Source organism: Garra rufa, chromosome 1 (assembly GCF_049309525.1).
Source record: "Garra rufa chromosome 1, GarRuf1.0, whole genome shotgun sequence".
Classification (NCBI taxonomy): domain Eukaryota; kingdom Metazoa; phylum Chordata; class Actinopteri; order Cypriniformes; family Cyprinidae; genus Garra; species Garra rufa.
In genome coordinates, this window is record NC_133361.1 from 31179271 (window position 1) to 31301744 (window position 122474).

The 122474-nt window shown below is 36.9% G+C and overlaps 4 protein-coding genes across 5 annotated transcripts; 2 read left to right on the forward strand and 2 right to left on the reverse strand.

The window, feature by feature from the left end:
- Nucleotides 1–26263: 26263 nt before the first annotated feature.
- mrm2 (mitochondrial rRNA methyltransferase 2) lies at nt 26264–28525 on the reverse strand. The gene is made up of 2 exons (XM_073831431.1): nt 28158–28525; nt 26264–26920 (listed from the first exon to the last, which is right to left on the reverse strand). Exons 1-2 carry the CDS (start codon nt 28456–28458, stop codon nt 26496–26498), a joined length of 726 nt encoding a protein of 241 aa, XP_073687532.1. The 5' UTR covers nt 28459–28525; the 3' UTR covers nt 26264–26495.
- Nucleotides 28526–29073: 548 nt separating this feature from the next.
- On the forward strand, nt 29074–33816 carry nudt1 (nudix (nucleoside diphosphate linked moiety X)-type motif 1). Its single transcript, XM_073832389.1, has 4 exons — nt 29074–29230; nt 29482–29637; nt 33021–33166; nt 33268–33816. Exons 2-4 carry the CDS (start codon nt 29486–29488, stop codon nt 33438–33440), a joined length of 471 nt encoding a protein of 156 aa, XP_073688490.1. The 5' UTR covers nt 29074–29230; nt 29482–29485; the 3' UTR covers nt 33441–33816.
- A 2805-nt stretch (nt 33817–36621) lies between these two features.
- On the reverse strand, nt 36622–49063 carry snx8a (sorting nexin 8a). 2 transcript variants are annotated; one of them, XM_073832446.1, is made up of 11 exons: nt 48942–49063; nt 47346–47536; nt 45484–45604; nt 45030–45166; nt 44758–44838; nt 44472–44632; nt 42015–42144; nt 41868–41936; nt 41061–41210; nt 37635–37784; nt 36622–37501 (listed from the first exon to the last, which is right to left on the reverse strand). In XM_073832446.1, the coding sequence occupies exons 2-11, from the start codon at nt 47484–47486 to the stop codon at nt 37412–37414; spliced, it is 1230 nt and encodes a 409-aa protein (XP_073688547.1). In that variant the 5' UTR covers nt 47487–47536; nt 48942–49063; the 3' UTR covers nt 36622–37411. The 2 variants fall into 2 exon arrangements, with proteins under 2 accessions (XP_073688547.1, XP_073688540.1); XM_073832439.1 differs by having other exon boundaries at nt 36622–37784.
- Nucleotides 49064–56497: 7434 nt separating this feature from the next.
- On the forward strand, nt 56498–118545 carry ttyh3a (tweety family member 3a). The gene is made up of 11 exons (XM_073832538.1): nt 56498–57361; nt 80627–80796; nt 96939–97050; nt 97179–97399; nt 100312–100407; nt 102534–102606; nt 103831–103906; nt 112122–112177; nt 115375–115467; nt 116648–116740; nt 118405–118545. Exons 1-11 carry the CDS (start codon nt 57236–57238, stop codon nt 118543–118545), a joined length of 1257 nt encoding a protein of 418 aa, XP_073688639.1. The 5' UTR covers nt 56498–57235.
- Nucleotides 118546–122474: the final 3929 nt, after the last annotated feature.

A 122474-nucleotide genomic window follows, 5' to 3' on the forward strand; every position in this document is an offset into this window, starting at 1 on the left:
TAACAATAATAAATAAAACAAAATGCATTTTGCAGGATTTTTGATCTATCCGAACGTTAAAAGCCATAGTTTCTCACATAAAAAGGACTAATGGATTGTTTCACATTAATTTAAGGTTTTAGCACATGCACAAAAAAAGCCACTGAATTGTCATATAGAGGTCACAGAGTCTTTGGTATGGCATATGTTCTAAAGGAGATTAGATCCAGACACACGCTTGATTATTTTGGACATGTGCAGCTGTAGAAATAAGCATTAATGCCTGCTGCACATTTGCAATCTTGGGAGCCAGGAGCTTCATCAGAAAAACCTCTTCACAATTTAGAGGCTCTTCACGGGCAGAAACCTATCTGAACGCAACTCTAGCAACCTAATGTCTGTGAAGCAATGAATATTCAGGCTCATGCGCCACTTCCTATTCTTTCTGGCGGGAGAAGGCCTTGTAGCTTTGAGTTCGCAAAGCCACTAATTACTAGTGTCGCGTAGCCAGACTTATGAGCACACTTGGACAGGAAGAGACCATCTAAACAACATATAAAACTACTGTTTGTTTAGATTTTATCTTTTACTTATAGGCAGAGTATATTATGTTATATTTTATTGTATTATATATTATTAATAATAGTAGAGCATTGTGGATAAAAAAAATTGTTCAGGAAATACATTGCAGTTTAAAAGCAAGTGGTTGTAAAACATTGAAACGCAATCAGCAGCGAAAGAGAACTCAGTAAGGTGACCATATTTTAGTTTTCAAAAAAGAAGGGAGGGGTTCTAGTTTTGGAATCAAAATATGTCATTTCGGTAACACTTTAGAATAGGTAACACTTATTCACTATTAACTATGACTTATTAGCATGCATATTACTAGAATATTGGCCATTTATTAGTACTAATTAAGCACATATTAATGCCTTATTCTACATGACCTTATTCTACATCCCTAATCCTACCCAATACCTAAACCTAACAACTACTTTACTAACTATTAATAAGCAGCTAATTAGGAATTTATTGAAGGAAAAGTTGTAATTAATAGTGAACAAGTGTTACCTATTCTAAAGTGTTACCGTAGTTTCCATACCAAAACTATACATTTTACAGTCACCGTTTTGCAGGTTGATCACAGCTAAAAAGTGGCCATCCTTCACAAAACTAATATCTACCACAGTTTTATCACAGGTAGAATGCAAAATGTTTGAATTCAAGCATTTCAGTCAAATGGAATTCATGCAGTATTTCAAACTTTTAACCCACGGGAGAAAATCAACCGCCCGCAACAGTTTAAAATCAGCCCAATTCTGTGGGAAAAATGTGGATTTGGCAACCCTACATCCAACACGAACTGCATCCAAAGCGATTTAAATACTCTGCATATTGATAGCAAAAAAATGTATATTCAATATTAGAATGTTTGTGGGAGCGGGATTAAGAAAACAGTCCCACGCAAGGCTTTAATACAAAAACGCACACAATGAAGAATGTAGAAAGCAAAAGCCGAATCCCAGACATTTTGGGGGATTTAGGAATCCCAGCCTGACGCTGTCACGTTCGGGTCTTGAACCCAGAATGTGTTGCTTGAAGCTCAAAGTGCTAACCACTACACTATAGAGCAGTGTAGACCCAAATTTGCAGAAACTTTCAGGAGGCAGGATTTGAAGAAAACAATCAGTCTTTACTCAAGTCCTTCTTGAATATACACAACAAATCAAACATCCAATGCTGAACTGAGGAAGGTACACATCCAAAAAGACTTGCAGGCAAAAAATCCAATAGCATAGAAAAATAGCTTCCAAACAAGCAGGTCAGTATCTGGATTAAAAGTCCTTCTAAATTATCAAAGCATAGATCCCAAGAGAACAAGCTGTAGGAATCTTGGGCGAACAACGTACAAAACAGAAATGGCCATATTCCAAAGAAACAAAAGGACCCTCTTTCTCAGACAAAATGCTGAGACATGACCATCACATGATAATCACCAGACGCTAATTGTATGGACCGCTTTTGTCGAGATCTGCGACTTACGCATCCAGAGAGAAGAAAATGCTCTCTGTCTCAGAGCACCTAAGAAACAAACCTCCAGTCTTCTGAAATTAAGCTGGCATGGCACATGATGCGTCCAGCGTGACTCACATGGTTTTTCGGACTTCCTGTCCCACTCTCGTCTGACATTCCGAATCCAACGCAGCGTCTCAATTGAGTACACTGCAGAAACAATCAGCTTTTCAACAGTATCATATGTTTTCATGTTTTCTTTTATATTATGTGTTTTATGTGATCATTGGAGTTTAATCTATGCATTATATGCCTTTAGGAAAGGAAGTTATCAAATGTATTAGCATGCAAGCAATATGGCCTTATTTGATATGTAATGAATTGTCTGGATGAATGATACACAGCAAAATGAACGAGGAAATGATATGGTGTATACTTTAGGCATCGAAATAGTTTATTGAAGTTAATAACAAAAAAAATTGCAGAGAAATCCATATCCTAATAAGTTACGTACCAGAAGGAATTACAGGACGGAAAGGGGGTGGCGTGACCCGCCCCTTCAGCAATGCCATTGGATCCCAGCATCGTGGGACGTGCCCTAGCGGCCCGTTTAAAACTTCATGTTCCTAACAGAACCAAGCGAACTCAGCAAGAACTCAGCGAACTCAGAGCTCTCAGCTCTCGCCTCACGCCTTTCGCCTCTTGTGGTTTGAGTGCTTTTCCATCTGCGCTCGACCACTCGACCAAGCACGCAACGGTGCCATCAAAACTCTACAGAACTGAAGTTTCGTGACTGCCGAACTTTTCCAAGTCTCGCAACGCCGACTCAAAAGAACTTCCAGCGCATCAACCTGCGTAACCAGGCAACCGAAAGATCGGCTCCAGAAAACCACTCCTCCACGTCGAGGGATTTCCCAAACTACGTCATCGACCAGCAACCAACCAGAACTTTCGCTCAGACGAGCCCCCGGAACCCCCGTTCCCGGCACAAACGCAAGTAACAAGATCTCTGTTTACTTCGCTGAAACTGGTGCAAAATACTCCCTAAGTAGTTAAAAGCTAAGTCTCTGCTTTTGTGATTTTCTAAGGTTGCGATCTAAGAACTAGTTAAGATACTAGAACATTTGGGGTTCTCTTCAACTCAGTAATTGCTCATCCCCGGAACTGTATGAGTGTGAGTGTGAATGTGTGTGTGTGTGTGTGTGTTTATTTGTGTTTTAGTAGAGATTAGTGTTGTGTCTTAGAGTAGTTCAATAAATCATTGTTTCATTAAAAGAAGTGTCTTGACTTTATGTTCACAAAGTTCTATCTGTGTTTAGATCAAGCTACCTCAGCTTTAAAATTTCCTAACGTAATATTTTGGTTTATTTGTGATCTGGGCCAGGAACATAATATAAACCTTTTTGAGTTAATACAGTATGCTGAACTGACCACTTTGCTGGACGAATGGTTAAGAAGTGTAATCTATTAACTCTGAATCAATTTAATCAAGTTCCGAATCTTTCGATTCGATTCCTTATTTGAATCATTATAAATTTGAGCTAATTAATCCTTACAGATGGTGGAGAATATAACGCGAACACATCTAACTATTTGAACATAAAACAAGTCATTCTGTATGTGTATTTGTTCTATTTTATCCGGAAGAAATAGTTCAAAGACAGAGAAACAGTTTATTGTGTACTGTATGCTTTATTGTGGCTGCCAGTCTGGAATGAATGAAAGCATAACTTTGAGTTGTTGTGTAAAGAATTTAAACGGCAGTAAAGTTTTAGAAATTGAGACAAAGAAAAGAAGAAAAACGAGCGTGTTCCTTGTTTTTCCTCTCTGTCAAAAGGCCTTGCAGCTAGTGTTTTACCCTGCGAGTTCCAGAGTGAAAACTTAAGCTGACTCCCGGTTTAAGATCTTTAGGCTCGCGACCTAATGCTCTTTTACCAAATATTCACTTAAAACTAACGTTAGTGAAGTTAAGACGTGGCGCTCAGCACGAGCACCCACACGTTGCTTTATGGGAGAAATTTTGAGATCTTAAAATTGTGTGGCTGAGTCCATATGTGCTGTGGTGTTGTTTAAACAGACAAGCACAGAATTAAGGTCCGCCGAGACCTGTGAAATATGTTGTATTAATCGCAGTAAAGCTGTGGATAAATGTGCCTCACTCTAACGAGTTGAGACAATAATCTAAATAGTGCTTATTTGCTTTGCAATTCCGAAATGTCCTGTCATTTCATGCATTGTATTTAAGACTGCTGAACCACACGCTGGTGGTCGCCATAGAAACGCTGCGACCCGGATATCCTAACACACCTTTTCCGGGGCAGAGTTTCGTTGCGCAGGCGCAGTCCGCCCGCTCATTTTGTAAACAACAAGTGGGATAGTTAAACTAGCTAAAGCTAACGCTAACAAGTGGTAGAGCTAAACTAGCTAAAGCTAAGCCTATGTAAAACCACTGGCTTTGAAGAATAGCAGTGAGCACACAGCGTTAGGGTGATCCGTTGTGTTTGAACTCAGTGTGTGTAACGTTGTTTGGGTGACTCAATCACAAGCTTTGAACTTTAACGATCATTCTGCAAACTTCTTTACTTCATATCTCTGTACACTATTCCTCGTATTTCTTCCCTCCTCCCATGTGACAGGAATATTGACAAATTTAAAGTTAAATCTCTTTTTGATGCGATTGTAACAAACCATTAAAGCCCTATCATAAATCTCAAATTAAAACATTTTATTGTTTCGATTTAAGGCTCTCTCCTTTTTGACTGTTTGCATTGCCAGATTAAACTGTTACAAGCTTTATAATCAAATACTATTTTTAAGCTGATTAATTTGAATACTTTGATCAATCTTAATAAATAATCACATCTCCTTGCCACACCGCAATTTCCGTGATTGATTTAACATTGATTATTTGTAATCAATTTTAATGAGGCATCATTAAAAAAAAAAAAAAATTTGGTCACCAACTTTCATTGCAAAGTTGAAATTTTATGTTAATTTTTTTTTTAATTTAAAATTTTAATCTCTAATTTTAATTTTTGATTTAAATTTTTAATTTAAATTTTAAGTTTAATCATAATCACATTTCCCCTTTTCAGACGGCAATGATACACGTTGAATAGAGAAATGATAATTTCCTTGACCAATTTTTATTGAAAACTTCTAAATTATAACCAGGAACAATCAGTATTGATTTGAAAACGACTCCTTTTTACAATCAATAGTTGTTCCTTTTCCCATACCTCAATGGGTTGTGCTGATTCATTTGATTACAACTGCTGACTAAAACTTTAACAAAGCGTTACAGTTTGAGTTCTGCCACAGTCATTACTGAATTGAAACATCAATTTTAATTTGCAAACCAAGGCTTTAATTGTCCTATCAAGTCTTGTCATATTCCCTGACTTGGGAGCGAAAACCTCATTTCCAATTGGCTGTCTCTCTCCTCACTCTCTCTCTTTCACCTAGCTGTCCTCCTCTTGATTCGACTACTGCTGCTATTTCCTCGATTATGCCTGTGAGAATCATAAAAGCAGAGAATTTTGGTTGTTTAAAAGACATTTAATCAATGTTCATACAACTTGAAAACGCCAATTAAACTTGTGCCTAACTCTCACTTTCCCCTCTCATCGTGGAACCCTACAGCCAAGGTCCCAACGAGTCCAGCGAGGACTGATAGGCGCCAGTCGTGAACCCGTTTCCAGAAACGCTCTGATTGGTGTACAGTGTCAATCCTACCAGCTGCAAAGCCAATACTGTCATTGTTATTGTATATTCCCTCATCCCGGAGGAAATTATAGTAACAATCATAGTCGTGGCGTGTTGAAATTCCCATTTCTGAGCACCGTATCTAGAAGCATACATCAAGTTGAAAAAAAAAAAAACTTGACTGTACTCGTTCTGCGGCCAGAAAGGTGTATTTCACTTGTCCCCTCTCTCCTAATCTCTCTCTTCCTACCTTCTTCCCAAAGTGTTCCTTTTTGTTGTTGTCTCTTTTCTCTCTTCTCTTTAGAAAAAGGGGGAAGCAGCCGACGACTACGCCGTTCTTTGCTGTGTGTTTGTTCCTCTTTCCTCTCTCTGTTCTAGCTACAACACCCGTGGGTACCCCCTCGCCTCCTCCACAGCGACGCTAGCTGGAGGCGTGCACACCAGTGAACCACCTGCGGGGAGAACCACACTCACCTCAACACAACACACCCAAAACCCACTTACACCCGACACCACCACACTCACACCACTGTTTTGGTTTTGTTTGTTTGTTTTGTTTGTTTGTTCTTCTTTCTACAGGTCTGTGTCAGTCAGTGGTCTGGTCTTTCCTCACGGCATCAAAACATGCCTCGCCCAACAGACCCCGTTGGTCACTGGGAGGACTTGGAAATCTGGCTAAGCGCCGTGATGGACAGCCTCTTACCCAAAGCCGCCGAAGCTGTCAAACACCAGACACAAGACCAACTGGACAACAACATAACAGGCATCATGAAACATGATCCAGGTCAGAGCTACGGACACAAAGAGCTAGCAAAGATCACTGGCTCCCTGAGTCACACCCTCATCGCCTCCCTCAAACAGAGCGACAGACAAGCCGCCTATCTCCAGCAGGAGCTGAAACGCGCACAGCGACGCATCGAGCAGCTAGAGCTGGAGGCTCAAGATCGACGGGAAGGGTCCAACGAGACGGATCCCAGAGCAACTGAGGAGATTGCTAGACTACAAGAAACTCTTGCTAACAACACACAAGAAATGGAGCAAGCAAAGTCAGCCCGCGCCGAACTCAGCGGCGAGTTACAGTACGCCGAGCAGCTACTGGAAAAGGCAAGGCTGGACTTCAGAGACAAGAACAGCAGAATTAAAGCCCTCGAAACACATCTGAACGAGGCAAGAACTGAGATAAGTTACCTCACTCAACAACTTGACGACATGAAAGAGGTATTTGACAGTGTCAAAAATGAACTCAGACATGCTTATGAACTGCGCCCTGAGCCAACCAGGACGCAACGGGCCCCGCCCTCACCCCTGCCAAGCAGGCCCGGGTCCCATGTTCCTGAAACGTCACGTGAGAAAAAGGCGGAGGGAGCAACTTTGAAACCCTCACCAGCTCCCTCTGAAGAAACCTACCTCACACCCAAGCTACGAGAACTCCCCAAGGCCAGCCATAACCCATCACATGGCATGGACCTCAAAGACCTTGACAAGCTGACCCGAAACATCAGCAAATTCACCCCGAGTGTGCCAGATGGTCAAGACGTCCACTCTTACTTGAATGACGTCGATTTTCACTTAGAAATGAGACCCAACGTTACTGACAAAGACAGACTTTATCTGCTGCGAACGACATCCAGCCCTGAAGTGCAGAGCTTCCTGGACCGACAGCCTTCTCACACAAAGAATGACTACCAATCGCTCCGCCAAGCCCTCATCAAGGAATTTGCAGTCCCAGAATCAGAGCAAGGACTGGTGGCCGCCCTGGAGACAAAACAGGGTCGTCATGAATCCTCCCAGGCATACTATAGCCGGCTTAGAGAAGCATACTTCGGAGCTCGCAATGAACCTGATATGGAGCAGGACATGAACTTTAAGACTCTCTTTCTGAGAAATCTCCATCCTGCGGTAAGCCACCACCTTGGCGTCCTTGCATGCCCACAAACAATGACGTCTCAACAGCTGCGAGACCTGGCGCACAAAGCCTACAGCAAGCAAAAGATGGCGTCAGAAAAGGGTACCAAGTCTACTGCAGTTCTTGATTTCAACACACAATGTCAAGAAATGACCCTAGAGGGCGCCCAACACCAAGAAAGCTTCAAGCCACCTCCTAGAGAATGGAGACCATCCTCATTCAACAGAGAACGTGACTTTCACTTTGGCGCCCGACCTACACAAAGAAACGACCGCTGGGATGGACCACGCGGACGACGACACTCACCTGAACGCTACTGGGAAAAATCCTGGTACCATCCAAGACCTTGTGAGAATCGATGGGAGAGATCATGGAGTCGGCCAACCTCATCAGGAAGCTCAAGAAATGGCTTGTGGGAAGCTAATGCAACCAGTCCAACAAATCGACGAAAGAACTTACAAAGATCCCACACTGATCAAGCTCAAGCTGAATCTACACATGAAGAAGAGACATTGCCGTGTTTTGATTCACAAGAACTGATGAAAATGATGATGCAAGAGTTCTTCAAACGCAAAAAGGAGGATCGGAAGTGGGAAAAGAAAGAGAAACCCACTGCGGCCTGACTAGCGGCCAGACAAGAAGGCAACGACCACCTACTCCAACAAACCCCACAGAACAGCACCTCTTCTCCTTACCCCAAGAACACTGTAACTGTCATGACTTCAGATGGACAAGAAAGCTTCTTTAAACATCCAGAGCAAGAGACAGAAACTGACTCAACACATGACACGTCAGACCACAGAAGCTTCCAACAAACACCTGCTGATATAACCACTCAATCACCTGAAAGTGCTGTCCTAGTCGTCTGCCACTCCTCCGAAGAACACAGAATCAGTCCTGAACTCGTACCTATCTCATCTCAAACTCCAGCCCCTCAACTCCTAGGCGATCTCACCGAGAAAGGTACAACAAGAAAGTTTTACCTCCCCATCACCATCGAAGGTCATGTCAAAGTGGAAGCCCTTCTAGACACAGGAGCCGACATCACTCTAATGTCAACTGAACTCCTTGAGAAAATTCAAAGAACTATAACTGATGGAACTTTCAAACTCCAAAGGTACGAACTGAACCTGCAAACATACTCAAACATGGGCCTACAGCTGAAACATGTGGCCCCAATTCACCTAACAGTGGGACCGATGAATCTCATCCACCCAGTCTACATCTCACCTCTAAACAACTATCCGCTCCTCATAGGAAAGGATCTGCTAAATCGCTTCAAACCCTTGATAGACTTTAAACACCTGAAGTTGTGGACGCAAGTCCATGAGCCATTGCCCTTCCAGTCAGTAGTCTCCAATGAGTCGCAGTGTCAAGCCACAGACGTTGCCTTCAATTTGCTTAGTGACGATGCAGTGTCAAAGTCAAGGCCAAGCTCAAGTTCAACGCCAAGCAGCAAAGAACAAGGCCCTTCCCTCTGCTCACTGCAAGCGTGGGACTCAGGTCCCCCTCAACTCAGAACTGCCATAAATGTCCAAGACACTTTAGTATCTGTCGCAGTGCTAGCCCCTGGGCAGGAAAACTCAGCCGGCAGCCTGAATCTCTTCAAAGCAACGAAGCACAGACACCAAAGCCTACCAAAGGACACCAGACTCAAGAAAGCAGATCACCAAGGACTTAAAGAAATTCTACATGAGTACAGGGACTCTTTTGCAAAGGACGTCCCGGACTGTGGCCCAATGAAACTGATGCCCACAGCGTAAGTCCATGACTGCCCAGACAATCACCAGGGCAATCTGAAAGTGGGCGTGGTCCGGCTCAACAGCGACCCTTGCCCATCACAACCATTCAATACATTTCATGCCCTCCCACCCATCCCAATGGCTACAGCTCTTACCCGCCACCAACATACCATTGGTATGCAACACCCCTCCTCCTCCCACATCAGCAGACCTACCCATTTCTGCTCACATCTTCGAACTTTACTCTCCTACGAGTTCTACACTTGACTTATCCACGTCTTCAGACCTCCGCACCCTCCTATCCATCACGAACATGCTGCATCTGCTAACTGATGCCCTCACATATGTCTCTGAGCCCCTAACTGCGCCAAAGCTTGTAGTCCCTCAGAGCCAAAGGGGGATAAGGCTTAGGCATGCATACGATGCACCATGCGCAGTGCACTGTGGTGCCAAAACCACCTACAACCCATTCAAACAGGTGGCACAGAAGCCTGGCATACAACAAGATGTGGCAGATTACATAGAAGGATGCCTGATGTATTGCCAGTTTCAACCAAGAAACCCAAGCCACCGAGCATAACTCAAAATTAAAAAAAAAAATGATGCAGGAAATATAGAGACATTTGGATGTAAAGCCCCATGCTATCTCCTTCGCACAAGGAACTCAGTGTTGGAAACAAAGTGTGGTATTACGGTTTCGCCATCCTTGGCAGAACACTCCCTATCGCCAGTCAGAGAAAGTCCGTACCCCACTGATAGCAATCCCACAAGCTCTCGCCTGTTACCGACCGAACCAGAATCGAACAAGGGCGCAGCGAGCCAGTTCTTCGATGGGTTCACCAAAAGCAGATAAAGAGACATTGGGGTTCCAACTAACAGAAAAAGGGGGAAGACCAAACCCACTGACACAGACCGACAACTCCTGACCACGCCTCACATTAACATGATTTCTATCCTTCTAGGTAAACACACAGCTAACCTCCCAAACACAACACAAATCACCTAAACATTCTCCTCTGCCGCACTGCTAGGTCCAACCTCCGCCCAGCAGAGAGGAGCTGTTCCACACATGTGACACTTGTCCTTACTGTCTAACCTCATTCAGTGTCATTGTGTCTCTTTGTGTTTTCCTTTCTCTCTCTTTTCCTATGTGTCCCCCTTCCTTCTTGCCCTTATCAGAAACTTACCTAACTTTTCTTTGAAGTCTAGGCCCCTGAAGATGGGATTGACTCAGTACACCATATTATTTGCAAATCATTGCCAGAAACGTTAACATATTAGGCGACCCCGCCAAACCATGATCCGCGTGATTAACTGTTATCTCCAGGTAGATGTTATGATTCACCGCCCTGTTTCTCTGCGTAATCAGGATTACCAATAGCTAACCGCAAAGTCTACCTCTAAAGGTGTATGGCCGATTCGACCCTATGATGTTTTCCAGACCAAACTACACCCTATCAGCCCCCAAAAGTCTTGGGCCGACACCCGTCAGACACGGGAAGCCCTTGCCCACATGCAGGCAGATGTGAACCACATGCTGCGCTAATTACAGAAAATGATCGTAACCCAGGCTGAATTAAGCGGGTACAACCGGCGTCCCAAACGATTATTGGGCGCTCTGCTGGGGCTGGTGCGGCTGTAGGCACTCTGTTTAACATTCTAAACCTAGCCACCTTAAAACGACATGCGAACAAACTCCAAGCTGAATTACGATTTAGCAACGTCATAAATCTTAACGAACGGTTCACAGTCATACCAAAACGGTTACGCTCAAACGCAACGCCTAGTTACTCCCATGGCCCATGCGCTACGAGAAAGAGACTCCTTAATGGATAGCCCGCCTCGAATACGATCCCAAGCACTGTCTGACGTAGCACCTGATCGAGCACACGTCTACACCGCCTCGTTGAACTCCCGATACTCCGGTCAATCAAGACCGCCAAATTAACAATAATTCTCACCGATGCGGCCCTACGTCATTTCAAGTGCCTCTAACTGTACCAGGCCAAATAACTAAATCCCTGCACCAGAATTCAGCTAGTGATGGAGATTTTGTTTGTGTCTTGTGTGTGCCTTGTTCTCTCTCTCTGCCTCTTGTTCCAGTGCCTGCCGATGTTCACACCAGAAACATCGCCAGCCAAAAGGGGGATGTGTAGGAATCTTGGGCGAACAACGTACAAAACAGAAATGGCCATATTCCAAAGAAACAAAAGGACCCTCTTTCTCAGTCAAAATGCTGAGACATGACCATCACATGATAATCACCAGACGCTAATTGTATGGACCGCTTTTGTCGAGATCTGCGACTTACGCATCCAGAGAGAAGAAAATGCTCTCTGTCTCAGAGCACCTAAGAAACAAACCTCCAGTCTTCTGAAATTAAGCTGGCATGGCACATGATGCGTCCAGCGTGACTCACATGGTTTTTCGGACTTCCTGTCCCACTCTCGTCTGACATTCCGAATCCAACGCAGCGTCTCAATTGAGTACACTGCAGAAACAATCAGCTTTTCAACAGTATCATATGTTTTCATGTTTTCTTTTATATTATGTGTTTTATGTGATCATTGGAGTTTAATCTATGCATTATATGCCTTTAGGAAAGGAAGTTATCAAATGTATTAGCATGCAAGCAATATGGCCTTATTTGATATGTAATGAATTGTCTGGATGAATGATACACAGCAAAATGAACGAGGAAATGATATGGTGTATACTTTAGGCATCGAAATAGTTTATTGAAGTTAATAACAAAAAAAATTGCAGAGAAATCCATATCCTAATAAGTTACGTACCAGAAGGAATTACAGGACGGAAAGGGGGTGGCGTGACCCGCCCCTTCAGCAATGCCATTGGATCCCAGCATCGTGGGACGTGCCCTAGCGGCCCGTTTAAAACTTCATGTTCCTAACAGAACCAAGCGAACTCAGCAAGAACTCAGCGAACTCAGAGCTCTCAGCTCTCGCCTCACGCCTTTCGCCTCTTGTGGTTTGAGTGCTTTTCCATCTGCGCTCGACCACTCGACCAAGCACGCAACGGTGCCATCAAAACTCTACAGAACTGAAGTTTCGTGACTGCCGAACTTTTCCAAGTCTCGCAACGCCGACTCAAAAGAACTTCCAGCGCATCAACCTGCGTAACCAGGCAACCGAAAGATCGGCTCCAGAAAACCACTCCTCCACGTCGAGGGATTTCCCAAACTACGTCATCGACCAGCAACCAACCAGAACTTTCGCTCAGACGAGCCCCCGGAACCCCCGTTCCCGGCACAAACGCAAGTAACAAGATCTCTGTTTACTTCGCTGAAACTGGTGCAAAATACTCCCTAAGTAGTTAAAAGCTAAGTCTCTGCTTTTGTGATTTTCTAAGGTTGCGATCTAAGAACTAGTTAAGATACTAGAACATTTGGGGTTCTCTTCAACTCAGTAATTGCTCATCCCCGGAACTGTATGAGTGTGAGTGTGAATGTGTGTGTGTGTGTGTGTGTGTTTATTTGTGTTTTAGTAGAGATTAGTGTTGTGTCTTAGAGTAGTTCAATAAATCATTGTTTCATTAAAAGAAGTGTCTTGACTTTATGTTCACAAAGTTCTATCTGTGTTTAGATCAAGCTACCTCAGCTTTAAAATTTCCTAACGTAATATTTTGGTTTATTTGTGATCTGGGCCAGGAACATAATATAAACCTTTTTGAGTTAATACAGTATGCTGAACTGACCACTTTGCTGGACGAATGGTTAAGAAGTGTAATCTATTAACTCTGAATCAATTTAATCAAGTTCCGAATCTTTCGATTCGATTCCTTATTTGAATCATTATAAATTTGAGCTAATTAATCCTTACAAAGCATTCAGCAAAATGTTACAGACAGAAGAACTTCAAGACTGAGCAAAGTCACAAACTAAAGCAGGTCTTAATATACACATACACCCTCACTCTAACAAGCCAATCACAGGTGATATCATTGAACTAATCAAGAACAGGAAATCAGGAGGATGTTGTAGAAGGCCTTGTGTTCGCTGTTTCCATCTGCTGGACAGACCGTGGTGTGACAGACGCATGTTTTTAAGTCCAAAAAGAAGTCCGGGGAAAAAAGGACGTAGGTCACCCTACTTTATAGGCCTTGAACAGTTAAATACACACACTTTTATGTGTCAAAATGGTCATCGTTGCAAGTATTTTTGTAAACACTGTAATTTAAGTCTTAAAGGGATAGTTCACCCAAAAATGAAAATTGCATGTTTATCTGCTTACCCCCAGGGCATCCAAGATGTAGGTGACTTTGTTTCTTGAGTAGAACACAAACGAAGATTTTTAACTCAAACCATTGCAGTCTGTTAGTCATATAATGGCAATGAATGGGCACCAAACCTTTGAAAGTAAAAAAAAAAAAAAACAAGCACAGACAAATCCAAATTACACCCTGCGGCTCGTGACGATACATTGATGTGAAGACACGAAATGATCGGTTTTTGTGAGAAACTGAACAGTATTTATATATTTTTTTTACCTTTGATACACAGCCATGTCTAACTGTCCTGAAAACACATGTGTAACAGTATATTGGATCCGGGCAGCTCTTAAAGTGACAGCAGTCTAATATTCCTGCTGTCTGTTATTCATGTTAATCAAACAACAAAAGAGAGAAAATCTCTCACTGCTCTTGACTAAATAATTTTTGTAACTTTAATAAGAAGAAATTGAATTTAAACAGTGAAGAATATGCAGTGTTTTATACATTTAATTATACTTTATACAATGTATGTAGCATTTCTATTTGTTCTACAGTAGATTTTTTTTGTTCTATTGCTTGTAATTAGTTTCTTTTTAGTAATCTTGTTTAATCACTGACTGTTTACTTGCATTCAGTGAGTTCAGTGAGGTTTTTTAGGCTAGTATTAGTTTTTTGCGATATTGACACTGGTGACAAGAGTTATGACATTTCTAAAGTATCAAAGATTTTGATATCATAAAGACCTTATTTAAAGCAAAAATAACTATATTGTGATATAGGCCTATCTTTTTACAGTGAAATAAAATATCATGATGAAAGATTTGAGTCATATTGCCCACCCCTAATATAAAATATTGAATGTGAGTGAATGGTTCAATGACTCACTTAGGTTTCGTACCTGACTTAACTATTGCTTTTGAACAGTTGAATAAATGATTCAGTGACTCATTTATAAAGACAGTCACTTGTTGCCACCAACAGTCCTGCAAAAAGTGTCACTGTCTGATTTTAGTGAACACTGCTGTTGATAAAGTCAGCCAAACTACCTGTTGATTGAAGAATAAAGTCTTTGTCTATTATTTTTTACCAAAGTGACTGAGTCACAGTGAACTCCTTTATACATCCAAACCATGAATTTAAATTTAAAAATGTATCTACAGAGAAAGGGATATGCATCAAAGCAAAGTTTAGAATGGCAGAGTGGCACCCCTGCAAAGAAAGCACTTAGCTTTAGTTCACAACAGAAATAGATAAAGCAGAATGATACCTCCTTGCATGCCAGCATCTTTGAACATCAAGACAAAAGTGCTGCACACAGTGGCAACCTCTTGAAATCACAGTCGGTGAATCTTAAGCCCAATATGACCGTCTATAGTTCTATGAATGCCTGTTGGGATATCCAGATATAGATAAATGCAGTGAAACATCTTCATTAATTTCCTCCAGGCTTCAAGCGTCAAATCAAACACTTCTGAGTAAACATGAAGCTCACAGTTACGTTATGTGTCAAAATGTGCTTAACCAAACACTTGCTGCAAAAAGAGGAATTTAACCAGACTTAAACATCATTAACATTTGAGCACTATTAATAGTTTCTAATGTAATTAGAGAGTGTATAACTCAACAATCAGGGTTGCCAGGTATTCACAACAAACCCCGCCCAAAAGCTACTCAAACTAGCCCAAAAGTAGCTCAAACGCATTTCAAATACAGGGTTCCATTGGTAAAATTCGCATTTCATTGGATAAATGTCACTTCAACCCGCGGACATGAAAAACAACTCACGGCAACAGTGTTAAAGTAGCCAATTCCACAGGAAAACCACAGACTTGGCAACACTGCCCTACAAAGATAAATATAAATGGAAAAATTATATCCATGTTGTACATACTGTTATTGCTGCTTGTACTGATCAAAAGATTGGGATCGGGTTTTAGGATTTAATGTTTTTTGTAAGAAGTCTCTTATGCTCAGCAAGGTTAAAAAAGTAATTATTGTAAAATATTTTCAGCTGTCATTACTCCAGTCTTCAGTGTCACATGATTCTTCAGAAATCATACTAATATGCTGATTTGCTGCTCAAGAAACTTTTTTTTTTTTTTTTTTTTTGCTCAAGAAACAGTTGTGCTGCTTATAATTTTTGTGGAAATGTCATGTCAGATTTGATTAATGTACTGCAGACTTGTTAAATAAAACAAACAAAAAATATTTACTGACACCAAACTTCCGAAGTCTAGTATATACAATACCAGTCAAAAGTTTTTGAACAGTAAGATGTTTTTTTTTTTTTTTTTTTTAAAGCCTGTATTTATTTGATCAAAAGTACAGGAAAAACAGTAAATATTTGTACTATTTAAAAGAACTGTTTTCTATTTGAATATGTTTTAAAATGTAATTTATTCACGTGATTTCATTACTCCAGTCACATAATTCTTTAGAAATCAATCTAATATTTAGATTTTCTGAAAAAAAAAAAAAAAAATATATATATATATATATATATATTTTTTTTTTTTTTTTTTTTTTTTTATTATTATTATTATTATGTTGAAAATAGCTGAGTAGAATTTTTTCAGGTTTCTTTGATGAATAGAAAGTTCAGATGATGTTCAATGATTTCTGAAGGATTGTGTGTAACTGAAGACTGGAGTAATGATGCTGAAAATGTAGCTTTGATCACAGGAATAAATTACATTTTAAAATATTTTCAAATTGAAAACAGATATTTTAAATAGTAAAATTATTTCAAAATTTTACTGTTTTTGCTGTACTTTGAATCAAATAAATGCATGCATGGTGAGCAGAAGAGACTTCTTTAAAAAATATTACAAATCTTACTGTTCAAAAACTTTTGACTGGTAGTGTATACTGTTGTATAAAAGCAATATCACGCTGTTGTACTTAAAATCATCACAGCTGTAACTACCTGCAGTCAGCCCATGCTGATATTCAGTATAACGGTGCTCTTGCCTGTGAGATATTGCTTAAATGTGTCCCGAAAGCTTCCTCAGGCATTTGAAACTTGTCATTCAATCATTCCGAATCCTGTCAAAATAATCTCTGTTTGATTCATTTTGCCATTCAATAGGCCCTCATGACAGACCTGTGAGAAGAAAACTCTCTGAGAAAACATTCTAATCTCTTTCCTCCAGACCCAGAGAAAACAGATTTGTGTTCATTCAGCACTGGAAGGTGCAAGTATCTGTTCATATCGGAGGGGTTCGTTGTCAGCCTCTGCAGCTTTAAACTCTATATAGAGCACTGCACAGCCGCCGAAAAATATCTAAGCCGGCACTCCATCAAATGTTTTTAAGCGTATCTTTATTTGTATATCACCGAACAAATCAAGTTTTCAGCAAGTTAACTTTATTTCCGCTGGGTTGTTCTTTGCCAGAAGCCATAAGATTAAAAAGCTGATCTCGTATTCTCATAATTAAATTTTAGGAAGTATACATAGTCTCTGCGTATAATTTCTCTTCCTTAATTGACTGATATTTACATACAAGCCACCAGCTGTCCTAACAAAAGTAAATTAACCTGACAGCGCTCCATCCCCCTGGAACGCTCTTGGAACAGATTCATTTAATATCGAAGTGTGCAATTCTCACCTGTGTGAAACAGCACAGCAACTGCCAGGGAATTGCTTGATTAAATACAAATATATTTTAGCTTCTATTGCCATGGGAGTAGTATCAAATGTGATCAAAACACTAAAGAAGGGATTAGTGCAAGGAAAACAGTCTTTAACTCGGCTTACGGTTATTGCAATCGTCCCAACATGAGAGACAAACGGTATTTTATCGGGGCACTTTCAAATTACAATAGCCTGTTTCTCTTAGTTCATAAATGCATGGAAATTCTGCTAAAAGGTTTACACATTACATTGCATAGCTTAATCAGACTTCAAAACCCCTCAATTTTGGGGTCTAATCTGATTGCAACAAGGATATTTACTATGTTAATTCAAAGGGCATTTATTCATGCAAAATGTGTTACCAGGGGCAGTGTGTTAATTGAATACAAATAGACACATTAGTTATTTTGGTTACCATTAAGGATGAGCTATGTACAGTATCATGGTGAAGAAAATACCTTGAAGAATGCTGGTAATTAAAGGAGAAGTTCACTTCCAGAATAAAAATGTCCTCATAATTTACTCAACTCTATGTCATCCACGTCTTTTTTCTTCAGTCGAAAAGAAATTAAGGTTTCTGAGGAAAATGTTCCAGGATTTTTCTCCATATAGTGGACTTCAATGGGGATCAACAGGTTGAAGGTCCAAATTGCAGTTTCAAAGCAGCTTCAAAGGGCTCTACATGATCTACACAGGGAATAAGAGTCTTAGCTTAGTTTTTCACAGTATCTTACCTTTTTGAACCGAAGTACACAGATGAAGAACTAACCACGCGTGATCTTTCCAACATAATTGCATAATGTGTCAATATGCACATCGCAGAGCTAGTGCAAGATGAGCATTTGTGGCTAAAAAAGTACATCAATAATTTTTTTTTTTTTTAAGAAAATCACAGATTGTTTTGCTAAATAAGACCCTTATTTTTCGGCTGGGATCGCGTAGAGCCCTTAGAAGCAGCATTGAAACTGCAATTTGGACCTTCAACCCATTGTTCCCCATTGAAGTCCACTATACAGAGAAAAATCCTGGAATGTTTTCCTCAAAAAATGTATTTCTTTGCGACTGAAGAAAGAAAGACATGAACATCTTGGATGACATGGGTGTAAGTAAATTATCAGAACATTTTTATTGTGTGAACTAATCCTTTAAAGAGATTGGTTCCCATTGACTTGAAGTATAATTCAAATGATCTTCTTTTGTGACTTTCAGACAGAAAGTCATACAGGTTCGGAATGACATGAAGGTGAGTGATGACAGAGTTTTCATTTTTTTTAATAATCCTTAGTTCTTAAATTATGTGTGTGAATTTGAATTGTGGATGCTGAACTTAGATTAAGACAGGAAAAGGAATTTACAGAACAGCAATTCAAAGAAACTCATATTATCACACAACAGAGGAATATCATTTGTGCAGTAATTACAGAATTTTAAATAATTATGCATATTTATCCCTTAATTCAGAGATTATACACAAAAGGTTCTTTGGGGTTCTGTATAGAACCCTAGGGTTCTTTACTCAACTCCAAAGAACCTTTTATGCCAAAAAGGTTCTATGTAAGGATTATTATATATTGGGCTAAACAGTGCTTTATGTGTTTATTTACATTAGCAATTTAAAATGACACTACATTTGTCTATGTATTTATGACTGGGGTTGCTCTTGAAAAGTGTGAATAAATCGTCACCTTAGAATTATAAGGTTCTATCTGACATTTTTGTCAAACCTGAGTTATTCACATATTCTTATTCTGTGACAACTTACTTACATCATTTGATGTTTCTTTTGTAAGCTATGTACATTTGGGGCCCTTTTTAGAAAACAAAAATGGTTATATCTACAGAAGTCTATGGAACGCAAAAACTTTGAAGCTCAATATCTCAAAAGTGCTCAGAATGCATAGAACCTTATAATTCTAAGGTGACAAAATACAGAAGCATGGATTTGTGTTCATTCTTGTAACTGTTGCATTATGAATTGTGTTATATATTGCTTGTCATTGTCAAATTCTAATAAAAGTGTCTTATATTATCACACAACACTTTGATGTTACACTTATGGTTATTTGAATTCTTCTAGTGATTAAAAATCTATATGAGCTGTTTAAGCCATACATTGAATTAAAATAAAGCAAAAATTAAATTCATAAAATGATCCCATGATGGGAACCCCTAAAGGGTTCTTTTGATTGAAAGGGGTTTTATATGGAACCTTTTAAGGGTTCCAAATATGTAGCGCCTGATAGAACCCTTTAAGGGTCTATATAGAACCTTTTCTTCTAAGAGTGTATTTTTCTCAACTAATTAGACACATTTCACTGAATTATATTCAATATTTTTAAAATAAATTATTTTGTTCATTTTTTTGTTCACCAATTTATTTTTAAACCATTTTACCAAAATTAACATTTATATCAATATTTTTAATTTATTTTTAATATATTGAGCTAGAGATATACAAATGTAATTGTTTTTTCTCAATCAATTTTATTTCTCCAACCTAAGGTCAGTGTTCTCCAAACAATTAACAGACTCTTAACTTAAGTTTCATTTAACTGCGTTGTCGCACTAATTAAGCGATGCACTCTTTATAGGCAAAACATTTATTTACAGAAAATACTGCATCACTTGTATTGCTTTGTTATCTATCGGTTACATATAGACAACACTCTTAGAGATAGTTCACCCAAAAATGTGAAAATTCTGTCATGAATTACACACATGTCGTTCCAAACCTGTAATGCCTTTGTTCATCTTCAGGACACAAATTAAGGTAGTTTTGATGAAATCCGAGAGCTTTCTGACCCTGGATAAACAGCATCGCAACTGACACATTCAAGACCCAGAAAGGTAGTAAGAACATTGTTAAAATAGTCCATGTGACATCAGTGGTTTTGTGTGCAAAGAAAACTAAATAATGACTTTATTCAACTATTTCTTCTCTTCCGGAAAATGTGCGCTGTACATAAAACAGTCTTCGTAAACATGTCTGATGATTAAGATTAATGACAGAATTTTAATTTTTGGGTGAACTATCACTTAAAAAAAAGGTTCCAAAATTGCATTTGAAGAGTTCCTATAAGAACATTACAGTGAACAGTTCTTTTAGAAAACTCTTTCTTAGTGTGAAGATAATTTTAACAATCTAAAAAAAAATGTTTTCCATTATAAGGAATGTTTTGTCCAATGATGTTAAAGGAACCATGGAAACATCAATGTCAATAAAGAAGCTTTATTTTTGTCATGGAAGTCTGTGTTGCATTCTGCAAAAACAAATATCCATAGAAGTCAACTTCAAGAAACCCACAAACATGTTCCTGCCACTGAATATACATATTTATGAAATCTCCACATCACACGTTTTTTCAGATGCATCTAAACAAAAATGGTGTGAATGTTGAATCTTGACACCTATTCAGTATCTGCAGGCCTCTGCTATTGCTTGAAGAAGCATCACTTTATCAAAGGGTTTGCACATCACAGACAGTGATGTTTGGTCTTTATTGACATTGACTGACCAATGACATTCCCCTCTCTTCTCCTTTTTTGTTGGTACTAAAGCCACAGTATCTGTTGACATTGAGCTGAACCCTCTGTCCAACCATGATTCATAAATTGGTCACTTAAAGTGACTCTCATCTCATCTGAGACTCTTCTCCACTCTCTTCTCTCACCATCTCCCCTTGCTCTTTCCTCCATCTATTCTGAGTGTTACACAACCACCTTCTTGTTTGTCAAATGTACTTCCGTGTTTCTTTCTTTTCTGGCTTTTCACTTTTATGGACAGAAAAGGTATGATTGAACAATTTAGTAAATTGCATTTCCTGTGCTGTGTGTATTACAGCGGAAATCAATACAATGACATTTGACAACATGATGTGCACTTGAGACTTGCTTCGCTTTAGTTTTCTGTGTTACCTTTTGACCAGCATGAGCCTTGAGTCGAAAACTGATGTGCAGTGTGCCAAGAAAAGTAATTTGTATAAAATAAAATGATCATTTCCAACGTGTTCAGGAGAATCATGAACAGGAAATTCATCTTATTTTAGAGAATTGTGTAAAATCAGTTGAGGAAAAACTGAATAAGCATTCTATCAAAAGTCTATTATTTTTTTTTTATTAATGTTCTAAGTTTTTTGTACTGGTGAGCAATTCTAAATATCAGCTGTTGAATGTAAATGAGCAAAAATGAATATTTTGTATTCTATGCACAGTTTTTGAAAGAAAAACATTTAATGGATCAAAATGGAGAATAATGGCTTTTGAACTGTCAATTCATCTGAAGATACTGAAAAAAATAATGCATCATGGTTTCCACAAAAGTATTGGGAAGAACTGTTTTCTACATTTATAACAAGAAGAAATGTTTCTAAACCGAGCAAATATGTAATCATATTTGACAATATTACAGTTGATTCAACCTTGGTGGGCATAACAGGCTTCTTTCAAAAACATTGATAAATCTTTTCGACTCTTAACTTTTAAACAGCAGTGTTATATTATTATTTTCAACCCACTTCAGAGAGAGAGAGAGAGAGTAAAAGCACTGTGAACAGTTACCTTTCTGTCAGGCAAAACATTCAGGTTCCTTTATGTTCTTCTGTGTATTATGTGTAGTAGCCTGCTCTTCAATTCAGACCTCAGGTTTTCAATTTTAGCGTTAACTCCTGAGGCTTAAATGGGCATTGCTGAGATGATTTATTCTGGGAAATGAAGTGTTCTTCTACCACGCTTCATAAAATGAAAATCATTGATTAAATATAATGAAATATAAATGGAAATTTCTGTTCCTGGAAATACCACTTATGCTGTGCATTTATTACAGTGTTTATGGGTAATTCATATTGAAAGTTATATCAAATTTTATTTAGATAGAACTTTAAATCCACTTCTTTAAATTCTAATTTGAATTACAAAATGCCATCTATAAAAATCCACCAATGTAGAAGGCATGCTCAATGAATTCTTAATGGTGTGCAACCTGAGAAACTCAACCTGAGCAAAAAGTTTCACCTAAAATTTTGCTATCCAACTCTAGATTCTGTCAAAATGTTAGACAGCACATTATTACAGTGAACTGGTGTGTCTGAACTCTGACCTTCAAGAGAATTTGAGATGCTCCAGGAAACCAGAAGGATGTGAGTTAACAGCAATGAACCTGAAAGAAAGAGAAAATAACTCCAAGACGATAACATTGGGGCCAAAAAAAGCTATTATAAATTTAGCATGATCCCTCAGTGTGGCTGAACCCCCTGCAGACACTAGTCTCCACTCTTACCACCGTTAACAGGCGTATAAAACTAAGCTCTCAAATAAATTCCTTAATCTTCCATAATGAATTCTCTGGGCTCTTTTGGCGTGTCACTGACGCAGGAGTGGATTGTCCCTCAAGCTAACGCGTTTGATAATGTCAGAGCAATGATCAAAAACCACAGCATTCAAATTGACCGAAGCGGCATGCACATTAAACATGTTGCTGACACAGGAGCTCAGATTAAAGAGTGATGTTGCAAGAATTTCCATACTGTACGAAACACGCCGCAGCTCAGTCGAATATGAAAGCGCCAGAGCTGCCGGCAGAATTCATTTAGGTATGTTTGAGTCTCTCAGCTGAAGATTCCCTGAATTTGAGATTAGAGCAATCCAGAGTCGAACCTGACATTCTTTTTCCAGCGCTTTCAAATCGAGCCTACAGCAAACAGTTTGAGCTAGCTACTTAAAGTTTGAGGAGTTCTCCTCACAAAGCATCATCGGCGAGCTAGTGAATATACTCTGACCTAACCTCTATGAATCATTAAACCCCATTTTATTATCTCTAATGTTTCTATTCTGCATATTAACCAAAGGTTAGGTCTAATCCAACTCTCCATGTAGCACAAGGTCTAAACTCTCCATGTAGCACAAACTGGATGTCATTCACAGCTGGACTGTAGAAAGCGAGTGTCTGAGATAATAATGTGTCAGGCTAATATCTGCGAGACTGCATTGCTACAGGGACAAAGGATTCTCATTAGTCATACTGTCTATAAGACACTCTCCATCCATTCTCTCTGCAGCTCCTCGGCTTATAATGAGAGAATGATTGCATCTTTCTACACGGCTGGAAAAACTGATTTTCAGTATTGCGCAAACAATTTGGCTTTCCAGTAAGGGAAACACAAAATTAAAGTGTTGTCAAATAAGCCACACTTCAAGAGTTTGCTAAAATGCAAATGACAATGCTGGATTTTTAACTCCCGAGCTCTCGACTCTCAAACGGTCGGGAAAAATAGTGTTCCCACTAAGAGCCGGTCCATGCCGTCTCTTCACACTGCTGGGGTGCGAGAGAGTCTGAGTACAAAATATTATTAGTCTGCTGCTTTCACGCTGGCAACTCAAGAGCGCCATCTTCTGGTAGGCTAAATATCTTCCGGTCCAGTGTTTCTTGCACTTTTTTAGGTAGAAGAACACTTTAAGAGTAATGCAAAATGCAGGCTACCTAACATCCCAATCTCATTAGGATAGCGATCCACAGGGCCGAGGCCCATTAGGCAGATTTAATGACTGAAAGTATTTTAAAATAAGACAAATAAAGCTTTAAAATCAGCTTATTTCTTAAAGGGATACTCCACTCAAAAAGCAAAATCATTTACTCTCATGTCAGTCCAAACCTGTATGCATTGAACACAAAAGAAGATATTTTGAAGAACGCTGGTAACCTAGGCTAACTGTTTTGGTTCTCATTGACTTCCATTGTATTTTTTGTGCACACAGTTTAAGTCAATGGGAACGAAAACTGCCAAAAATGAAAATTCTGTCATTGATTACTCACCCTCATGTCGTTCCAAACCTGTAAGACCTTTGTTTGGAACCATCTTTGGAACACAAATGAAGATATTTTTGATGAAATCCAAAAGCAACAGACATGTTCAAGGCCCAGAAAGGTAGTAAGGACATCGTTAAAATAGTCCATGTGACACCAGTGGTTCAACCTTAAAATTTACTGAAGCTAAGAGAATACTTTATGAATGCCGGCTCCTGTGTAAGCATCACCACACACGTGTTGTGGTACTAAATGGTGTAAATTGTTGAATAAAGTCCTTATTTTTGTTTTCTTTTCACATGAAAAGTATTCTTGTAGCTACATAACATTAGGGTTGAACCACTGATGTCACATGGACTATTTTAACAAAGTCCTTACCTTTCGGGGCCTTGAATGTGTCAGTTGCGTCGCCGTCTATGCAGGGTCAGAAAGCTCTTGGATTTCAACAAAAGTATCTTAATTTGTGTTCTGAAGATGAACGAACGTCTTAAGGGTTTGGAATAACATGAGGGTGACTAATTAATGACAGAATTTAAATTTTGGGGTGAACTATCCCTTTAAGTACCAACATTTTTCTGAATATCTTTATTTGTGTTCCACAGAAAGGGTTGAACCACTGATGTCACATGGACCATTTTAACAATGTCCTTACCTTTTGGAATGTTTTTTTTTTGAATGTGTCAGTTGCGTTGCTGTCTATGCATGGTCAGAAAGCTCTCGGATTTCATTAAAAAAATCTTAGTTTATGTTCTGAAGATGAACAAACGTCTTAAGGGTTTGGAACAACTTGAGAGTAACTACTTGATGACAGAATTTTAATTTTTGGGTGAACTGTCCCTTTAATTTAATTCACCCCCAAACTTCTAGAATCCTCAATTTAATTTTAATTTTAATCTACTCATTGCTAATTTCTGTAAGTTAAATTATGGACTCAAGTCCAGTCATGCCATTTTGTTCTTATTATCAACTATAACTGAACCTTAATAAACAGACTTTCCACTGCCTAGGAAGTCAGACCAAACTCCTACTTACATTATACACATAAACGTGATTATTTATAACTACAGAAACACTTTGCAAAGTCTGAGGAAAAAACAGCTTCCTGAAAACAATTGCAAAATTCATACCCTAAATATAAATCCTTAAAATAACTTTTGCTGAACCATACTTTTGCCAGACAAATTGTTAAATACATTGCTACTTTGAGCTAATAAACATTAGTAAAACCTAACTGAGCCACCTTTTTATAATAGGACTGTACACAGTGCATGACTGCGACTGAAATGAGATTGTGAAGAACAGACTTTCAGTTTTTATAATGGAATGCTCTTTATAAAGGTTCACTGTATAAAAATTAATGTTAGAATAACTTTCCAGGATTTAACTTGTTGATGTCTAAGTTGTGATTTATTACAACTTTACATTTTAGGTTGAGTAAACTTAAAATTTTAAGGCAGCATGAACACTGTTTTAAGTTGAAACAATATGTCTACTGAAAGTTTTCCCCCCCTTTTCACGGTAAGAGATTTTATCAGCTAAACAATCGCTATGCTGTTAAACAAGAGTACAATCCTTTGAATCAGGGGTGTCCAAACTCGATCCTCAAGGGCCACTGTTCTGCAGAGTTTACAGTTGAAGTCAAAAGTTTACATCCCCATTTTCCTTCTGGAGCATCAGTGAGCATTTGAACCTTCTGTAATAGTTGCATATGAGTCACTCACAGTTGTCCTCAGTGTGAAAAGATGGATCTCAAAATCATACAGTCATTGTTGGAAAGGGTTCAAATACACAATAATGGACCTGAAGGGTTTTTCTGAAGAACAGCAGGCAGTTTAATTGTTCAGGAACTTGCCTCAACAAACCTGCCTGGAGGTTTCTAGTATGCCTAGAGCTAAGCTGCTTTGAATGCACTATACTTCTAACCCTCAAAGCCTTGTTTTAAATCTTCAAAAAACGTAATATGCTGTTACACTGACTACGGTCTATTGAAGTGAACAAAAATCTAAATTATTAATGTAACAATCTTTTGATTTAATTGTTATGAGTTGGAGTTTTTTTGTCATTTACATTTATTTTATGTAATTATTTAGTTAGCAAAAAAAACTTGCTTGGAATCCTTACAAACCACTGTTGTTGTGAACCACAGATCTAATCCATCAAAGTAAATATTTTTCCTTTTTTATTATTCTATCTGTGCTTTTGTAAAGATTTAATTATCAACAGAAGGAAACAAAAATACACTATAAAGACGCAACTGAGATGCATGCCAATCATGTCTTTATAAAATTATTTGAAATAACAACTTTAACACTGCTAGGTCACCCTGATAAAATTGAAATCATATGCAAATCTTACTTAACATAATGTTATATTCAACACCTGAATCTAATTATTCTGCTATAGCATTTCTAGGATGTGTATTGTGAGGCTTTTTTTTAAATAAGTAATAGAAACAAAACTATTCATTTGCATGCAAAAGACTTTATTCTATCTCATTTTGAACATCCTCGCCAGAAAGAAAAGCTCTGCTGACTCTTTTCTGCTTGCTCTTGGCTTTATAGTTCTTACATCTTGAAACATAGAGGAAAGCCTCTGCTGGAGCTTATGAGCCAGAGCGCCATCCCAGTATTTACAAATCAAAGAGCCCCCGGGGCGCAAAACCTTGTCAGCTAAGTCCAGCACTGATAGACACATGGTGACCAGTCTTTCATGATCCAGATCCCTGAGCCCACTGGCATTGGGGGCCATGTCACTGAGGATGACATCTGCTCGAGCTTCAGGGAGGAGCCTCTCCAGCGCCATGTGAGTCGAGGGCTCAGTGATGTCATGATTGGACAGCAGCTGAGCTCCATCCAAAGGGGCGATGCGTAATATGTCTATTCCTATTACACTTCCTTTGGGAAGATCCACACCTGGAATGATCAAAGGTATGGTGTTTACATCCTCACCAGCTATAAAAACACCTAAACCGTACCTAAAACCAGTATTTAAAAGTCTGACAGATTACAAAAGTATCTATTTATTTATCTATCTATCTATATTTATGTATTTTTCTAAATTCTCATGATTACATGTGTGGCAATTTATAATGGAATTGGCTTTACCATTACTCTAAAATTTAAAAAACCAGACAGAATATAATGATATATAGGTGTATCCAAAAGATTTGACTGGTTACATGGATAAACTATACCAGTCAAAAGTGTTTTCACGACACGTCATCAATCGGCCATTTTGGTGGCACAGAACGTAAACAATGCCACTGAACTGAACTAAACTCGCATATTTTGCTGATTATTGCTGCTGAAAATTATCAATTATTGTCATGTTTTGGGCTGTACTAATCGGTCGGACCAAGAAAAACATTTGGAGTTCTATAGACTACCAAAAGTTAACACAAATCAAGAAAGGCATTTGTGGCCAAACTGAACCAGAATTTCCAGGGCAAGAATCCTGACAACATTCGTGTTTGTTCTTATCATTTCCAGTCAGGTAGGTGAAATATTAGGCTAATATCTCTGTACGTATCTTTACCAACAATTAACTTTAGTTTGTCAAAATATTGCGCTCTTTCCTGCTTACTAAGGCCTTCTCTATATGATGTAGCAACTTCCACAAGTTTTTTTCATGGTTTACACAGCATAAATTAGCAGAACAATGTATTCAGTAGTGTTTTAACCATGCAATCCAAGCTGTTGTTTACATCTGAGTATCGCCAATATGGCTATGTATCCGGGTAACTGACAATATCGTGACTTAAGTGCAAACCCTTATTATTAATGTTGAAAATAGTTGTCCTGCTTCATATTTGTCTTCATTTCATATTTTTGGAAATCGTGATACACTTTCAGGACTCTTTGAATAATATAAAGTCCTAAAGAACAGCATTTATTTTTTCATAGCCTATATATGTCTTGACTGTCACTTGATCAAATGAATGGATCCTTGCTGAATAAAAACGATTCGTTCGTGTTTTTATTTTATTTATTTTTTTATTATAGTGTATATATCCTAAGATGACATGCACATACATATATATATATATATATATATATATATATATATATATATATATATATATATATATATATATATATATATGTAATGTTATATATATATTTGTGATTCATAATTTAGCAGTTCACTTACTTTCTCCTGTTGAGTTGACTCTATGGACTGCAACTTGACTCCATGCACCAGGCGCAGCGCCACAATCTATGACACTCAAACCAGGTTTGAGAAGTCTGTATTTGTCATCTATCTCAATCAGTTTAAATGCACTTCTACAGCGGTAATTCTGTGCGTGAGCAGCTTTAACGAAAGGGTCATTGAGCTGCCGCACCAGCCATCTCTGATCGGCAGCACTCTTCCCCTTCATATGCAGAGGCGTCTTCTTTAGAGAGACCGCTGACACGTGAATGTACGCCCTTTGAATACATTTCCACATCATTTAAATCTGGAGAAATTACATTTAGAACTTAAGTACATGAAAACAAGCAGACACATGGGCGTCTATGGTGTCCTCGTGAGGTCATAGATGCGCGCACTTTGCGCACAACCTTGCATGCATTATCGTGCTTTACGTGTCTGTTGGATATATTTTTAATTATGTGGCTTAAACGCATTGATGTATATATCAGTTAGTTATCATTTCACTGTTATAGACTGTTATAGTTTTTCTATTTAATTACTCCTTTCAGTATCACTCGAGAATATTTGACTGTTGCACACTCCGAGTTATGATTCAAGGACTCGTTCTTTCGAGTCGGATCTTTTCAATCATTTACATGTGGCGGGATATTAGTAAAGCAGGATTGCTGCAAATACAACGTACTTGAAATATGTTTGCAGTTTGGCTAAAACATACAAGCCGATTTATGTAACTGAAGTTTGCTTAAACAGTTTTAGTTCGTTTAGTTCTGTTCAAAAGAACCGATTCATAGAAATGAATCGCTTTTCCCATCGAGAATATTTCACTGTTGCACTCTGTTGCAAAACGTCGGTAGGTGGAGTTAATATGTTTCCGTAGATCTGTAAATCATATGTTGCATTTGGATGAATAACAATCTGAATAAGATGGCAATCACTGTTATGATTAAATTCAATGTTGTCAATCTGAAGCCTCCATGTGATCATCTGACTCCGAGCAACACGCGGGAACAAGACTGATTCATTAAACTGAGACTCATATATCTGCATATTGACACATCTGATTTTATACTGTAAGTGATTACATTTTTTGTCTTATTACTTTGGACAAAGTAAGCACATTATTTGGAGAGTAACTGTATTTAAACTGTTTCATTTTAATGCATTCTACTAAGATTATATTTGTCGTTTGATGTGCATAGAATGTAAAGGAAAGTTAAGGTGAATGCTGAGATGGTAGTGTAAATAAAAGTCAAAGCTATTATTGTGTAATGGAGATGAGCATGTCTAACTATCCATTAAAGACACTGTATTTTTTGTATAGGGTGATGTTGACTAATAAGCTGCTGACCCTGGTTTTGGTGGTGCAGCCTAGCCGGGTGTTGTTGGGCATGAAGAAAAGAGGCTTTGGAGCTGGCAAGTGGAATGGGTTTGGAGGGAAAGTCCAGCCAGGAGAGACCATAGAGCAGGCGGCCAGACGGTGAGTCACTAACAGACATTCACGCGTGATATTATTTGCAATTCCACATAAGAGTGTTATTGTTGCAAAAAGTTTCAGTTACAGTTAGTTTCTGTGATAGAATTGATTAATATTTTGAAGTAAATTCTATTAAGTTTAGTTAGTCATTTTGTTTTGTCACTTTGTATTAAAGGAGTAGTTCACTTTCAGAACAAAAATTTACAGATAATGTACTCACCCCCTTGTCATCCAAGATGTTCATGTCTTTCTTTTTTCAGTTGTAAAGAAATTATGTTTTTTTTAAGGAAAACATTTCAGGATTTCTCTCCATATAATGGACTTCTATGGTGCCCCCGAGTTTGAACTTCTAAAATGCTGTTTAAATGCAGCTTCAAAGGGTTCTAAATGATCCCAGCTGAGGAGCAAGCCCGGATTAACCATACGGGCAACTGGGCAATTGCCCAGGGGCCCACGACATCTAAAGGGCCCAGGACAGCAAGGGCACGAGCAAAATAAATTGCCTTATGTTATTTATCTTATTTACACGAAGGCATGTCATTTCTGTCTCTACATAGTCGCGCGTTTACAATGTCTCCTCCGCGAAAACACGGACGGGATCGCGCGCTCCATTCATAAAAACGGAATTTACTATAGCGCGGGATACCACGGAATTCGTCGATTTTTGGGTTAATAAATCAAAAGTTGGTCTGTCACTTAATTCAAATCGCGATAGTGTATGTGAAAACTGAAATGCAAAAAGACCGTTTTAATATGAATGGTGGAGACGCGTTTTTTTTTTTTTTACTACGCGCATACTGAAGCACGCGTGACGCTCACGGTAATTTTTTGCATTTGCACCTCACATGAACAGATAAACTCAATCTCCAAAACTGCTGTGAGTGTCACTTTTACCGTTTCATTTAAGAAAACTAGCATCATATCATACTGTACACACAGAAACTTCACGGCAACCTGTCAAAATAAAAGTACGGTTCAACATGTAACAACAATATTAGTCTTGTATTCCTTTTGTACAGTATAATGTAGGTGTTTATATATTCCTATTTAAATAATTTACATAAAACAATATATATGATAAAAAATAAATATTACAACAAGATTAACCACTTAATTGTAGAAAAAATACTACAATTATTATTTAAACTGAATATAATTTTTCTTCCATGTATTGATTTTAACAGTAAACCTCTGTTTGTTTGCCAAAAATTAAAAGGGTTTATTTTTCATTTGATTAAAAATAAATAAATGTTTATGCTTTCATTTGATTATCAGAAAAATTAAAACACATTAAAAAAAAAAGCAAAAGATTTTTCAAAATATTAAAATAGAGAGTTTTGGACTTATTTTTCACTGAAATAAATGTTTTCGTTTTTACAACAAAGTAGGCTAAAGTACCGGGAAAAAAGTAACGTTGGCTACTGGCAAATGGTTTGAAGTGGTTGCTTAGCTATTCATTTTTTTGTGAAAATGGAGGATACTTCCCTCCCTCTCAATGTGGGTCAATTTTACCAGATTATATTGTACAGATGCTGATGTGTTTTGTTTTCATAGCATCATATGTGAGTGAATATCTTTGATAGGGGACATAGTAGTGCATTTGTAGTTCTATGAGCATTTAAATATTTGTAAATCAAAATATGATGACAGTTAGGATTTGAAGTATTGAGTATATTTACTGTATATTACAGTAATATATTCTATATTTGACCATATTATGGTGATCCTGGGGTTGTGATGATGGGGCCCTTGAATATTGTTGCCCAGGGTACAACAAAGTGTTAATCTGGCCCTGCTGAGGAGGAAGGGTCTTATCTAGCGAAACGATCTGTTATTTTCTAAAAACATTTCCAATTTATATTCTTTTTAATCTCTACACAGAGCTAGACAAGACAAGCATTTGAGGTTAAAAAGTATAGGAATTATAATTTTTTTTTTCAAAATAACTGATCGTTTTGCTAGATAAGACCCGTCTTTCCTTGGCTGTGATCGTTTAGAGCCCTTTGAAGCTGTATTTTGGAAGTTCAAACTCGGGGGCATCATAGAAGTCCATTATTTGGAGAGAAATCCTGAAATGTTTTCCTCAAAAAAACATAATTTCCTTACAACTGAAGAAAGAAAGACATAAACATCTTGGATGACAAGGGAGTGAGTAGATTATCTGTATATTTTTGTTCTGAAAGTGAACTACTCCTTTAAAGTATGTCTATGAGTTTTAATTGTGGTTTTAGTCATTTTATTTTATTGAATTTTTTTTTATGGATTTCATTTTTAGTTGACAATAATAACCCTAGTTAATATATGGAGGCCATTTTTAAAATGGAAAATGGGGACATTTTAAATGTAATCGTCAAAATATAATTAACAATTTTTGTGAGCATATAATCATATTATAATTATTAATTGTTATGGTGTTTGCAGGTAAAACCCTAACTGGTTTTACTATAATAAACCACAAATCAAAGGAACTATTGCTTCAAAACAATATTAGAACATTTTTTGAATTTACAAAAACACATTGCAAAGGTAAAATAAATATGAGAACATATCATCAAGGCTGCATTTTATTTGATCAAAAATCCAGAAAAAAAATTATATTGTGAAATATTATTTAAATGTAAAATAACAGTTTTCTATGTGAATATATTTTAAAATTTATTCCTGTGATGCAAAGCAAAATTTTAAGCATCATTACTCCAGTCTTCAGTGTCACATGATCTCTCAGAAATCGTTCTAATATGCTGATTTATTATCAATTTTGAAAACAGTTTGCTTACATTTTTTTTAGAACCTGTGATCTTTGTTTAGGATTCTTTAATAAATCAGTAAGTGTTTATTCTTTCTTTTTTAAAAAAAATTTTTTAATAATAAATGCTGTTCTTTTTAACTTTTTATTCATCAAAGAATCACAGGTTCCAAAAAAAGTAATAAATCAGCATATTAGAATGATTTCTGATGGATCATGTGACTGAGCTTTGCATCACAGGAATAAATTACATTTTAAAACATATTAAAATAGAAAATAATTATTTGAAACCGTAATAATGTTTCACGTTTTTTTTATGTATTATTGATCAAGTAAATGAGTCCTTGATGAGCATAAGAGAACTTTTTAAAAAACATTACAAATCTTAGTGATCCAAAACTTTTGAACGGCAGTTTATATACGGCACTTTTAAAAACCTATTATATTCTTCCAGTGTCTGTTTTCACTTCCTCAAAGCTATAGATCAAAGTTAAACAGTTTGAACCTTGTAATGCTGGGAATGTTTTATATCATTTACTTGTCTGTAGAACTTAACAGTGGTGTCAGCGATTGGCCCTGTTCAATCTTCCCTGCTTTTATTGGTTTTCCAGCTAAAACAAAATGCCATTTTATTTGACAGGGAGCTGCTAGAGGAAAGTGGCCTCAGCGTTGACACCCTCCACAAGATTGGAAATATCAAATTTGAGTTTATTGGGGAAACAGAACTGCTGGATGTCCACATTTTTAGAGCTGACACCTATAAAGGAGAGCCGACCGAATCAGACGGTAATACAGCGCCACATCACTTAATGATCCCGTTTGTGAGACACATACTGAGACAGAAGGTCTAATAACGTGCCACTGAAGCGCTTTGTTTTCTCTTTTAGAGATGAGGCCACAGTGGTTTGACACAGATAAAATACCTTTCAGCCAGATGTGGGCAGATGACGTCCTGTGGTTCCCATTGCTGCTTCAGAAAAAGAAGTTCTTGGGATATTTTAAGTTCCACGGTCATGATGTGATAGTGGAGCATAAACTGGAGGAAGTGGAGGATGTGTGATTAGGGTTTTAATGCCACTGATGGACATTGCCACTGTGTCAGTGGAAATTATCCAGCAAGATCTGATGATCACACTACTGAGTACATGGTTTTGTGGATACGGCCATACTATGTGAAATCATGAGATATCAAATGCTGTATTTTAGAGTAATAAATGTACAGCATTTGGTATAGGCGCATATTTTTGCATGAGAAAATGGCATTTATCTGATATTATCTGATGTTCTGTTCATATTTTGGTTTAATTCAAACATGTATCTTCTTTGTTCATCATCCTACAACGTTTTTTCAGTAACATACACCAAAGATCATACCTTTTTACTAAGTTTTTCACCTTCAACTACCTGTTATCTACTAAATAAAATGTAGAATATAACATATCTATCCATCTATCTATCCGGGGCATTTCCTCCGAGAAGGCAAGGGAGACAGTGTCTCCTCAAAATATTGGATGAGAAAAAAAAAATGCAAAAAATAATAATTTTACCAAAGTAAGACAAGGACAAAATTCATGTCATTTATTTAGTACTGACCTGAATAAGATATTTCACATAAAAGACAAATAGTCCACAAGAGAATATAAGTTGAATTTATAAAAAATAGTTTACATACACTTGATTTTTAATAATGTGTTGTTACCCGAATGATCCACAGCTTTTGTGTAGCTAACATGTAATTATCTTCTGTAGGGCAGTACTAAATAAAATAAATATGATAAGAAAAATGGACACATCTTCATTTTGTTCAAAAGTTTTCACCCCCCAGGCTCTTAATGCATCGTGTTTCCTTCTGAAGCATCAGTGAGCGTTTGAACCTTCTGTAATAGTTGCATATGAGTCCTTCAGTTGTCCTCAGTGTGAAAAGATGGATCTCAAAATCATACAGTCATTGTTGGAAATGGTTCAAATACACAAAAATGCTGAAAAACCAAAGAATCTGGGGGACCTAAAAGATTTTTTCTGAGGAACAGCAGGCAGTTTAACTGTTCAGGACAAACAAGGGGCTCATGAACAACTATCACTAAAAAAAAAAAAAAAAAAACTGGATCGTTCAGGTAACAACACAGTATTAAGAATCAAGTGTATGTAAACTTTTGAACAGGGTTGTTTTTACAACTATTCAACTATTATTTTCTCTTGTGGACTATATGTAAATTTCTTTTATGTGAAATATCTTATTCAAGTCAGTACTAGTGCAAGGTCTATGTAAATTTTTGACCTCAACTGTATCTATCCAGACTAAATGTCATACAGGTGAAACCTAATTCTCAAACCATTTGCCTGCTGTGCCAGCAGGTGGCAGAATTGAACATGTATTGGAGTACAACAAGGGTTTCAATTTCTTTAATGCTTTACTTAGGCCAACTTGGCCAAGCATGAAATCAAACATGCGCAATTAATAAAAAATAAGCTCTGCTATTAAGGGAATGTTAAACAATTAAGACAAAAATATGCATGATACATGCATTATCAACCAACAGCAATGCCATCTATAAAACATTACATTAAAAGTAATACTTTTTTTTTTAATCTGGCATATTTTAAAGTATAGTTCACATGATATCTTACTAGCAGTCTAAGAATGTCAGACCTTCATGATTTATTGAATGACAACAGGTCTTCAGTTTATAGAGTAGCTAGTAATAACTAATCATTTTATGCTCCTTGTAGTTACTGCTTCACTCAAATGATTAGTTCACTTCCAGGATCAAAATTTCCTGATCATTTACTCACCCCAAGTCATTCAAGATGTTCGTGTCTTTCTTTCTTCAGTTGAAAAGAATTAAGGTTATTGAGGGAAACATTCCAGGATTTTAATAAGGGTCATATCTAGCAAAACTGTCACACCAAAAATCTTGGAATGTTTTCCTCAAAAACCTTCATTTCTTTTTGACTGAAGATGGAAAGACATGAACTTCTTGTATGACATAATGGTGAGTAAATTATCAGGATTTTTTTTATTCTGTAAGTAAACTAATCCTTTAAGACTCTGTGGATCCAGGCCCAGGCTTAGCTACAAAACATACATTTCAGACAACAGACAACTAGTTCACTTGTAAACACTACTGTTCAAAAGTTTGAATACCCCACGGTAATGCTCAGCAAGTATGCAAGTATATGCTGATTTCCTGCTCAAAAGAAATTTCTCTGATGAACAAGACATACAAAGGAATATTATTAATTTGAAATATAAATCTTTTGTAACACTAAACGTCTTATTCACATGAAGCGTCTTTTGCGCGCGCAAGTTCGTTATTTCAAATGGAGACGCGCGGCTTGCGCGCGCATCGATTTAAAAACATCTCAACTTTTCAGAATGTCGCAAGCGCACCGCAGGTCATGTGACATGAACTAACCAATCAGCTTCCTCACGTTTTTCCGTTACATTGAAACCTCAGCAGAAACATGGGCTGTATCCGAAATCGCCCCCTATACCCTATTCACTATTCCCTACATTAGTCCACTCGTACAGTTCACTTGAAGGAGTGAATGAAAACGAGTGAGTGAATTCGGACACTAAGTGCACCGGAAGGACTGACGCTTTTGTATAGCATTGCTAACTGTTTAACAACCATTTAAAACGGACAGTTCGAGTAGTAAGATTAAAGGATTTATCTTGAACTATGTCAGGGAATTTGCGTATAAACCCTGGTTAAACAGTTTAATAATCAATTTACAACAAATTTGTACCTGTGTAAAATGAATGGACGGATGGATGATTCAGCTGCGGGCGCCATCGTCTGGCGAGACGCGGGAATTCAGTCAGCGCGCGACTCTCACAATGCATTATAAGTTATCTCTAGCTGTTGAGCGTACATCGGTTGTACACTCGTTTTTGCGGTGCATTGTGGGATTGAATGAGTGCACTCGGGAATGTCCACTATGGTTTCGAACACCACTTAAAATGGCTGTCCCCTCAAATAGTGCCCTATTTGAGGGTATAGGGGGCGATTTCGGATACAGCCATGGAGGAGCAGCTCATCATTGTGGTCCAGGGATTTCCTGAACTTTATGATTTGTCAAGCCCCCATTATTTTGACGCTAATAGAAGAAACAATGCATGGAGACGCATAGGCTTGGAGCTAGAGCGCAGCTGATGGTTGCTTAGAAACGGCAGACGCTTCCGGAGCTCAAGCGCCCGTGCGCTTTGTTGATAAAAGAAAGCGGCGCGCCTAGCGTTTTCCACGCGTTTTTAGGCGCGACATGTGAACGGCCCCTTATCTGTGACTTTTGCCAAATGTATTGTGCTCAGGCTAAATAAAAGTATTAATTTCTTTCAAAAATAAAATTGTACATACTCCAGACTTTTGAATGGTAGTGTTAATATTACAAATAAAGATGAAATGTGAAAACAAAACAAAGTTGCAAGCACAAAACGTACAAGCCAGAAGATTCAAAAATAGACAATCAGGCAGAAAAACCCCTGCCAGTTAAAACCACGAATAAGGAAGAATATGACGCCTTTGCAACGAATAACATCATTTCTGTATATTCCCCTAAATTTGCTAAGTATATTCAACTGACCACTGCTCTGGCGTTTAGCTTCTCAGCTTATTTCTTTATATATTATAAAATATATATTGCACTAAAATAGAAGATATAGGTTTCACACTGTTTTGTACAATATAAAATGTCTCTTTCAGATTAGCTTACGGTTTAAAAACAACAACATCAGCTTTGCATACATATAGATTAAACGTTAGTACAGTGTTTTAGCCTCTTGGTGCATTTCCTAAACTTATTCTCAACAACATTAGCCTTTAATTTTAGGTGTCAGTTGATTCAAACTAGGAAATTAAGGGCCTTTCTCAATTTTAGGAACTGCCACATAACTCATTTACATAGAAGCAGTTCCCCATAATTCTTTGCAAGAAAGAATACCGACTGTCCTTAGTTCCTGAATAGATCCTGCTACTCAAAACAGGCTGGAGTTCATTGTCTTGTTTCGATTCTGAAGGCACAGAAGGGAAGCTATTTTGGGCTGAGAGGTGGAGACTGTCCGTTACCATCCCCAAAAAGACTTTTAAGCTTGGAATGAAGATCTTGCCACACCTCTCCCATCTAGATCAGAGCAAGATAAGACACAATGGCAAATATTAGAAGGCTTTGTTTGGTTCAAAGCCATACAACTGGCACACATTAAAATGAAAATCTTTAACATGGAGATACTACTATACATAACAAATAAGTTTACCTCTTTATGTCCCTGCACCTGTGAGTCTACAAATTCCCCCAGGATATGAGACGTAATGGGCAGGTATGTGAATATAAGCTGGCTTTCCTGGTGCAGGCAGAACAGGGAGAAGTAGTTGCGCAGCTCCATGACCTGAATGGCGTTTTCTTGCTGCCGTGAGTCAGAGATCACAGTGAGGTCACAGTGCGGTCACATTTTCCCACCCTAACCTCCCTTATCATCATTATCATTATCAGGATGAGCCACCCAGCAGTTAAAAACCACTGGATCATGACATGCTATTTCATGGTTAAACAGATATTGTATGTTACATTGAATCAATATTAATTAAGCATGAGTTTCTCTTGTCCTCCAGCTGGACAGGGCCTTTATGTTTTTTTTTTCTAACAAAATAAAATTGATAAATCAAGCCCTAAAGGAGAAGTTCACTTACAGAATGCAACATTTCCTGATAATTTACTCACTCCTATGTCATCCAAGATGCAAGATGTTCATGTCTGTCTTTCTTCAGTTGCAAAGAAATTATGGTTTTGTTTGAGGAAAACATTCCAGGATTTTTGTCCATATAGTGGACTTCAATGGGGATCAATGGGTTGAAGGTCCAAACTGCAATTTCAATGCAGCTTCAACGGGCTCTACACAATCCCAGCTGAGGAATAAGGGTCTTATCTAGAGACATTTTCTTAAAAATAATACAAATGAATTTACTGTTTAACCACAAATGCTTGGCTTGGACTTTGCAATGTAATCATGTTGGAAAGCTCACGCACGCTTCAGTTCAAGCTAGTGCAAGATGAGCATTTGTGGTTCAAAAGTGTACAAAATGTTATATTTTTTTTAGAAAATGATTGATCGTTTTGCTATATAAGACCCTTATTCCCTGGATGGGATCGTGTAAAGCCTTTTGATGCTCCATTGAAACTGCAATTTGGACCTTCAACCCTTTGGCCGCAGTTGAAGTCCACTATATAGAAAGAAATCCTAAAATGTTTTCCTCAAAAACCTTCATTTCTTTTTGACTGAAAAAAGAAAGACATGAACATCTTGGATGACACGGAGGCGAGTAAATTATCAGGAAATTTTCATTCTGGAAGTGAACTTAAATAATAAAATAAAACGAATGTGCAAAATGGCTGCTTAAATGATCAATTAAATGCTTAAATTATGCAAATTAAGTTTTTTAGACTTAACCAAATGAAATGGGTTGCTTGGAATTAGTTGGTGGCTTGATGCAATGAAAGTACATTAGTGTTATTAATTACTATTTCAGTTTTATTCAGTAATATCTTTCAATGTTTTTGAAAGAAATCTCTCATGCCCACATAGGTTGGATCAAAAATATAGTAAAACAGTACTATTGTGAAATATTATTACAATTTTAAAAACTATATTTTAAATATTATTTATTCTTGTGATTGCAAATCTGAATTTTTCGCAGAATTACTCCAGTCTTCAGTGTCACATGAGCCTTCCTTATTAATTTTGTGGGAACAGTGATACATTTTGAAAGCTTTTGTGGGTGGGGCCTATCTGGTGACAGAAAATTACAGTATTCAAGTAGCAGTGTATGGAAGCCATGGAATAAAAGAATAAAAAATAATATTTTGAGTTTATATTTCAAAGTTCTGACAATAACGAGATTATATCGAAACAATTCTGATAAGAAAAATCAGTCATTATCTCTTTTCCCCTCGGCTCAGAATCAGAATATATGTTCCACATTTCTGGATTTTTTTTTTCATAAACAGCTTGATTGACAGGCGATCTAACCAGTCACAACGCAGAATCTGGCATTTTGTCAGAGAAACCAATCAGACAGGAAAGTAGATTAAATATGGTCTGCTTTTATGTAAATAAGAAAAAAAATTATTGTTTTATGTGTTGATCGATCTAATAAGGCAAAACAGTGATTGTCTCGACAAATTAAACAGCCCCAAAATGGTATTTATTGTTTGAATTTCTTTACAAAATGACAACATTTTAAAGCTGAGACCTTGTTTCATACCAGAAGAAACCTGCTCTGTCTTGTCTGTCAGTCAGCATATTGTCAGTTTCCTTTTTGCTTCACAATGTATTTTTCACTTAGTGAGAACATGATGTGTAGTGTTAGAGTGGCATTGTTTGTCGGACATAGCAACAGTAACTAAGGAGGGCAGGTTTTTGCAAAGAGTCAATTGACAAATTCACAATTGTTGAGTTAAATGTAGTTATAAAGTCCAACCTAGGAGATATAAACTTGAATTTACATGAAAAAAAATCAGAATTGTGAGAAATGTTGGGTAAAATATTATTTCATGCTGTACCTGTAGCTGTAGGGCTAATACAACATATCCCCTATGAACTGCATTTGTTAATATTAAATAGACCAATTGTTTGAATCAAATTTATGCTTTGAAAGTAGAGTAATCATAACAGGTTTCATCCATAGTCTGTCTGTTTAAACATCTGCATTTAGCTTCAAATCACATCTTTGCTGACAGTATTATATAAAAACCTAATGCAAATATTTAAATTCCCATTCTGACATCCCAAGGCATATCAATACATTTTTTCTCTTATTCCATTCCATATACTGTACCCGTTTCCTTCTACTTGTTGCCAGTGCTTTGCCACCACAATGCATGCACAGCTGAGAGTGACATAACTGTGACGTCTACTCCAAAATGGTCTATAAAAACACATTGTACAAACTTTTTTTAAACTCAAATCCTTCACAAACCTCCTTGCAGCCTCTCTTGACCCCAGTTTGAAAACCCCAGGCCTAAACAAGATAAAAAAGAGGCCTTCTACTAGCTGTCCAAAGCGCCAAAGATCCTAGTTCAGATGCCTGCGGCATCCCCAGAGGGATTTTGAGGATACAAATCTTGCTCAAGGGCTTTTGGTTTCAAGCTGTTCAGATCAATTTCACCTACTGAATTAAATTGATGTATCAGCGCCCCTCAAGCTACTGGTCCCCACATTTCCCCTCTGGTAAGTCTGCCTCACAAGCTGCTGTAGCTCTCTTTGTAGAGTGTGTGTGTGTGTGTGTGTGTGTGTGTGTGTGTGTGTGTGTGTGTGTGTGTGTGTGTGTGTGTGTGTGTGTGTGTGTGTGTGTGTGTGTGTGTGTACCTGGTATTCATCACGTTGTGGGGACCAAATGTCCCCACGAGGATAGGAATACCAGTAGATTTTGACCTTGTGGGGACATTTCTTAGGTCCCCATGAGGAAACAGGCTTATAAATAATGCACAATGAGTTTTTTTGAGTAAGTAAAAGTGTGCACAATCTCCTGTGAGGGCTAGGTTTAGGTGTAGGGTAGGTGTAGGGCCATAGAAAGTACGGTTTGTACAGTATAAAAACCATTACGCCTATGGAATGTCCCCATAAAACATGTAAACCCAACGTGTGTGTGTGTGTGTGTGTGTGTGTGTTTGTGTGAGGGCTGACCTGGACAATGCGGGACTCCAGCTGTTCGACAGAAACCTGTTCTTTAGGCTGGACCGTGGCACTCATCATTTGTCTTTTCATGACACCGTACTTTTGCAGCGCTCGCTGGTGTTCATGTAAAACCCCTTTCTCATGCCGTTCACACAAGTCCTGTATGACACCAGAAAACTCATAAAAAAATCTTATCTGCCATGGCTTTGTGGTAACTTAAATGTACACTGAGCTTTGGTGCTCATGTGGGTAACACATGTGAATTCAGCTTGCAACACATGCCAGTTCTGTTACTCATCTGTCTTCCAAATTATTTCCTGTCCTCTCTCCAAGAAAAGTAGCAAAAGCTAAATCAGCCTATTATAGCTACATAAACAGTGGGCAAAAACAGCTAAATTATTCATCTGCTTTATTCCAGGACATCTGAAAAATGCCAAAATTCTGAAAAGAAGTCTCTTATGCTCACCAAGGCTGTATTAATTGATCAATAAAAACAATAACACTGTGAAATATTATTGCAATTTAAAATAAAATAAAATATTTTAAAATGTAATTTATTCCTGTGATGTTAAAGCAAATTTTTTTGCATCATTACTCCAGTCTTCAGTTTCACATGATTGTTCAGAAATCATTCTAACATGCTGATTTGCTTAAAAAATATATATATATATTATCATCAATTAGAGTTTGTTTGACTGGTTGCATATTTACTGTGTAATCTTTTAACAGCTCTTCAAAGACACATTTCAGTTTATTTCCTTATATGAAGAAAAGCTTCTCAGCTGTGGCTAAATGTTAAAACACATTAATACTCACCCTGTACGACTGCAGCAAGTCCAGGAACAAATTCAGTTTTTCCACCACATCATCTTCCTCTCTTCTGCCCTGTATTAAATAAACAAATTAAATTCCTCTGTGGCAGCATGCAGCCAGTTCACATGGTTTGTGTGGGTGCCACAATACCTGTTGGGCAGCTTTTTCAGACAGAAGTGAGAACTCAACAGAAAGCCCTTTGACAGAGCGTCTGAGAGCAGCCCAAGGACTCTTGCAGGATGCCAGGATAGGCACAGGTGACTCATCTGATCCCAAAGAACTGGAGCGGAAAAAGACCAAAGCTGAAATCTATGGCAGGTAGTTACAAACGTCTAACAGGTTCTCTGAAAAAAATCTGGTATTTTTCACCTACTTTGGACCTGCTGTTAATGTTATATGTACTTTACCATTGTGCATAAGAGATCATGTACAGTCAATTAATCACAATCAAAAAATAAACCCATACAGGGTGATTTGTAGATGTGTATCACTTAGAAGGGCTATTATTTATTTTGTTGTAAGGGGTGCTACGGAGTAGTTAAAGGGATAGTTTACCCCCAAAAAATTTCTGTCATTAATTACTCGCCCTCATGTCATTCCAAACCTGTAAGACCTTCGTTCAGCTTCAGAACACAAATTAAGATATTTTTGATGAAATCCGAGAGCTTTCTGACCCTGCATAGACAGCAACACAGCTGACATGCTCGAGAAAACTTTTTGTGGAACAGAAGAAATTGTTAAAGTCATTTTTGTTTTCTTTGCGCAAAAAAAGGTACTCTTGTAGCTTCATAAAATGATGGTTGAACCACTGATGTCACATGGACTATTTTAACAATATCTTTATGACCTTTCTGGGCCTTGAATGTGGTAGTTGCATTGCTGTCTATGTAGGGTCAGAAAGCTCTCGGATTTTATGAAAAATATCTTAGTGTTCCAAAGATGAACGAAGGTCCTACGGGTTTGGAACAACATGAGGGTGAGTAATTAATGACTGAATTTTAATTTTTGTGTGAACTATCCCTTTAAGAGAAAATATAAAAGTAGTATAAAATAAATAAATCTATGTATAATTAAATAATGTGAATAATATTATATTATATTTTATTTAAATCATCAAGACAAAATAATGTTTTTAAAAAGTAAAAAAAAAAAATGTTAGTATACCGGTAGTATAAAATAAATACATGATTTAAATTATAATAAAATCACATTATTATTTTTTTCATTTATTTATCTAAATGTACTGGTGGTAGAAAAAAAACTAGTTGGCACATAAGTGTAATATTTTTATAGATAAACATCTGCAAATGCCTTTATATTTGAACCATTCTGAAAATTTTCTGTTTAAGACAGCCCCAAAAAAATTCTATTTATTTTCTCTAAAAGGTCAAAAACAAAGAAAAACATCTCAACTGTGTTATTATTTATTTATACATCTAGCAGTACTGGTGCGTGGGGAAAAAATGACCAATAACTGTAATATCTCTATAAATAAAAATGTACAGCTGCCTTTATATTTTGAACATTCTGATACTTTATGCCATTCTACTGTCTAAGACAGTTGTTCTTCTTTAAATTACAGAAATTAAGTGTGTCCATAGATTAAAATAAGTAACTACTGAAATTATTGTAATTACAATAACTTACATTTCAGAAGTTTAGGGGTGAATTCAATTGATTTAGTTAGAAATCAACTAAAGAATAAAAAAAATCCTGATAATTTACTTACCCCCATGTCATCCAAGATATTCATGTCTTTCTTTCTTTAGTCGCAAAGAAATTACGTTTTTTGAGAAAAACATTCCAGGATTTGGTCCTCAACGTATTGAAGATTAAAATGTAGTTTTAATGCAGCTTCTAAATGATCCCAGCTGAGGAATAAGGGCCTTATCTAGCAAACAATCTGTCATTTTCTTTAAAAAATGTATGTTTATACACTTTTTAAGCACAAAGGCTTGTCTTGACTAGCTCTGCAAAGGGCATGTGTACTTTGTATTTTTGTAAAGGGAATTTGACCCTTCTTGCACATTCACTTTGTAAACACTGGATTGGTACTTCTACTTCTGCAGAGTGCAGACGATTTTGAAGTTAGAGGAGAAAATGTGATGGGACTTTGTCGACATGTATTTAACCGGAGTGCACAGAGTATACAGTTGCATCGCAGAGCTAGACAAGATGAGCATCTGATGTTAAAAAGTATAGAAATTGTCCTTTTTTTTTTTTTTTTTTAGAAAATAACAGATTGTTTCGCTAAATAAGACCCTAATTCCTCGGCTGGAATTGTGTAGACTAGAGCCTTTGAAGCTGCACTGGGACTACATTTTTAGCCTTCAATACATTGACAACCATTGAAGTCCACTATATGGAGAAAAATCCAGTAATGTATTCCTCAAAAACGTAATTTGTTTGCGACTGACAAAATAAAGACATAAACATCTTGGATGACATGGGGGTAAATCATCAGGAAATTTTTCATCTTGAAAGTTGAGTAATCCTTTAAAACTTGCTTTGGCTTATTTATAAGTGGGCCAGATACCCCTGGTTGGAAACCCCTGGTTTAAGAGATACTGCAAAGATTCAGAAACAGCACTCAGGATGAGGTGGTACCTGAGCTCCTTCCCAAACATCAACAGATCTGTGGCGTTCTCCTTCGAGCGCTCTGCCATCCTCTCTGCCCTGTCCCGTAACTTCTGAAAACTGTTATGGATATTTTTGATGAGCTCTCTGCTGGATGAAAATTGACTTTGGATATCTGCTGGGAGGTAATCCTGCAGGAGGATTCACAATACAGACAAGCAAACAGTATTAATTATTAAATATTGCAATACAAAAGAGAATTATGAGTAGCTATAAACATATGATGGATGAAATGTAAAATAAAACTGAATCAAACCTTGGCCTGTGTTGCATATTTGCAAGTCATGAACTCATCACCCAATTTTTTGCAAGCATCTCGAAGCTTAGTTTGGACATCCTGTGGGACATGAATATGGAAATATGGAAGTCACAACCTGATGAATATCTATGAAGGATAAAAAATCTTTTCTCAAGCCAGAACTGGCATAATGCACTTTTTTTTCAAGCAGTATAAAATATCATAAAAATTTAATCCTGTTTCTCTAGAAATTCAAATCAGTTTCAGGGTTAGCAAAAAAAAATTCACACCGAGCCACTGAAGGTGAGGAATGTTTTCACAAGCTCATCCTCGGAAAAGACAGGGTGTCGTCCCACAAGATTCAGAAACCTGGCCAGAGCTCGTCTCCGCCCTTCAATGAACTCTCGCTCTGACATGGAGGTCAGGACTGCAGCAGGTCCAAAGAACAGAGAAAAGATTAAACTTTTCCAGAAACAACAAAACACAGTACTTCCATTAATAAACCACAGCAAGGAACTTTCTGCTACTCAGTTACTATGGAAGTAAAACTTGCTGAAGTCTGCAGAAAAAGAGAACAAGTTTACTTTTTTAATCCTGGCAGAACTGCGACTGTTTGTCTGGTACATTCCCAGAAAGCATTGAATGTCACAGCAACAGTCCAAGTGAGAAAAGACTATAATCTACAGGTTTGATTACAAACCTTTCACAGGCTGATATTTTACAGTGAATAAACCAATGCCTCACCTCCTTTCAGTGCCCTTTTGGGAGGAAGCGCCGGCACGACTCTGTAAGCATATCTCTGAAGCAGGAGCTCATGGAAGACATCAAAATCACTGTAGCGCCGATAGACTGATACTGTAAAACGCTGTGAAAGGGCACACAGTTGATAAACTATCAGCGAACGGTAACTGTTGCAATGATCAGCAACTCAGCTGAATGTCTTTTTGTCCAGTTTTGCACTGAAGAGGTCATACATTTTTTTATTATCCTTTATACGAAAAAATAAATACATAAATATTTTTGTATTATAATTATTTTCCCTGAACTCTTTTTTTTAATAATACTATTTTTTGTGCCAAGTACAGTTTCAACCTCCTCATCCTTCCTTCTATAAGTGCCTGTTTGCAAAGTCAAGCTATTTTATCTTAACCGATCGAGGAAAATATGAACCAGACTCACTGGTCCCTGTTTACACATTTATTTTGGGCTGTCCACATGCCACATGAGTTGACACAGAAGCAATGACTGACATAATAATTTAGGGTAGAGTTTTTGTTTTATTTATTTATTTATTTTTGACAAATTACAGAAAAAACTGTAAAATTGTAAACTGAGTCTTTTAAAAGAATTGTTCACTCAAAAAACCCTCAGGCCATCCAAAATATAGTTAAGTTGGTTTCCTTGGAACGGATTTGGAGAAATTTTGCATTACATCACTTGCTCACCAATGGATCATCTGCAGTAAATGGGTGCCGTCAGAAAGAGAAAGAGTCCAAACAGCTGATAAAGACATCACAATAATCCACAAGTAATCCACACAACTCCAGTCTATCGATTAATGTCTTGTCAAGTAAAAAGCTTGGTATTTGTAAAAAACAAATCCATCAGTAAGGTGTGATGAAGGACCCTGATGAAGGCAAGTTAGCCGAAACGCGTCGGTGCACCTTTCCTGTTTTTAATGTTAAAGCCATGTAAATAAAAGCTTTTTATATTTTTTCACAGGATTTTCGAGTGCCTTGGTTTGATGAGTTTTTTGAGGATATAAAAGAATCCCGTAACCAAAGAGCACCGATTCATAGATTTCGCACCCCAGCTGCATATTTTTGCATACTTCTGGATCCATCATTAAGGTGATTTAACTTTAAATCAGCCAAAATACCAGTCCATAATCAATAATAACACTTCCTCCAGTAAAAAAAGTCCATCTCATGTTGTCCTCTCACATCAAAATTCCCCAACATATTTGTTTTGAACTGTTTTAGACAGTTTACAGAAGTAAACAGTGCATGATCTGTGCGTGTTTTTCTCCTGATTGAGACGAGATGATTTGTGACCTTGGACCAGACAAAAAGTCATAAGGGTACATTTTTGTTTGTGTTACATAAGCTGAATAAATAAGCTTTCCATTGATATATGGTTTGTTAGGATAGGACAACATCTGGCTGAGATACAACTATTTGAAAATCTGAAATCTGAGGGTGCGAAAAAATCAAAATATTGAGAAAATCGACTTTAAATTTGACCAAATGAAATTCTTAGCAATGCACAGTACTAACCAGAGTCACATTTTTTCACTGGAAAAAGCATTGTAATGGATATAAGACTCATTTTTAGCCAGAAGCAACAGTTTGAAGTTAAACACATCTTAATGATGGATTACTTGTGGATTATTATGTCTTTATCAGATATTTGGACTCTCACTCTGACGGCACCCATTCACTGTAGAGGATCCACTGGCGAGTGATCTAATGCTACATTTCTCCAAATATGTTCCGTGAAGAAACAAACTCATCTACATCTTGGATAACTTGATGGTGGCTAAATTATTAGCACATTTTTACTTTTGGGTGAAGTATTTCTTTAATGCTGCCTTGTAAGTCACTCACCTCACTGGTGACCTGATACTCCACGTGTTTAAGAAACAGCCCCTTCTTCTCAGGAATAAGCTCAACTTTGATGGTGTCTTTCTTTAACAGCACTGCCAGGGTCAAAGACAAGCTCAAAGGACTCTCCTGAACCGGCTGCATCTTCAGACTCTGAAGCTCCTTCGGCTCTCCCAGCTGAGGCTTCGGAAACTCTTTAAAAAAAAAAAGACATATAACAGTGACTGTACTGTATTTTAAACAGGTGTGACAGCCAGATGTGACTGACTAAACATTACATGTGGGTGATCACAGTATCATACTTAATCATTTTATATGTGACCCTGGACCACAAAACCAGTCATAAGGGTACATTTTTTTGAATAAATAAGCTTTTCATTGATGTATGGTTTGTTAGGATAGGACAATATTTGGCCACGATACAACTATTTGAATATCTGGAATCTGAGGATTCAAAAAAATCTAAATATTGAGAAAATCACCTTCAAAGTTGTCCAAATAAAGTTCCTAGCAATGCATATTACCAATCAAAAATTAAGTTTTGATATATTTACTGTAGGAAAGTCACAAAATATCTTCATGGAACATAATCTTTACTTAATATCCTAATGATTTTTGTCATAAAAGAAAAATCAATCATTTTGACCCATACAATGTTTTGAAATATTCCCATGCTACTTAAGACTAGTTTTGTGCTCCAGGATCACAAATAAGGTAAAGAAGATTGCTTTCTTTCTATCTCTGTTCCAGGAGAGTTTAATGATAGCACATAAATAAAACATCATTACAAAAAGGTCACAAGGAATGACACAAAACTACAGAAATAGAATAAACAAAGTTGTGGTGGTGTGCTGTGTGGCACACAATGTTTTTATTCGGTGAATTACTGTGGTTTGTATGTCAAATTTAGAACCAAAAATCTGGAAAATGGGAAAAAAACAACTTGACTTGACCAAAAGTTGCCTCAGCAGATTCAACCCCAGACCTTTGCTTTTGTTTGGTGGAATGCAAAAAAAAAAATTTCTTGGTCATTCCACAAAGAGATATTTTTTTGGCATGCGGTTGACAGGAAACTTGGTCTTGCTTAGAGGAGAAAACAGGAAACATCACTATTAAAGTGCACAGTCAACTGTCATACTGGCAGCACCTGAAATAACACAAGAGGCCTGTACTGAATAGAAACTTTAACTCTTCAGATCTCCTATAAGAATCATGTGTTGAAAAACACTCAAGCAGTGTCGTACAACCTGCTTAAAACAATTATAGACCTGACTAAGGTAAATAATACATGTATACTGTATAAAACACGGTGAGTACTCCTTAGGAATCAAAAGTGAAATAAAAAAAGGCAATAAAACCTAATAAAACACATATTAAGCTCTGCTCTTGTGCAAACACTGCAAACAGATGGAGACACTGAAACACATCTTGAATGTAATTCAGTTGGGACAGCATGTAAGAGGCAATTTAATATCACATGACATGAGGACAAAAGACAGTTTTATGGAGACTTAACTGGGGTTATTGACTTTAAAATGACATTTGATGAAGCTACACATTTACCACAGTCAGCTGAGGAATAGATATGCTTGTGCTTACCTTGTATGAAATTCTCCAGCAGTTTGGGACTTGGTGGTTTTCCTTGTTGAGCGAGGGCAATGAGAGCCAAGCCTTTATACAGCGAAACTTTACTTAAGAATCCATCACCATTGTTAACATGTTCTGCGATCTAAATGCAGATGAGATACATTTCAGCCTGTGCGGAATAAGTTTCACAAGAAAACCCAACAAAACCATAACATTTCCATTTCCAGTCATAATGTCAGTAAACAAAGCTTGTGAGATGTAATTGTGCTAACTATCAGCTACAGTCTTTCTAAACAATAATGACACGTAATTGTAGTGCAAGTCTCACCTGGTTTTGAACGGTGGTGGATAGAGATGTTCTGCTCAGAACTCTCTGAAATACACTGATAGGCACTCGTTCATCACTTCTGGAGCAGATGGCTTGATGTATTTCACGGTAGTATGAAGGGACAGATCCTAGTCAAAAGATTGTGTGTCAAAGGGGATGTGTTCACCTCCAGAGCAAAAATTTACAGATAATTTATTCACCCCCTTGTCATCCAAGATGTTCATGTCTTTCTTTCTTCAGTTGTAAAGAAATTGTTTTTTGAGGACAACATTTCAGGATTTCTCTCCATATAATGAACTTCTATGGTGCCCAGAATTTGAACTTCCAAAATGCAGTTTCAATGCAGCTTCAAAAGGCTCTAAACAATCCCAGCTGAGGGTCTTATCTAGTAAAATGATTGGTCATTTTCTAAAAACACTGTCAATTTATATACTGTTTAACCTCAGATGCTCATCTTGTCTAGCTCTGCATGAACTGTGTATTCTGGTTCAAGACAGTTAGGGAATGTCGGAAAACTCCCATCTTATTTTCTTGTCCAACTTCAAAATCATCCTACATTGCTGCAGAAGTACCGACCCAGTGTTAACACAGTGAACATGCAAAGAAGATCAAACGCCCTTTACAAAAAAAGGTAAAACAGCGATGTAGCATGATTTTGAAAATTAAATGGGATTTTTTGACCTACCACAACTGTCTTGAATCGGGATACAGAGTACACACAGAACTAGACAAGACGAGCGTTTGAGGTTAAAAAGTGTATAAATATTCATTTATTTGCTAGACAGGCCCCTTATTCCTTGGATCAGATCGTTTAGAGCCCTTTAAAGCTGCATTTTGGAAGTTCACCATAGAAGGGCACCATAGAAGTCCACTATATTAGAGAGAAATCCTGAAATGTTTCCTCAAAAAACATAATTCCTTTACGACTGAAAAAAGAAAGACATGAAATTTTTGTTCTTGAAGTGAACTTCTCCTTTAAAGGAATAGTTCACCTAAAAATGAAACTTCTGTTATTAATTACTAACCCTCATGTTGTTCCAAAGAATTGTTGAAAAAAGTTATTTTAGTTTTCTTTATTGCGCACAAAAAGCATTCTCGTAGCTTTATAAAATAACAGTTGAACCACTGATGTCATGGACTATTTTGTCGATGTTTTTTGTACCTTTCTGGACCTTGAATGTAGTAAGACCCTTGCTGTCTAGGGAGGGTCAGAAAGCTCTTGGATTTTTATCAAAAATATCTTAACTTGTGTTCTGAAGATGACCGAAGGTCTTATAGGTTTGGAACGGCATGAGGGTGAGCAATTAATGACAGGATTTTCATTTTGGGTGCACTATCCCTTTAAGAGCTTTGTGTTAACAAATTAATTGACTTGGAATAGGTGACTGGGAACATTTTAATTTTCTTACTGTACGTACTGCATAGTGAACACACTGAAATAGTCATTTTCTCAAACAAGCTGATGGCTCCAACACTAACAGAATATTGTAGTTGCGTAATACATTTGTATTTTTTATGGAAAAGTTCAGTGAGTTCTCAAGAAGCTTGACACAATGGGTTTACAAAACAGAAACACAACAGAACTAAATGAGACAGACTAATATTAATACAAGCAAATGGCATCACAAGCATATAGTAAATTTAGTTTTTGGTGTTTTTTTTTTTCACTCATAGATTCAAAATACATTTTGGAAATAAATAAAACTGGCTTTTGAGTTCTATTCGAATCCAGTGGCGGCGGAATAAAATGTACAAGAATAATTTGATTGGTTTAAATCAAACTTTTGCGCCAGCTGATATTATGGCAACATAATCAATTTGATAAACCATTCGGCTCTACCCAACTCCTTCACAAATCGATACAATGTTGTCAAAAAAACATTTAAAATCGCTATAGTATTATATGGACATGTCAGTTTTAAATTAGTAACTAACTCTAAGCTGTCAGTCTGGAAAACGTGCGTTAACCGGTAATGTCACTAAACAGGTGAAACGAAGCAGCAAATAAAAGTAAACATTCAACGTTACGCAAGACAACAACGTAAAGCGCATAACTAGCGTTTAAGTGAGTCGTGTTTTCAGAGAAATACCATCAGAGAAATTTTAGAAGTTAAGAAAACAAATTCGCAGACAACCGCCAGTAACGTTATAAAAGTTAAATAAATAAACCCCATGGCAAAAACATTATGTGAAACTGCTGATATTTCGCTGAAATGGCTGTCATTTCTATTCCTTACCTTCATTGATGTCCGCTGCCATAGTTTAGATGTCATGTGAGTGCGATGGCACCTCCATGTGATTTCCTGCAGAAAAAGAGCAGGAATGTCCCTCTCCTTAAAGTTGTAGTGATGTGGAAACACATGGTACAGTATGTGACAGAGAGGGCGGGTGGAGCCTCAGGTTTAACAGGCTCTTTGAGGACAAACATCTTTATGTGGTAACTTCATTCAAATGTAATTATATGTACTTACCATTCCATTCCAATAAATAAACTAGAATCAGAAAGAGTAAATAGACATTACTATTGCCTACCTTATGACACTAGTTATCAGTTTATTGCTTATGATATTTCTACCCACAATAGTCACAAATTCAGAGATCACGATGCATCTGAGGAAGAAAAATGTCACGCCATTGCATTGTAAAAGTCTATGAAAACCCCTAATCGCTTTCCGCTGTTCCTCTTTTAGTCAAAATACTTTTCTGTTGAAGTCAAAACAACACATCATGGACTGAATCCAACTTATTTTAGGGAATTGAAAATAATAGTCATGAAGAGTGTATTAGTTATAAAGTATTGAGATGAAATTGTATGAAGTAGATTTTTTATTCTCTGACCAAGAGGTTTTAAGTAAATAAGATGTTTGAATGCAACTAAATCAGTAAACACGTGATAAAACTTTTTAGTTATTAATTTACACTACTAGTCAAAAGTTTCTGAACACTAAGATTTTTAATGTTTTTTTTAAAGAAGTCTCTTTTGCTCACCAAGCTCACTAATGATTTGATCCAAAGTACAGCAAAACAGTAAAATTTTGAAACATTATTACTATTTAAAAAAACTGTTTTCTATTTGAATATATTTTAAAATGTAATTTATTCCTGTGATCAAAGCTAAATTTTCAGCATCATTACTCCAGCCTTCAGTGTCACACGATCCTTTGGAAATCATTTTAATATGTTGATTTGCTGTTCAAGAAACATTTATTATCATTTATATTATTATATTATTATCAATATTTAAAACAGTCGATTACATTTTTTTCTGGATTCTTTGATGAATAGAAAGATCCAAAGATCAGCATTTATCAGGAATAAAAATCTTTTGTAACATTATACCATTCAAAAGCTTGGAGTCATTTTTTTTTTCTTTTTTTCTTTTAGCAAGGATGCTTTAAATTGATCAAAAGTGATGATGAAGACATTTATAATGTTACAAAAGATTTCTAAAAATTATACTCGGCTGTTTTCAACATAAAAATAACAATAAATGTTTTTTGAGCAGAAAATCAGAATATGTGACCCTGGGACACAAAACCAGTCACAAGGGTCAATTTTTTTAAATTAACATTTATACATCATCTGAAAGCTGAATAATGTAATGAATGTATGGTTTGTTAGGATAGGACAATATTTGGTCAATTATTTGAATATCTGGAATCTGAGGATGCAAAAAAATCTAAATATTGAGAAAATCTCCTTTAAAGTTGTCCAGATGAAGTTCTTTGCGATGCATATTACTAATCAAAAGTTTATAAAGTTTTAATATATATATACGGTAGGAAATTTACAAAATACCTTCATGAAACATGAGCTTTACTTAATATCCTAATGATTTTTGGCATAGAAAGAAAAATCGTTTATTTTGACCCATACAATGTATTGTTGACTATTGCTACAAATATACCCGTGCCACATAAGACTGGTTTTGTGCTCAATAGTCACATATTAGAATGATTTCTGAAGGATCATGTGACTTGAGTAATGATGCTAAAAATTCAGCTTTGAAATCACAGAAATAAATCACGTTTTAAAATATATTCAAATAGAAAACAACTCATTTAAATAGTAAAAATATTTCAAAATTGAACTGTTTTTGCTGTACTTTGGATAAAATAAATACAGGTTTGGTGAGCAGAAGAGACTTCTTTAAAAACATGAAACATCATAAAAAATCTTGATGAATCATTCCTTGAGACCTATACTTTTTTATTCCTATTTGCATTGCACCAATATTTTCAGTAAGGTGTGAACTGCTCAGCATATTGCTGACTGATTACCATATTATTATAGCTGCTCTGTGAAGCTTAAATACCAAATATCAAAATGACTCGCAGATCTTAGCTCATGCAAATATATTATTTTGGTCCCAGTGCCACCACAGTGAAAATAAAAGTGAAAAGGCACAATTTTTTTAGGCTTAATCAAGACAGTATTCTAAACTAGCTAACCATCTTAAATTAAACCCACTCCAATTACACCTTTGTTTCTCCATCCTGGCAAATTTCTTTAGTCACAGATGTATTTTCATTCTCTGATGAATAGCATGTTCTTTTTAGTATAATAGCAGAAACCATAACACAGTTTTAGATTTCATTTGGTCTTGTTTTGAGAAAGTGCGTTGACTGTCTGTCTTGCAGGCATGAAGACAGAATTCAGATATTCATTTATAGTGCCACGGGTATGGGTAATGTGTAACAAACCAGCACACCTAAATTAGCTTAGGTTTGAGTTCCTTAAGCTTTTGGTCAATGGTCATTTTTGAGGAAGTTTCTCCCTGTCACCACAAAAGGGTCAGATTCAATTTTATAAAAATACACAATATCAGGTCTTTCTTTCAAACCAAAAACTATTAGAAGTTTTGTGAAAATTTTGTGAAGATTTCCCAAAATGTTGTATCAGCGTAATTTAATTTTGTTTTAATATATTGTGTTTTTAGAGTCTTGATTCAATCTTATTCATTAGATATTAAATTCAAAGTGGTTAAAAAGTGAAATAAACTCCATACTATAGATTGTGACATATTTTAATGCAGCAATTAAGCTTACCATGAAAAAAGACATCATTTACACTCAGAAATTGCTAGTAAATTTCACAAATATTTAAAAAGAAAACATGACATTTTGAAGTAGAAAAACTAAAATAGTTTATTAAAATTATTTTCTTGTAAACATATAATAATCATTCTTTTATTTACAATAAAAAAGTGTGCTTACAGTGTAGTTTTTATTTATTTTTTATATATTAGTCCATTAGTATAGCAAGTGTTTAGATGGATAATTTTTAGGTGGTGAATTCAACAAAATCAACAAATATGGAATGCTTTTGACCGTTTAACCCATTTTACCCAAATGCATTATGTACATTTTAACCTATAAAATCAATCAATTTCATTTTATTTAATTTTTTACATTATTTTAATATTTAATATTTTTATGAACAAATATGTAATGTTTTTAATTGTTGTAAGTCATGGGAATTGATGTTACCCCAATATGTTATGTCTACTGTAAAAAAACATCGCATTTTAACCTTTAAAATCAGTACATTACATTTTACATTTTTGACTTCGTTTTTTATTTTATTTTATTTAATTTTGTCAGTTAATGTATTATTTTATATATATTTTTTATCAGCAAATAAGAAATGCTTTCAATTATTTTATGCCATGGGATTTTATGTTATCCCAAAGCATTGTGTGACAAATCATCACAGTTTAACCTATAAAATCAATATAGCTCATTTGAATTCATTTTTAATTAAATTGTATTAATTAATTTATTATTTTATATTTTTATGAACAAATATGGAATGTTTTTAATAATTTTAATGTTACCCCAATGCATTGTGTACTGTGAAAAACCATCACATTTTAACCTAAAAATTTTTTTAACCTAATTTAATATTTTATTTTTTGTGAACAAATATGGAATGCTTATTCATTTCAAGCCATGAGATTTGATCACAAAGCATTATGTCTGAAAAAAAACATCACATTTCAACTTATAAAATAAATACAATTAATTTGATTTCCTTTAAATTTTTATTTAATTGTATAAATTAATTTAACATTTTATATATTAAAATTATATTTTATAAATTAATACATTTTATAGTTAGCAAGCATTACATAATTAATTTGATAATTTTTTAACATGTTACCTTCAATAAAACATACAGAAATATGTGTAAAAAATCAACCAACTGGTACGCAATATCACTATCATCAGCCTTCACTTCTTGAGGATCTTTTTTTTTTATATATTAACAGGAAAATCATGTACACTACCAGTCAAAAGTTTTTGGACAGTATTTTTTTTAAATGTTTTTTAAAGAAGTCTCTTCTGCTCCTCAAGCCTGCATTTATTTGATCCAAAGTACAGTAAAACAGTATAACATTTTAAAATATTTTTAATATTTAAAATACCTGTTTTCTTTTTGAATATATTTTAAAATGTAATTTATTCTTGTGATTTTAAAGCTGAATTTTTAGCATTATTACTCAAGTCATCGGTGTCACACGATCCTTCAGAAATCATTCTAATAATCTGATTTGCTGCTAAAATTATTATTATTATTATTATGTTGAAAACAGCAGATTAGAATTTTTCAGGTTTCTTTGATAAATAAAAAGTTCAGAAGAACAGCATTTATCTGAAATAAGAAACTTTTGTAACATTATATTATAAATGTCTTTTTCATCACTTTGGATCAATTTAAAGCATCCTTGTTGCTAAATAAAAGTATGCCAATATTTGGATCTTTCTATTCATCAAAGAATCCTGAAACAATAAATGTACTCAACAGTTTTAAATATTGACAATAAAATGAAGAAATGTTTCTTGAACAGCAAATCAGCATGTGACACTGAAGACTGGAGTAATGATACTGAAAATGTAGCTTTGATCACATGAATAAATTAAAATTTAAAACATATTAAAATAGAAAGCAGTTGTTTTAAAAAGTAAAACATTTAGCAGGCTTGGTGTGCGGAAGAGACTTCTTACTGTCCGAAAACGTTTGACTGGTAGTGTATATAATCTTCTTTAAATTAATGCACCATGATATTTTTTCTCCAGCAACCCTTGTGTGTAGTATTGTGTCTGACCACTAGATGTCCGCATTCTCAACAGTTGTCTCGAACCGTGATAAGCCTCCACTATCTCAACGTGAGTTTGTTGCGGTGCTATCGGCTCGTTGCTTGATTGTTCTTCACTCACTCGCACTGGATTAGAGATCGTCTCACCGAGTTTTGTCGGTGGGGAGGAGTCGCGTGGCGTCCACTAACCCACACACGGGCATTTCGACTTCACAAACACCTTCCCCGGTCATTTTAGGACTAATAAGGACAAAAGGACGGAGGAGTTCCACCGTGGGAATGACGGAGCCGCAGACAAACGCTTGGCACTAATCTCGGCCAATGAATGACATCAAGCAAAGGAGATACATCTTATAACTGGCTGACGTTGAGAGAACTGAGGCTTGGATCTCGGAAGGATTCCGCTCTGAATGCTTGCATATCTCAGGGTTTATTGTGTGCATGCGTGTAGTTTTAATGTTATCCAAACAATAGGCAGTTTGGAGAGGGGAAGTAGGAGCTTGTAACACACGCTTCCCTTGTGTTTGCCAGCCAGCCGGTAGACACAGGAAAGCTGAAAGCCTGTTTCATACAGCTGGACACTTCTGAAGCCTTTAAATGCTTTAAATAATTAGCTCTGTTGACAAATTAAACCCCTCGTTTTACTGAACAATCAGCATCCGAGCTTTCGTTTTCTCTCCAGGGACTGCAGGCGCTTTAAACAACTAGTCGTTTTTAGCTTCATATCACTATGGATGAAAGAGCATAGATGTGCATTTCCAGGAAAGAGCAGGTTTATGCGTGACTTTATAGCCTAATGATATTGGTTTAGCACTGACAGAAGTTTTAAACTTCCTGCTTTAGTTTCTCTCGGCTCGGAGTGTTATTGTCATAAAGATTATGGCAGCCGTTGTAAATTACTCTCCTCCGTGGTGGGTTAACCTTCTCCACAGACTGCCTCACTTTAATCTGCAGTTTGAACAAACAAGCAGTGATTTTCGCCCAGAGGACTCTTCATACCAGCAGGTAAGTCCATGCATTACAGTAACACTGCTAATGTTTGATACAGCAAACACGAGTAGATGAAATGCTTCTTGGCGATATGAAATATTTTGTGTTAAATATTAGGCTACAGCTACATGATACCGATTGTACCTCATTCTAAACAATATCACACAAGCAAGAGTGCTATTATTCTGAATATAGGCACAGTTGTAGACTGGTAACTTAATAGCAGCCGTGGTGATATTCAGTACTGCATGACTAAGTTGTGCTTTTATACTTGTTTTAGACAGTGTTATTACATAATTAGCTGAGACCATTCTTTAAGACCAAAACTGACCCCAGTTAGTTCATGTATTTCTTCTCAGCCAAATAGAGGGTTTGCATTTGTGTCACGGTTTGGTCAGTTACACGGATGCGCGGCCATGCTGGAGATACTCTCATGTAAACAACAGCATTGATTGCATGGTTAATGTACTACTAAATATGTTTTGCTAATTAATGCTGGCTAAGCTACAGAAAATATTATATAGAGAAGGATCTAGTAAGCAGGAAAGGGTGCAATAGTTTGATAAACTAAAGTTTATGGGTGGTATAGATACACTACCAGTCAAAAGTTTGGACACACTTCCCCATTCTCTTTAATGTGGAAGTGTGTCCAAACCTTTGACTGGTACTGTACGTAAGAGCAGTAATAATTAAGATATTAGCCTAATATTTTACCTACCTGACCGGAAATGATAAGAACAAACGCAAAAATGAAATCCAGGTTCAGTTTGGCCAACCAGTTATTTTGCACTCTTCTCCTTGATTTGTTATAAACTTTGGCAGTCTATAGTATTCCAAATGTTTTTCCCAGTCGGACCGATTAGTTCAGCCCAAACATGACAATAATTGACTATTTGCAGCAGCAGTAATTAGCAAAATATGATGATTTTCGTTTGGTTCAGTGGCATTGTTTATATTATTTTCCGCCAATATGGCCAATTGATGACGTGTTGTGAAAACCAAAGCTTCAAGGTTTGCATGTCACCTACTAAACAAAGATGGACTGGAGTAGTGTATATGATTGGAGCAAAGCAACAATTATTCCTCCTCTTGCTCAAACAGTTCTGAAATCATTCCAGATTTGTGTTTTTCCAGCACAGTAATGACATTGCGTTTAAGTCATCTTGAAAAGGTTGCATTTATTTGGATGTTCTAAAACCCTTAAAGTGGTTTAATGTTCTAAAACGACGACCAGGAGAAAACTGTTTTCTCACATAATACTTGCCATAAACACTTTCTACTACTAAGCCAATGGCAACGTAATCCAAGTAGCAAGACAAGATTTTGACATAAAAGCCAAGTTTTGTTGTGAAACTCTAGATGGTGCAGGCTAATGGTTTAACTCAAATTGATATTTACAACATTAAAATACTTGGCACAAGCTGATTGGTTCATGTTGTGTACACTCCCTATGAGTTTGCAAATGTCTGGTTAACATTCACTAGAGCATTTCAGAGTTCCTCTAAAACCCTCCACCTCCCCAGCTCCACCTGTATAGATCTGCTATGAGTTATTATATGTGCTGCTTGTGCAGCAGCAGTATGTCTTAAATACTCACAGCACCGTATCGGTGTTTGTATTGGCAGTAGCAAGTTTCTGTAACATTGTCATCCATTATTACCAGGCTAAAATCATGATTTTATGAGTTGTCATGATAGAATAGTTTTCCCCTTAGAAAACCATTAAAGAAAAATGCTTAGCATGGCTTAATGTTCTAAGAAATTGGTATAGAGGATTTGCACTTACGTCACAATTTGATCAGCTACCGGGATGCACAGCCATACTAGAGATACTCGGATGTATTGATTGCGCAGTTAATGTACTACTGAATTCTTTGTTCTGCTAATTTATGCTGTCTAGACCACAGAAAAAAAAACATGTGGAAGCTGCTAAATCATATAGAGAAGGACCTAGTAGGCAGAAAAGGGTGCAATAGTTTGACAAACTAAAGTTAATAGGTGGTAAACATGACAATAATTGACCATTTTCATTGGCAATAATCAGCTAAATATGCGTGTTTCGTTTGGTTCTGTGACATTGTTTACGGCCGTTTGATGACGCATTGTGAGAACACTCTATTCAACAACCAAACTCAGTATACACGTTAATAATAAAGCATACTATGAGAGTATACACATTTCCTATTGTAAATAGGAACATCACAGGAGGACTGAAATGCACTAGCAAACCCAGATACACATTTTTGCCTATTGAGTTAGAGCACAAGAACAAACTGTTCATTTTAGTTCAAGAGTTCATAGGTAGCTTATCTCCTAAAGAGATTACACAGAGTTTTTTATGTGCACATTTCTTTGTGCCATAAAATGGCAATAAACGATAATCAATCTTTATTATGACTACTTCATTGTTATTGTTAAGCCTTGCATCTCTATAATGCTGAACACACCCAGGCGTGTCTGGTGAAGGTAGAGGTACCCTGTGCAGTGTGCAACCTTTCAACTACTTGGCTGTAGTCTTTCATCACAGAGACAACAGATGGCCTAAAGACAAGCCAGGAGTGCCATACGCCTGGTGACAATACTTCTAATCAAAGTGCCTTAAATCAAGTTCGCTCTTCACTGTTGTTTGCTTTATGGAGTGTTGGGTGAAACCAATTGGTAACTTGGAATAATGATGTAAATCAGTTGTAATTGCATCTGACCGTTACCATCAACCTAAGCAAATGGCAAGTTTTAAATGACAAATTTGGTCATTTAAATAAAATTGGGAAGTCAGGTGGTATAGGATCATAATCATAGTTTGTCGTACCTTTAAGGTGGTCTGTGCACATTAGGTGCTTCCTTAGACAGTTTTATCTTTGTGCATCCACTAACTATCATCTGAACCCCATTTAGATCAAAGCAAGTGCAAAAAAACTCTAAGTTTAAGTTGGTTAGTTAACAGCCACTTGCTTGATTTGGTTTATTTAATGAATTGCATCAACATGTCATTTTGACTTGTGTCCAAAAATATCTATACACTTTTTTTTATTTATTTTTTTGTCTGCTGTGTATCTTCACATGATGCTGAGAATCACTTCTCCTTTGGCTAGAAGTGTAGAGGAACTAGCTCAAGGCAAGAATGAGTGGATTAATTTAGAAACAGCAGTTGCAAACTGACGGCCAACTTAATACTCAATCCCTGCTGGTCTTCTAGCATTTAGTGCCTGGAAAAACAGGCACAGAGATGTTAAAAGTCACTCAGGAAAGCAGCTGAGATGGAGAAGGCAGAGAATTCAGTGCTTCTGGGTCATAAAAGCCCAGGATAGACTGTCAGCTGTTTAAAAATGTTTTACCAGTGACTTTTGAAGCATCAGCGTTGGAAGAATGTCTTAAAACAGCATGGCAGGAACAAGCTAAAGCACATGATAAAGCAATTTTTTTGTTTTTACAGTTGTGTTAAGGGATCTAACATTCTCCTGTCAAATGCCATTGACATCAGGTTCATATCGAATTACAAATAACTTCACATGAACTGTCTAGATTCTAGAAAGTCTAGTTGGAGAGAAATTCCTGAGTATTTTAAATGTGTATGGTTGAGGAAAGTCAAAATGAAATACACATTTAAAATAGACAGGATGCTCGAGCAGCTTGTACGAGCAGCCTGTCTTGGAGTCAAAGCGCACATAGTGAATGATAACAGACAGCACAGCTGAGGATGGGGGAGAGAGGGAGTAAGAGGGGACACCTGCTGTCCCATGAATGGCGCTTGTTCACAGGGTTGGAATTAACTAGAGATGTCATCTGGTTTGGCCACTAGTAAGTGGTTAAGCTCACTCCTGATGTCCCAGACTGGGTTTCCTTGATGCGCTTATTTGTGAACTTTGTCCTACTTTTAATTTTAGCTCAGGAGTTTTACTTTTGGTGGTCTGTTTTCTATTAAAAAGAACAAAGGCAGTCTTGGTTTTAGCACAAAATCATTATTTATTGATGTCGCTGCCTAAATATTCAGTTGTTTGGCACTGATTGTAGTGTGGAGTGAGATGACAGGTTATTAATGCTGCTCAGCAGACTGTGTCAAGAAATGTGAAGTTGCCAAGCTAATTCTTGTACTGAAGAGAGTTTGGGTAAAGAGTTTACCTTTAGCACACTGCTTGTTACAGTGTGTCTGTGCAGTTTCATTTTTATTAAACCTTAACCAGATGTATTATAAAATTATCCTACAGATAATAATACCATTTACAATTTTGGGGTCTGTAAGCTTAAAAAATTTTAAAAGTAGTCTCTTAATGTCACCAAAGCAGCATTTGTTTGATTAAAACAGAAATGGCAAAAACAGCAAATGGTATGAAATGTTATTGCAATTTAAAGTTAGTATTTTCTATATTTTAATGTGATTTATTTCTTTGATAGTAAAGTTTTTCAGCATCATTACTCCAGTCTTCAATGTCCTTCAGAAATCATTATAATACTTGTAATGCTGCTCAAAAAATACTTTTTTCATTATTAATAATATCAATGTTGAAAACGGTTGTACTGTTTAATTTTTTGGTGGAAACCATGATTTTGTTTTTTTCTTCTCAGGATTTGTTGACGAATAGAAAGTTCATAAGAAGAGAAATGCCTTTTTCTAACATTTAGAAATGTCTTTACTTTCACTTTTGATCAGTTCGCTGAATAAAAGTATTAATTTATTTCAGAAAGGAAAAAAATCTTATTTTGAATGGTAGGCTTTAGTCTTGAGTTAAAGCTAAAAAAAAAAATCGATCACATTAAATGATAGAAGTGACTTTAAGCATCACAACATTGTAATGTAAAGTATAAAAATAGATATTAATTCTGAGATTTGCTAAAGATTGCATTTAACAGTATGTTATTAGCATTATTAAAGATAAATTAATAACATAAATAAAATGAATAGGCATCATAGGCACAGTTAAATAACCAGTATATCGACTAATAATAATCAATTAAAAATATTTTTCATATTTGCCGATAACTCTGAAATCTTTGTGGCCACCGTTCCATCTGTGAACTCAAGTGGATTGAATCATTGTCTAATATTCTAGTTGAACTTCACCATTTCCCATCCCTAAACACTTGTCACTGGCTATCAATGGGTATTGCTTTGAGAAAAACGTGTCTCACATGTTTACAAAGGCCAGGACTGTGGGAGTTTGGGCAGTGCTTCTCACGAATCATCGTGGATGAAAGCCAAGCTGTGAAGGGGAGGTCCAGTCAGCAGGATGATGGATGAGACTGGAGCTCTAGGTTTGTTTGGGTGAGGAGAGACCTGCCAGCGGATGAGGAAGGCACACAAGGCTAACTTGAGTGTGCCGCCACTGGGTTGTCTACCACAAGTTGATTAACCTAAATTATGTAGTTTGGGAAATGTCTTATAGTAAAGAAAGTCATTTTCCACAGTTAGGAATGTATGTGACATTACACAAACATGTTACTTGAAGTCATTTGATATTGATTTCTGTAAAGAGGTGGTATTTTCATATTTAGTCTTTATCAAACCATGCTAAACCATGTGTTTACTTTAAGCTGGAGCTGTTCTTTCAAAGTGGATTTTGCCGATACATACAAAGGAGATTTTAAAGTAACTCTTTAAATCTATAAACAAGGCTTGCTTTTCTGCACATTTTTACTTGCAGCTCTATTTGTAGGACAGATCATTACTAAGGGTAGGGACACCAAATTGACGCCGAAGAGTTTGGGCTAAGGAAAATCACCTGTCGCAAGTTCTCTTTCTCACCAATGAGCTCCGCTGGCCATTTGACATTCAGAATCAGCCGAAAAACAGCTGACTGTGTCCGACTATAGCAAACGGTGTGAAACGCATCGAAAAAACTAAAGCCGACTGATGCTCGAAAACACCCAGTCATTGGCTTGGTGTCACGGGTTTAAGTAGTTCATGGTTATATTAAAAGATTTTACTGGAAATTTGTTCCAGCTTCAAACATCTAGAGTCATCAAAAGTGCAGCTGTCAGTACTGGAATTTTTTAAAATGTAATGATACCAGCTATGGCTGCCCTCAATTAAGGATTTTTCTGGTAGACTAGTAGTCGTTTATTTTAAGCATTAGTAGACTATTAGTCACAAGTTTAATAAGCCATATAAATAATAACAAATACCCTTTAATTGCCTACATAGCCTAATAAGCACTTAAGCTAGGGCTGTCGCGATAACCGCAATATCGTAATACCGCGCTATTGACAAGCATAACCGCAGAGGAATGCAACAACCGCAGCAACCGCGATATTTGCCTGTTTTCTTTTTTCCTAAGGATTTGCCCTTCTCACTTAATGCCTGTGTGCTGAATATTAAATTAATAATAAGTTAGTAATGATAACATAATGTGTCTATTATGAGGCTCAGTAGATATGCACTTAACAAGCCTAAACAGACAGCGAATGAGAGAGAGATCGACTGAGCTTGTGCGATTACCTGCGTCTGTCTTTCAGACAGAGTCAGGTATGTATGTGAAACTAGCTTGTCATGTCCAAGGAAAGTGAAATCTGTCTTAACATCGATGCTCTGCTGGTCAGCTGAGCCTTTAAAAGTGGCGATTAAAGTTAAAATGATTTCAACTTCGTGTTTCATTACGTCTCTCTTTGAATAAATAAGCGTTTTTGAACGTGTAGTTGAATGAACGGTTTAAAGACTTACTCAAAGATAATAGTCTCTTGCCTCCATCTTGTGGCGTAAAAATGAAACTGCACTCACTGACAGCTCGCCTAGAACACGCAGGTTACTGACAGAAAGTCTCTTGTCCAGTCAGACTCGAGGGTGCGCGCTAACTGATGTATGTACGAAGATTTCAGATGCAAAGCCTCTAAATATGTCTGACATTTTTCTTCAAAATTTGCATTTCTTTCTGGCTAGGTTTCTATGTAAGTACTGTTTACTTCACTTCATGTATCAACGCGATTTGGTTTCGGTTTATTGATTTCTGAATATGACCTTACATTGTAACAGCCTACACACAATTATATATATATATATATATATATATATATATATATATATATATATATGGCGGTAATACCGCATACCGCGCTACTGAGCCACTCAAAATTACCGCAAGGGAAATTCCTTAACCGCGACAGCCCTAACTTAAGCGCACAAAAAAAGCTTGCCATAGCATATCGGCAGATAAAATAATTATGAATGTTTCTGGGAAAAACAGCATGGAGACTGCATTAATGTTTTAATAATTTATCTATAAACTAGTGCTTTGTTTTCGACTTAAGAGATGAAGTTGGCGACACTGACTCGTCATCTCCGCAGTAGTGATGCGCCTGTATGCATGCTTCATACGGATTACATAATCTAAGAATATTTGTGTTCTATTTGAATTGTTTGTTTGAAAGTAGACATTTTTATTCTCTATAGAAAACCTATATTTTTTAATGTCTGTAAGATAATTTTAGTTTCTAAGTTTCGCAGTCCAGTTTGCAGAGACCGAGACAGCAGAAAGCTTGTACTATTTGCTTTTATTATTTTACAAAAGCTCAACGTTTCATTGTTATTCCAGTGCAAAGCAATAAATGTAGTCCTAACCGATTCGAAAGATGTACACACTCTGCACAGACACTTAAATAGCGCATAATATGTTGGCGTTTGGATGTCCTGCCTGATAGACTATATTACCACATAGACCATCCGTTAACGATCTGTCCGTCAGGAACTTTGTGACTTTGCCACTTCCTGTGGATTTTTTTTCAGTGACTAATGAAATTTTGGTCAGCCAAGCCTTTTCTCACCGACTAATGGTTAGCATTTCCCGCTGTAGCATTTTGAGCAGTGTTAAGCGGATTCTTCAACACCTCTGATTGGCCATTGTTTTCACACGCCCAACAGATATGTCTGTTACACTCAGGAGTGTTTGAAAGCAGGCATCTAGCAGATCTGTCTATGAGCAAATATATTAGGGATCTGCTGATAGATGTGGCTTTCAAACACTCCCGTGCATATCTGTGTAAGCCAATCACAGACATGTTGAGCATGTGAATACAATGGCAAATGCTGGTATCGTTACTTTTTTAATATTTCAGTACTGACCGGTATAGGGTTGGGCGATGTCGACCAATTTGGCATCGTACGATGTCTAATGTGAAACATCGCGATGGACGATGGCATCGTCTGCGGGGGGCGGGGGTGAGGGATGGTTGTTGTTAAATAATTTATTCATAACGAATTAATTAATTGTAGCCTACCGTGTCCACCAGTGCTTAATTTGAGCCTGATCCTGTTCTGGAAAATGTCCGATTTTGGATTTTTGCGTTCCGGTATTTGTTTTTAAAGATCCGGCATTAACAAGTGCATTAGATCGTGACAGTGAGTGCGTGCAGACGAGACAAGAGCAAACGCGGGTTTATATAGATGCATTTGGAGGATGTGTGTTGGTCCTTAACATATTTTCGACCAGTCAGCTTTTTTAAGTTCAATAACGCTCTCATTGTTTGCTTACTGCTTAACCCACTCTCTCCAAACGCATTTACTGAGCAGCAGAATGTTTAGAGAGAAAGTGTAATATCAGAAATAATACCAAATCAAGCGAAATATTATGCATTAACATTATAAACACTATAAACATAACTATAAGTTAGTTACCCTGACTCCAAAACGAATGATTTAAATGTAGAGGTATTCAGAACAGAACAGAAATGAAACAAAATATATAAAGTTAAGAAACTAAAACAAAGCGAAACTAAAAATAGCGCGTTGGTCTCACGCACCTCTGTTTTTCGGCACAAATCCAAGTGTTTCCATATTCCCAATGTATTTGAATGATAAAGTGTTATTTATAATGTATACTAGGCTTTGTATTGTACGTTCGTATTTTGATGGAAAAAAATATATACTCTTGTTTTTGTTCCAAGCTCTGTTCGTTATGGTAAAACCATGAAAATGGCATATTTGGTGTAGTTTATTTAATCTAATTTAATTAAAATTATTTAGATTTTTTTCTGCTGTTTTTGTATGCCTCATTTATTAATGTAAACGAACTTTCATGTAATTCGTTAGGAGTTCACTGTAATTTGTATTGTGATCACTAACAACTTCCTTGTTATTATTTCCTCATAATAATAATAATAATAATAAAATAAGTAAAGAAGCAGAAAGTGAAAGCATGCATTTCATTTGGCTATATAGTGATTAAGTGTGTGTTTTTCGTGAGCGGGTTGCTGCTGCGGCGGGGGCGGGGCGGAGGATCGCGATGCCGGCTCAGCATCGTGATGTCTATTGGCCATCGGCGATGGACGATGGCATCGTCTATCGACCCAACCCTAGACCGGTACCGACATCCGTATTTTTGACAAACCATCCAGGATTCCACAAGAGCCATAAGCAATTTGGCTTCCATTCCAACGACATAGAGAGACAAGGTACCAAATACCAGATTTGACACATCCAAACCTTCGTACTTCATTTGTGCTCTTGAAGACCTTGTGAAGTTGTTCGAGCAAGGTCTCTTTTGTGTTGCAACTGGAAGTGGACTCTTCCCTCATTTTCATTTAAACTAGTAGTTGGCGTAACAGCTGGAAAAAGAAAAACTTGACTTGAAGTTAACTCCGCCTCATGTTGTTCCAAACCCGCAAGACTTTCGTTCATCTTACCACATTCAAGGCCAAGAAAGGTAGAAAGGACAATGTTAAAATAGTCCATGTGACATCAGTGGTTCATCTTTAATCTTCGGCACGCATTCACAAGATGATACTCTCGTGAACGCGTGTCGAAGAGTAAGGATGAACCACTGATGTCACATGGACAATTTTAACACTGACGGAAGAGAAGTTGTTATTTTTGTTTTCTTTGCACAAAGTATTCTCGTAGCTTCATAAAATTAAGGTTGAACCATTGGATTTCATCAAAAATATCTTAATTTGTGTTCAGAAGATGAACTAAGGTCTTGCATGTTCGGAACAACATGAGGGTGAGTAATTAATGACAGAATTTTTTATTTTTGGGTGAACTAACCCTTTAAACCCCACCCTTTTCTTGTAATCATTTGCAAAGTCACATTCAGATTGGCCTCCATCCAATTAACAACCAATGGATAGAACCAAGCCCTTTTTTGGTAATTTGTTACACTCGTATATGCGTCACAATATTGAAGAAAAAATCTATCTTCTTTAAATTCAGGCAGCTTTCCATTTCCATTAAATAGGTTGAATTTACAACCAATTGTTGGATAGGAAAGGTGTAGTGTAGACGCCAATAGCCTTGTGGTTAGTGCGCCAACATACAATGCAAGTGTGCTTATGGCAGCCTGAGTTCAATTCCCATTTTGAGGTCCTTTGCCGATTCCGCTCGGCTTCACTCAGTGTTTTCCTCTCAGCTGTCTACTATCCTTTCCCAATAAATGCATAAAAAAAGCCATATAAATAAAGTACAAGTGTTAGCATAATTGAGTATACACTAAAAACACAACTTGGGACTTACTAATGCTATTCAGAGGGAGATTGTATTTATAATTAAAGGGATGGCATTTTTAATTATAGAAAAAGTCTTGTTGGATTTATCGCCGAAAAATGCTACAAAAGCTGTCACTGGGATGGTAACCATATTTACCCCTAAAGACCATTATAGGTACCTTTTAAAAGGGTACTGCCCCAGTGACAGTTTTTGTACAACTTCTCTTTTGACAGTTTTGCTGCAAGAGAAAGACTTATCTTATAAAGAATTTGGTCATGAACTAGTGATTTCGACTTCCAAGCTAACAGACATGGACTAAAAACATCACGTTTTTTTTTTTTCTTGGGGTCTTTAACCACTGTTTTATTAAAACATCAGTGTAGTGTTGTTCATTTGCCTTACTAGTTAAAGTTCCCGTCTCCTTGTTATGGGAATGTGGGCTTAAGCACGGCTTGAAGTGCAAATTTGAAAAACAAAACCCCTACATGCTTTCCCACTCCCACACCCACTCCCCAGGCTGGCTGTGGGGGAGGTTGGAGAAATTCGTGACTGGCCTCTTCGCGTTGTGGGGGGAGCGCTGGAAACATTTCCATTTTTGCTAATTGTAGCGCTAGTGTTTGAGTCATTTTAGTCATTCTTGCATGTCATTCTCAGGGATGTCATTGGGCATCAGGAAACGAGAGCGGGGATGCTGCTAATCTGTTTTGTCAGCGTGTTTGCATGGTGCGACACAGACTGACGAGGCCGTCCTGTCGTCAGGCCAGGCAGGAAACACAAGCTGTCTCTCATGGTGGCACCTTGCCAATAAATTCATCACGTGGTTGGCTGGTTATGAAGGATTTGTGAAGGAGCCATTCATGGAGTGGTGTAAACACAACCCTGTTTGAAATATTAATGTCTCTGCTTTCATTTGACTCCAAATCTGATCTGTGTGGCTGTTTCTTTTGCAGTTTACATTTACAGTTAGGTGTTAACTACTGACTTCCTGTGCGTGTGTGTGGGAAGGTTTATTGCCATCCAGTCTGTCTTCAAAGGCTAAAATGCTTTTGACATCCTCTCTGAAAGTGTTTCTAACTCCTCCCCAGATTACTGTTGGTTTCCCAAAGAAATCTCTGACCCAGATTTGGCCCCTTGTTGCTTTAACTGCAAATGAAAAGAGCCTCGCTCTTTTCCATGACAATGTGGAGGCTATGGCTCCCTGAGGAAAATTAAATCAGTGGACAGCGATGCTTTGGGATATCAACATGTAAATTTCTGGCTTTAAGCTCAACACTATTTTCTTTTTTTAGAGTGTAAAGTTTAGACTATTAAGCTTTGATTTTTCAGAAGAAATACATATCTCTTCCTGTAAAATGTTAGTTTGTCAAATTTGTTTTTAAAAATGATTTCCTTTATTTAGTGCTGTTTTATTTTGGATGGGATTAATTGTGATTAATCGTTGTACAGAACCTTTAAATTAATTTTTATACAGTAACTGCACTAGATCAAATTTTATTAAAATATCTCAAGTGTACTACATTTAGTTTTTTGCTTTGCGTCTTTTTTCTACCCACTATTAAATTTAGTTGTATAAACTTTTAAAATATTTTCTTTTCTTATAGTTTAAAACTAGGGTTGTCAATAGAAGATCATGAGAGCAGTTTAATGAGTTTAGTCTTTTAGACTTACGCCCTTGCAAAACAATATAAGTGTGATTACGGTTTCCATCCTAAGTTGCAAATTTAACTTATACTCAAAATTGGAATATGGCATAAAACATTTGAGTCAAAGAGAACAAAATCATCACTTCCTGATAAACTGCCACTAAATATCAATAAGAAAAGTAGAAGAAGCCACTGAATATAATAATTTTCAAATATAATTAATTACTTGCGACTCAGAGCGAGAAGACAATTACAATAAATGCGGTTAGGCCTTGGTTATATTTGAAATCGCTGCCTGCAATTTGCCCGTGTCGAGTAACTGGCAAAATACTGGAGTCCATGGAACACATTTTTAGACCGTTTTCCAAGGCTGCATGATAGGGGTGGGCGATATGACCTAAAATTAATATCACGGTATTTTTCATCTTTTGAACGGTGCCGGTATAATATCACGGTATTACTTTTTTTGGTACATTTTGGGAGGAGTAGCCTGTCCTGTCCATTTAGTATGTGAATAAAGTTAATATTTTCATAATATAATAAGTATATGGTAGGTATCCTTATCAAAAAGAGACATGGGAGAGTATTATGCATTCTCAACATATTTATTTTGCAAAAAACCTAAAGATCTTACTTAACAGTGTACAACAAAACAAAAAAATATTTTTTATTGAAATTTAATTTCTGCAATATTTACAACCTTTAAATAACTGGGGGAAATCAACCCATGGCAACAGTTTAAAAGTAGACCAATTCTGTGGGGAAAAACGCGGACTTGGCAACCCTGCATCCAACAAGAGCTGCTGGAGTTAATGTCTTTGCACACGAGTACGAAATTTTCGTCCGACATTTTTGCACGTTAAAAAAAATACAGGTTATGTTAATCGAGTTTACACACTGCCTCTGAAACTTTCGTCCGTCATAAAAAAATTTGGATCGTGTTTTGCATTTTCACATCCATAATAAGCATTTTGATAAGGATGGCGAATATGAGAAAACTAAAAAAAAAACGCATACGAAAATCGGACTCAATGTACAATGACCTTTAGATTTGAATGATCATGGGTCGAAAGTAAAGAGAGATGACAAAAATAGACTGGAGGATTTGTTGCAATCTTGTACTCACTGACAAATATCTATTATAAGATGTGCTGCTCCCTTTACAAAATCGAAAGTAAAAGTTAACAGGCCGGTCGCGTTCGCCTCGCGCCTGCTCAATTTGTGATCCGCTGTGTAAATCCTTTGGCCGGCCGACCGGGAAAAGTCCCGGTCGTCCCGATTGCCACTCTGCCCCTGGTATAGGCTACAGGGCCGACCTTTCTTCACGATATTTCACCAGTCATTTAATGGCCACTCCCCTTTTACCACCTGCAAAGCTGATTTACTTTTTTATTTACAACAAGATATATAGTATAAGGACAGGTATTCAGACCACAACTGAACGTTTGAAGAAAATGTAATGTTTTAAATATACCGGTATTGACGGTATTAGAAAATCCATGTCGTGGCGCAATCTCACACCGGTGATGACTATGACACCGGTGTACCGCCCACCCCTACTGCATGATATATTAAACTCATTTAAAGTCATGAGATAATGATATTGTGAATTCACAAACGCTGCGATTTAATATGTGATGCAGGTTTAATATATGCGCTTTAATTATTTACATGCGCATAGGTTAGGTTGGAGCGGCTCAGAGCGGCTCTCTTCACAGTAAATGCTGCTCCACACAAACTGTTATCATTTATGTGTGGAGCGTCTCAAACTCCATCTCTGTATATTGCTGTATGTTTGGGTTTATTATAACATTTATCTACAAATGCAACGTGTGCCATTTTCGGCAGATTTGTAAGGTGAAATATTTTTAAACCTACGTAAACATAGGAAAATACATCAATATCTTTCTTTCTCAATGCTGTACATCACAATTTCAAAATAAAAGCTCAAACCCTGAGTTTACACGTTTTGATGTCCACATATTCAAGCAATTACAGTGGCTGTAGCATTTATGGGGTAAAGACATGGCTGAATTTTAAAGATATGGATATTTGAATTAAATGTTGTTAAGTCAATATTAAACAATGATTAGATTGCACTGTAAAGTGTAAAAACAATTGTCAGGCCATTGGCGCCCTCTGCAGTCATTTGTTATAATGCATAATGTACATTAGTTTAATAAGCGACCAGTTACTCGATTGCTTAAATAATTGTTAGTGACGGCCCTAAATGCGATCACTGCTTTCAGAACCAAAAAAACACCTCAATAGAATTTAAACTTTTTTTTTTTTTTTAAATTTGGCATTTCTATAACTCGTTTCTGATGCGATGCTTTAAAATGCGGACAAAACAGGGTGATGGAAACACTGCTGTTTTCATTTTCATATGTGGTTCCATCAACTGAATAAGAAACGAAATGCACCTTTCATGGTTTCTGTTACCCACTTCTATACCACCCCACCTACAATGGTGCTTTTTTTGGAAACAAAATGGTCTAGATTTTAAACCTGTAGGTTGAATTTCGATTTCGTTTTTGAAGTGATGCATTATTATAATGCAAAATTTTCTATGACACTTGTGACATTTTCATGTGTCATTTCCTGAAGCACTGACATTCACTTAAAAGCTTCAGGCTGGTCTGTTCTAGACGCCAATCGTCAGTTGTTTAGATGGTCTTGTGCTTCAGTTTCTGCTAGACTGAATGAAACCGTCTGTGTGTTTGACTGCTGTGCCACATTCATTCAAAGAACCACAGCCACAGTCTCCTATCGGAGAATCAAGTCCTTTCATAGACGGCTCTGAAATGAAAATTAGTCCGACAAACGATTCAGTCACTTGATAAAGATTGATTACATCTCAGTAGTTGATTGTTTTTTATACAGATTTTCCTTTGAAAAAAAAATTCAGTCTGAAATGATTACAGAGTAAATCCTACGCCCTTTTTTAACTATAGATAAGGGAATTTTTTAAACTATAGTAAATACATATCTTAATGTGATGTAGCTTTTTGTCTTTGCTTAGTACAGCACACTGAGATTCCACCTATGGTGGAAACTTCCTTTCTCTGAAACGTGACAGGATACAGGGTGGTGCATATTTTGCAAATATCAGTCGGATGGCCTACAGCCAGAAGCACTTCAACACAGTGACCTTGTATTTGAAATGCTGCTGTTGTTCTTGGGCATGGTATCGCTCAGAGGGGTCTCTCGCTCCGCTGTGTCCTGAATCAGCATATGGAAAGAGTAGATCCATTAAGATAATCTGCAGAAGATTACCGTCTGTTTAGAAAAGCTGAGTCTGGGTCTTTTCCTGTTAGCGGCAAAAGGAGAAACGTGGCAGGATTGAAATCTCGGTAATTGCAGTGACCTCCTTGGCACAAGTTTACACAGGAAAATGCTAGCACTCTCTGAGTTGGCAAATGCCAGCTGTGTTTCATATTTTTCAACAGGTGAGGAAGTCTGTTAAATGTCTAGTTCTTGTTAGATTTACATTTACTTTTATACATTATCAGGTGCTTTGAATACAATGCAAGTCACTTTGGATAAAAGTGCACATTTTCACTTGGAGTCGAACCGATGGCATTGGTGTTGCAAGCACTCGGAGCTACAGGAAGTCAGTGTTTGCAATGTAAATGCAACGTTTAAAGCTGTTTTTGGCAGTGACATCCCCATGCTGGCTTATATGATGTTTTTTTTTTCTTATTGATAACTTGTTTTTCTAGTTTGAAACCAATTTACAAGCCAACCTCTTGTTTCTTCTGCCATTGCGTTGTGGATTTATATGAAGGCACAGCTTTCTGCCAGTAAGCTGAGATGATCTCATGGGCGCAAAGGCTGTTAATCACGTTCTCCAAACACATTATCAGAGGTTGTCAGCTATGCAGTGCTGGCAAGAGCTGTCATTCTTTGTAAATGAGGGTATTTAAGCACTGATTAATCATATCAAGAGTGCTTACTGGCCATTCTCCCAGATGGCGCTGGCACCAAGTCACACATTTCCTCATCCTGAGACGTCATATCACCCATCATCATCATGATCGTTCACACCTCGTTTGTCTCAGATGAGATCCTGCCTCACTTTCCCATTGTTGTATTGAGTGGTTTCGGGTTTGAGTTGGACTTGACCAAATGTAATGACAGCGATTCGCCTAGTTATGACAGATTCGTTTAAGCTTGTGAGTAGGTGATGATTCAATGAGCATTATAACAAATGACTACAGAGGGTTCCAATGGCCTGACGATTGTTTTTACACTTTACTTCGCAATCTAATGCTTGTTTAGTATTCACTAAACAACATTTAAGTCAAATGTCCACTTAATCTTTAATATCTGGCCCTTTCTTTATGACAGAAATGCTACAGGTACTGTCATTTCTTGAATATATCAGAGTGAGGGTTTGAGCTTTTATTTTGAAATCGTGCTGAACAGTTGAGAAAGATATTGTATTTGCGTAGGTTTATACAGGATTTACCTTATAAATCTGATAAAATGGTGCACTTTGTGTTCCCAGTAGGGCTGGGCGATATGGCTGAAAACTATATCACGATATCAGTGTTTCATATCGGTCGATATCGATAATTATTGATATTTTTATGACCCATTTAAAATAAGGACCAGGAGAAAAATATATTACACTCAAGCATTTTTATTTTAAACTTAACCTGCCTCTGATCATAATCCCCTCAGTTATTAAGACAGAAATGTCAACAACCATGGAAAACTCAAATAATTAAAATGTAAACATAAGTCTAAAGTCACAATATACACTTAATTATCTCTTAATCCTCAATTCAAACCCCATTCATTGTCGATGAAGTGAATGGTCAAGCTAATGTATGGCCCAGAAGTACGGCTTGACCACAGGTCAGAGGTTGTTGCAAAGTACTTGGCTGATTATATTTTTTTCTGCACAGATTGCTGGTTGCCAGTAGCCAACATTACTTCTTTCCCGGTACTTTAGCCTATACTTTGTGTAATAACAAAAATATTTATTTAAGTGAAAAAATAAGTCCAAAACTTTCAACATTTTGAACAATAGGGCCTTACAATCTTTTTTTTTTTTTTTTTCAGAAATTCTTGTTTTAATTTTTCTGATAATCAAATGAAAGCAAAATCACAGATTTATTTTTAAAAATAAAAATAAACGGAGCTTTACTGTTAAAATTAATACATAGAAGAAAAATTATATTCAGTTAAAAAAAGGTTTAATAATAATAGTATTTTTTCAACAATTAAGTGGTGACTCTTTATTTTATTTTTTATCATATATATTGTTTTATGTAAATATTTAAATGTGAACATATAAACACCTGCATTATACTGTACAGTAATACAAGACTAATATTGTTCTGTTACATGTTAAACCGTACTTTTATTTTGACAGGTTGCCGTGAAGTTTCAGTGTGTAATACAGTATGAATGATGCTAGTTTCACTAATGAAACGGTAAAACTGACAAAAAAGTGACACTCACAGCAGCTTTGGAGATGTATTTATTGGAATTTGTCTGTTCATGTGAGATGCAAAGGCCAAAAATTAGCGGGAGCGTCACGTGTGCAGTATGCGTATAGTGAAAATAAAACGCGTCTCCTCCATTCATACACATAGAGGCAAACGGAACATGCAGGATTCTTATTGAAACGGTCTTTTTGCATTTCAGTTTTCACAGACACTAGTCCATATTGTGATCTGAATTAATTAACAGACCAACTTTTGATTTATTGATCCAAAAATCGACGAATTCCGCGGCATTCCGCCCTATAGTAAAGTCCGTTTTTATGAATGGAGTCCGCGATCCCGTCTGTGAGGAGATATTGTAAACGCGCGATCATGTAGAGACAGAAATCACATGCCGTCGTGTAAATAAGATAAATAACATAAGGCTATTTAGTTTGTTTAATACAACAACATGGACCTGTTCTGTAGGAAAGATAACCTTAACTTCTATTGTGATCTGGCGCTATGAACTGAACGTTAAAGGGGGGCTGGGCGGGCCGACGAAGACTACAAAATATCGAACTTTTTATCGAACACATTTTTTATTGATATCGATCTCTTGTCTATCGCGATATATATCGTTATCGTTTTATCGCCCAGCCCTAGTTCCCAGGTTAAAGTTATAAGTCCAAACTCACAACAATATGCAGAGATGAAGTTTAAGGCGCTCCACACATAAATAAATGCTAACAGTTTGTGCGGAGCAGCATTTACTGTGAACGCAGTCACTCTAAGATGCACGTACATAACCTACACACATGCAAATAACTAAAGCACATATATTAAATCTTCACAATAGCATTATGCTTGAAGATTTTTAAATGGTTATATCATTCAGCCTTGGAAAACGGCGTAATAATGCATCCATGGACTATTCTTGTTCGCAGAATGTGCCACTTCCGGTATTTTGCCGGTTACTCGACACAGGTTTTTTTTTTTTTTTTTTTTTATTGAAAGTACTTGAATTTAATTGAGGAATCGCGGCAGCCCTAGTTACAAGTTGGCACGACCCTCGCTGTCTGTTTTTGAACTGCCACACAGTAAAAGATTCAGAAGGCCTCACAAAAGATTCATTTTTCTTGAAGTGAATAGTGGACATTGTGGTTTGTGGATGAGTGGTTTTCACAGTCTATACAGCACAAGGCTTAATCATGCTTCTAAAATTAGATCGGTTTAGCATTTGCCCACTGGGGCTGGGTTGTCTTATTTTTTGGAAGCGATTTTCTATCTTTCTCCATCACACAGAAATGTAAAACAGCTATGAAGTAATGGCCATGCTCTCCAATTTCACTGCAGAGGTCTTGAACACAAGCATTTTGAAACTGTTTCAAGTAGGAATGTGCAAACCACAGGGGTTTTAATATTTTTAATACCATCATGAACAATCCCTGGTTCTGCGGGCAGGTTGACCGCTCTGAAGACTGTGCTAACTAAAGATAACCTAATTCCCATGGCTTATGTCTAGTAAACTAGAACTGTAAAGCATACTTGTTGTTCTTTTGCATGATTACCCTATTATTACCCTGTAATATTACCCATGAACTATTAACCTAACCTAGATTTGACCTAGTGAATTGTTATAATTGATGTAATGATAAAATTGGTGTAATTTAGCAAATGGCGTGGCAAACTTTTATCAGTCTGGTGCACACTGTACCATATCCTGACTGGAAATAGTCCATTTAGATTGGAAAGGTCCAACTGACTGATGTAAATGACCAGCCAGTGTTGAGTAGAGCTGAATTTAATAATGCCACAATAATAGACCAGTGTGCAATGTGGCAGGTCAGTCAAATACAGTACTAGAAAATACACTACACTACACTACAGTGATTTTTAAAAAAACACTTATGAAAGAAGTCACTTATGAATGCTGCCTTGGTAAGTATACTATATGTTCAAAATACAGTTATATTGTGAAATATTACAGTTTAAAATAACATTTTTCTCTCTGATTAAATGTTAAAATGTAATTTATTCCCGTGACAGCAAAGCTGAGTTTTCAGCATCAATACTCTTCTTCACTGTCACATCAGTGATAGAGTATTGTACAATGTAAACACAACTTTGTTTCCAGGTGGTCTGATAAACCTTTGACCTGAAAATTCGTTGAAATCTTCTCAGCGTAATAAGCCCAAAGAATTACCTTGAGAAGAACAATCAGGCTTTGTGTTTTAGAGTAAATGCACTGAGCACTGATGCCCTTTTAGCATTACAGTCTGTGCTTTTAAGACCTGCTCGCTTTTCCAGTTTGACTCGCTGAGCCCTTTTGAACCAGCACAATAGTTTTCCCAGCTCTCCTGTGATCACTCACTGTGTGCTTGACTGACAACTTGGCACACGTTAAAAGCCGTATGGAAACTGCGCGATTTGGGAGATTTGGAATGCGTAAATGCAAAGAGGGGTTCAGTGAGTCCATGCAGATCAACTGATCGGATACCAGGCCAAACCCATCATGGGTGTCGCCATTTGACCGATTTCCCCCCGGTAATCAGGAGGGACCAGAATTGGGTCGGTTTTTGAGGAATGTGAGTGCAGATGATCTTAAAGTGCTTAATCCCTGTGTGGTTGTCACAACAAGATTGTCAGAGTGAAGTGTGTGTCTTAACCGAGAATAGCTCTGACCTCATTATGCATGAAACTTCCCCTGCAGGTTACTTGTCACGTGAGTTGCAGCGGGAGTCTCAGCTAAGAGCGACCCACACACCATTTTCAATTTTAATAACAGGAGAAGTGTTATGAGGTGCCTTTGATTTGTCTTAGTCATATTTTGAAGTACAAAGAGTTTAGTAGGAAAGTTGAACAGCAAATTAGGTCATTTATATGTAGCAGAGTGTTTTTTTAGCTAATGAAAAGTAATAGGCCTATCCATCATCCATCCTTCTATCTGTCTGTCTGTCTATCCATGTATCTATCTATAGAGCGTTTTTTTACATGACAAGTAATAGGTCTTTCTTTCTTTCTTTCGTCATGGATTCAATCATTTTGTGTACTTGTTTCCTTTCAATAAGCACAAGTTTTGTATTTCTTTTTGGGACCGAGTGATCGTAGGCCTCATTGATCTTCAGTATTCATTGGCTGTGTCTTAATTCAGGGTCTACATCCTTCGGAGGACTCATTTGAAGGATGTTACGTCACAGCGCCGCGACGAAGGCTGTCCAAATTCGTAGGATCCTTCAAATGCGGCCCACAAATACGTCCTCCTTTTCCCCGAATTGGAAGGATGGGTCTGGTGGATCCTTTCCCGTCCTACCTATCCCATAATTCCTTTCGGCAGAGCGCTTCCGGAATTTTCGGACGAAGCGAGCGGTAGTAATGATGTAAGTTAAAAAAAAAACTGGCGTTTAAAAAAAAAAATTTTTTTTAACAGCGGTTGTCTAGTTAGGCCTTTGGTTTTAGCGTTAAGCTTATTTTTTTTTTTTACATTTGTATGTTTATATGTTAAAAAAAAACATCTCTTTCGTAAACTAACTTCTTTCTTACTGCCTGTGTGAATATCCCCTTACACACAGCTAATTTCTTGTTAGTGATTGAAGCTGTTTTTAACGCTTTTAGGGACGAAAGAGCAGTTCTTTTGTTTTGTGCAGTACAGATAACCTTACTTCTTGCTTAGCGCTCACGGTTGCTAGGCGACCGAATATGAGCAACGGGTAGGGGAGGGAACTGAAAGAAGGGTAGGCTGTCCAAATTCACAGACACCTACTTCCATGTTTTGCGGTCTTCGGAGGACCCCTCCTCCTTCAACCGGGTAGGAAGGATCCTAAGGAGGATGCAGACCCTGAATTTGGACACAGCTATTGAATGCATATGCTCAGAAAAAAAAGAAACCCAAAATCTTGAATCCAATATTTGGTTAAAATTTGGAAGTTAGTGTTGCCAGTAGAGTAGAATAATTATGTAAAAGTGCTATGTTAACTTTGGTAGACCTTAAAACCTTTTGTAATTTCTTTCCCCCCAACAATTTGTTTTGGAGGGTAAAGCCTTTCAAATGATATTCTTATTTGTTAGCATATGTAAACTAGGGCTGGGCGATATGGCTGAAAACTATATCAAGATATCAGTATTTCATATCAGTCGATATCGATAATTATTGATATTTTTTATGACCCATTTAAAATAAGGACCAGGAGAAAAATATATTACATTCAAACTAGGGGTGGGCGATATGACCTAAAATTAATATCACGGTATTTTTCATCTTTTGAACGGTGACGGTATAATATCACGGTATTATGTTCCTGGTCTTGATCAGAAGATCACAAATATTGTCTCTGTTCTAGAGCGATACTCTCAGAGCCCTTTCTGTCTGAGAGTGCCACCTTTCAACTACCTTCTGGCCATTGAAACGGTCCACCTCAGGCCCTTCAATGCTGACTAATAAGAGTTGGTGGAGTGAATCCACTGAGATGTGGCTTCTCCACTCAAGTCAATTTGCTTCATTGAACTGAAACCCCTATGAGGTAGTGCTAGTAATAGTTCAGCAAGTAATAATGATCAGCAAGATTTCTGTCTTAATTTTTATAGTGTCGTCCATGAAAATGAGGCTCAGAGGTGCCATGAGTGCAATCAAATCTATAAATTCATGTTGAGATTAGTGTTTTAAAAATAAAATTTGGAATACACAAGTATTTAAGATTTCAATAAATGAAAGGATCTGCCAGCAGGTGGCGGCAAGACACTGAAATTAATTACTGAATCGTATCGTTCATTTGATTCGTTTGAACACATGGTTCATTCAAGTGACTCTCTTTATGAATGGGAAATTGAATCATTTCACTAGATTAGTTTAAAAACGCACGTTTACTTATAAACGAAACACCGCAGTGTTTGATTGGAGAACTGCGCATCTTCATTTAAACACAGCGGTGTGACTTGTTCCAGAATAAATTTTGCCGACGAAACAGAGCAAAATCGGGCATAGTGTTATTCTCAGACCATGTAAGTCACTTAATAATAACTTCTTGTTTATATCTCATTTACAAACTCCCATAAAAATATTAAAAGCTGTCCCTTTATCTTAGTTTGCGATATCACAAAGCTCTATTATAATCAACGATGCTCTCTGTACTGCGATCAATCTCTTATTTACCCTCTCTCTACACTTTGTTTATAGAAGGAGTTGTGAGATATGTCTGTGATACATTACTGTGCTGTGAACCTAGACAGGTCGGCGTTTGGCTTTCCGGTGCATTTAGAACTTACACAACAAGAACAAAGCAGCGATCGTATTTATCTCCGCCATGGTCGATCGCGCCTTCTTGTTATTCGCGCGAGTGACACGATGCGCATATTCGCTTGGCGTTTGGTGTGAACGCACCGACTGTATGTGCGCATGCAGTTGACAAACAGTCGCAGGCAAGTTAAACTTTAGTGCCTTATTTAGAATGAGCTATTATTGATGTAAATGCAGCCGTTCAAGGCAAATAATTGATTTATTACGGTATTGACGGTATTAGAAAATCCATGTCGTGGCGCAGTGTCACACCGGTGATGACTATGATACCGGTGTACCGCCCACCCCTACTCTCAGCAGCGTATCGGCGTATGTATTTGCAGTAGCGTGTTCCTGTACTTGATTTGCAGCAGTAGCTGGAATAATCTACAACAACATTAAGATAGTCATATCCATTTACCAGGCTAAAATCTTCAGAGAGTTGTCATGCGTTATACACTGATTATTTGGGTGCAAGTAAATGTATCTAAAGGCTCATGTTTTCTTCTCATCTCTTCTGCAGTCTATTCTGCTGCTGGGCAGTGTAGCTCTGGCATGCTTGGCCGTGGACCTCCTCTTCCTCCTCATCTACTCCTGCTGGCTGTGTTGCCGCCGTAAGAAGAGTGACGAGCAGCCAAACGCAGACTGCTGCTGCACCGCCTGGTGCGTCATCATCGCCACCCTCGTCTGCAGGTGAGTTTGAATGTGTTTCTCATATCAGCTCCTCATTCAGGCAGAAGATGACATGTGTAGTCAACGCTTATGTACTCTGGTCTCCAGAGAGATGCTTTTATCAAATGATCCCCAGCTGGAAAAAATTCATTCTGTCTGTTGGAGTGTAAAAGCAGGTGTGTATTATCTGAAGAGCTACAGGGTTTAATTTCTGGAAGGGAAGTCATTTCTGTAATCTCTGTAGTTCATTTGGAGCTTTCTCTGAGATTCGGTGTGGCTGTATTAACACACCTGTCACCACTAGCTTCAGGCGTGGGTTTATTTCCACTTGTAGCCCTAAAAACTCCTCAGTGCCAAGGGCTAATGTAAGGATTATCCAAAAGAAAATGTGCACTGTGTGAATATGAAAGTTCATCAGGCCAGAAACATATTTAATGGCAGTGTTTTTTTGGTGGTAGTTCCAATTTTTTGCACTCATTTGCTGGCATAATACAGAAGGAGACTTTTGCAGAAAAAGAAATGCTTGTAGCCAAACAGTTTAAGTTATAGTAGCCTAACATAGCTAACATAGGCTCATTGAAAATACTTGCCTCTATATACATTTCTCCAAAACTGAAAAGCTTACCTGTATGTACAAATCACTGCAGTTTTGAAATTAACACTAGAGGCAGTAAAATTTGAGTAATAAAGCCAAAATTTCACACAGTTATTTACAGAATATTATGTTATGACTTCAAAACTATTTTAACATCCTGCGCAAATTGAAAACTGATATTTTTGAATGTTGTCGTCACATATACAGCTTCATATGCATGAGTTTTCTAATTCAGCAGGTTTGCTCGGTAGCTCACACGATACAGCGTTGCACTTGAGTGATGAAGAGCTCTGAAACGAACCCCTTGAAACTACGGTTTGACAAAACAGCTCAATTCCGCATAATAAAGTTAAAATAATCTAGCTGCATCAACAGATGCGGTTTTATATCACTTTTGCATTGGTTAAAACTATAGGTAAAGAGTTGGGCTTAGTTTAGGGGATATTTCCAAGCTGATAGATCATTAACCTTTAGCGACACTCCCTGGATATTTAAATTCTGAACATCTGCAAAGCAGCGTACTAAAAACGCAGCAATAATTGCCTGTACCAATGTAATAAAAACATGCCACGCTCATGTATTGAACATGTGTTTTAGCACCACTCTCTGGACATTTCACTGTCGCGAAACAGTAAGGTATGTAATTACGGTGTTGCAGAAATGTATCGAGGCATGTATTTTCATGAGCCTGGGTTGTACAATAGACAATTTCTCACTATATCTTTTGTTTCACACAAGAAATCAAGTTATACAGGTTTAGAATGACATGATTATGAATAAATGATGACCAAATTTTTCCATGAACTGCACTTTTAAGGTAGTGTCAGCACACAGATTTTGTTGATCATGTTATCTGGAAAAGTTATTACGTGGTAAGAAGGTTGATACGATGAGTGCTTCTGATGAAGAGCTAATCATTGGAATTACCCGAGTTTTCCAGGTTAATAGCATCAGCTTGAGTAGGAAGTGAACTAGATATCCATGAGGCATTCAGTTTGGTTTTTTTAGGCAGCTGAACTTGAACTAACTTGCTTAGCGGGATTCTCTTTGGACCGTTGCTCTGCCATGACAAAACCACAGATAAACCGTAGGCGTGCTATGCAATTTTGGCTGGCAAAAAAGTCAAAATTAAAAAATAATTTGTTTTCCTAGGACAATAATCATTTACATAATTTGACACGTTTTAATGTAATCTTAAGCAAATATTGTGGCATAATAAGTGGCATAATATTGTACATTTTATTTTGCTTGTAGCATTTAAAAAAAAATTAAAGGGATGGTTTACCCAAAAATGAAATTCTGTCAATAATTACTCATCTGTAAGACTTTGGTTCATCTTCAGAACACAAATTAAGATAATTTTGATGAAATCCATGAGCTTTCTGACCCTGCATAGACAGCAATGCAACTACCACATTAAAGGCCCAAAAACATTAAAATAGTCCATGTGACATCAGTGGTTCAACCTTAATTTAATTTTAACACTTTTTATGTGCGAAGAAAACAAATATGCCCATGCATTCATCGTGGTACTCTTGTGAACGTGCGTCAAAGACTGACATGGAAGAGAAGAAATAGTTGAATAAAGTTGTACGAGTATTCTCGTAGCTTCATAACATTTCAGTTAAACCACTGATGTCACATGGACTATTTTATCAATGTCTTTACAACCTTTCTGGGTCTTGAACATTTCAGTTGCATTGCTGTGTATGCAGGGTCAGAAAGCTCTCAGATTTCATCAAATATATCCTAAGGTCTTACGGGTTTGAAACATGAGGTTGAGTATTTAATGACAGAATTTTCATTTTTGGGTAAACTATCCTGTTGGTATTGGCAATCCGTTATATCCATATTGGACATAGTGCAATATTAGTGCATACCTATTGATGCGGAAAATGATTGATTCGAAGTCAGACGGGTGGGGTTAAAAATGATTATACAATTTATTCAATATTCTTCAGATAAAATTCATATATTTCAGAAGGGCAATGTAGAACACAATCCAAACAATAGTCATAAATGAAGAGTCCATAAATCCATTAATCAGGAGTAAACATTAGTTTCAATGTTATATTAATAAGCCAATTCAAATCTGTTCAATAATAGTATACTTCTTTAAGAAGATATACAAATGCAGAAACGATAAGAAATATTGCAATAATAATAATAATATTTACTCAAAGTTGAGAATTCCATAAAAGCCAAATTGCAATTAATAAAGTCAAATTTAGTTAAATAGTCTATTAATATCAAATCTGAGAAAAATAAGTCTAATAGAAAATTAGACCGTTTCAGGTGCACCCAGAAGAAAGTTGAGATCGGAGTAAAGGAGGTTGAGAAGTCTGAAGTCTCCGATCTGTCCAGAATAAAATTGCAAGACTTTTTATACCCTAAAACCAGACAGCTCAGGAAGTCTGAAGGTCAAAGTCAGTTGAAAATACATCAATACATCATCTCGTGAATAAACTCGTGATTAGTAATTATAAACTTGGTTGAGTGGACGTGTAGTTTCATTTCTCCTTTTTAGTTTAATTTATATCTTGAGACATTGAGACGTGTTAATGTTAATCTAATTGTCCATCTAGACTGTCTTCATTAAGTACCAAGAATAACCGTTTTGCGGAACTGTGCTTCGGACATCACACACATACATAGATGATGAAAAATACAGATGAAACATATACTTCGAAGGATGAATAAAGCTTTCAGCACTATATTGAGTAGCTTAATCAATAAGACATAACCAAACTTCTAATATTTCAAGATGATTATTAATATGTGTTAATATTTCTATATTTTGATTAAGAATGCAATACTCATGTCTCAGTTCGTGATCTAAAGTGTTTTTAATTTGCATATTTGTCCACCAACCCAAACTTTAAAAGGGCACATTTGATAAGAAGTACTTCTTGTTCCAAGAATCGGTCTGTGTCTGAGGTCATGATAGATATGATAAAATGTACGAAAATAACATAGGGCATACAGTCTCATGTCATGTCTCAAAAGGTCAGTCAGGGCAAAACTGTTAGAGCATTGAATACATATTCTAAAAAGATTAATAATGATATAAATATAATAATTCATAAGACATATTCATAATACAGTTAATAATGCATAATCCTACATATGAATATGTAAATTCTTGTTAATTTCATAAAGTCGACACATCACCTATGAATTGTAGCTTTTCTAATTTATATGTTTTTTGTTCTTCGCTTTTGACTAATTATGATGAATTCTTTGCAACAACGAAGTCTTGATTTTGATGATTTGGATCTCATACTGAAATGTTGTTTAGCATTTGGTTGCAAAGAATTGAATTTTTAATGCAAATGAAGAAATGCAAATTGTGAATCAACTCTGGGTCCTTCCACACACAAGTGTTGGATTGCTTGAGTTAATCACAGGATGTGTATTGATTGGTTTGTGAAATTTGCTGAGGTGAAACTTTGACCGTTTCATTGGCTGTTCCTGTTATAATGTCGATGATGACAAAGTGCTGAGCTGCAGAATAAAGTGGGCTTGTGCATGAGAAAGTCATTACTTCAGACCACAACCTTCTGTCTGGTGCTGTTGCTATAATGCATGAAACCACAAATAGTGTTTCTGCTGTCCTTCACTCTGGTTTTCCTTCATTGTCTTCGGAATCGACCGTAGTGCATTATAATCCATTAAAATTCAAGATGTCAAGACATTTTCTCTGAGTGAATGCAAACCAATGGAAGGATTCATAAACAAACAGATTGAATAAGTAATGCTGGCTTTTGTTATGATGATGTTCGACGCACAATGTGAGTGAAAAGAATTTGGTGGGAAAGTTGAGGCTCGGCTATTGTCCGGTCCGACATCCTGTCTCAAATAAACCCAGTTGCTATGGCAGCGCCTTTCCCGGCAATTCCGAACTTGTGGCTTCTGGCATTAAAGCCATCATCATGAACTCACAAAAAAGACCACCACCTTTTTCCACCACCGCCCCCCGTGTCTCACGATCGCTTCTTGTGTTTTGTCCATGTAAACGTGCGCTCGCTCTTCAGGGAGTCTGTCTGTGATAGTGTCAGCATGAGAGAGAGCCTGCTGTGTGGTTTTGTGAGTCTCTGGACAGTGGGTTTGGATTTTGCTTGGTTTGTTTTGGTTTGTTTGGTTTTATTTTTAGCTTTTTTGGAGGGGTGTTGGTTTTAGATTTGTTTGGTTTTAGTTTTGTTTGTTTTGGTTTGGTTTGAGTGTTTTGGTTTTGATTTGGTTTTATTTTTTGTTTTGTTTGGTTTTAGGTTGGTTTGTTTTGTTTTTTGTTTTTGTCTGTCTTGGTTGTTGTGTGTTTTAGTTTTGTTTGGTTTTAGTATGGTTTGAGTTTGGTGTGGTTAGTTTGGATTGGTTTTCGTTTGATTTGGTTTTAGTTTGGTTTTGTTTTAGTTTGGTTTTGTTTTAGTTTTTGTGTTTTGTTTTGGTTTTGGTTTAAGTTTGATTTGTTTTTAGTTTGGTTTGTTTTGGTTTTAGTTTTGGTTTCAGTTTGATTGTAGTTTATGGGTTTAGTTTATTTTGGTTTTGAGTTTAGTTTTTGTTTTGGTTTTAGTTTGTTTTACTTTAGTTTGATTTGTTTTTAGTTTATGGGTTTTGTTTATTTTGGTTTTAAATTTAGTTTTTTTTATTCAGTTTGGTTTTAGTTTGTTTTGTGTTTTTGGTTTGGTTTTAGTTTGGTTTGGGTTTGATTTGGTTTTAGTTTGGTTGTTTTTGTTAGGGTTTGGTTTATTTTTTTCTAGCTTTGTTTGGTTTGGGTTTTGCTTTGCTTTGCTTTTTTGACGTTTGTTTGTTTCCGTTTTATTTTATTTTTTTATTTTAGGTTGGTTGTTTTATTTTTGTTTTATTTTGTGTCTGTGTGGAGGGGGTGATTCCATGATTCCATGTGGACCTACTTACTACTAATCCATCACTACTAAGCCAAGAGTTAGTCTCAGACATCCTTCACTCTCTCTGTCTCACACTTAGTTCAGTTTTTTGCTGTATTAGTTACTAAAACTCTTTTCTCTCTTTTTCTCACTCTCTCATGCTTTCTGCTGTGAGTTTGCATGTTGAGCAAGCATCTTCCCTTCTGTGAAAGTTTATCAATGCACATCTGGTCCTGTGTGGAAATGGAAATATGGAGAACACTTTCTCCAAGTTCACAGGCTCCCTGCTGATTCTTCCCTATGGAGAGGAAGATGAGCCCATTTTCAACACAAACACCATTAATAATCATCACACCTGCAAGGATGTGACTCAGGGTTTTTCATAATGTGATATTAATATTCTCATAATGCATGCCTGCAGCTAGTAATGCTTTAGGCGGGATTCATACTCACTTTTATGTGGTACACTCTAAAGTCTAGGAAGAATTGTTACTTTTTTAAGTGATAATTATTATGAATGATTGTGATGGTAACTTTTTGTTCAGCTGATGAGTTAATCTGGATTTCTTTTTTAGTTTTGATATTTTTAGCAGTTTTTTGGTTTGTCCCACCACAAAGACATGTCTAGTATTGTCATAATGTAAAAAAGGTGTCTTGACCCTGTGCGATTTTAGTTGATTTTGAAATATGTAGTTTTACACATCCCTAATAATAATTAACTGAATAATTAGCTTGAGACGGGAGTGTATAAGCTTGTGTCTGTCCCACATTTTTGCACCAGAAATATGATGGATCTGTCCAATTCGTGAACTTTCTGACCCTGCATAGACAGCAACACAACTGACACGTTCAAGGCCCAGAAAGGTAGTAAAGTCATTGTTAAAATAGACCATGTGACATCAGTGGTTCAATCACGAAAAGTATTCATAAGAGTTGAACCACTGATGTCACATGGACTATTTTATCGATGTCCTGACTACCTTTCTGGGGCTTGAACGCACTGAATGGTAGTTGCGTTCCTGTCTATGCAGAAAGCTTCGGATTTCATCAAAAATATCTCTATTTGTGTTCCGAAGATGAACAAAGTTCTTACAGGTTTGGAATGACATGAGGGTGAGTAATTAATGACAGAATTTTGTTACTGTCCCTTTAATTATAATTAATTATGGCAGAGTTCCTGATTCGATTCTGATTCGCAAGATTGATTCTAGATTCATGATTCCAATTCTGTTCATTTTGGTATATTTCAGTTATAGTTTTATTATTTTTTACAAATGAAAGATACTCTGTCTGCTAAATCTGCAAATTATTAGTCAGTAGGGTTGGGTAAAACATTTAATATTATCGCAGTCTTTGCTGACAGAATAATATTGGGGAATGTGAATATTGCGATAATTAAGCATGGGTTTTGACACCAATTTCGCGATTCAATTTGATTTTGATTCACAATCTTGCGATTCGATATTGATTATTTTGGATGTAATTCAACTTTTGAATGGTGGCTGTAATAAAAACATGAGGGATTTATTCAAACCTAATAATATTTAACTGAGGCAGAGTTGCTATACAGTGAGGCTAATAATAGTGCTGAGTAATAAAATAAGGACAAGTTGATGCATGATTGAACGTTTTGCAGATATGCCCATTGTTCAGCTTCTGTGTACACTGACAAAATAAATGGGCCACTTTTAACATCAGACACTATCTTATTCCACATTAACACACCTGCATGGTAACTCAACCAGCAGAATTCCACTGAAAGCTCTGCAGATTTCCTCATAATTCTTTTGTATGTCATTCATACAAATCTCCTCACCCATCTCTTGCATATGAGTTCCAAGTGAAATTTACCATATTTGAGTTTATCCTGCAAAACTCTGCAAATATTCCACCCCAATCAGCACAGAAATGTGAAAAAGTGCAGATTCTGCATGGACTACTCATCACTTATGCATGATAAAGAAACAAGCTCAGTCTGTGAGTCCAGTGGACAGTCTTTCTGAAGTCTCTGTGGATCTAGATAGCCTACAGGAACAGACTGTATATGGACCATCTGCAGCCTGGACCTGAAGGTTAACTTGTGCCATCGGATTTAGTATTAAATATGTCCTCTAATTCAATTTCTATTGAAATAGAAATATAGGGGTGTGCAATTTTTGGTCTTCCTTGGAAGCAAATTGTATGGCGAAACCTCCTGAGAATTGCTGGTGGAGGCACATATTTTAAGAGCTTTACAAGAAATCTCTGTAGATGCATTTGAAGGAACATGAGCACTCAAATAGAAACCAGAAAGTACAAGAATGTTTTACAAAATGTGGTTGAGACATGCAATCCCCTGTCCCGAATCAATGATTCATGAGGACGCAGAGGAGTGATCATAAACAGCAGAATGTAACTCATGTTACTGTAGATTCCTTCTCTGTCCAATCAGTCATGTAGGTTAACATCTACTCTAAGTGTTTCCTGTTTGTTGTGAGTAACATTTAGGGTTTGTGTAGTTATTTGCTCCTACGAGAGTGTTTCTGTTTTGTTGCACCGCATGCATTATTTAGTCCAGATGAAATCCCTTCAAATGCACACTGTTCAAACAAAATTGATATAGTTGGAGGCTTGCAAGTCGAGACACATTAATCTGTTTTAAGTGATTAAAGTTTGATCCTCACCTCTGTCAGATAGTTTAATTGTAGTTGGTGTGAAACAGCCTGGAGGACTCATTCCAGATGCACATGCACCTAAGTTTCACGCTTGGACTTCTGATGTCTGCAGCTTCAGGCACATTTTAGCTGTAGCGCTGCATAACTAAAGATTATGGAAATCCAGAGCAAGTCTCTGAAACCTTTACAGCGTTTATGCTAATCAGCTCATGACTTGACATTGAAGCCACTTCAAAGGCTCTGATAGAATCACAGCAGCTAGTGTGCATTTCTTTTGAAGAGCTTGAGACGGGAGTGTATAAGCTTGTGTCCGTCTGACATTTTTGCACCAGTAATGTGACCCTGGACCACAAAACCAGTCTTAAGTCGCTGGGGTATGTTTGTAGCAATAACCAAAAATACACTGGATGGGTCAAAATTATTGATTTTTCTTTTATGCCAAAAATCATTAGGAAATTAAGTAAAGATTATGTTCCATTAAGTTTTTTTTGTAAAATTCCTACTGTAAATATATCAAAATGTAATTTTTGATTAGTAATATGCATTGTTAAGGACCTAATTTGGACAACTTTAAAGGTGATTTTCTCAGTATTTAGATTTTTTTGCACCCTCAGATTCCTGATTTTCAAATAGATGTATCTCGGCCAAATATTGTCCTATCCTAACAAACCATACATCCATACAAAGCTTATTTATTGAGCTTTCATGTGATGTATAAATCTCAGTTTTGTAAAATTTAACCTTATGACTGGTTTTGTGGCCCAGGGTCTGTTCAATTCTCACCCTCATGCTGTTCCAAACTTATAAGACCTTCGTTCATATTCAGAGCATAAATTTAAATATTTGGATGAAATCCGAGAGCTTTCTCACCCTGCATAGACAGCAACACAACTGACATGTTCAAGGCCCAGAAAGGTAATAAAGACATTGTTAAAATAGACCATGTGACATCAGTGGTTCAATCACAAAGTATTTTCATAGCTTCTTAGCATTGTTAAGAATTGAGTTGAACCACTGATGTCACATGTCCTTACTACCTTTCTGGGGCTTGAACGCACTGAGGGCCTGTCCACACGGAGACGCGTTTCGCTGTATACGCATACATTTTTTTTATCGTATTGGCGTGTCATCCACACGGATCCGGCGTTTTAGGAGACTGAATCCGCTATTTTTTGAAACCGGGTCCCAAAGTGGATAAATCTGAAAACGACACCCTCGCGGTTTCGTGTGTACAGCCAATCCGTATATTTTCTGAAACGATGATGTCATCACATCACGTGTCGGCTTCGTCACACGTAACAGCAACAACAATAATGGCGGACTACATGATTGTGTTTGTGTTGCTACTAAGCCTGCTAGCTTTATTACAGCAAAATCTATTGCTTCTATGCAACTGTTATGAGCAACAAGCGATAATGTTCACATCTTCGTCTTCTTCTTCTTAGTACGAATACAGCGCGCAAGGTTATGCGCATGCTCAAAGTCTTCTTCTCCGTGTATAGTGTATATCTATGGCAGAATTACAGCACCCCACACTGGTCTGGCATATATACTACACCGTTTTCAGTGGTTTCGTGTGTACGGAACTTTTTTTTAGAACGAGGGGAAAAAAAAGATCGGATAGAGCACGCACCGGCTTCGTGTGGATGGAGCCTGAATGGTAGTTGCGTTTCTGTCTAGGTCTGGAATGACATGAGGGTGAGTAATTAATGACAGAATTTAAATTTTTTGGTTACTGTCCCTTTCAGAGTTCCTGATTTGATTCTTATTCGCAAGCTTGATTCTAGATTCATGATTTCAATTCTGTTCATTTTGGTATCAGTTATAATTTTATTGTTTTTTTTTATGTTTGAAAGATACACTGTGTCTGCTGATTCTGCAAATTATTGGACAATAGGGTTTGGCGAAATATTTAATATTATCTTTGTCTTTGCTGACAGTATATTATTGGGGAATGTGAACACAGTGCCTTGCGAAATTATTCATACCCCTTCATTTTTTTTTACATTTTATGTTGCTGCCTTATGTTAAACTATTTTAAATTACTTTTTTCCCACATCAATCTACACTCCCTGCTCCATAATGGCAAAGCAAAAGCTAGGTTTCTAACATTTGTGCACATTAATTAAAAATAAAAAACTGAAATGATCCATAAGTATTCATACCCTTTTCTGGGACACTCGAAATTTAGCTCAGGAGCATTCATATTGCTTCTAGATGTTACTACACTTCGAGTGGAGTTAAACTGTGGCAAATTCATTTGAATGAGTATGATTTAGAAAGGCACACACCTCTCAGAAAAGGTCTAACAGCTGAAAATGCATATCAGAGCAAAAACCAAGTCCTGAGGTCAAGATAACTGCCTGTAGAGCTCAGTGACAGACTTGCGTTAAGGCAATGATCTAGGGAAGAGTTCAGAAAAAAATCTGCTGCATTGAAGGTTCACAGAAGCATGTAGCCTTCAATATCCATAATGGAAGACAACTGGAACAACTAGGACTCTAGAAAATGTCTGCCAGCCCCCATCCAAGCTGACAGAGATTGAGAGGTGAAAAGGTGAGGCAAAGAATGGCAGATAATTGCCAAATGCAGATGTGCAAAGCTTGTCACATTGTCACCTCAAGTCCAAAAAGACTGTAAAGGTGCTTCAACTATGTACTGAGTTAAGGTACATCAGGTACAGTATATGACAAATTTTCTCAAGGAAAAAAAACTCTTGGCTAATGCTGTAAAATATACATTAGAGTCAGTTGGTACTATATTGCTTTAATATTAAAGGTTAAAATGAACTGATTTGTATACAAACGCTTGAATTACACCTATTGAAGTTTTTATAATAATAAAGTTACAATTACATAATTATATTTCTACTCCAATTCAGTTTTTGAAATATAGACTAGACTAATCGATTCTTGGGATTTAAGTATCAATAGCATTTCATCGAAATAAGAATTGATTGAAATCAAGAAATCTGTGTTTTTTTTACCAAGCCTTAGCAATAATGTCAGTAGTTTTGTTTATATATAAAACTATAAGTTTTGATTAAAAAAAAGTCATTTTCACTACCCTGTTTTGTCTCACAAGCTTATAGGTTCTGCTTTTTAAACACTCCTGTGTGTATGCGTGATTGCTCAGAAAGCGTCAAAGGTTTTCTATTTACATGTCTTATTTTTCAGCACTAAGCATTGTCACCAATCACAGACAGGCGCAGTGACCGAAGCAGTCTCGTCTTAACCGTGTGACACTCCACTTAACCAAATCCCCACTGATTCAGGACGCTTTAGGGGGAAGGGCGCACCAGGACGAGCATGAGTAATGAGATTGCTCAGCGTGATCTGTCCAGTCAATGGAGTCTTATTCTCTAAGGAGCGTTTAACCCCTTTCACATTGATCAACAATCACAGTTCATTACTTATTAGATGTTATGCAACTAAAGTCTGCGTTTTAGCATTAGAAAGCATTGGGATTGATTTCGATGAGTCATGTGGCTTATTTTTGTTATTTATTTATTTTGCAGTATGTCTGTATAGACCCATGAGAGCTGTGGCTCAGAATAGAGACTGTCTGACAGACTGAGCTTTCGTTAATACAGGACAGCAGTGATATGGGACCACCAAAGGCCACAGCTGCGGGAACATTGATTGATCTGTCCTCGGGTCATATCTTGCCTTAGAGCCCACAATCACTTCCCTTCTCTCGGTATAACTATTATCGGAGATGTCTCTTGTATGGTTTGATGTATCTGACCCTATAAACCTCACTACTGCCCTTTTTTCCTTTTTTTTTTTTTTAAGCTGACGATTTTATAGCTGACTGGCTTGTTTGGCCTACCCATATTTTGTTTTAATACTTTTACAGTGATAATACTATTGTGTTCTTAGAAGTAGCTTACAGTCACACTGGCAAAGTCAAACTGTTAAATAAAACATAAAACAAAAACATTAGTTTTTTTACAAATCAGCAAATACAGCATTCACATTTACACGTTCTGGTTGTCAAATATTAGTCAAAATGTTTGTGCTTAATGTAATCAACTACATCTGTGGTTACTCTGGCAAGGTCTGTTTTTGACTTTATACTTTCACTCAAATGACTTTAAACCAGTTTATTACATTCCATTGCAAAAATGGCTTAGAAAAATGAAGTCCATTCTGAAAATCTTCATTGCAATGAGATTCAGGGCAACTATGTACCAGTAATTTGTTTTTAAGGTATTCCTTGCTTTTCATCTATGAGCAGTTATAGCTAAGCATTTCTGTCCTTGAACATTGCTTGCTTTATTTGGCTGCCATGAATACATTTATAAATTTTATTTATGATTTATTTATTTTTTTTTCTTGCTTTTTATTATTTACTAAAAAGATCTCTTTTTTTTTTTTGGCTGCAATTAATTTTTATACCAGTCAAAATTTTTTAAACAGTAAGATTTTTAATGTATTTTGCTCACCATACCTGCATTTATTTGATCTAAAATACAGCTAAAAAGATCAATTATAAAATAATTTTACTATTTGAAATAACTGTTTTCTACTTAAATATATTTTAAAATGTAAATTATTCCTGTGATTTCAAAGCTGAATTTTAGGATCATTACTCCAGTCACATGATCATTAGAAATCATTCTAATATTCTGATTTGCTGCTCAAAAAACATTTATTATTATTATTATTATTATTATTATTATTATTATTATTATTATTATTATTATTATTATTAAGTTGAAAACAAGTGAGTAGAATTTTTCTCAGGTGTCTTTGATGAATGGAAAGGTCAGAAGAACAGCATTTATCTGAAAAAAAGTAATCTTTTGTAACATTATAATGTCTTTAGCATTACTTTCAATCAATTTAAAGCATTCTTGCTAAATAAAAGAATTCATAAAATAAAAAATAATTGACTCCAATTTCTTTAATGGTAGTGTATAATATTACAAAAGCTTTTTATTTCAGATAAATGCTGACCTTTGGATCTTTCTGCTCATGAAAGAATTCTAAAAAAATGTACTCAACTGTTTTAAATATTGATGATAATTATAATAATTTAAAAAAAAATTCTTGAACAGCATATCAACACATTAAAATTAAGATTTCTGAAGGATTATGTGACACCGAAGACTGGAGTAATAATGCTTAAAATGAAGCTTTGATCACAGGAGTAAAATTTAAAAATATATATATTTAAAAATAAATAGAAAGCCATTCTTTTAAATAGCAAAAGTCTTTCAAAATATCACTGTTTTGGATCAAATAAATCTTGGTGAGCAGAAAAAACTTCTTTAAAAAAAAACACAATCTTACAGTTCAAAAACTTTTGACTGGTAGTGTGTGTGTGTATATGTATATGTATATGTGTGTATATATATATATTTTTTTTATGTCTATGCATGCCATGGATATATTTGTTAATTTTACTAATCATTAATTTTCATGTTTTATATTTATTTATTTTGTTTGTTTTTTATATTATTTGAAAAAAGATCGTTCATCTTAAAACTAACTCTATATGGAATGCCACCTTGCACTACAGTAGTCAACATTTGAAGTGGATCAAAAAAGTTCATCAAAGTTGTCCTAGGTTAAAAAATGGGTATTGTTTGTGTTTTAGGACAACTTTGATGAAAGGTTTTGATCCATTTCAAATGTTGACTACTGTAGTCCCAAACTATTATTTACTTCTGCCTCCTTGGAAAATATGAATCTCTGCTTCTTACAAACAAACAATTTCTTAGTGAAGTCATTGCATAGTTCTGTACTAGTGTAAACACAAGTATCATTATAATTAGTTTTAATACAAACAATATGAGAAAAGAAACGGCCCCTAATATCACTTTCTAGCCATTCATGTTGTGCTATAAGAGATTACACTGTTTTTGTGTATTTGGTTAACTTTGTAAATCTGGTGGATAATCTGCATGAGCAGTGTAGCAGGAATGCTGGGAACTCCACTGAGACCTTTCTAATGGGTCACATGACCGTGGCCTCGGGGGGACGGCGAGGTGACATCTGCTTCCTGATCTGCACATTCGTGCCGCAACACGCCCAGTCCAAACAGCGCATAAAAAATAAAACCAAAACACCACGTCGGTTTAAAACAACTAACTGCTTGTTTACAAAAAACAGAGCTAGTCTGAGAGACTGTTACTGAAGTGACTTCCTGTGTAGCGCTTTGGCAACAATAGGTCCTTCACATTCACACATTATTGTAAAATCTTAATACTTAGACTTTGGCTCATTCACGAAACAAATGATAAGACTGGCAAACGCATGGAATGCCTCTTAAATGTACTTCGGCTGAGAGCTGCGGGGTTTGTCCTGCGGTGAAAGGCTCTTTGTTTAGCCGCAGAACCCCTTTAAGCGGGGTGGCTGCTGATTGTAGCTGCCATTGAATGCTTTACAATGGAGTTGGGTGACATACTTGAGCGAGAGAGGGTGGGGAATGGGAATGAGTGGGATTGAAAGCCCCGTCTGCAGGTTGTGCTGTTCTGCCACCTGGTGGTGAGGCAACAAGTTCAAGTCAGATGTGTTGCTGGTCATCTACATCTCTGGTACAGATGGTGCAGGTGGTCCTCGGCTGGGAGTACTTTGCTCTGAACGGCCTCACTGGGTTTGTGGGGCAGCCGTGCATTTGTGACCTGATTCTCTGCTTGGCCAAAGCTGTTAGCGCAATCGATTCGTTTTCATCCGTCTTCTCCGAGCGCTGTTGTAGTAGCCCAACAGTGTGAGTCAATGTTGTGTTGGGTTTCATAGAGTGCTATCGATCATTTGACCACTATGTGCACATGTGAGAACCACAAAGAGAAACAAACACTTGGACTAAATGCACTAAACCGCTTGTGTCCACAGAAAAGCTTTTTGTTAGTTGCAAACTGTACTAATATATAAGTGAGTAAGTAGTCATTTAGATTATGTTAACATTTAAGGCTCTTATTACATTGACAATCCCCTTGGAGCAAAGGGCGATTTGTTGTATTCACAGGCTGGCCTTTATAAGGGTTAAAGGAGTTCACTTTCAGAACAAAAATTTACAGATAATGTACTCACCCCCTTGTCATCCTAGATGTTCATGTCTTTCTTTCTTCAGTCGTAAAGAAATAGTTTTTTGAGGAAAATATTTCAGGATTTTTTTTCCATATAGTGGACTTCTATGGTGCCCCCGAGTTTGAACTTCCAAAATGCAGTTTGAATGCAGCTTCAAATGATCCCAGCTGAGGAAGAAGGGTCTCATCTAGAAAAACGATAGGTTTTTTTTTTTTTTCCTTGTCTCTCTCTGCGATGTACATGAGTAGTCTGTGCATCTCTGGTTCAAAACTGGGTGGGTCGAAAAACTCCCGTCTCATTTTCTCCCTTAACTTCAAAAATCATTTCAAAACCCCTACATTGCTGCAGAAGTACCGTCCCAGTGTTTGCAAAGTGAATGTGCAAAGAAGATAAAACACCCTTTTCAAAAGGTAAAACGGCGATGTAGGACGAGAAAATGAGATGGGAGTTTTCCGACATACCCTAACTGTCTTGAGTTCAGGCAGAGCAAGACAAGCGAGAGTTTGAGGTTAAAAAGTATATAAATTTTTTTTTTTTTTTTTTTTTTTAAATAACCGATTGTTTTGCTAGATAAGACCCTTCCTCCATGGCTTTTGGGCATTTGGGATCGATTAAACCTGCATTTAAACCGCATTTTGGAAGTTCAAACTCAGGGCACTATAGAAGTCCACTATATGGAGAAAAATCCTGAAATGTTTTCCTCAAAAAACATGTTTTCTTCACGCCTGAAGAAAGAAAGACTAACATCTTGGATGACAAGGAGGTAAGTACATTATCTTTAAATTTTTGTTTTGAAAGTGAACTTCTCCATGTCTGTTCAGTTGTGTTATCAGGGCAAAGTAGTCTGAATTTGAGGCATATCTGTGTGTTCTGCCGGCTGTGTGTAGGATTTTTAGGACATTACTGACCTATTCCTCAGGGTTACCACAGCTCTTCCAAAGGCCTTCGTTCCCCTTTTCCTCCTCCTCACGCCTCTCTCTTTGTTTCCTTGCAGTGCCGGCATTGCTGTTGGTTTCTACGGGAATGGCGAGACCTGTGATGGCGTGAATCGGCTTACCTACTCTCTCCGCCATGCCAACCGTACCTTGTCAGGAGTGCACAGACTGGTGAGGCACTGATGCACACTGGGTTATGTTTACATGAAAAATACGCCAGAGCTTGACAGTCTCAATGACATACTCGGATGTTACACTTTGTGGTCTGTAGCTTACAAAGCAAATGTGTGTGTTTGTAGGTGTCAGAAAGTACATCGGCTCAGAGCCAGACTGTGGACGAGAACCTTCGGATTCTAAAGGAACAGTATGCAAAGCACACAGACTACCTGTCCATCGTGCAGAAACTCCAGGATCAGCGGAGCGAGCTGGTTCGTCAGATGGCTGACATTCCCTTTTGGAGAAATCTCAGCATCTCTCTGGAGGATCTGGCAACTCAGATTGAACTATATGACTGGTACAGGTACGTACAATGATGTCTTTCAGTACTTCAGTAACAAATCAATTCTAAAATTTAAAACCGAATACTGATTTTTAGGGCTGTCCCCGAATAGTCGAAGATTCGATGCATCGATATGCGGAGCCTGATTCGACCACCGATCTCACAGTCACAGTCGAATCTTCGCGGGTGAAACGAGCATCATACCATTTTGGCAATATGGGGGTGCTCAATGTCTAATTGCACACAGAACTACTGGTTTTGTACGGTTATATTAAGTTATATACAGCCTTTGATTATGATAATGCAGTAAAAACAAAAGTGAAAAATAAGAAGCGTTCAATAAATATTTTTAACGTGTTTGTAAATAAATCCAACCACCCCTGTGACTAATTTAATTTTCACTTTCCCTGATGCATGACGAGATGAGGACCATCTTGACGGCAGGGATGGCGGCGATCACACCGAACGCGTTTTTGCAGTTGGAGGCGCCTCTTTTGAATGGTTTTCTGTTGGCAGTGAGAGTTCTGCACGCTGTTTATGCGCCCAGGGCACCTCGCGTTTTCGCCGCCTGCTGCGCCTCGCGTTTTGCAGGAGCGCTCTGAGCGCCTGAAGTTGAAAAAAAAAAAATCAACTCTGAGCGGAAAAACGCCTAAACGTCATTCGCGTTCTTTTCCATTGTCCAATCGAATGAATGGAGAGGCGGGCCTTCTGTTGTGATGGCGAAAGTTTACCGTTGCTTAAAAAGTCCGGAGACTGCAAGAAATGGAGGAGAAACCTTTGGTGTCTATCGTGGGTAACCCGGAGCTGTATTATTTAGGGTTTCTGCTAATATGACAGTTTACTTAACAGCAAAAAAACTAAGATTTTAGAGCTCTCGCGCTATAATCCTTTGAATTGACTGACAGGACAGCTGTTTTGGTCGTTGCTTAGCAACATAAAAAAACCGCAGCACACTGCTCTTTCATTAAAAGTCACCAAAAAAGGCAGTGCTGTGCGCCTCGCGTTTTTAGAACTAAAAGACGCGTTCTGTGTTTTTATTAAAACCTAAATAAGTTTGTCTGTCAGTTGGCAGGCAGTTTTGGTCGCTTATAAAATAAAATAAAAATAGTTTTACCCTCCTGCTGACTATAGTGTCGTGCCCCTCCCAACCCATTCACACACGCACATAAGATGATTCGACTATCGGTCGACTATAGAAAGATTCGAAAATTCTGATTCGACTATGAAAATTCATAGTCGGGGACAGCCCTACTGATTTTAGAACCTAAGTTCAAGTAAATTAACATTTTATATATTTATTTATTTTTTTAATAAAGGTGTTTTTGGTGATGATATTGGTTTCAATAATTGTTAAAATATTTCATAAGCATTGATTGAGGGTAAATGTACAGTTGAGGGCAAAAGTTTACATACACCTTGCAGAATCTGCTAAATGATAATTATTTTATTATAGTTGAATTTATAAAAACGACCCCGTTCAAAAGTTTACAAAAACTCGATTCTTAATACTCTGTTGTTAACTGAATGACCCACAGCTGTGTTTTTTTGTTTAGTGATAGTTGTTTATGAGTCCCTTGTTTGTCCTGAACAGTTAAACTGCCTGCTGTTCTTCATAAAAAAACATCTTCAGGTCCCACAATTTTTTTTGTTTTTTCAACTTTCAGGGTGAAAACTTTTGAACAGAATGTATACATTTTTCTTTTTTTCCCAAATATCATATTTTTTAATTTACTACTGCTTTTCGGAAGTTTCCCAAAAGTCAAATATTCTCTTTATATATACTTCTCTACTTATAATTCTCTTTTATATGTCTTATATATACTTTATATATACTCTGATCTTCAAATTCAAAAAGTTTTCACCCCCGGCTCTTAATGTATGGTGTTTCCTTAGTTCAGGAAGTAAACATATTTGCTAAAAGGAGTTCGGCTGACAAAAATTTTAGGAATCCCTTATACTGCTCACCGAAATTTTAGTGTTGCGACAACCCTAGAAATGTTTCTGACACACATTATAAAGTGTACTTCACTTAGTTTAAAGTTGTAAAACCTTTCTAACATCCCAAAAAAGTCTCAGTGGGAAAAAAAAAAAAAAAAAACGCTCAAAGGATTTCTCTGTATCACTTAAGTTGTGAACAGTGCACTCTTAGAGAGAATAGAAATTAGTATTCTGTTCACTCGCTGCCTCTTTCCACCTCCCGTCGGCTATTTACATTTCTCACTGAAAGAAGTTGCTTTGGAGTCTGTTTACTTAAAAAGCCAACATAAATTTCATTTCAGTCTTCCAAAACAGGATGAAACCAGAAAACCAAATAAATTTGGCTTTGATTTAAAAAAAAAAAAAAAAAAAAACATTTTCTGAAAATAGAAATGGTGGTTGCTCATACAAAAGTTGCCATCATTATGCTACATAACAACAACAACCCCTATAAACATGCTGGCAAGTTTTGAATGGATAAACTTCAGACGATGTATAAAAGCTACTACTTCAGGGCATTTACATTTGATATGTTATGAATCTTAGATTTTAAACTTGTATACATTACAGTCTGTAAGATTTTTTTTAAAATCTCTTATGTTCGCCAAGGCTGTACTTATTAGAGCGAAAATACGTTAAAAACAATGATAGTGTGAAATGCTATAACAATATATATATATATATATATATATATATTTTTTTTTTTTTTGTAACATCATGAATTTAGTGCATTTAGTCAAAATATAAATTTCTTAAAAGAAAAAAACACTTTTTCCTGTATTTAGAATTCATTTGTATGTTTAAATAGAGACACCTGATATGTTAAGCATCTTATACTATGTGTTAATGACTTAATGTTCCTAAAAGTGTTATCATTTTTGAGTTTGCAATACATTTGTTATAGTGTTCATTACATTTAACTGTGGATTTTGCTGTGTTTGTAATGTTTTCTTTAGGTGGCTGGGCTACCTGGGCCTGCTGCTGTTTGACGTGCTCATTTGCCTGTTGGTGCTTTTCGGCCTCATCCGCAACTCCAAAGGAACTCTGATTGGGTAAGACTAGTCATATGGTTGTGTTTTTGAGTCGTGTGGTACACCAGGGAAAATAGAGCTTATAGAGACTAGCGAATGACCAGCAATATTTGATCTGCTCTTGTCACTGACTCAAAAGTCTTTCAGTTGTCAGGGAGCCGTCCACTCGATGCCACTCCATAAGGCTGTGATGAATGATTTCTGAAAGCAGTTACACCAGATTGATTTATGAAGTGTTGGTTATGCTCATCTGTTTTAGCTCCAACAGAGAAATGATAATGTCTCATTCTCTCAGATTCCCCCCCCTCTGGGAAGTTTTGAATTAGAGATTGCACAGAAAAACAGAAGAACAACAGCGTGACAAGCTTTCTCCACAGCGTCTGAACAACATGGCTTGAAAAACAGACACATTAACAAAACCAAATTTTCTCCAAAACCACTCTATGTTGAAAGTAACTTCTTACCACACTACCTCATGTGATGTGCTGCAAAATGTAAATTATTTTACCAAAATAAGAGGGATCGTAAAAAATGCATGTCATTTTTTTTATTTAGTACTGACCTCCAATAGGATATTTCACACAGAATGTTGTCCACAAGAGAAAATAATAGTTGAATTTACAAAAATGACCCCATTCTTAATACAATGTTGTGACCTGAATGATCCACAGTTTTTTTGTTTGTTTTTTTAAGTCAGTTGTTCATGAGTCCTTGAGTTTGTCCTGAACAGTTAAACTGCCCGCTGTTCTTCAGAAAAATCCTTCAGGTCCCACAAATTCTTCTTCTTCTTATTTTTTAGTATTGTTGTGTATTTGAACTCTTTCCAACAATGACTGTATGATTTTAAGATCCATATTTTCACACTGAGGACAACCGAGGGACTCATATGCAACTGTTACAGAAGGTTCAAACGCTCACTGATGCTTCAGAAAAAAATAGGAGGCATCAAGACTTTTTTTAATTTGAAGATCAGGGTAAATTTAACTTATTTTGTTCTCTGGGAATCATGTAAGTATCTTCTGTAGCTTCTGAAGGGCAGTACTAAATGAACAAAAAAACTGATATTTAGGCAAAATAAGAAAATTGTACACATCTTCATTCTGTTCAAAAGTTTTCAACCCTGGCAGTGTTGCTTTGGCTATCTTGTGGAAGTATGTCGTTTAAAATGCTGTTTAGGTAGGTAAGCGACATACTGGGTTTTTGAACAGTGCTATTGTGTTTGTAAGTAAGCGAGTTATTCTCTGGAAGAGCCTTTCTGTTTTGTTTCCTCCTGTGTGTCCTGGAGTACCTTGGGTACATAGTGTTGGGCCGGTCATTTAGTAGATAGCGCACAACTCCTTCCACCAGACCTGCCAAAAAACACAGTTTTACAGATAGAGCCATTGTGTCTCTAAGGCCGTCGTTAACCTGCTGTGTCTTATTGGAGGAAGCAGTGCATCGTTTCCCCCCAGGCTAGAGCTCACATTAAAGCCTGCCGTCTCTATCCTGGAGCTGGCTTACCAATTTCCTCTAGCTTGTCTTATTTACTATACATTAAGACATTTAACATTGTGTGTTCGGATTATGTCGCAAAAAAGCCGGTTTGACTTGAGGCCATGTCAGAAGGTAAATGTCAGGATATTGATTTGCTTTGTAATAAAAGTTGCTAAAAGCATGAAATCTTTAGGTTGCCATATGCTCAAGGCATTTACTTTACAATGATACCACCCTAGTTCTTGACTTGGCCTTTATTTAAAGGTACAGATGGAACCATAATTTTCAATTATGTACACATCACCAAAAACTCGATTCATTTTCTGCCTGTTCACCGCAAAGATTTCCATTTTAGAGTTTCTATACGGCAAACAATCATTTTTGTTCAAATTTTATGTACTTATTTAGTGATTTTACTTTTAATTTCCATTTTTATGCTATTATATGCTATTTATTTATTTATTAAATGTGCAGTAAGGTTAATGGATTTGAATCCCACTTTTGCCTCCACTAAATTCATATTATAGATGAAAGTTATGAAAATTGTAGTGGGATGAAAGGTTTTTCTAGGCAGAAACGCCCAGTGAGGGGTTTCCCTCCTTTTAGAAGATCATAATATGTATATACGCTGTATATAATGATGGTTGAAATGCTGGTTATCTGTGTTTTCTCAGGGTGTGTTTTCTGGGTGTGTTGGCACTGGTAATCAGCTGGGGCTCACTGGGTCTGGAACTGACTGTCTCCTCGGTGAGTGTCTCCATGGCAACGCTTCTCCACACAGAGGCCAGGACAGTATTGTAGTGATGCTGCTTTCTCTTGTGATCTCCCTGCACATGCACAATTTATAACTGTGGAAATACCTAAAGCAGCCAGTAATGGCTTATATCTGTGATTTAGCAACCTGTTTAGCAGAGTTATACTATACAACTACTATTAAAGGGATAGTTCACGCAAAAATGAATTTCCTGTAATTAATTACTCACCCTCATGCTCTTCCCGTAAGACCTTTGTTCATCTTCGGAACACAAATTAATATTTTTGATGAAATTCATGAGCTTTCGAACCCTGTATAGACAGCAATGCAACTGAAATGTTCAAAATGTTTATATATTTATATATTAGGAATGTACAGACCTACGGATCAAAGTCAAAACTAGTCAAAAGGGACTAGTCAGTGCCAGTGGGTGGCATACACTAGTTGGTAAATCGGTTGTGTGGAAGTCCCTGTATGGTTAGGTTAGTTTCAGATTCGCCAGGGCCTGATTGCATTTCTAAGGGGAAATTTAGATGTTTTCTTGCCACTGCAAAAATGAAGTGAAACAGAATTAAGGGATTTCAAGGTGAATTTGTTTTTAAGTTGGGACTATTTATAGCTTCACACGCTATCTTAAAAACACAACACTTGTCAACCAGTTAAAGCACAGCAAGCTGTCAGGATGCTAATTAAACACTGTCGCTAAAAATAACGGCTAAAAATATATACTCTACCCTTTGAAAGTTTGGGGTTGGTAAGATGATTTTGAAAGAAGCCTCTTACAGTCACCAAGACTGCTTTTATTTAATCCAAAAATAATTTAAAATAAAATAAAATAAACATAAATAACAAAATAAAATAAACATAATTAGTAATTTTGTGAAAATATTATATTTGAATGCATTTTATCATTACTTGAATCTTCAGTGTCACATGATCCTTCAGAAATCATTCTAATATGTTTTTGTGGAAACCATGGAATTGTTTCCCCCCACAATTCTTACAGAAGTTGAAATGAAAAGGAAGTTTAAGGACTAGAATTTATTTGAAATAGGAATCTGTTGTATAAATGTCTTCAATGTCACTTTTGATCAATTTAATGAATAAACTGTCTGTAGAGATGTTACATTTTTGAACTTAAGGAAAAAATAGCATGCTATAAAGTGTAGAATATACTCCCTTTAATATACTTTGTTTGCTTTTCTCTTACATTTTAGGGCTTCAGTGACTTCTGTGCAGCGCCTGACATGTACATTACCAAGGTGTCAGAGCAGTACACGTTTATCAAGAGAGGTATGTGTTATTTCACTGCAATCCATAGAGTTTTCTTTCAAATCTGACTGATATTACATATCTTTTTCTTCCTTTCTTCCACCTCCTGTTGATTTGTGAGTAAGATGCTTAATCTAGCAGGTGTTATTGTGAATCACTTGTGAGTCTGTCTGAATTTAGTCTGTGCTACGCCTCCTGACGGAGGAGTGTGTTTTCTGAAGGATTTCCTGTTGGATCAGAGAGGAAGTGTTCCATCTGACTTTCTCTTCCTCACTTTATCGGCATTACTCAACCAGCAGTTCCTCTTCAAAGTGACCTTATTATCCACAGGAGGCTGGATGCTCTCAGTAAATCAGGGGGAAGAGACAACCGCGTGGGTGTTTTTCTCTTGGTCTGTGTTTGTTTTGCCTGTCTGAGCGTTGCTCTTTGGGTGGCCGGAGTAAGAAGTTGCTGCTCACACATTCTGGTTAAACCTAATCTAGGTGGACTCAGGGTACGGCTCATTGGAAATGGGTCTTCCTATGACTTAATCAATGGAAAGGAAGCGTTTACACTGGCTTAAGCGTGTAAATCCTTTTGAGTGTTTTTAAATGCTTTCATTATGTTGCTTTCATTATCTAACCACATGCATGTGGTTAGCGATGCACGTCGAAATGCAGAGGACTTGGATCAGTGACCCTCTAGAATTTGTGCTATACAGGAAGCAGAAGTGTCTTTTTGTAGGCATCCCTATATGCTTTAATGTAGTAGAAGCAGGTTTGCTATGTCAACTTTGTTGTCTGTTATGATTAATCACTTTGTTGGTCAGCTGAGTAGAGAAGAGCTACAGTAAAAAAAAAACTTCTGGAGAACAGAGGAGAGATAAGAGTAGAGGAAGAGAAAACCGCTGAAGGATGGGGATGATAAACCATGTGACTATCAGCTTCACACACCCATGTAATTGTGTGTCTTCTGGGCTCTATTCTTATCTTTGTTCTTCCTATCTGCAGTCTTCCTCTCGTTTGCTCTAAATAAGTCCTTAAAGGAATAGTTCACACAAAATTGAACGTTCTGCCATTTTTTTATTCACCATGCTGTCTTTCCAGACTTGTAACTCAGAAGGAGAATTATGAATTTTCACCCAGGCTTTCTCAGTCTAACACGTTTTTTTTATTGACCATGTAAATAAAATGTGACTTGTGCACTAAAAGGTTAGTTCACCCAAAAATGCTAATCTGTCATTAATTACTCACCCTCATGTCCAAACCCGTAAGACCTTTATTCATCTTTAGAACACAAATGAAGATATTTTTGATGAAATCCGAGCGCTTTCTGACCCTGCATAGACAGCAACACAACTGACACGTTCAAGGCCCAGAAAGGTAGTAAGGAAATCGATGAAATAGTCCTTGTGACCTCAGTGGTTCAAGCTACATGAATACTTTTTATGTGCAAAGAAAGCAAAAATAATGACTTTATTCAACAATTTAATCTCTTTTGTTTCAGTCTTTGACTCTGGTTCAAGAGAGTGCACAGTGTAGTTGCGTTTGTCTATACAGGATCAGAACACTCTCGAATTTCGTTAAAATATCTTAATTTGTGTTCTGAAGGTGAACAAAGGTCTTACGGTTTTGGAACAACATGATGGTGAGTAATTAATTACTTTTTTTGGGTGAACTATCACTTTAAGTCCTCTGAAGCAGAGGTTTTATCATTAACTAAAACTTTTCAAATATTTATTAATTGGAAAAAATTAATAATAATAATTTTGAATGAATGTATATACAATCAAGCCCAAAATTATTCATAACCCTGGCAAATTCTGACTATTAAACCAGCAAGTTTTTTTTGACCGGAACTGACGCAGGCTTCTCCCAAAAGATAATAAGACAATGTACAAGATGCATCTTTGTTGAAAATAATATTTCTCAGCTTTTATTTATATTTGAACAAAAAGTGGCATGTCCATAACTATTCATACCCTTTGCAAACTGTCACAGTCTATGGGAAAATCCAAATTTCTGTACCATTCCAAATAGTCCAAGCTGTTCTAAAGCATCCTAATTACCCTGATTCATTGGGAACAGGTGTTTTAATCAACTCAACAGGTGAAAAACAGAAGCTCTCTGCTGTTGGTTTGTGGACAGTCATGGCTAAGACAAAGGAGCTCACTGAGGACCTGCTGCTGGGCATTGTGGCTGCTCACAAGTCAGGAAAGGGCTATTAGACCATCTCTAAATGTATTTTTTAATGATACTTTGCACTGTAGCCACTGGAACTTCAAAACAAGATGTTCCGCACTGTGAAAAATCTCAGAGGATGGATGGTTGGAAGCCAAAAGTGACACCTGTGCTGGCCAGGAAGGACAGTGAGAGAGGTAAAAAAGAATCCAAAGATCAACCCCAAGGCCATCCTGATGAATCTGGGCTCTGCTGGTGGAAACATCTCAAGGCAGACAGTCCACAGACACTGCACACCGCTGGGTTCCGCAGACGCAGACCAAAGAGGACACAACTTCTGCAGATAAGGCACACAAAAGCCCGCTTAGCCTTTGCAAATGCTCACAAAGAAGAAGACTTCTGGTCTTCTGTTTTATGGTCAGATGAAACTAAAAATTTAATTGTTTGGCCACAATGAATGTAGACTTCATTTGGCGTAAAAACAGAGATGCCTTCAACCCTAAGAACACCATCCCCACTGTCAAACATGGTGGTGGGAACCTAATGTTTTGGGGGTGTTTTTCAGCCGGTGGACCAGGGAACCTAATCACAGTAAACAGCACCATGAAAAAGGAGCAATGCAAAATTCTCAACAACAACATCAGGCAGTCTGCAGAGAAACTTGGCCTTGGGCACCAGTGGACATTTCAGCACGACAATGAGCGAAAACACACAGCAAAAGTGGTGAAGAAATGGTTACATAAACGTTTTGCAGTGTCCCAGCCAGAGTCCTGACTTAAATCCAATTGAGAATCTGTGGAGAGAACTAAAGATCAGGGTGATGGCAAGGAGACACTCCAACCTGAAAGAGTTGGAGGAGCTCATCGCTAAAGATGAATGGGCAAAAAAATAAAAGTGCAATATTCTAGTGATATCAGAACTCTAACCATTTCTGATAGCAATTTTTTTATATATACTATAATTATATAAATAATACTGTTTTGTGTCACAGAATGTAGTTTTAAGAGTTTTTTAGGCAAGAATGTACTTTTTTAGACTTTAAATACTTAGACGTTATCTTTAATAGCAAACTATTAAAAAAAAAAAAAAAATGATTTGAGCGTCATTTAGCAATCATGACCCCGCCGAGAGCAGCCTTACCTTGGCTTGGAGTTTATCTAAAAAGATATTAAGATGTATTATGTGGAAAAAAGGAACAAAATAAGTAGTTTGGATAAAATAATTGTAAAGTATGATTTCTTCATCAGGAAAAATATATTGCTAATAATTCTAGAATAAAATAAGTCTGACTAAGTGGCATGAGACACATGAAACCGATCTGAAAACATCTCTAATTACCAGGAGCATCATCAAAATATGCAAATCAGATCTTAGTTTACACCTTTCCACTAATTACATCCCTTTATTCCAGAATTATATCTGGAGCAGTAATTTAGCCGGAAGCATTAATGGCAGTAGATGGAAACCACAAAGAAAGCTCTGAGTGTGTTCCTTCTGGCTATCGCTGTCCTAGACTGACTCATCCTACTGCGTTTCCCTAGAATAGAACCAAGACATTTATGTACTTACAAATAGCACACATGTCCCTTTTGCCAGCCATCGTTTTTCTTCTGTGAGGAAAGCCTCAGTATGTCTTCAAGCATGTCTTCTGTGCTGTGTTGCTTAATACTGAATCTAGTTGTTTAAAGAGGCCATATGGACCTTTTTACAGGCTGTGATGCATTCTCAAAATAATTAAAATCGTAAATCTAGTCAACCCTTTATTACGTTCATTTATAATTGAATGTAAAAGAACTTAAAAGAAACTTAAAAGAAAACTTTTGGAAACGCAATATTATTATTATTATTTTTTTTTAACCCATTTTACACCAAAAACATCTAACTTTTAGAATTAGGCCGAACGCTTGAGCTATTTCTACATGTAAATAAGCTCTCTTATGATTGTCTAACCTATTACTTTACATGTTTCTTACAATGACAACATTGTGTATCCACATTAATTCTACTTCATGTTCCCTCAACCCAGATGATGACAGTTGCCCTAACATGTATCTAAATTAAACGCTTTCCTCTTTAAAAATCAACAGTAATGCATGCTATAATCGTCCTCTATTATATATGCCATTTACTCATCTGATAACGTCTCAGAAGGATGTTAAATTTTACAATCATCATTGAAGAAAAGCTGTGAAACACTTCATAAATAAGATGTGTCAGTGCGCTGGCGTGTTTCCTGCCTCGCATGAATCAGGATCTTTTACAGCCTGCAGTTATCGCGGTGTGAGTGGGATTTAAAGCTCTGCCTCCTCTCAGATCGCATTTTGGAAGCCACTCCATTGTCTTTGTTTGGTTTCATATGGGCATCACCAGTCACCCAATATTACTTCCAATTACTGGAGGTCGTTTACACTTGACATATGAGCCTGTGTGGCTCTGGCCCTCACACTGAACACTATCACAACCTATAAATCCAGCCACACTATAAATGAATGCGGCTCAGTTCAGCCTTTTGTATACAACCATCCATGGATATAATTGAGAGGCCAGGTTATTCCCCTCATAATTATACCATTTATAGGGCAATCAGAGAGGCCGGTTGTATGGGATGGGGGAATTGGCTTGTTCATAAGCAGGTTTTACAAGCAGCCACTTTTCCCTGTGACCGCTGCCATGTGTGTGTCCACGTGTGTAATGATAGTGATGAAAGCATCACACTCCTCCTCAACAAGCCCACCGCTCTGACGCATGTGTCTGTTTTTGATTCGCGTCCACGCAACCCGCTGCAAGCTGCGCATGAAGATGGCCCAAGTCTCCATCTGCGTTGGCGTGTGGAGGTTTGTGAGAGGACTGTGTGAATAAGTACCATTTCCTGTGCAGAAATAGAAAGTATTTTTAATACTGCAGTCTAGATCTTTATTTCCATTCATCTTTATACATTCACAGATCAGATTGTGAATCAATATTGTTCATTTTAATCAATTTAAAGGTTGTATCAGCGATTTCTAGCCTGAAACATAAAGTGTCAAATTCAGCTGACCTTTCTTCATGATCCGCTCGCTGCCTGCCCCATAAATTGTCTGTGAAAAAAACGCGTCTCTCTGGTCAGCCTAAGGTCCGAGATATGCCAAAAAAACAATCGGCACTACCAACCTTTCCACAGATAAACAAACAGTGTTCCAACCAATCAGCGTCAGGGGTTTGGTGTTGTGGACTTTCCTACTGGTGCTGGGATGTGAGGGAGGCGGAGCGAAAGTCCACAACACCAAACTCCTGACGCTGATTGGTTGGAACACTGTTTGTTTATCTGTGGAATCGTTGGTAGCACCGATTGTTTTTTTGGCATATCTCGGACCCTAGGCTGACCAGAGAGACGCGGTTTTTTCACAGACAATTTATGGGGCAGGCAGCAAGCGGATCGTGAAGAAAGGTCAGCTGAAATTGACACTTTATGTTTCAGGCTAGAAATCGCTGATACAACCTTTAATTAAAGGATTAGTTCACTTACAAAATAAAAATAACTTGATAATTAACTCGCCTCCATGTCATCAAAGTTCATGTGTTTCTTTCTTCATTTGAAAAGAAATGAAGGTTTTTGAGGAAAACATTTCAGGATTTTTCTCCATATAGTCGACTTCATTGGTGATCAATGAAATCAAAAAATCGCAGTTTCAATGGAGCTTCAAAGGGCTCTACACAAATAGGAAATTTTCTAAAAAAACAAAACAAAACAAGTAATCACTTTTTTTAACCACAAATGCTCGTCTTGTAGTAGCTCTGTGATGTGCGCCTCTGAATTCACGCATTACATAATCGTGTTGGATCTTCGTAAACACTGGGTTCACTTCCGCCTACATCACACATGACCTTTCACACATGTGATGAGCATTTTTTGTTAAAAGGTACAGAATTTTTATTTTATTATTATTTTTTTAGAAAATAACATCCTTTTGCTAGATAAGACTCTTATTCCTCAGCTGGGATCGTGTAGAGCCCACTGAAACTGCAGTTCGGACCTTCAACCCATTGGATCCCATTGAAGTCCACTATATGGAGTAAAATCCTGGAATGTTTTCTCAAAAACCTTAATTTCTTTGCGACTGAAGAAATAAAGACATGAACATCTTTGGTGACATGGGGTGAGTAAATTATCAGGAAATGTTTATTCTGGAAGTGAACTTATACTTTAGACCAGGGGTGCCCAACCCTGTTCCTGGAGATCTACCTTCATGCAGACTTTAGTTCCAGCCCTGCTCCAATACAGGTGTCTGTAATTATCAAGTGCTACCTAAGAGATGAATTAGCTGGTTTAGGTGTGTGGAATCAAGATTGGAGCTGCACTTTGTAGGATGATTGGTCTACAGGAACAGGGTTGGGCACCCATGCTTACCGACAACAAACTTAGTGTGTGAGTGTACAATTTGTACTTGTAATTTAATGGGAATTAAACCAATAACCTTGGTGTTGCTAGCATCAGGCTGCACTTTTTGAAATACTAAACTGCTTTTTAGAAAGTCTTCAGCTGTCGTCTTTTCAGTGCTTGTAAAAATCCTCAGTGACCTGCCAGCACCCTTCAAATGTGGAATTGTGCGATTTTTCTTCACATTTGCTGAAGATAATTAAAAGCACAGGATGAAATTTAACCAAATATGACACAAATTACTGCTATATGCAATATATGAATTAGGCCAAATTCTTGGCCGAAGCTGAAGCTGAACAAAGTTAAACACTAGGCCGAAGGCCGATTACCGAAAATGTATGTAAAATGTATTTTGCCAATTTTTTCGCCATTGCATACATTTTTAACATTCTAGTAGACATTATAGCCTACCAACAAAGCACAGTTTAACTTAAAATTAATAAGTTAGTAAAATAATATTCTTTGGCCATTTTTAAGACCCCCTTCTTGAATCAGGCTTGTGTTTTGTACAGCCTTGCTGAGCAAAGGAAAATGTTAATATATGTAATAAATGCATTAATAGAGCTGTTGTAATGATTGTTATCTTCTTTTTTTTACAGAACAACAGTAAAATTACAATGCTAACATTTATGAATGTTGACTTTTATTTTGCCAGAATCCCACAAAAAGACCTCAATACTGTTTGCTGATAGCAGCAGATTTATGAATGATTCTCATAACGCTGTTTCAGCGCAGATTTTGCTTTGTGCTTTAGACTTTTTTTACTATTTAGTTTATTAAATAGTTTATTTACTAATGGTTTAAGACCATTTCACGATTTCAGTCATCATACAGTAACCAGCAACAACCACCCTTTCTCTTCTCATCGAAGACATGCGATGTGGTTCTAAACAGTCTCATGCTGTCGGTGCTTGTAATGATTGAGAGTGTCTTTCTCTGACAGTTTTAAATGCTGACATGTTTGCTGCATTAGTGTGTGCCTCTATTTGATCGCGTCACGTCGCTGTTCGATATAATTATTTCAGCCTTTTCGCTTATTTGTCTTTCACTTATTAAGAGCGTTTTTTTGCTAATTTCGGCCAAATAATTTAAGTTGCCAAACATTCGGTGCATCCCTAATATTATTAGATTTGAACTCCTGCACCAGGCAAGAGTTCTTTTTGAAGACCTCAAAGTCTGAAGGCATTGAGTCTTATTAAATATTTAGCTCATTTATTATGCTCTCAGCTACCAATACAAGTGCCTTTAGCTTTATTTAACACATTTAGCATGTCTAAATTAATTCCACATATTTTCCTCTAATATCTATGCAAAAAATCTGCAGATTTGGTTTGAGATGGGTTATTGACTCATGTGCATTGACTGGGAAGTGAAGTGGTGGAAATATAGCTGTTTAGATATCTGAAGTGGCTGCTGTGGGGTTCTCTGTTCTCAGTAAATGATAGCGTGTCTGTGTGTGGGTTCATCTGCTTTGGGCAGATGTCAAACGGAAAGAAAAGAGAAGCTTTTTAGAGTGTTGCAGGTTTAAATTGTATTATATGCTTGTAGGTGCAGACAAATGGAAAAGCTGTCATACCTGAGTGGGTCTTCATCTAGATGATAAATGCTGATTTCGTTCATGTCATTAGCCTTGACCAACTGCCTCTCTCTGTCTTTACAGATATCCTGGAGTATTACCTCACATGTAACGTGGGTCAGGTCAACCCCTTTCAACAGGTAACCATAGCTTTCTTATTATATTTGATTTTTATTATTAGACTTCTAAGACTCTGAAAGAGTTTAGTACAGGTGTGAGGGACCATTAAGGTTGTTTCTTCTGCATCTCTCTGGAGTTTGGACGAAAGCCAATCTCCTCCCTCCTCACACTCCATTAGAGAGGAAGTTCCGCCCCCTGTTTCGTTTGTCACTGTACATTAGCATTCTCATTGCAAGCGGCTCGATAGAAATGTGTGTTCCTTTGGCTCCCCGCCTCTCCCTTAAGTTAATGGAGTCAGACTCCATGTCTTTATGTGAATAATGCATGTGCATGATTCAGACAAATCACAGCTCTTAACTGATCATGATTGATGAATTGTGTCAGTGAGCGCTCCATTGTCTTGATGTCATTTGATTTAAATGAAGGGTAATGCCCATATGGAGATTGAATGCTCTACTTTGTCAGCTGATGCCTCTAAATGGAGTTGCTCCAGTTCTCATGCAGCATACAGATGAAATGAGCCTGATCACATATGAGACTGCAATTTATTGAAATGGGTATTGATTTCAGGCTTAAAATATCACCAAGAACATTTAAAAAGAAATATTGAAGGTTTTGCAACACATTTAATGCTTAATGCTTCAAAAAACTGTTGCTGTGCTACCCTCTATGCACAAAAATGAGGTACCTTCACATAAGACACTCAAAACAACTAGTTGTTTTTCTGTGATTTCCTTATCTGTTTGAGATTATATTTTAATAATGTTTTTGAAAGAAATTGCAAAAACAATAAAAACACAAACTAAAATATTATTAAAATTTAAAATAACAGTTTCCGGTTAGAATACATTTTATAATGTAATTTATTTCTGTGATGTAAAGCTGAATTTTCAGTATGATTACTCCAGTCTTCAGTGTCATATGATCCTTCAGAAATCCTTCAAATATGCTGAACATATTAGAAATATTTCTTATCGTTATAAACATTGAAATCAATTGTGCTGCTTAATATTTCTGTGTAAACTTGATGCGTTATTCAGTATTATTTGATTTAAAAAGGTGAAAATACCAGCGTTTATTTGAAATAGAAATCCTGTGTAACATTATAAATGTCTTGACTGTCACTTTGATCAATTTAATGTGTCCTTTGGCAATAAAAGTAGTAATTTGTTTTAAAAAAAATCTTTTGAACCTCAAACTTTTAAATGATCGTGTATATAATAGGGATGCAATGTAATCAAAATCTTGTTACCCATTTAAACCTCTAACTGTCAGCAAAAGTACTTCACTTTTAAGTTTTTATTTTAATGGAAACAGCAGTAGAGCTTTTATTTTGATGGAAAACTCCAGCTTTAGTGAAAAAAGGCTTACAAAAACGCGCCTCACTACAAATCTAGTAGACTTTAAAGGATTTAAAAGCCATGTTGTGCTTTCGCTTTTAGTTTGTTAGACAGATACTGTGCCAAAGCATAATGGCCCAAAACACAACTTTTAAAGATCTTTATGTTATAATATTAAGTTATGTATTTTAAGACCTATTGTTTCATATCATCAGTTGACCACGATAATACCGAAACAGTTTTGCTATCACGTTACCACAATATTGGTAACACCATTACATCCCTAGTATATAATGCTGCCTTTGAATTTTACCAAAATCTCTTATCTTCTAAGGCAGCATTATTTTAAAAACAAAATTGGAACGGCATTTGTGAGGTTGTTTTTCATGATTCCTGCTAGCAGCATTGAGCCTGTACTTGCTGCTGCCTTTTGTCTTTAGTTAGTTTCCAGCACTGTTGCCTGCCATTAACACTGAAAGCAAAAGTCTTCTGTCAGCTCTGTAAAGAAGGACATGCTGTACTTTCACTGCCTCTTTCTAAGTGAATGTCAGCAAATTTTCTAGCCTATGATTGTGGAACTGTTGGCAGACAAAGCTGGCACGGTGGCCATTTGGCATCTCAAATATTCATGTCTTCAAGACCTGTGCTCTTGAAATGCTTCGTGACACACATTAAAATGTCCTAATGGCCAGGTACAAGAGCCTGTGCTGACTTTTGCTGCTGGGTGTAAATGCACTGTTGCATTATGCAAACGTCTTTCACTACTGCTGCAGTACTAACAGGGGAGTGAGCGTTGGCGTGTGCAGTGGTGAACGGACACTGAGGAAATACTTCTGTATTGGGCAGGAAGTGGCAGTTGCGCAACCCAGTTTGTGTTACCTGTCTAGCTCTTAATATCGCATTTTGTGTGTTTCAGAAAATAACTCCAACAATCAAACAGTTACACTCCTCATTAAAGTGGACATCGTTTGCAGAATTTACTTTTATGTGGTGTTTTGGTATAATTGTATCTTAGTGGTGTGTGAATACAACCACCCTACAATGATTAAAAATCCATTCACACCTTTTTTTTAATCCCCAAAAACCTAAACGGTCTAAATTATCGAGGCGTTTTGATTTTCTGAGTAGTATGATGTCACATTGCTCAAGCCCCGCCCACAGCTTCTGACAGACTGTCCCGTATTAGCATGTTTCCGCCCTCAGCCAGTTGTACGCTGTCCGCCATTTTCTCTGCGCTCGTGCAGCTGTAGTGACAACAATGTTTCAGAAGCAGTGCAGGTGTTTTGTAGTTTGGTAAGTGATCATAAGAGTCTTTGAGGACGCAGTGGATTAGTTTTATATTTGATGGTAACGCACCACTGGATACACAAAAAATAAGGAAGAGAGAGGGTAAGAAGTAGCTCATTACCATTTAAAGAGAAATGCACCGAAACGGGTCACTGTGAACAGAGCTGTTTTTGACGAGGTAAAAAGGGTGTTGTTTAACACAACTATTGAGGTATTTTAACCTAATTATGTTGCAGACATTTCATCAAGACCCTAAGGAATCATATCAACTTGTGGAAAATGGACATCTGATGTCCTCTTTAATAAAGACATAGTTTTATGAATTTTATTAAGAAATTTATTTAGCAGTTTATTTAGCAAAGACGCCTTCAAATGATCAAAAGTGACAGTTAAGACATTTGTAATACTGTTAAAGATTTCTTTTTTTTTTTTTAAATACTGCTCTTTTAAAATTTCTATTCATCAAAGAATCCTAAAAGAAAATCACAATTGTTATTAAAATATTACAAATATTCATATTTTTCAGTATGAGCTTGTATATGAGATAATGTTTGCACATCGCATGTAACAATTTTTTCTTGTTGTTGTAGAAGCTGTCAGGAAGTCACAAAGCACTGGTGGAAATGCAGGACGATGTTTCAGAACTACTGCGCTCTGCAGTCCGTGAATACCCCAAAACAAAGGTGAGCGTGTGTGTGTGTGTGTACCTGGTTTTCATCACGTTATGGGGACCAAATTTCCCCACAAGGATAGGAATACCAGTAGATTTTGACCTTGTGGGGACATTTCTCAGGTCCGCATGAGGAAACAGGCTTATAAATCATGCACAATGAGTTTTTTTTGAGGAAGTAAAAGTATGCACAATCTCCTGTGAGGGCTAGGTTTAGGTGTAGGTTAGGTGTAGGGCCATAGAAAATACGGTTTGTACAGTATGAAAACCATTACGCCTATGGAATGTCCCCATAAAACATGTAAACCCAACGTGTGTGTGTGTGTGTGTGTGTGTGTGTGTGTGTGTGTGTGTGTTTACAACCCATGGGCCTCTGCTCTTTCATTGTGCAACATCTGTGTGTGTTCTGGGACAAAGTGATGGTTGACATTCTGTACATGTGAGGGGAAAAAAGACGCCCTCTCGCTGAAACACAAGCGCTGAGAGAAAACGCTGAATCAATGGAAATATTTCACCCTTAGAACCAGCCAAAATCTGATTACCGCTGCAGCTTTATACAACTTAGACCTCACACAACACTGAGTCTTTGAAAGAAAGGAAAACAAGCCTCTTTTCTTTGACATCCTCCTGTGTGAATGTTTTGGTTTGTCATGTGGGTGCCATTGAGTGCTGAACTCATAAAGAGTGAATAAAGCATTAGAATAGTAAAATAGACGCGTTAAAGAGATAGTTCCCCAAAAATGAAAATTCTGTCAATAATTACTCACAATAATTTCGTTCCAAACCCGTAAGACCTTCATTTATCTTCAGAACTCAAATTAAGATATTTTTGATGAAAATCTGAAAGCTTTCTGACCCTGCATAGACAGCAGCGCAACTGACACTTTCAAGGCCCAGAAAGGTAGTAAGGACGTTGTTAAAATAGTCTGTGTGACTATTATATTGTGAAAATTGCTGAAAATTCAGCTGTCACCACAGGAATACATTACACTTTAAAGTACATTTTACACAAAAATAGAAAAAAACTTGAAGAAAACAAATTTAACATTTAAAATTTTAATAATAGTTGACAATATTGCTGTTTTCAATTTTTTTTTGATCAAGTTACTTTTGAACTTGTATATAAATGAGAATATCTCTTTGGATATTGCTGTAACCATGATATTTACAACTATATCTTCCTGTTTTTTTAGGGAAACCTAGAGCAAATTCAGGGTGGTTTGAACATCACTGAAGTTGGACTGCACCAGCTCACTGCTCTTGTAGACTGCCGCAGTTTGCACATGGTAAGAAATTGTGTTTCAAAGTAAATTAAGCACATGTTGCCACCATTTTCACTGTAACCTCCAACTGTGGGTTTCTGTGACATGGAAAAACAAGGTTTTGCAGCCCACCTGCAGCTCGCTCACAAACACAAACACTCACGTACGTACGTGACCCTGGACCACAAAACCAGTCGCAAGTTTCAGAATCAGAAAGAGCTTTATTGCCAAGTATGCTTGCGCATACAAGGAATTTGTTTCAGTGTTATTAGCTTCCAGTACACAGAGACGCACAGACAATAAAAATAAGAGAATAAGAAAAAATACACATATGTAAGCATAAATAGACCAAAAATAAAAATAGAAAATAATAATAATAATTTGTAAAAAATAAATTGACAAATACGTATGTACAGTTAGGGTGTTAGGGTGGAGGTAGCAGCAGTAGATGTCAGATTATTCCACACATTTTTATTGCACAATGGGAGGAACATTTTAACTGTTCATAAGGTGGATTGCCTGGGGGAAAAAACTGTTCATGCGTCTGGTAGTCCTGATATTTGCGGCTCTGTAGCGCCGGCCGAATGGTTTTAATTTTATAAACTGTTGGAAACCGATTTATACACCATCTGAAAACGAAATAAATAAGCTTAGGATAGGACAATATTTGACCAAGATACAACTATTTGAAAATCTACAATCTGAGGGTGCGAAAAAATCTAAATATGCATATTACTAAATGCAAATATTAGTTTTGATATATTTACGGCAGGAAATTTTCAAAATATCTTCATAGAACATGATCTTTTCTTAATATCCTAATGATTTTAACCCATACAAGATATTGTTGCCTATTGCTACAAATATGCCTGTGCTACTTTTGACTGGTTTTGTGGTCCAAGGTCACATATGTGTTTCTATCTTCTATCTGCTCTAAACCTTACCTTACCAGCACTTACTGCTGCAGTCTGGAGTCTGTTCTCTTCTTTGAGATGGAGATATTTCAGGATTCAGCATGACTAGAGTTCCTCCTCAGGGCTGAGAGACAGAGGCCTGCTGTGTGGGTGGTCCTAAAAGTGCATCTCCTTCCCATGAGAAGAAAAAGTAACGGATAAAATATGGACCTCTGGAAACGTGTTATACATTATTAAACTGCAAAAGCAATAGCATACTTCACGGTCCAAACCGTACATCTGGGCTGTATGTGGGAAAGTTTGTGCTGGAGATGCAGAGCAGCGCCGGCAGTAATTACAAATGGAGCAATTTTGCAGTTAATAATGACTGTAATTTGGAGGAAGGAAGACGCTGCTATGTTTCTCTGATAGCTTCATGTGTAGGGCTGGTCGCGGTTCGGTCAACATGTATTATTAAAAGCCCTGTTTCTCTGTGCAGCATATGGTGCTGTCTTCTGCAGGAAGCACTAGATATTATAAGTCTGTTTTCAAATCTTCTGTATTTATTATCCACATACCCAGCGGAGACTGGTTTCTATTAGTGTTGTTTCATGCAAGGCATTTAAAGTGACAGTTGACCCAAAAATTAACATTATTCTGTCATTATTTTTCATTGTCTTGATGTTCAAACCCTGTATCATATTTTTGTGCTTCTGCTGATGAAAGAAAGTCAATGATGGCAGTGAGTAAATGATGACAGACTCTGCGTTTAATACTATCTCTGTTTATGTGCAGGATTATGTGCAGGCATTGACTGGTGTGTGTTATGATGGACTGGAGGGTCTGATCTACCTGGTGCTGTTCTCATTCATCACAGCTCTCATGTTCACCTCAGTCGTCTGCAGTGTGCCACACACATGGCATAGCAAAAGGTGAGATCTGAAGAGACAAAAAAAAAAAATGTAAATGGTCCAGATATTGTTTTATGGTTTTTAGGGCCTTATAATTTCCGCAATGCACAATCCAGTCATAAAAATAGATTTTACTGTATAACACAGAATATCACGGAATTCGTCAAATCACGCCATAAACACAGAAACTTTTTAAATATAAATGTGTTTGTGAAGCATTCAAATTGAAGCAAAAAAGCTCCTCATAGCGACCAGTCACAATAAAACTTAAAGGCTCAACTTGAAGAAATTGTGTCAGATTATTAGTAACTACAGTTACTATTACTACTACTACTAAAATTATTAAAACTTTACTTTTTCAAGGAGTAATTGCACAATATTATTCTTTTAAATGATAGTAAACCCATTTGTTTCCCAAAAAATATAAAGTTTGTTTAACTTTCATTTGGTTAAAAGATCAGTTAATGTGTTATGCCTTAATTTGATGATAAAAAAAAAAAATCAAATACACAGCAGAATTTCTGGGGAAAAAAACATTCATGGGGTGATTGTAAAGGCATATTTTAATAAATTATTTTTTTTATATACATTCAAATAATTAGACATATTTAAATACAAAATTTGGTAACAAAAAGCATGAATGATAAATGAAGAAAAACATTTCATAGGGCCCATTTTGTTCAACTTTTAATACATTGATGTTAAATTGTATAAGTTGCATGATTTCAATTAATTAGGCATGTTTTCTGATTAATCTAACTTAATTTAACCATTAAAAAGGAGTCCAGAAAAATGAAAACAGAAAAGAAAAAGTAGTTTTGAGAGAAAAAAAAAAAAAAAAGAAATTTTGGGGAAAAAAATATAATAGATTTCAGAGGGCTCTAGCTTTTATATAATAATAGTTATTATTATTCTTAATAAATATAGAGAGGGTTCTATAGTTTAAAAAGCAAAACAAAACTTTAAAAAGTAGGCATTTTTATTTTTTTTTAAATATTAAAACCATTAAACAATATTTCTTGTTTTAATTTTGTTTTACTTGATAATACTGCAAAATAATAATAATAATAATAATAATAATAATGATAATAAAAACTACTAAAATGACAAAAATAGTAGCTCAATGATACCAAAAAAACCTTGCTTCAGATGTTGCCTCAGTGTTTTGTAGGCCATTGGAACTCACAACCCAGTTGTTGAGGGGTGAATATATATTCTAGCTTGTTTTTGTTTTAATGGTTTTGTGTTATTTTAATGTCTCATTTTAAGTCATTTAGAAATTTGTAGAGGCCATATGATTGAAAACCATTTTAAACCACTTTAAATGTTCATTTGGACTTATTCTCACAAAATGAGACTCACAGCTGTTGACATCGTTGGTTTCATAGTAACAAACAAGCAAACCTGAGTGAATGAAAATCAGCTTTTGTAAAATCAGGAATGTAATTAATATATATTTATAGTATACTATACCTATCACTCTTTATATTATACCTACCTACAATTGTATGACAACAGCTAGACTATTACTAACAGTACCATCTGTTAGTGATCTTATACTATATATTCCTAACACTATATCATTGCGTTACAGCATGAAATATGAATTATCTGTCTTACAGTGCGTTAAAGAGAAAGGGGCATTTTTGTTATTGTCATAAAACACATTGTTCTTTTCCCACATCAATTCGTGTTAGCCGTATGACGCAGTCATTCATTGGAACATCCTCATTTTTATAGTTAAATGCACTCGTGAGGATTAAACCAAAGATGGTTTGTGGTGTGTTTGTTTGTCCGTGGGCATTGTTATAAAGACTATGGTTGGACACCTTGTGCTCCCATCACGCTCTTTGGTCAAGAGCTAAACGGAAACAGATGCCTCGCTCCATCTTCTCTTTCCCCCAATTCCTTCCTTCCAAGCGCTCTGTGTGGGAATCGCTCCGATCTTTCTCCCATAATTACATAAACTGTAATAAGTTCCCTGGCCTAGGCCCATGCTGCTGCTCTCCCAGGACAGGCCTGCATCAGGCAAACAGGATTACATTGGGATAGACATATGATGCAATTATCACACTCATAAGTGTGTGTCTCATGGTACACAGCTATTCACGCTACCTCTTCATTATAGATAATTAGCAGTTTCTGAATATGAGTTTAGGCAGGCTGTGGCAGGCCGTGCAGTGTGGAGGTAGACACTGATTGTGTTTACTGTGTGAAGTTGGGAAGTGTTTTGTCTTATTTAAAGTTAGTGCATGCATCTTTATGTGCAAAAAATGTAATCATTAAAAAGTTAATAGTACTTTTTTAATATAAAAGCTTAAGCACAAATTAAGATATTTTTGATGAAATCCGAGAGCTTTCTGACCCTGCATAGACAGTAATGCAACTGACACATTCAAGGCCCAGAAAGGTAGCAAGGATATCATTAAAATATTCCATTGTGACATCAGTGGTTTAACCTTAATTTCATAAGTTGTAATAAACATACACAACACAACGTGATAGTGAGTTCATCATGCTACCATGTCCAGCAGGGGGCGGTCTAGCACTGTACAGTCGTGGCCAAAAGTTTTGAGAATTACATAAATATTGGAAATAGGAAAAGTTGCTGCTTAAGTTTTTATAATAGCAATTTGCATATACTCCAGAATGTTATGAAGAGTGATCAGATGAATTGCATAGTCCTTCTTTGCCATGAAAATTAACTTAATCCCGAAAAAAAAACTTTCCACTGCATTGTTAAGAAGGCTTCAGGGCGTCCAAGAAAGTCCAGTAAGCGCCAGGATCATCTCCTAAAGAGGATTCAGCTGCGGGATCGGAGTGGCACCAGTGCAGAGCTTGCTCAGGAATGGCAGCAGGCAGGTGTGAGCGCATCTGCACACACAGTGAGGCCAAGACTTTTGGAAGATGGCCTGGTGTCAAGAAGGGCAGCAAAGAAGCCACTTCTCTCCAGAAAAAAACATCAGGGACAGATTGATCTTCTGCAAAAAGTATGGCGAATGGACTGCTGAGGACTGGGGCAAAGTCATATTCTCCGATGAAGCCTCTTTCCGATTGTTTGGGGCATCTGGAAAAAGGCTTGTCCGGAGAAGAAAAGGTGAGCGCTACCATCAGTCCTGTGTCATGCCAACAGTAAAGCATCCTGAGACCATTCATGTGTGGGGTTGCTTCTCATCCAAGGGAGTGGGCTCACTCACAATTTTGCCCAAAAACACAGCCATGAATAAAGAATGGCACCAAAACACCCTCCAACAGCAGCTTCTTCCAACAATCCAACAACAGTTTGGTGAAGAACAATGCATTTTCCAGCACGATGGAGCACCGTGCCATAAGGCAAAAGTGATAACTAAGTGGCTCGGGGACCAAAACGTTGACATTTTGGGTCCATGGCCTGGAAACTCCCCAGATCTTAATCCCATTGAGAACTTGTGGTCAATCCTCAAGAGGCGGGTGGACAAACAAAAACCCACTAATTCTGACAAACTCCAAGAAGTGATTATGAAAGAATGGGTTGCTATCAGTCAGGATTTGGCCCAGAAGTTGATTGAGAGCATGCCCAGTCGAATTGCAGAGGTCCTGAAAAAGAAGGGCCAACACTGCAAATACTGACTCTTTGCATAAATGTCATGTAATTGTCGATAAAAGCCTTTGAAACGTATGAAGTGCTTGTAATTATATTTCAGTACATCACAGAAACAACTGAAACAAAGATCTAAAAGCAGTTTAGCAGCAAACTTTGTGAAAACTAATATTTGTGTCATTCTCAAAACGTTTGACCACGACTGTACATTTATAGCGCCACACTGTTTCACAGCCCTGCTGATAGTGTTTATTTTCCTCCCTCTGGTCACCGTCAGCTTTTTCATTCACATTCATTAAGCTAACACACTGCAGATACATCCTATTCTCTTCCTGGTCGCATGTAATCCAATCATAGATCAGTAGACACAGGAG

Excerpts from the sequence above, each read along its gene's own strand:
- mrm2 (XM_073831431.1), bottom strand. The coding sequence starts at position 28,458 with ATGATGTGGAAATGTATTCAAAGGGCGTACATTCACGTGTCAGCGGTC. Across the intron at positions 26,921-28,157 it reads AGTCAACTCAACAGGAGAAA|GTGTGGATCTTCCCAAAGGA; the intron begins GTAAGTGAACTG and ends TGATCATTCCAG.
- nudt1 (XM_073832389.1), top strand. The coding sequence starts at position 29,486 with ATGTTGACTAATAAGCTGCTGACCCTGGTTTTGGTGGTGCAGCCTAGC. Across the intron at positions 29,638-33,020 it reads ATAGAGCAGGCGGCCAGACG|GGAGCTGCTAGAGGAAAGTG; the intron begins GTGAGTCACTAA and ends TTTATTTGACAG. Across the intron at positions 33,167-33,267 it reads AGAGCCGACCGAATCAGACG|AGATGAGGCCACAGTGGTTT; the intron begins GTAATACAGCGC and ends TTTCTCTTTTAG.
- snx8a (XM_073832439.1), bottom strand. The coding sequence starts at position 47,486 with ATGCAGCCGGTTCAGGAGAGTCCTTTGAGCTTGTCTTTGACCCTGGCA. Across the intron at positions 45,605-47,345 it reads AGTATCAGGTCACCAGTGAG|CGTTTTACAGTATCAGTCTA; the intron begins GTGAGTGACTTA and ends GCCCTTTCACAG. Across the intron at positions 44,839-45,029 it reads TCCTCACCTTCAGTGGCTCG|GATGTCCAAACTAAGCTTCG; the intron begins GTGTGAATTTTT and ends CATGTCCCACAG.
- ttyh3a (XM_073832538.1), top strand. The coding sequence starts at position 57,236 with ATGGCAGCCGTTGTAAATTACTCTCCTCCGTGGTGGGTTAACCTTCTC. Across the intron at positions 100,408-102,533 it reads TCCAAAGGAACTCTGATTGG|GGTGTGTTTTCTGGGTGTGT; the intron begins GTAAGACTAGTC and ends GTGTTTTCTCAG. Across the intron at positions 102,607-103,830 it reads TGGAACTGACTGTCTCCTCG|GGCTTCAGTGACTTCTGTGC; the intron begins GTGAGTGTCTCC and ends CTTACATTTTAG.